The sequence below is a fragment of the Magallana gigas genome, chromosome 8 (assembly GCF_963853765.1).
Source record: "Magallana gigas chromosome 8, xbMagGiga1.1, whole genome shotgun sequence".
Taxonomy (NCBI): Eukaryota; Metazoa; Mollusca; class Bivalvia; order Ostreida; family Ostreidae; genus Magallana; species Magallana gigas.
The window spans coordinates 1,756,873-1,901,051 of record NC_088860.1 but is presented as its reverse complement, the minus strand read 5'-3'; the positions used below and the strand labels follow the sequence as shown (position 1 = coordinate 1,901,051).

The window sequence follows — 144,179 nt, the reverse complement described above, 5'->3', positions numbered from 1 at the left end:
CTTTGCTCAATAAATGATTAGGATAGATATTGTTTAAATAGACGTAATTAAGATATATTCAAAGTTTCATTGGATGGTATCGAGTACTTCCGGTTTTATGGGCCGATAAAAATTGTCTATGGGAATTTCTATGTTAAATTGACTTCATGCATGTAACGTTTTCTCAAACAGTTTTTAAGCAAATATTTTTATATTTTGTACTTGTAATGAGGGACTAAATGCGCAGACTGGAAACGGTCTGAGGAAAAAAATTCCGAAAAATAAGGGACCTGAAGGGGTCAGTATTAAAAACAGCCCTTTAGCTATAACTTTTTTATTACTTATCCAATTTTCAAACTCTTTTCAGTTATTAGTTTAGAATAAAGAGTACAATTTAAAAATCATGGTCCAAAGGGCCACTTTTTGACTCCTTATAGGGGTTTTAAGGGCCTGAAAATGACAACTTTATCACATTTTAAAAAAATTAAAATTCAAGAGTTATCTCGCTTTGCTCAATGAGTGATTAGCATTAGAGCTTTTGGCATACCAAATTTCTTGAATATTAAATTAGTACTTTCTTATATATGAATTTTTAGAACTTTTAATTCAGGAAACAAACGATATAGTTGGATAAAAAATTCTGAAGTTGTCTTTCTTTGGGCATTTAATTTCTCAAATGTTAACGTGTGGGTATATGCTCATGATATCTTCCTAATTTTTTATATACAGATTCAATGAGAGAAAATACGATAAATTTAATTAAGGGGTTTTAAGGGCTGTCGAAAAGCCCTTCCTTTTTGTTGGAGACAAAAATAGGTCTAGTTATTATTATTCTTCTCGACAAAGTTTCGTCAGCGATTTTTTGAAAACGGAAAGACATATTAAAACAACAATACAATAGACTTATAGCTTTTTTAAATGACACGCGTATGTAAGGTTTTGGACTTCCGGGTCCGGCACTTCCGGTTTTGACAAGAAAAATACTAAAAATTCATTGAACCACACTATTTTTTTTTATTTTTTGAGTTAGAGCATTCAAGTTTCAGAATTAGATGCATCTTGTCTTGATGTACAAAATCATAAGCGTACGCATTTCTCTATCTCTTACCGTTTTTGAGATATTAGGGATCAAACTTGAGAAAAGGGGGGATGAAAAAGATTTTTTATTAGCAAACCCAGATATATTTTATAAGACGCCTAAATATTGTTCAGGTAGAACTATTTAACATATATTCCAAGTTTCAATAAAATATATTGAGTACTTCCGGTTTTATGAGCCTATGAAAAATTGTCTATGGGAGTTTCAATGTTAAACTAAAATCACGCGTCGTTCGTTTTCTGAAAAAGTTTACAAGTTAACATTACAATATTTCAGATGTATAATGATACACACAATGCGCAGACCGGAAAAGTTTTTGGGTAGACAATTCGAGGAAATTAGGGATCTGCAGGGGCCAACGTACAAAACAGCCCTTTAGCTTTAACTTTTTTATTTCTCTTTTGATTTTAAGAATCTTTTCAGTCTATTGTTCAAAATAAAGAGTAAAATCTGAGAATTATGGTCCGAGGGGCCACTTTTTGACTCCTTATAGGGGTTTGGAAGGCCCAAAGATCATCACATTTTTAAATTTCAAAATGTTTTTAGTAAGAGTTTTCTCGCTTTGCTGTAAGAATGTAAAGCAAAAATACTATAGGCATACCAAGTTTTGTGTCCGAGGAATGAATACTTACTTCAATATGATTTTTTGAAAATATTCCTCTGGAGATTAGAAGTGTAGCTTCTTGTAAAATTCTGGAGTTATCTTTCTTTTCACATTGCACTACTCATAAAATCTTATCTAAGCAACCGGGAATACCAAAGCGTTTAGAACACTTGAAAATAAATTAGAGAATAATTTTTTTTGAACATTGAATTAAAAAGGGATAATGGGGCTGTCGAAAAGCCCTTACTTTTTGTTGAAGACAAAAAAAGTTCTAGTTATTATTATTTTTCTCGACAGATTTCTGTCAGCGAATTTTTGAAAACTGGAAGATATATCGATACAATTTTTCAACGGTCTTATAGCAAATTTTCCACTCTATGAAATGTAAGGTTTCAGATTTCCGGTTCCGGTACTTCCGGTTTTTACAAGGAAAATAGCAATAATTGATTGAAACTCAATATTTTGATTATTTTTCAATCCAGAACGTTCAAACTTTAGAATTACATTTATCATAACTAGTTGTACAAAATTGTAAGCGTAGGCAACTTTCTATATCTTACCGTTTTTGAGATATAAAGCCCTAAACTTCAAAAAAGGGGGGATGAAAAAACAAAAAAATTCAAATGACATTTAAAAGGTTAAATGACGCCTGAATATTTTTAAGATGGAAGTTATTAACATACATTCCGAGTTTTGTAAAAATATGTTGACTACTTCCTGTTTTATGGGTCGGTGAAATCGTCTATGGGAGTTTCAATGTTAAACAAAAATCACGCGTCATTCGTTTTCTCAAAAAGTTTCCATTTAAATATTACAATATTTTATCTGTATATTGAGACAAACACTCCGCAGACCGGAAAAAGTTTTGGGTACACAATTCTTAAAAATAAGGGGTCTACAGGGGCCATCGTGCAAAACAGCCTTTCAACTGTAACTTTTTTATTTTTTATCCGATTTTTAAAATCTTTTCGGCTTATAGTTGAGAGTAGAGAGTACAATTAAAAAAATATGGTCCGAGGGGCCACTTTTTGACTCCTTAAAGGGTTTTTGTAAGCCCAAAGATCACATCTTGTTTAAATTTCAAAATTATTTTTTGGAAGAGTTATCTCGCTTTGCTCCAAGAATGTAGAGCATAAATACTCTTGGCATACCAAGTTTTGCGTCCCAGGAATGAATACTTACTTTGGAATGATTTTTTTGAAAATATTCTTCTGAAAATTAGAAGTGTAGCTACTTTTTAAATTCTGGAGTTATCTTTCTTTTCACACTGCAGTACTCATAAACTCCTATCTAAGCAATTGGTTATACCGAGGCGTTTAGAAAATTTGGAAAGAGATTAGAGATTTTTTTTTTTCGACACTTTAAATTAAAAAGGGAAACTGGGGCTGTCGAAAAGCCCTTACTTTTTGTTGAAGACAAAAAAAATTCTAGTTATTTTTTATTATTCTCGACAAAGTTTCGTCAGCGATTTTTTGAAAACACAAAGACATATTAAAACCACAATGCAAGACACTTACAGCAATTTCAAATGTCACGCGTATGTAAGGTTTTGGACTTCCGCTTCGGGCACTTTCGGTTTTGACAAGGAAAATGCTAAAATTTCATTAAAGCACAATATCTTTATTGTTTTTATAGTAAGAGCATTCAAATTTAAGATTTAGATGCATCTTGTCTTGATGTACAAAATCATAAGCGTAGCCATTTCTCTATCTCTTACCGTTTTTGAGATATTATGGCTCAAACTTGAGATAAGGGGGGGTGAAAAAGAAAAAAAATTCAGAAAACCTTAGAAATTTTATAAGACGCCTAGACATTGTTCAAATAGAAGTATTCAAGATATGGTCTAAGTTTCAATAAAATATATTGAGTGCTTCCGGTTTTATGAGCCTATGAAAAATTGTCTATGGGAGTTTCAATGTTAAACTAAAATCACGCGTCGTTCGTTTTCTCAAAAAGTTTACAAGTTAACATTACAATATTTCAGATGTATAATAATACACACAATGCGCAGACCGGAAAAGTTTTTGGGTAGACAATTCGAGAAAATTAGGGATCTGCAGGGGCCAACGTACAAAACAGCCCTTTAGCTGTAACTTTTTTATTTCTCTTTTGATTTTAAAAATCTTTTCAGTTTATTGTTTAGAATAAAGAGTACAATCTTAAAATTATGGTCCGAGGGGCCACTTTTTGACTCCTTATAGGGGTTTGGAAGGCCCAAAGATCATGACTTGTTTAGATTTCAAAATTTTTTTTAAGAAGAGTTATCTCGCTTTGCTGTAAGAATGTAGAGCATAAATACTATAGGCATGCCAAGTTTTGTGTCCGAGAAAGGAATACTTACTTCAATATGATTTTTTGAAAATATTTCTTTGGAAGTTAGAAGTGTAGCTACCTGTAAAGTTCTGGAGTTATCTTTCTTCTGACATTTCACAACTCATCAGTTTCTATCTAAGCAACTGGATATACCAAGGCGTTTAGAGCACTTGGAAATAAGTTAGAGAATAATTTTTTTTCACCATTTAATTAAAAAGGGATAATGGGGCTGTCGAAAAGCCCTTACTTTTTGTTGAAGACAAAAAAAGTTCTAGTTATTATTCTTATGCTCGACAGAATTTCCGTCAGCGATTTTTTGAAAACGCAAAAGAATTTTGAAACAATTATACAACAGTCTTACAGCATCTCTGAGTGACACGCGTATGTAAGGTTTTGGACTTCCGGTTCCGGCACATCCGGTTTTGACAAGGAAAATACTAAAAATTCATTGATGCACAATATCTTTATTATTTTTATAGTTAGAGCATTCAAGTTTAAGAATTAGATGTATCTTGTCATGATGTACAAAATCATAAGCGTAGCCATTTCTCTATCTCTTACCGTTTTTGAGATATTAGGGCTCAAACTTGAGATAAGGGGGGATGAAACAGAAAAAAATTAATAAAAACCTTAGGAATTGTATAAGATGCCGAGACATTGTTCAGATAGAAGTATTCAAGATATATACCAAGTTTGAATAAAATATATTGAGTACTTCCGGTTTTATGAGCCTATGAAAAATTGTCTATGGGAGTTTCAATGTTAAACTAAAATCACGCGTCGTTCGTTTTCTCAAAAAGTTTACAAGTTAACATTACAATATTTTAGATGTATAATAATACACACAATGCGCAGACCGGAAAAGTTTTTGGGTACACAATTTAAAAAAAATAGGGATCTGCAAGGGCCAACGTACAAAACAGCCCTTTAGCTGTAACTTTTTTATTTCTCTTTTGATTTTAAAAATCTTTTCAGTTTATTGTTCAAAATGAAGAGTTTAATCTTAAAATTATGGTCCGAGGGGCCACTTTTTGAGTCCTTATAGGGGTTAGGAAGGCCCAAAGATCATCATTTATTTATTTTTCAAAATGTTTTTTAGTAAGAGTTATCTCGCTTTGCTGTAAGAATGTAGAGAATAAATACTATAGGCATACCAAGTTTTGTGTCCGTGGAATGTATACTTCCTTCGATATGATTTTTTGAAAATATTCCTTTGGAAATTAGAAGTGTAGCTATCTGTTCAATTCTGGAGTTATCTTTCTTTTCACATTGCACTACTCGTAAGTTCCTATCTAAGCAACTGGGGATACCAAGGCGTTTAGAACACTTGGAAATAAATTAGAGAATAATTTTTTTTTAAACATTTAATTAAAAAGGGATAATGGGGTTGTCGAAAAGCCCTTACTTTTTGTTGAAGACAAAAAAAGTTCTAGTTAGGGCTTTTCGACTTTCCGTCGAAAAGACCTATTGTTATTCTGATGTTTCTTATTATTCTTTTTCTCGACAGAATTTCCGTCAGCGATTTTTTGAAAACCAAAAGACATATTGAAACAATTATGCAACAGTCTTAAAGGACTTTTAAATGACACACGTATGTAAGGTTTTGGACTTCCGGTTCCGGCACTTAGGGTTTTGAAAAGGGAAATGCTAAAAATTCATTGAAGCACAAAATCTCCATTATTTTTTTAGATAGAGCATTCAAGTTTTAAAATTAGATTCATCTTATCTAGATGTACAAAATCTTTAGCGTTGGCATTTCTGTATCTCTTACCGTTTTCGAGATATTAGGGCTCAAACTTGAGAAAAGGGGGGATGAAAAACATTTTTTTTTTTAAAAACCTTAGATATTTTATAAGACGCCAACATATTGTTAAGATAGAATTATTTAACATATATTCCAAGTTTGAATAAAAAATATTGAGTGCTTCTGGTTTTATGAGCCTATGAAAAATTGTCTATAGGAGTTTCAATAATAAACTTAAATCATGCGTCGTTCGTTTTCTCAAAAAGTTTACAAGTTAACATTACAATATTTCAGACGTATAATGATACACACAATGCGCAGACCTGAAAAGTTTTTGGGTAGACAATTCGAGAAAATTAGGGATCTGCAGGGGCCAACGTACAAAAAAGCCCTTTAGCTGTAACTTTTTTTATTTCTCATTTGATTTTAAAACTCTTTTCAGTTTATTGTTTAGAATAAAAAGTACAATCTTAAATTTATGGTCCAAGGGGCCATTTTTTGACTCCTTATAGGGTTTGGAAGGCCCAAAGATCATCACTTGTTTAAATTTCAAATTTTTTTTAGTAAGAGTTATCTCGCTTTGCAGTAAGAATGTAGAGCATAAATACTATAGGCATACCAAGTTTTGTGTCCGAGGAAAGAATACTTACTTCAATATGATTTTTTGAAAATATTCCTCTGGAAATTAGAAGTGAAGCTACCTGTAAAATTCTGGAGTTATCTTTCTTTTCACACTGCACTACTCATTATTTCCTATCTAAGCAACTGGGGATACCAAGGCGTTTAGAACACTTGGAAATAAATTAGAAAATATTTTTTTTTTTTGAACATTTAATTAAAAAGGGATAATGGAGCTGTCGAAAAGCCCTTACTTTTTGTTGAAGACAAAAAAAGTTGTAGTTAGGGCTTTTCGACTTTCGGTCGAAAAGACCTATTGTTTTTGTCTTTTTTTAGGGCTTTTCGACTTTCGGTCGAAAAGACCTATTGTTTTTGTCTTTTTAGGGCTTTTCGACTTTCGGTCGAAAAGACCTATTGTTTTTGTCTTTTTTTATTATTATTTTTCTCGACAGATTTCTGTCAGCGATTTTTTGAAAACTGGAAGGAATATTGATACTAGTATACATTGTTCTTACAGCAAATGTATCAATCTATGAAATGTCCTATTTTAAGTTTCCGGTTGCGGTACTTCCGGTTTTTACAAGGAAAATTGCAAAAATTGTTTGAAACTCAATTCTTTGTTTATTTTTTAATGTAGATCATTCAAATTTTAGAATTACCTTTATCATAAATAGATGTTCCAAATTGTAAGCGTAGACAACTTTCTATCTCTTACTGTTTTTGAGATATTAAGACCTAAACTTTAGAGAAGGGGGGATGAAAAAACAAAAAAATTCAAATGACCTTTAAAAAATTATTTGACGCCTGTGTATTATTAAGATAGATGTAATTAACATACATTCAAAGTTTCATTGAATAGTATTGAGTACTTCCGGTTTTATGAGTCGATGAAAATTGTCAACGGGAGTTTCTGTGTTAAATTGAATTCACGCGTGTAACGTTTTCTCAAACAGTTATCAAGCAAATATTTTTATATTTGATATTTGCAATAAGGGACCTAATGCGCAGACCGGAAAAGATCTTGGAAAAGAACTTCTGAAAAATAAGGGATCTGTAGGGGTCAGTATTAAAAACAGCCCTTTAGCTGTATCTTTTTTATTATTCATCCTATTTTCAAAATCTTTTCAGTTAGTAGTTTAGATTAAAGAGTACAATTAAACAATCATGGTCCGAGGGGCCACTTTTTGACTCCTTATAGGGGTTTGAAAGACCTAAAGATCAGAACTTTTTTAGGTTTCAAAATTTTTTTTAGAAAGAGTTATCTCGCTTTGCTGTATGAAGAAACAGCACTGATACTGTAGGCATATAAAATTTGGTGTCCCAGGAATAAATACTTACTTTGGAATGATTTTTTGAAAATATTTTTCTGGAAATTAGAAATGAAACCACCTGTAAAGTTCTGGAGTTATCTTTCTTTTCACATTGCACTACTCATAAGTTCCTATCTAAGCAACTGGGGATACCAAGGCGTTTAGAACACTTGGAAATAATTAAGAGAATAATTTTTTTGAACATTTAATTAAAAAGGGATAATGGGGCTGTCGAAAAGCCCTTACTTTTTGTTGAAGACAAAAAAAGTTCTAGTTTTATTATTATTTTTCTCGACAGATTTCTGTCAGCGATTTTTTGAAAACTGGAAGGAATATTGATACAAGTATACATTGGTCTTACAGCAAATGTATTAGTCTATGAAATGTCCTATTTTGAGTTTCCGGTTCCAGTACTTCCGGTTTTTACAAGGAAAATTGCAAAAATTGTTTGAAACTCAATGCTTTGTTTATTTTTTAATGTAGAGCATTCAAATTTTAGAATTACCTTTATCATGAATAGTTGTACAAAATTGTAAGCGTAAGCAATTTTCTATCTCTTTTTGTTTTTGCGATATTAAGTCCGAAACTTTAGAAAAGGGGGGATGAAAAAACAAAAACATTCTAATGACCTTTAAAACTTTATTTGACGCCAGGATATTATTAGGATAGATGTAATTAACATTGGTTCAAAGTTTCATTGAAAAGTATTGAGTACTTCTGGTTTTATGAGCCGATGAAAATTGTCAACGGGAGTTTCTATGTTAAATTGAATTCACGCGTGTAACGTTTGCTCAAACAGTTATCAAGCAAATATTTTTATATTCAATATTTGCAATAAAGGACCCAATGCGCAGACCGGAAAAGGTCCTGGAGAAAAACTTTTGAAAAATAAGGGATCTGTAAGGGTCAGTATTAAAAACAGCCCTTTAGCTGTATCTTTTTTATTATTCGTCCGATTTTCAAAATCTTTTCGGTCAATAGTTTAGAATAAAGAGGACAATTTCAAAATTATGGTCCGAGGGGCCACTTTTGGACTCCTTATAGGGGTTTGAAGGGCCTAAAAATCACAACTTGCTTAAATGTCAAAATTATTTTTTAGAAGAGTTATCTCGCTTTGCTCCAAGAATGTAGAGCACAAATACTCTTAGCATACCAAGTTTTGCGTCCAAGGAATGAATACTTACTTTGAAATGATTTTTTGAAAATATTCTAAAAATTACAGGTGTAGCTACTTGTTAAATTCTGGAGTTATCTTTCTTTTCACACTGCAGTACTCATAGATTCTTATCTAAGCAACTGGTTATACCGAGGCGTTTAGAAAATTTGGAAATAGATTAGAGATATTTTTTTGACACTTTAAATAAAAAAGGGAAACTGGGGCTGTCGAAAAGCCCTTACTTTTTGTTGAAGACAAAAAAAGTTCTAGTTATTATTCTTTTTCTCGACAGATTTCTGTCAGCGATTTTTTGAAAACTGGAAGAAATATTGATACAAGTATACATTGGTCTTACAGCAAATGTATCAGTCTATGAAATGTCCTATTTTGAGTTTCCGGTTCCGGTACTTCCGGTTTTTACAAGGAAAATTGCAAAAATTGTTTGAAACTCAATTCTTTGTTTGTTTTTTGATGTAGAGCATTCAAATTTTAGAATTACCTTTATCATGAATAGTTGTTCCAAATTGTAAGCGTAGACAACTTTCTATCTCTTACTGTTTTTGAGATATTAAGTCCTAAACTTTAGAAAAGGGGGGATGAAAAAACAAAAAAATTCAAATGACCTTTAAAAAATTATTTGACGCCTGCATATTTTTAAGATAGATGTAATTAACATACATTCAAAGTGTCATTGAATAGTATTGAGTACTTCCGGTTTTATGAGTCGATGAAAATTGTCAACGGGAGTTTCTATGTTAAATTGAATTCACGCGTGTAACGTTTGCTCAAACAGTTATCAAGCAAATATTTTTATATTTAATATTTGCAATAAGGGACCTAATGCGCAGACCGGAAAAGATCTTGGAAAAAAACTTCTGGAAAACAAGGGATCTGTAGGGGTCAGTATTAAAAACAGCCCTTTAGCTGTATCTTTTTTATTATTCATCTGATTTACAAAATCTTTTCAGTTAATAGTTCAGAATAAAGAGTACAATTTAACAATTATGGTCCGAGAGGCTACTTTTTGACTCCTTATAGGGGTTTGAAAGACCTAAAGATCAGAATTTTTTTAAGTTTCAAATTTTTTTTTAGAAAGAGTTATCTCGCTTTACTGTATGAAAAAACAGCATTGATACTGTAGGCATATAAAATTTGGTGTCCGGGGAAAGAATACTTACTTCAATATGATTTTTTGAAAATATTTTTCTGGAAATTAGACTTATAGCCACCTGTAAAGTTCTGGAGTTATCTTTCTTTTCACATTGCACTACTCATAAGTTCCTATCTAAGCAACTGCGGATACCAAGGCGTTTAGAACACTTGGAAATAATTAAGAGAATAATTTTTTGAACATTTAATTAAAAAGGGATAATGGGGCTGTCGAAAAGCCCTTACTTTTTGTTGAAGACAAAAAAAGTTCTAGTTATTATTATTTTTTTTCTCGACAGATTTCTGTCAGCGATTTTTTGAAAATTGGAAGATATATTGATACAATTTTTCAACGGTCTTATAGCAAATTTTCCACTCTATGAAATGTAAGGTTTCAGATTTCCGGTTCCGGTACTTCCGCTTTTTACAAGGAAAATAGCAATAATTGATTGAAACTCAATATTTTGATTATTTTTCAATCTAGAACGTTCAAACTTTAGAATTACATTTATCATAACTAGTTGTACAAAATTGTAAGCGTAGGCAACTTTCTGTATCTTACCGTTTTTGAGATATAATGCCCTAAACTTCAAAAAAGGGGGGATGAAAAAAACAAAAAGATTCAAATGACATTTAAAAGGTTAAATGACGCCTGAATATTATTAAGATGGAAGTTATTAACATACATTCCGAGTTTTGTAAAAATATGTTGACTACTTCCGGTTTTATAGGTCGGTGAAATCGTCTATGGGAGTTTCAATGTTAAACAAAAATCACGCGTCATTCGTTTTCTCAAAAAGTTTCCATTTAAATATTACAATATTTTATCTGTATATAAAGACACACTCTCCGCAGACCGGAAAAAGTTTTGGATACACAATTCTAAAAAATAAGGGGTCTACAGGGGCCATCGTGCAAAACAGCCTTTCAACTGTAACTTTTTTATTTTTCATCCGATATTTAAAATCTTTTCGGCTTATAGTTAGGAATTGAGAGTACAATTTAAAAAATATGGTCCGAGGGGCCACTTTTTGACTCCTTAAAGGGTTTTTGTAGGCCCAAAGATCACATCTTGTTTAAATTTCAAAATTATTTTTTGGAAGAGTTATCTCGCTTTGCTCCAAGAATGAAGAGCATAAATACTCTTCGCATACCAAGTTTTGCGTCCCAGGAATGAATTCTTACTTTGAAATGATTTTTTTGAAAATATTCTTCTGAAAATTAGAAGTGTAGCTACTTTTTAAATCCTGGAGTTATCTTTCTTTTCACACTGCAGTACTCATAGATTCCTATCTAAGCAACTGGTTATACCGAGGCGTTTAGTAAAATTTGGAAATAGATTAGAGATATTTTTTTTTTCGACACTTTAAATTAAAAAGGGAAACGGGGGCAGTCGAAAAGCCCTTTCTTTTTGTTGAAGACAAAAAAAGTTCTAGTTATTATTAGGGCTTTTCGACTTCGGTCGAAAAGACCTATTGTTTTTGTTCTGTTTTATTATTATTATACTCGACAGTTTTTTGTCAGCGATTTTATGAAAACTAGAAGACACTATGATACAATTATGCATGGATCTTATAGCAAATCTATCAATCTATGGAATGTAAGGTTTTGGATTTCTGGTTCCGGTACTTCCGGTTTTTACAAGGAAAATTGCAAAAATTGATTGAAACTCAATACTTTGTTTAATTTTTAATGTAGAGCATTCAAATTCTAGAACTAGATTTATCATAACTAGTTATACAAAATTGTAAGCGTAGACAACTCTCTATCTCTTACCGTTTCTGAGATATACAGCCTTAAATTTTAGAAAAGGGGGGATGAAAATACAAAAAAATTCAAATGACCTATAAAAGTTTATATGAGGCCTGAATATTATTTAAATGGACGTAATCAACATATATTCCAAGTTTCATTCAAAAATTCTGACTACTTCCGGTTTTATTTGTCGATGAAAATCGTCTATGGGAGTTTCAATGTTAAACAAAAATCACGCGTCATTCGTTTTCTCAAAAAGTTTCCATTTAAATATTCCAATATTTTATCTGTATATTGACACACACAATCCGCAGACCGGAAAAAGTTTTGGGTACACAATTCTAAAAAATAAGGGGTGTACAGGGGCCAACGTGCAAAACAGCCCTTTGGCTGTAACTTTTTTACCTTTCATCCGATTTTGAAAATCCTTTCAGTTTATTGTTCAGAATAAAGAGTTCTATCTTAATACTATGGTCCGAGGGGCCACTTTGTGACTCCTTAAAGGGTTTTTTGAAGGCCCAAAGATCACATCTTGTTTAAATTTCAAAATTATTTTTTGGAAGAGTTATCTCGCTTTGCTCCAAGAATGTAGAGCATAAATACTCTTGGCATACCAAGTTTTGCGTCCCAGGAATGAATACTTCCTTTAAAATGATTTTTTGAAAATATTCTTCTGAAAATTAGAAGTGTAGCTACTTGTTAAACTCTGGAATTATCTTTCTTTTCACATTGCAACTACTCATAAGATCCTTTCTAAGCAACTGGTTATACCGAGGCGTTAAGAAAATTTGGAAATAGATTAGAGATATTTCTTTTGACACTTTAAATAAAAAAGGGAATCTGGGGCTGTCGAAAAGCCCTTACTTTTTGTTGAAGACAAAAAAAGTTCTAGTTATTATTATTATTTTTCTCGACAGATTTCTGTCAGCGATTTTTTGAAAACTGGAAGATATATCGATACAATTTTTCAACGGTCTTATAGCAAATTTTCCACTCTATTAAATGTAAAGTTTCAGATTTCCGGTTCCGGTACTTCCAGTTTTTACAAGGAAAATAGCAATAATTGATTGAAACTCAATATTTTGATTATTTTTCAATCCAGAACGTTCAAACTTTAGAATTACATTTATCATAACTAGTTGTACAAAATTGTAAGCGTAGACAACTTTCTATATCTTACCGTTTTTGAGATATAAAGCCCTAAACTTCAAAAAAGGGGGGATGAAAAAACAAAAAAATTCAAATGACATTTAAAAGGTTAAATGACGCCTGAATATTATTAAGATGGAAGTTATTAACATACATTCCGAGTTTTGTAAAAATATGTTTACTACTTCCGATTTTATAGGTCGGTGAAATCGTCTATGGGAGTTTCAATGTTAAACAAAAATCACGCGTCATTCGTTTTCTCAAAGAGTTTCCATTCAAATATTACAATATTTTATCTGTTTATTGAGACAAACACTCCGCAGACCGGAAAAAGTTTTGGGTACACAATTCTTAAAAAAAAGGGTTCTACAGGGGCCATCGTGCAAAACAGCCTTTCAACTGTAACATTTTTATTTTTTATCCGATTTTTAAAATCTTTTCGGCTTATAGTTGAAAGTAGAGAGTACAATTAAAAAAATATGGTCCGAGGGGCCACTTTTTGACTCCTTAAAGGGTTTTTGTAGGCCCAAAGATCACATCTTGTTTAAATTTCAAAATTATTTTTTGGAAGAGTTATCTCGCTTTGCTCCAAGAATGTAGAGCATAAATACTCTTCGCATACCAAGTTTTGCGTCCCAGGAATGAATACTTACTTTGGAATGACTTTTTTGAAAATATTCTTCTGAAAATTAGAAGTGTAGCTACTTTTTAAATCCTGGAGTTATCTTTCTTTTCACACTGCAGTACTCATAATCTCCTATCTAAGCAACTGGTTATACCGAGGCGTTTAGAAAATTTGGAAATAGATTAGAGATTTTTTTTTTCGACACTTTAAATTAAAAAGGGAAACTGGGGCTGTCGAAAAGCCCTTACTTTTTGTTGAAGACAAAAAAAGTTCTAGTTATTAGGGCTTTTCGACTTTCGGTCGAAAAGACCTATTATTTTTATCTTTTTTTATTATTATTATTTGCGACAGATTTCTGTCAGCGATTTCTTTAAAACTAAAAGTTGTATTGATTCAAGTATACATTGGTCTTAAAGCAAATGTATCAGTCTATGAAATGTCCTATTTTGAGTTTCCGGTTACGGTACTTCCGGTTTTTACAAGGAAAATTGCAAATATTGTTCAAAACTCAATTTTTTGTTTATTTTTTAATGTAAAGCAATCATATTTTAGAATTATCTTTATCATAAATAGTTGTACAAAATTGTAAGGGTAAGCAACTTTTTATCTCTTACCGTTTTTGAGATATTAAGTCCTAAACTTTAGAAAAGGGGGGATGAAAAAACAAAAAAATTCAAATGACCTTTAAATAATTATTTGACGCCTGAATATAATTATGACAGAAGTAATTAAGATATATTTAAAGTTTCATTGAAAAGTATTGAGTACTTCCGGTGTTATGAGCCGATGAAAATTGTCTATGGTAGTTTCTATGTTAAATTGAATTCACGCGTGTAACGTTTTCTCAAACAGTTATGAAGCAAATATTTTTATATTTTGTACTTGTAATGAGGGCCTTAATGCGCAGACCGGAAAAGGTCTTGGAAAAGAACTTTTGAAAAATAAGGGATCTGTAGGGGTCAGTATTAAAAACAGTCCTTTAGCTGTATCTTTTTTATTAATCATTCAATTTTCAAAATCTTTTCGATTAATAGTTCAGAATAAAGAGTACAATTTAAAAAATGTGGTCCGAGGGGCCACTTTTTGACTCCTTATAGGAGTTTGAAGGGCCTAAAGATCACAACTTATTTAAATTTCAAAATTATTTTTCGGCAGAGTTATCTCGCTTTGCTCTAAGAATGTAGAGCACAAATACTCTTAGCATACCAAGTTTTGCGTCCAAGGAATAAATACTTACTTTGAAATGACTTTTTGAAAATATTCTTCTGAAAATTACAGGTGTAGCTTCTTGTTAAATTCTGGAGTTATCTTTCTTTTCACACTGCAGTACTCATAAATTCCTATCTAAGCAACTGGTTATACCGAGGCGTTTAGAAAATTTGGAAATAGAATAGAGATATTTTTTTTTGACAATTTAAATAAAAAAGGGAAACTGGGGCTGTCGAAAAGCCCTTACTTTTTGTTGAAGACAAAAAAAGTTCTAGTTTTTTTATTATTATTTTAAGACAAATTTCTGTCAGCGATTTTTTGAAAACTGGAGGGAATATTGATACAAGTATACATTAGTCTTAAAGCAAATATATCAATTTATGAAATGTAAGCTTTTCTATTTCCGGTTCCGGTACTTCCGGTTTTTACAAGGAAAATTGCAGAAATTGTTTGAAACTCAATTTTTTGTTTATTTTTTAATGTACAGCATTCAAATTTAAGAATTACCTTTATCATAAATAGTTGTACAAAATTGTAAGCGTAGACAACTTTCTATCTCTTACCATTTTTGAGATATTAAGTCCTCAACTTTAGAAAAGGGGGGATGAAAAAACAGAAAAATTCAAATGACCTTTAAGAATTTTTTTGACCCCAGAATATTATTTAGATAGATGTAATTAACATATATTCAAAGTTTCATTAAATTGTATTGAGTACTTCCGGTTTTATGAGCCGATAAACATTGTCTATGGGAGTTTCTATGTTAAATTGAATTCACGCGTGTAACGTTTTCTCAAACAGCTATCAAGCAAATATTTTTATATTTAATATTTGCAATAAGGGACCCAATGCCCAGACCGGAAAAGGTCCTGGAAAAGAACTTCTGAAAAATAAGGGATCTGTAGGGGTCAGTATTAAAAACAGCTCTTTACCTGTAACTTTTTTATTATTCATCCGAATTTCAAAATCTTTTCGGTTAATAGTTCAAATTAAAGAGTACAATATAAAAATTATGGTCCGAGGGGGCACTTTTTGACTCCTTATAGGGGTTTGAAGGGCCTAAAAATCACAATTTGTTTAGATTTCAAAATTATTTCTTGGAAGAGTTATCTCGCTTTGCTCTAAGAATATAGAGCACAAATACTCTTAGCATACCAAGTTTTGAGTCCAAGGAGTGAAAACTTCCTTTAGAATGATTTTTTGAAAATATTCTTCTGAAAATTACAGGTGTAGCTATTTGTTATATTCTGGAGTTATCTTTCTTTTCACACCGCAGTACTCATCAATTCCTATCTAAGCAACTGGTTATACCGAGGCGTTTAGAAAATTTGGAAATATATTAGAGATATTTTTTTTTGACACTTTAAATCAAAAAGGGAAACTGGGGCTGTCAAAAAGCCCTTACTTTTTGTTGAAGACAAAAAAAGTTCTAGTTAGGGCTTTTCGACTTTCGGTCGAAAAGACCTATTGTTTTTGTCTTTTTTTATTATTATTATTATTTTTCTCGACAGATTTTTGTCAACGATTTTTTAAAAACTGGAAGCAATATTGATACAATTTTGGAACGGTCTGACAGCAAATCTCTTATTCCATGGAATGTAAGGTTTTTGATTTCCGGTTCCGGTACTTCCGGTTTTTATAAGGAAAAATGTAAAAATTGATTAAAACGCGATGCTTTGTTTAGTGTTTATATTAGAATGTTCAACTTTTAGAACTAGATGCATCTTGTCTTGCTGTACAAAATTGTCAGCGTACACTACTTTCTATATCTTACCGTTTTTGAGATATAGAGTCCTAAACTTTGAAAAAGGGGGGATGAGAAAACAAAAAAATTCAAATGACCTCTAAAAAATTATTTAACGCCTAAATATTACTATCATAGATGTAATAAACATATATTCTAAGTTTCATTAAAATATTATGAATACTTCCGGTTTTATAGGTCAATGAAATCGCCTATGGGAGTTGCAATGTTAAACAAAAATCACGCGTGGTTCGTTTTCTCAAAAGGTTTTCAAGTAATTGCTACAATATTTCATCTTTATAATGACACACACAATACGCAGACCTGAAAAAGTTTTGGGTAGACAACTCAAAAAAATTAGGGATCTGCAGGGGCCAACGTGCAAAACAGCCTTTTAGCTGTTACTTTTTTACCTTTCATCCGATTTTAAATTTCTTTTCAGTTTATTGTTTAGAATAAAGAGTACAATTTAAAAATAATGGTCCGAGGGGCCTTTTTTTGAGTCCTTATAGGGGTTTGAAGGACCTAAAGATCAGAACTTGTTCAAATTTCAAATTTTTTTTTAGAAAGAGTTGTCTCGCTTTGTTGTAAGAATTAGGAGCATGAATACTGTAGGCATACCAAATTTGGTGTCCGGGGAATGAATATGATTTTTTGAAAATATTTTTCTGGAAATTAGAAATATAGCTACCTGTAAAGTTCTGGAGTTATCTTTCTTTTCACATTGCACTACTCATAAGTTGCTATCTAAGCAACTTGGGATACCAAGGCGTTTAGAACACTTGGAAATAAACTAGAGAATATTTTTTTTAAACATTTTATCAAAAGGGGATAATGGGGCTGTCGAAAAGCCCTTACTTTTTGTTGAAGACAAAAAAAAGTTCTAGTTATTAGGGCTTTTCGACTTTCGGTCGAAAAGACCTATTGTTTTTGTCTTTTTTTATTATTATTATTATTTTTCTCGACAGATTTCTGTCAGCGATTTTTTGAAAACTGGAAGATATATTGATACAGTTTTGTGACGGTCCTACCGCAAATCAATCAATCTATGGAATGTAAGGTTTTTAACTTCTGGTTCCGGTACTTCCGGTTTTTACAAGGAAAAATGTTAAAATTGATTAAAACGCAATACTTTGTTTAGTTTTTATATTAGAATGTTCAACTTTTAGAATTAGATGCATCTTGTCTTTCTGTACAAAGTTGTCAGCGTAGACAACTTTCTATATCTTACCGTTTTTGAGATATAAAGTCCTAAACTTTAGAAAAGGGGGGATGAGAAAGCAAAAAAATTTAAATGACCTTTAAAAAATTATTTAACGCCTAAATATTTTTAACATAGATGTAATTAACATATATTCTAAGTTTCAATAAAATATATTGACTACTTCCGGTTTTATAGGTCAATGAAAATCACCTACGGGAGTTTCAATGTTAAACAAAAATCACGCGTGGTTCGTTTTCTCAAAAGGTTTTCAAGTAATTGCTACAATATTTCATCTTTATAATGACACACACAATCTGCAGACCTGAAAAAGTTTTGGGTTGACAACTCGAAAAAATTAGGGATCTGCAGGGGCCAACGTGCAAAACAGCCTTTTAGCTGTAACTTTTTTACCTTTCATCCGATTTTAAAAATCTTTTCAGTTTATTGTTTAGAATAAAGAGTACAATTTACAATTAATGGTCCGAGGGGCCACTTTTTAAGTCCTTAAAGGGGTTTGAAGGACCTAAAGATCAGAACTTGTTCAAATTGCAATATTTTTTTTTAGAAAGAGTTGTCTTGCTTTGTTGTAAGAATAAGGAGCATTAATACTGTAGGCATACCAACTTTGGTGTCCAGGGAATGAATACTTTCTTCAATATGATTTTTTGAAAATATTTTTCTGGAAATTAGAAATATAGCTACCTGTAAAGTTCTGGAGTTATCTTTCTTTTCACATTGCACTACTCATAAGTTGCTATCTAAGCAACTTGGGATACCAAGGCGTTTAGAACACTTGGAAATAAACTAGAGAATATTTTTTTGGAACATTTAATTAAAAGGGGATAATGGGGCTGTCGAAAAGCCCTTACTTTTTGTTGAAGACAAAAAAAAGTTCTAGTTATTATTATTTTTCTCGACAGATTTTTGTCAGCGATTTTTTAAAAACTGGGAGATATATTGATACAGTTTTGGAACGGTCTTACAGCAAATCTATCAATCTATGGAATGTAAGGTTTTTAACTTCCGGATCTGGTACTTCCGGTTTTTACAAGGAAAAATGTAAAAGTTGATTAAAACGCAATACTTTGTTTAGTTTTTATATTAGAATGTTCAACTTTTAGAATGAGATGCATCTTGTCTTTCTGTACAAAATTGTCAGCGTAGACAACTTTCTATATCTTACCGTTTTTGAAATATAAAGTCCTAAACTTTAGAAAAGGGGGGATGAGAAAGCAAAAAAAAATTAAATGAGCTTTAAACAATTATTTAACGCCTAAATATTTTTAACATAGATGTAATTAACATATATTCTAAGTTTCAATAAAATATGTTGACTACTTCCGGTTTTATAGGTCAATGAAAATTGCCTAAGGGAGTTTCAATGTTAAACAAAAATCACGCGTGGTTCGTTTTCTCAAAAGGTTTTCAAGTAATTGCTACAATATTTCATCTTTATAATAAAACACTCAATCCGCAGACCTGAAAAAGTTTTGGGTAGACAACTCGAAAAAATTAGGGATTTCCAGGGGCCAACGTGATAAACAGCCTTTTAGCTGTAACTTTTTTACCTTTCATCTGATTTTAAATTTGTTTTCAATTTATTGTTTAGAATAAAGAGTACAATTTAAAAATTATGGTCCGAGGGGCCACTTTTTGAGTCCTTATAGGGGTTTGAAGGACCTAAAGATCAGAACTTGTTCAAATTTCAAATTTTGTTTTAGAAAGAGTTGTCTCGCTTTGTTGTAAGAATAAGGAGCATGAATACTGTAGGCATACCAAATTTGGTGTCCGGGGAATGAATACTTACTTCAATATGATTTTTTGAAAATATTTTTCTGGAAATTAGAAATATAGCTACCTGTAAAGTTCTGGAGTTATCTTTCTTTTCACATTGCACTACTCATAAGTTGCTATCTAAGCAACTTGGGATACCAAGGCGTTTAGAACACTTGGAAATAAACTAGAAAATATTTTTTTTAAACATTTTATTAAAAGGGGATAATGGGGCTGTCGAAAAGCCCTTACTTTTTGTTGAAGACAAAAAAAAGTTCTAGTTATTAGGGCTTTTCGACTTTCGGTCGAAAAGACCTATTGTTTTTGTCTTTTTTTATTATTATTAGGGCTTTTCGACTTTCGGTCGAAAAGACCTATTGTTTTTGTCTTTTTTTATTATTAGGGCTTTTCGACTTTCGGTCGAAAAGACCTATTGTTTTTGTCTTTTTAGGGCTTTTCGACTTTCGGTCGAAAAGACCTATTGTTTTTGTCTTTTTTAGGGCTTTTCGACTTTCGGTCGAAAAGACCTATTGTTTTTGTCTTTTTTAGGGCTTTTCGACTTTCGGTCGAAAAGACCTATTGTTATTCTGATGTTTTATTATTATTATTATTATTAGGGCTTTTCGACTTTCGGTCGAAAAGACCTATTGTTATTCTGTTGTTTTATTATTATTAGGGCTTTTCGACTTTCGGTCGAAAAGACCTATTGTTATTCTGATGTTTTATTATTATTATTATTATTATTATTATTATTATTATTCTTTTTCTCGACAGAATTTCCGTCAGCGATTTTTTGAAAACGGAAAGGATTTCAGAAATAACAATACATTAGTCTTATAGCATTTTTAAATGTTACCAGTATGTAAGGTTTTGGATTTCCGGTTCCGGTACTTCTGGTTTACACAAGCAAAATAGTAGAAATCAAATGAATCAATATATTGTTTTTATTTTTAATGGAAATTCGTTGTAATTTTAGAGTTAGATCAACCATGTCGAGTTGTTTAAAAAGTAAAGCGGCGGCGAGTTTCTATCTCTTATCAGTTTTGAGATTTTAGGCCTCAAACTTGAGAAAAGGGGGGATGAAAAAATAAAAAACTCAGAAAAGCTTAGGAATGTTCTAAGACGGATAGGTATTGTTCAAATAGATGTAATTAAGATATATTCCAAGTTTCATTGAATAGTATTGAGTACTTCCGGTTTTATGAGCCGATGAAAATTGTCTATGGGAGTTTCTATGATAAATTGAATTCACGCATGTAACGTTTTCTCAAACAGTTTTCAAGCAAATATTTTTATATTTTGTATTTGCAATAAGGGACCTAATGCGCAGACCTGAAAAGGTCTGAGGAAAAAAATTCCGAAAAATAAGGGACCTGAAGGGGTCAGTATTAAAAACAGCCCTTTAGCTGTAACTTTTTTACTGTTTATCCGATTTTCAAAATCTTTTCGGTTTATAGTTCAGAATAAAGAGTACAATTTAAAAACTATGGTCCGAGGGGGCACTTTTTGACTCCTTATAGGGGTTTTAAGGGTCTGAAAATGATAACTTTATCACAATTCAATTTCAAGAGTTATCTCTCTTTGCTCAATAAATGATTAGGATAGATATTGTGTTAATAGACGTAATTAAGATAAATTCAAAGTTTCGTTGAATAGTGTCGAGTACTTCCGGTTTTATGAGCCGATGAAAATTGTCTAAGGGACTTTCTATGTTAAATTGAATTCACGCATGTAACGTTTTCTCAAACAGTTTTTAAGCGAATATTTTTATATTTTGTACTTGTAATGAGGGACTAAATGCGCAGACCTGAAAAGGTCTGAGGAAAAAAAATCCGAAAAATAAGGGACCTGAAGGGGTCAGTATTAAAAACAGCCCTTTAGCTATAACTTTTTTATTACTCATCCAATTTTCAAACTCTTTTCAGATATTAGTTTAGAATAAAGAGTACAATTTAAAAATTATGGTCCAAAGGGCCACTTTTTGACTCCTTATAGGGGTTTTAAGGGCCTGAAAATGATAACTTTATCACATTTCAAAAAAATTAAAATTCAAGAGTTATCTTGCTTTGCTCAATGAATGATTAGCATTAGAGCTTTTGGCATACCAAAACTCTTGAATCTTAAATGAGTACTTTCTTATATATGAATTTTTAGAACTTTTATTTCAGGTAACAAACGATATAGCTGGATAAAAAATTCTGAAGTTGTCTTTCTTTGGGCATTTAATTTCTTAAATGTTAACGTGTGGGTCTATGCTCATGACACTTTCCTAATTTTTAATATACAGATTCTTAAAGAAAATATGATAAATTTGAATAAGGGATTTTAAGGGCTGTCGAAAAGCCCTTCCTTTTTGTTGGAGACAAAAATAGGTCTAGTTATTATTATTATTATTATTATTATTATTCTTTTTCTCGACAGAATTTCCGTCATCGATTTTTTTAAAACGGAAAGGATTTCAGAAATAACTATACAATAGTCTTATAGCATTTTCAAATGTCACCAGTATGTAAGGTTTTGGACTTCCGGTTCCGGTACATCCGGTTTACACAAGCAAAATAGTAGAAATTAAATGAATCAATATATTGTTTTTATTTTTAAAGGAAATTCGTTGTAATTTTAGAGTTAGATCAACCATGTCGAGTTGTTTAAAAAGTAAAGCGGCGGCGAGTTTCTATCTCTTATCAGTTTTGAGATTTTAGGCCTCAAACTTGAGAAAAGGGGGGATGAAAAAAAAAAACTCAGAAAAGCTTAGGAATGTTCTAAGACGGATAGATATTGTTTAAATAGATGTAATTAAGGTATATTCCAAGTTTCATTGAATAGTATTGAGTACTTCCGGTTTTATGAGCCGATGAAAATTGTCTATGGGAGTTTCTTGGTTAAATTGAATTCACGCATGTAACGTTTTCTCAAACAGTTTTCAAGCAAATATTTTTATATTTTGTATTTGCAATGAGGGACCTAATGCGCAGACCGGAAAAGGTCCTGGGAAAAAAGTTCTAAAAGATAAGGGATCTAAAGGGGTCAATATCGAAAACGGCCCTTCAGCTGTAACTTTTTTATTGTTTATCCGATTTTCAAAATCTTTTCGGTTTATAGTTTGGAATAAAGAGTACAATTTAAAAAATATGGTCCAAGGGGGGACTTTTTGACTCCTTATAGGGGTTTTAAGGGTCTGAAAATGATAACTTTATCACATTCCAAAAAATTAAAATTCAAGAGTTATCTCGCTTTGCTCAATGAATGATTAGCATTAGAGCTTTTGGCATACCAAAACTCTCGAATCTTAAATGAGTACTTTGTTATATATGAATTTTTAGAACTTTTATTTCAGGAAACAAACGATATAGTTGGATAAAAAATTCTGAAGTTGTCTTTCTTTGGGCATTTAATTTCTGAAATGCTAACGTGTGGGTTTATCCTCATGATATTTTCCTAATTTTTAATATACAGATTCTGAGAGAAAATATGATAAATTTAATTAAGGGGTTTTAAGGGCCGTCGAAAAGCCCTTCCTTTTTGTTGGAGACAAAAATAGGTCTAGTTATTAGGGCTTTTCGACTTTCGGTCGAAAAGACCTATTGTTATTGTCTTTTTTTATTAGGGCTTTTCGACTTCGGTCGAAAAGACCTATTGTTTTTGTTCTGTTTTATTATTATTATACTCGACAGTTTTTTGTCAGCTTTTTAATGAAAACTAGAAGACACGATGATACAATTATGCATGGATCTTATAGCAAATCTATCAATCTATGGAATGTAAGGTTTTGGATTTCCGGTTCCGGTACTTCCGGTTTTCACGAAGAAAATTGTAAAAATTGAATGAAACGCAATATGTTGTTTACTTTTTGAGTTTGAGCAATCAGATTTTAGAATTAGATGCATCGTGGTTAGATGTACAAATCTGTAAGCGTACACATGTTTCTATATCTTACCGTTTTTGAGATATAAGGCTTGAAACTTTAAAAAAGGGGGGTGAACAAAATAAAAAAATTCAAATGAAATTAAAATTTTTATTTGACGCCTACATATTATTATGATTGAAGTAATTAAGATATATTTTAAGTTGCAGCAAAAAATATTGACTACTTCCGGTTTTATAAGTCAATGAAAATCGTCTATGGGAATTTTAGTGTTAAACTAAAATCACGCGTCATTCGTTTTCTCAAAAAGTTTTCAAGTAAATATTACAATATTTTTTATGTGTAATAACACAACTAATGCGCAGACCGGAAAAGTTTTTTGGTAGACAATTCGAAAGAATAAGGGATCTGCAGGGGCCAAAGTGCAAAACAGCCCTTTAGCTGTAACTTTTTTACCTTTCATCCGATTTTAAAAATCTTCTCAGTTTATTGTTTAAAATAAAGAGTTCTATCTTAAAATTATGGTCCGAGGGGCCACTTTTTGACTCCTTATAGAGGTTTGGAAGGCTCAAAGATAATAAACGTTTTAAATTTCAAAATTTTATTTAGTAAGAGTTATCTCGCTTTGCTGTAAAAATGTAGCGCATAAATACTATAGGCATACCAAGTTTTGTGTCTGAGAAATGAAAACTTACTTTAAAATGATTTTTTGAAAATATTCGTTTGGAAATTAGAAGTGTAGCTACTTGTTAAATTCTGGAGTTATCTTTCTTTTCACATTGCACTACTTATTAATTCCTATCTAAGCATCTCGTTATACCAAGGCGTTCAGAAATTTTGGAAATAGATTCGAGATGATTTTTTTTAGACATTTTTAATAAAAAAAAAAAAGGGATAATGGGGCTGTCGAAAAGCCCTTACTTTTTGTTGAAGACAAAAAAAGTTCTAGTTATTATTATTATACTCGACAGTTTTTTGTCAGCGATTTTATGAAAACTAGAAGACACGACGATACAATTATGCATGGATCTTATAGCAAATCTATCAATCTATAGAATGTAAGGTTTTGGATTTCCGGTTTCGGTACTTTCGGTTTTTACGAGGAAAATTGTAAAAAATATATTAAACATAATATTTTGTTTATTTTTTGAGTTAGAGCAATCAAATTTTAGAATTAAATGCATCATGGCTAGATGTACAAATTTGTAAGCGTAGACATTTTTCTATATCTTACCGTTTTTGAGATATAAGGCTTCAAACTTTAGAAAAGGGGGGTGAACAAAATAAAAAAATTCAAATGAAATTGAAAATTATATTTGACGCCTCGACATTATTAGGATTAAAGTAATTAAGATATATTTTAAGTTTCAGTAAAAAAATATTGACTACTTCCGGTTTTATAAGTCGATGAAAATCGTCTATGGGAATTTCAGTGTTAAACTAAAATCACGCGTCATTCGTTTTCTCAAAAAGTGTGTAAGTAAAAATTACAATATTTCTTTTGTGTAATTAAACTACCAATGCGCAGACCGGAAAAGTTTTTGGGTAGACAATTCGAAAAAATAAGGGATCTGCAGGGGCAAACGTACAAAACAGCCCTTTAGTTGTAACTTTTTTACCTTTCATCCGATATTAAAAATCTTTTCAGTTTATTGTTTAGAATAAAGAGTTCTATCTTAAAATTATGGTCCGAGGGGCCACTTTTTGACTTCTTATGGGGTTTGGAGGGCCCAAAGACCATCATTGGTTGAAATTTCAAAATGTTTTTTAGTAAGAGTTATCTCGCTTTGATTTAAGAATGTAGAGCATAAGTACTATAGGCATACCAAGTTTTGTGTCCCAGGAATGAATACTTTCTTCAAAATGATTTTTTAAAAATATTCCTCTGGAAATTAGAAGTGTAGCTACCTGTAAAGTTCTGGAGTTATCTTTCTTTTCACATTGCACTACTCATAAGTTCCTATCTTAGCAACTGGAGATACCAAGGCGTTTAGAACACTTGGAAATAAATTAGAGAATAATTTTTTTTTTGAACATTTAATTAAAAAGGGATAACGGGGCTGTCGAAAAGCCCTTACTTTTTGTTGAAGACAAAAAAAGTTCTAGTTATTATTATTATTCTTTTTCTCGACAGAATTTATGTCATCGATTTTTTTAAAACGGAAAGGATTTCAGAAATAACTATACAATAGTCTTATAGCATTTTTAAATGTCACCAGTATGTAAGGTTTTGAACTTCCGGTTCCGGTACTTCCGGTTTACACAAGCAAAATAGTAGAAATTTAATGAATCAATATATTGTTTTTATTTTTAAAGGAAATTCGTTGTAGTTTTACAGTTAGATCAACCATGTCGAGTTGTTTAAAAAGTAAAGCGGCGGCGAGTTTCTATCTCTTATCAGTTTTGAGATTTTAGGCCTCAAACTTGAGAAAAGGGGGGATGAAAAAATAAAAAACTCAGAAAAGCTTAGAAATATTCTAAGACGGATAGATATTGTTCAAATAGATGTAATTAAGGTATATTCCAAGTTTCATTGAATAGTATTGAGTACTTCCGGTTTTATGAGCCGATGAAAATTGTCTATGGGAGTTTCTATGTTAAATTGAATTCACGCATGTAACGTTTTCTCAAACAGTTTTCAAGCAAATATTTTTATATTTTGTATTTGCAATAAGGGACCTAATGCGCAGACCGGAAAAGGTCCTGGGAAAAAAGTTCTAAAAGATAAGGGATCTAAAGGGGTCAATATCAAAAACGGCCCTTTAGCTGTAACTATTTTATAGTTTATCCGATTTTCAAAATCTTTTCGGTTTATAGTTTGGAATAAAGAGTACAATTTAAAAAATATGGTCCGAGGGGGCACTTTTTGACTCCTTATAGGGGTTTTAAGGGCCTGAAAATGATAACTTTATCACATTCCAAAAAATTAAAATTCAAGAGTTATCTCGCTTTGCTCAATGAATGATTAGCATTAGAGCTTTTGGCATACCAAAACTCTCGATTCTTAAATGAGTACTTTGTTATATATGAATTTTTAGAACTTTTATTTCAGGAAACAAACGATATAGTTGGATAAAAAATTCTGAAGTTGTCTTTCTTTGGGCATTTAATTTCTGAAATGCTAACGTGTGGGTTTATGCTCATGATATTTTCCTAATTTTTAATATACAGAATCTGAGAGAAAATATGATAAATTTAATTAAGGGGTTTTAAGGGCTGTCGAAAAGCCCTTCCTTTTTGTTGGAGACAAAAATAGGTCTAGTTTATTATTATTATTTTTCTCGACAGTTTTTTGTCAACGATTTCTATAAAACTGGAAGGTATATAGATACAATTATGCGAAAGGTCTTACAGCAAATATATCAATCTATAGAAAGTAAGGTTTTGAGCTTCCGGTTCCGGTACTTCCGGTTTATATTAGGAAAATTGTAAAAATTGAACAATACGCAATATTTTGTTAAGTGTTTTAATTAGAACGTTCAGCTTTTGAAATTAGATACATCTTGTCTTGTTGTACAAAATTGTCAGCATAGACAACTTTCTATATCTTACCGTTTTTGAGATATTAAATCCTAAACTTTAGAAAAGGGGGGATGAAAAACAAAAAATTTCAAATGACCTTTAAAAATTTAAATTATACCTTACCATTGTTAAGATAGAAGTAATAAACGTACATTCCGAGTTTCATTAACATATATTGACTACTTCCGGTTTTATAGGTCGATGAAAATCACCTATGGGAGTTTCAATGTTAAACAAAAATCACGCGTCGTTCGTTTTCTCAAAAAGTTTTCAAGTTAACATTACAATATTTTAGATTTATAATGGTACACACAATGCGCAGACCGGAAAAGTTTTTGGGTAGACAATTTGAGAAAATTAGGGATATGCAGGGGCCAACGTTCAAAACAGCACTTTAGCTGTAACTTTTTTATTTCTCTTCCGATTTTAAAAATCTTTTCAGTTTATTGTTAGGAATAAAGAGTACAATTTTAAAATTATGGTCCGAGGGGCCGCTTTTTGACTCCTTATAGGGGTTTGGAAGGCCCAAAGATCATCCCTTGTTTTAATTTCAAAATTTTTTTTAGTAAGAGTTATCTCGCTTTGCTGTAAGAATGTAGAGCACAAATACTATAAGCATATTAAGTTTTGTGTCCGAGGAATGAATACTTACTTCAATATGATTTTTTGAAAATATTCCTCTGTAAATTAGATGTGTAGCTACCTGTAAAGTTCTGGAGTTATCCCTCTTTTCACATTGCACTAATCATAAGTTCCTATCTAAGCAACAGGGGATACCAAGGCGTTAAGAACACTTGGAAATAAATCAGATAATAATTTCTTTTTGAACATTTAATTAAAAAGGGATAATGGGGCTGTCGAAAAGCCCTTACTTTTTGTTGAAGACAAAAAAAGTTCTAGTTTATTATTATTATTTTTCTCGACAGTTTTTTGTCAACGATTTCTATAAAACTGGAAGGTATTAAGATACAATTGCGCAACGGTCTTACAGCAAATATATCAATCTATGGAAAGTAAGGTTTTGAGCTTCCGGTTCCGGTACTTCCGGTTTATATAAGGAAAATTGTAAAAATTGAAAGAAACGCAATATTTTGTTTAGTTTTTGAATTAGAACGTTCAGCTTTTGGAATTAGATACATCTTGTCTTGTTGTACAAAATTGTAAGCGTAGACAACTTTCTATATCTTACCGTTTTTGAGATATTAAATCCTAAACTTTAGAAAAGGGGGGATGAAAAACAAAAAAAATTCAAATGACCTTTTAAAAAATTAAATTATACCTTACCATTGTTAAGATAGAAGTAATAAACGTACATTCCGAGTTTCATTGACATATATTGACTACTTCCGATTTTATAGGTCGATGAAAATCACCTATGGGAGTTTCAATGTTAAACAAAATTCACGCGTCGTTCGTTTTCTCAAAAAGTTTTCAAGTTAACATTACAATATTTCAGATGTATAATGGTACACACAATGCGCAGACCGGAAAAGTTTTTGGGTAGACAATTTGAAAAAAATAGGGATCTGCAGGGGCCAACACACAAAACAGCACTTTAGCTGTATCTTTTTTATTTCTCTTCCAATTTTAAAAATCTTTTCAGTTTATTGTTAAGAATAAAGAGTACAATTTTAAAATTATGGTCCGAGGGGCCACATTTTGACTCCTTATAGGGGTTTTGAAGGCCCTAAGATCATCACTTGTTTAAATTTCAAAATGTTTTTTAGAAAGAGTTATCTCGCTTTGCTGTAAGAATGTAGAGCACAAATACTATAAGCATTCTAAGTTTTTTGTCCGAGGAATGAATACTTACTTCAATATGATTTTTTGAAAATATTCCTGTAGAAATTAGAAGTGTAGCTACCTGTAAAGTTCTGGAGTTATTTTTCTTTTCACACTGGACTAATCATAAGTTACTATCTAAGCAACTGGGGATACCAAGGCGTTTAGAACACTTGGAAATAAATCAGAGATTAATTTCTTTTTGAACATTTAATTAAAAAGGGATGATGGGGCTGTCGAAAAGCCCTTACTTTTTGTTGAAGACAAAAAAAGTTCTAGTTAGGGCTTTTCGACTTTCGGTCGAAAAGACCTATTGTTTTTGTCTTTTTTTATTATTATTAGGGCTTTTCGACTTTCGGTCGAAAAGACCTATTGTTTTTGTCTTTTTTAGGGCTTTTCGACTTTCGGTCGAAAAGACCTATTGTTTTTGTTCTGTTTTATTTAGGGTCTTCCGTTTCCAACGGAAGACCTTATTGTTTTTGTTAGGTTTCTTTTTCTCTATTTTTCACTATTATTATTCTTTTTTTTCTTAACATTTTTCTTAAAACTCAAATATCTCAAATATGCTACAATGGATTTTTATGAAAATTTCAAGAATAATACAAAATATCAAGGTCTTTTATCATGTACATTTTTGTTGATGACGTCACTTCCGGTCGGCCGTTATATTCGTTTTTCTTTTTGTAAAAAGTGATCCTGTCCTCCCTTTTTCGCAAAAACGATTAAAGATAGAAAATTGAAAGTTTCAGGAATGATAGATTTTTGAATTTCTAAGGCCGATCAGGTAAAACAACGATCGTCCGTCACTTCCGGTCCGCTCAAACAGCATTTTTGGAAAATTGTATTTTAAAATTTTTTTAAATCAAATAATCTACAATTTTTTTCCATCAGAATATGTTTTAAACTTATCAAATTTTAATATGAGCAGGTCGTCCGTCACTTCCGGTCGTCACCGGAAGTGATTGTAATATTTCGATTTTTGGAATTTGAAAGCATATGCGTTTTGTTGACATTTTTGTACTGAATACAAAACTGAAAACCGTTTTAAAATCGGACAACGCATTGCAGAGATATTGAAGTTTAAAAATGACGTTTTCCGGAAATCTGCATTTCGCAGTGTAGGTTGAAAAATTAGTTTAAAAGGAAGTTAATATGATAGTAAATCGTACCAAATGTCAACAGTTTAATTGAACCCTATCAATTCAAAATCAAAGGTGCTTTCAGGTAATTCAGGCATTCTCGAGAAATTAGGCGTTAAGGTGTAGCGAGAGTCTGAGTAGCTCAGTCTATAGAGTCATGGACATGGCCCAGGTGACCCGAGTTCTAGCCCCGATTGCCGCAATTTTTTTTTTACTATTTTTCGCTTAGATTTACGATTTTATCTTTGAAGTGATAAGTTTAATCTAATCTATTCAAAAATCGGACGGAAGACCCATTCGTTGCTCGCAACGAGATCGTGTCTAGTATTTTTTATTATTCTCGACAAAGTTTCGTCAGCGATTTTTTGAAAACGGAAAGACATATTGAAACAAGTATGCAATACTCTTATAGCAATTTTAAATGGCACGCGTATGTAAGGTTTTGGAATTCCGGTTCCGGCACTTCCGGTTTTGACAATGAAAATACTAAAAATTCATTGAAGCACAATATCTTTATTCTTTTTATAGGTAGAGCATTCAAATTTAAGAATTAGATGCATCTTGTCTTGGTGTTCAAAATCATAAGCGTAGCCATTTCTCTATCTCTTACTGTTTTTGAGATATTAGGGCTCAAACTTGAGAAAAGGGGGGATGAAAAAAAAAAATTCAAAAACCCATAGGAATTTAATAAGACGCCTAGACATTGTTCAGATAGAAGTATTCAAGATACATTCAAAGTTTCAATAAAAAATATTGAGTAGTTCCGGTTTTATGAGCATATGAAAAATTGTCTATGGGACTTTCAATGTTAAACTAAAATCACGCGTCGTTCGTTTTCTCAAAAAGTTTACAAGTTAACATTACAATATTTCAGATGTATAATGATACGCGCAATGCGCAGACCGGAAAAGTTTTTGGGTAGACAATTCAAGAAAATTAGGGATCTGCAGGGGCCAACGTACAAAACAGCCCTTTAGCTGTAACTTTTTTACCTTTCATCTGATTTTAAAAATCTTTTCAGTTTATTGTTTAGAATTAAGAGTACAATCTTAAAATTATGGTCCGAGGGGCTTTTTGACTCCTTAAAGGGGTTTGGAAGGCCCAAAAATCATCACTTGTTTAAATTTCAAATATTTTTTTAGTAAGTGTTATCTTGCTTTGCTATAAGAATGTAGAGCATAAATAATATAGGTATACCAAGTTTTGTGTCCGAGGAATTAATACTTATTTCAATATGATTTTTGAAAATATTCCTCTAGAAATTAGAATTGTAGCTACCTGTAAAGTTCTGGAGTTATCTTTCTTTTCACATTGCACTACTCATAAGTTCCTATCTAGGCAACTGGGGATACCAAGGCGTTTAGAACACTTGGAAATAAGTTGAAGTATAATTTTTTTTAACATTTAATTAAAAAGGGCTCATGGGGCTGTCGAAAAGCCCTTACTTTTTGTTGAAGACAAAAAAAGTTCTAGTTTATTATTATTATTTTTCTCGACAGTTTTTTGTCAACGATTTCTATAAAACTGGAAGGTATAGAGATACAATTATGCAACGGTCTTACAGCAAATATATCAATCTATGGAAAGTAAGGTTTTGAGCTTCCGGTTCTGGTACTTCCGGTTTATATAAGGAAAATTGTAAAAATTGAACGAAACACGATATTTTGTTTAGTTTTTGAATAAGAACGTTCAGCTTTTGAAATTAGATACATCTGATCTTGTTGTACAAAATTGTAAGCGTAGACAACTTTCTATATCTTACCGTTTTTGAGATACTAAATCCTAAACTTTAGAAAAGGGGGGATGAAAAACAAAAAAATTCAAATGACCTTTAAAAATTTAAATTATACCTTACCATTGTTAAGATAGAAGTAATAAACGTACATTCCGAGTTTCATTGACATATATTGACTACTTCCGATTTAATAGGTCGATGAAAATCACCTATGCGAGTTTCAATGTTAAACAAAATTCACGCGTCGTTCGTTTTCTCAAAAAGTTTTCAGGTTAACATTACAATATTTCAGATGTATAATGGTACACACAATGCGCAGACCGGAAAAGTTTTTGGGTAGACAATTTAAAAAAATTAGGGATCTGCAGTGGCCAACACACAAAACAGCACTTTAGCTGTCACTTTTTTATTTCTCTTCCGATTTAAAAAATCGTTTCAGTTTATTGTTCAAAATGAAGAGTATAATCTTAAAATTATGGTCCGAGGGGCCACTTTTTGAGTCCTTATAGGGGTTAGGAAGGCCCAAAGATAATCATTTGTTTAAATTTCAAAATGTTTTTTAGAAAGAGTTATCTCGCTTTGCTATAAGAATATAGAGAATAAATACTATAGGCATACCAAGTTTTGTGTCCGTGGAATGCATACTTCCTTCGATATGAGTTTTTGAAAATATTGCTCTGGAAATTAGAAGTGTAGCTACCTGTAAAGTTCTGGAGTTATCTTTCTTTTCACAATGCACTGCTCATAAGTTCCTATCAAAGCAACTAAGGAAACCAAGGTGGTTAGAACACTTGGAAATAAATAAAAGAATAATTTTTTTGGAACATTTAATTAAAAAGGGATAATGGGGCTGTCGAAAAGCCCTTACTTTTTGTTGAAGACAAAAAAAAGTTCTAGTTATTATTATTATTATTTTTCTCGACAGATTTTTGTCAACGATTTTTTGAAAACTGGAAGCAATATTGATACAATTTTGGAACGGTCTTACAGCAAATCTCTTATTCCATGGAATATTAGGTTTTTGATTTCCGGTTCCGGTACTTCCGGTTTTTACAAGGAAAAATGTCAAAATTGATTAAAACGCGATGCTTTGTTTAGTGTTTATATTAGAATGTTCAACTTTTAGAATTAGATGCATCTTGTCTTGCTGTACAAAATTGTAAGCGTACACAACTTTCTATATCTTACCGTTTTTGAGATATAGAGTCCTAAACTTTGAAAAAGGGGGGATGAGAAAACAAAAAAATTCAAATGACCTCTAGAAAATTATTTAACGCCTAAATATTACTAACATAGATGTAATAAACATATATTCTAAGTTTCATTAAAATATTATGACTACTTCCGGTTTTATAGGTCAATGAAATCGCCTATGGGAGTTGCAATGTTAAACAAAAATCACGCGTCGTTCGTTTTCTCAAAAGGTTTTCAAGTAATTGCTACAATATTTCATCTGTATAATGACACACACAATCCGCAGACCTGAAAAAGTTTTGGGTAAACAACTCAAAAAAATTAGGGATCTGCAGGGGCCAAAGTGCAAAACAGCCTTTTAGCTGTAACTTTTTTACCTTTCATCCGATTTTAATTTTTTTTTCAGTTTATTGTTTAGAATAAAGAGTACAATTTAAAAATTATGGTCCGAGGGGCCACTTTTGGAGTCCTTATAGGGGTTTGAAGGACCTAAAGATCAGAACTTGTTCAAATTTCAAAAAAAAAATTAGAAAGAGTTGTCTCGCTTTGTTGTAAGAATAAGGAGCATGAATACTGTAGGCATACCAAATTTGGTGTCCGGGGAATGAAAACTTACTTCAATATGATTTTTTGAAAATATTTTTCTGGAAATTAGAAATATAGCTACCTGTAAAGTTCTGGAGTTATCCTTCTTTTCACATTGCACTACTCATAAGTTGCTATCTAAGCAACTTGGGATACCAAGGCGTTTAGAACACTTGGAAATAAACTAGAGAATATTTTTTTTAAACATTTTATTAAAAGGGGATAATGGGGCTGTCGAAAAGCCCCTACTTTTTGTTGAAGACAAAAAAAAGTTCTAGTTATTAGGGCTTTTCGACTTTCGGTCGAAAAGACCTATTGTTTTTGTCTTTTTTTATTATTAGGGCTTTTCGACTTTCGGTCGAAAAGACCTATTGTTTTTGTCTTTTTTTAGGGCTTTTCGACTTTCGGTCGAAAAGACCTATTGTTTTTGTGTTTTTTTATTATTAGGGCTTTTCGACTTTCGGTCGAAAAGACCTATTGTTTTCGTCTTTTTTTATTATTATACTAGACAGTTTTCTGACAGCGATTTTTTAAAAGCTGTCAGATATATTGAATCAATAATGCAACTGTTATAAAGCCATCCTTTCAAAGTATGGAATGTAAGGTTTTGAACTTCCGGTTCCGGTACTTCCGGAACCTACAGAGACAATTCTAAAAATTAAAAAATCCCAATATTTTGTTTATTTTTTAAGTTTGAACGTTCAAATTTTACAATTAGATCTATCTTGTCTAGCTATACAAAATTGTAAGCGTTGACAAGTATCTTTATCTTACCGTTTTTGAAATATAAAGCCCACAAATTTAAAAAAGGGGGGATGAAAAAACGAAAACATTCAAATGACCTTTAAAAATTTATTTGATGCGTGAACATTATTAAGATGGAAGTAATTAATATACATTCCGAGTTTCATTAAAATCTGTTTACTACTTCCGGTTTTATAGGTCGATGAAACTCGACTATGGGAGTTTTAATGTTAAACTAAAATCACGCGTCATTCGTTTTCTCAAAAAGTTTTCAGTTAAATATTACAATTTTTTATCGGTGTAATGACACATATAATGCGCAGACCGGAAAAGGTTTTGGGTGGAAAATTCGAAAAAATAAGGGATCTGCAGGGGCCAACGTTCAAAACAGCCCTTTAGCCGTAACTTTTTTACCTTTCATCCGAATTTAGAAATCTTTTCAGTTTATTGTTTACAATAAAGAGTACAATTTAAAAAATATGGTCCGAGGGGGCACTTTTTGTCTCCTTATAAGGGTTTTAAGGGCCTGAAAATGATAACTTTATCACAATTCAAAAAAAATTAAATTTCAAGAGTTATCTCGCTTTGCTTACCGAATGATTGGCATTAGAGCTATTGGCCTACCAAAAGTCATGAATCATAGTTGAGTTCTTTCTTACATATGAATTTTTAGAACTTTTCTTTTAGAAACAAACGATGTAGTTGGATATAAAATTCTGGAGTTGTCTTTCTTTGGGCATTTTATTTCTTAAATGTTAACGTCTGGATATATGTTCCTGATATTTAGTCTCATTTTATAATATACAGATTTTGAGAAAAAATATTTAAAATTTAAAAACAAGGGATTTAAAGGGCTGTCGAAAAGCCCTTCTTTTTTGTTGGAGACAAAACAGGTCTAGTTATTATTATTATTATTATTATTATTTTTCTCGACAGATTTCTGTCAGCGATTTTTTGAAAACTGGAAGATATATCGATACAATTTTTCAACCGTCTTATAGCAAATTTTCCACTCTATGAAATGTAAAGTTTCAGATTTCCGGTTCCGGTACTTCCGGTTTTTACAAGGAAAATAGCAATAATTGATTGAAACTCAATATTTTGATTATTTTTCAATCCAGAACGTTCAAACTTTAGAATTACATTTATCATAACTAGTTGTACAAAATTGTAAGCGTAGGCAACTTTCTATATCTTACCGTTTTTGAGATATAAAGCCCTAAACTTCAGAAAAGGGGGGATGAAAAAACAAAAAAATTCAAATGACATTTAAAAGGTTAAATGACGCCTGAATATTATTAAGATGGAAGTTATTAACATACATTCCGAGTTTTGTAAAAATATGTTGACTACTTCCGGTTTTATAGGTCGGTGAAATCGTCTATGGGAGTTTCAATGTTAAACAAAAATCACGCGTCATTCGTTTTCTCAAAAAGTTTCCATTTAAATATTACAATATTTTATCTGTATATTGAGACACACACTCCGCAGACCGGAAAAAATTTTGGGTACACAATTCTTAAAAATGAGGGGTCTACAGGGGCCATCGTGCAAAACTGCCTTTCAACTGTAACTTTTTTATTTTTCATCCGATATTTAAAATCTTTTCGGCTTATAGTTGAGAGTAGAGAGTGCAATTTAAAATATATGGTCCGAGGGGCCACTTTTTGACTCCTTAAAGGGTTTTTGTAGGCCCAAAGATCACATCTTGTTTAAATTTCAAAATTATTTTTTGGAAGAGTTATCTCGCTTTGCTCCAAGAATGTAGAGCATAAATACTCTTGGCATACCAAGTTTTGCGTCCCAGGAATGAATACTTACTTTGGAATGATTTTTTTGAAAATATTCTTCTGAAAATTAGAAGTGTAGCTACTTTTTAAATTCTGGAGTTATCTTTCTTTTCACACTGCACTACTCATAAACTCCAATCTAAGCAACTGGTTATACCGAGGCGTTTAGAAAATTTGGAAATAGATTAGAGATATTTTTTTTCGACACTTTAAATTAAAAAGGGAAACTGGGGCTGTCGAAAAGCCCTTACTTTTTGTTGAAGACAAAAAAAGTTCTAGTTATTATTATTATTTTCTCGACAGTTTTTTGTCAACGATTTCTATAAAACTGGAAGGTATATAGATACAATTATGCAACGGTCTTACAGCAAATATATCAATCTATGGAAAGTAAGGTTTTGAACTTCCGGTTACGTTACTTCCGGTTTATATAAGGAAAATTGTAAAAATTGAACGAAACGCAATACTTTGTTTAGTTTTTGAATAAGAACGTTCAGCTTTTGGAATTAGATACATCTTGTATTGGTGTACAAAATTGTAAGCGTAGACAACTTTCTATATCTTACCGTTTTTGAGATATTAAATCCTAAACTTTAGAAAAGGGGGGATGAAAAACAAAAAATTTCAAATGACCTTTAAAAATTTAAATTATACCTTACCATTGTTAAAATAGAAGTAATAAACGTACATTCCGAGTTTCATTGACATATATTGACTACTTCCGGTTTTATAGGTCGATGAAAATCACCTATGGGAGTTTCAATGTTAAACAAAAATCACGCGTCGTTCGTTTTCTCAAAAAGTTTTCAAGTTAACTTTACAATATTTCATATGTACAATGGTACACACAATTCGCAGACAGGAAAAGCTTTTGGGTAGACAATATGAGAAAATTAGGGATCTGCAGGGGCCAACGTACAAAACAGCACTTAAGCTGTAACTTTTTTATTCCTCTTCCAATTTTAAAAATCTTTTCAGTTTATTGTTAGGAATAAAGAGTACAATCTTCAAATTATGGTCCGAGGGGCCACTTTTTGACTCTTTATAGGGGTTTGGAAGGCCCAAAGATCATCACTTGTTTAAATTTCAAAATGTTTTTTAGCAAGAGTTATCTCGCTTTGCTGTAAGAATGTAGAGCACAAATACTATAAGCATACTAAGTGTTGTGTCCGAGGAATGAATACTTACTTCAATATGATTTTTTGAAAATATTCCTCTGGAAATTAGAAGTGTAGCTACCTGTAAAGTTCTGGAGTTATCTTTCTTTTCACATTGCACTAATCATAAGTTCCTATGTAAGCAACAGGGGATACCAAGGCGTTTAGAACACTTGGAAATAAATCAGATAATAACTTCTTTGTGAACATTTAATTAAAAAGGGATAATGGGGCTGTCGAAAAGCCCTTACTTTTTGTTGAAGACAAAAAAAGTTCTAGTTATTATTATTATTATTATTATTTTTCTCGACAGATTTCTGTCAGCAATTTTTTGAAAACTGGAAGATATATCGATACAATTTTTCAACGGTCTTATAGCAAATTTTCCACTCTATGAAATGTAAAGTTTCAGATTTCCGGTTCCGGTACTTCCGGTTTTTACAAGGAAAATAGCAATAATTGATTGAAACTCAATATTTTGATTATTTTTCAATCCAGAACGTTCAAACTTTAGAATTACATTTATCATAACTAGTTGTACAAAATTGTAAGCGTAGGCAACTTTCTATATCTTACCGTTTTTGAGATATAAAGCCCTAAACTTCAGAAAAGGGGGGATGAAAAAACAAAAAAATTCAAATGACATTTAAAAGGTTAAATGACGCCTGAATATTATTAAGATGGAAGTTATTAACATACATTCCGAGTTTTGTAAAAATATGTTGACTACTTCCGGTTTTATAGGTCGGTGAAATCGTCTATGGGAGTTTCAATGTTAAACAAAAATCACGCGTCATTCGTTTTCTCAAAAAGTTTCCATTTAAATATTACAATATTTTATCTGTATATTGAGACACACACTCCGCAGACCGGAAAAAGTTTTGGGTACACAATTCTTAAAAATGAGGGGTCTACAGGGGCCATCGTGATAAAACAGCCTTTCAACTGTAACTTTTTTATTTTTCATCCGATATTTAAAATCTTTTCGGCTTATAGTTGAGAGTAGAGAGTACAATTTAAAAAATTTGGTCCGAGGGGCCACTTTTTGACTCCTTAAAGGGTTTTTGTAGGCCCAAATATCACATCTTGTTTAAATTTCAAAATTATTTTTTGGAAGAGTTATCTCGCTTTACTCCAAGAATGTAGAGCATAAATACTCTTGGCATACCAAGTTTTGCGTCCCAGGAATGAATATTTACTTTGGAATGATTTTTTTGAAAATATTCTTCTGAAAATTAGAAGTGTAGCTACTTTTTAAATTCTGGAGTTATCTTTCTTTTCACACTGCAGTACTCATAAACTCCTATCTAAGCAACTGGTTATACCGAGGCGTTTAGAAAATTTGGAAATAGATTAGAGATATTTTTTTCGACACTTTAAATTAAAAAGGGAAACTGGGGCTGTCGAAAAGCCCTTACTTTTTGTTGAAGACAAAAAAAGTTCTAGTTATTATTATTTTTCTCGACAGATTTTTGTCAACGATTTTTTGAAAACTGGAAGCAATATTGATACAATTTTGGAACGGTCTTACAGCAAATCTCTTATTCCATGGAATGTAAGGTTTTTGATTTCCGATTCCGGTACTTCCGGTTTTTACAAAGAAAAATGTAAAAATTGATTAAAACGCGATGCTTTGTTTAGTTTTTATATTAGAATGTTCAACTTTTAGAATTAGATGCATCTTGTCTTGCTGTACAAAATTGTAAGCGTACACAACTTTCTATATCTTACCGTTTTTGAGATATAGAGTCCTAAACTTTGAAAAAGGGGGATGAGAAAACAAAAAAATTCAAATGACATCTAAAAAATTATTTTAACGCCTAAATATTACTAACATAGATGTAATAAACATATATTCTAAGTTTCATTAAAATATTATGACTACTTCCGGTTTTATAGGTCAATGAAATCGCCTATGGGAGTTGCAATGTTAAACAAAAATCACGCGTGGTTCGTTTTCTCAAAAGGTTTTCAAGTAATTGCTACAATATTTCATCTTTATAATGACACACACAATCCGCAGACCTGAAAAAGTTTTGGGTAGACAACTCAAAAAAAATTAGGGATCTGCAGGGGCCAACGTGCAAAACAGCCTTTTAGCTGTAACTTTTTTACCTTTCATCCGATTTTAAATTTTTTTTCAGTTTATTGTTTAGAATAAAGAGTACAATTTTAAAATTATGGTCCGAGGGGCCACTTTCTGAGTCCTTATAAGTGTTTGAAGGACCTTAAGATCAGAACTTGTTCAAATTTCACATTTTTTTTAGAAAGAGTTGTCTCGCTTTGTCGTAAGAATAAGGAGCATGAATACTGTAGGCATACCAAATTAGGTGTCCGGGGAATGAATACTTACTTCAATATGATTTTTTGAAAATATTTTTCTGGAAATTAGAAATATAGCTACCTGTAAAGTTTTGGAGTTATCTTTCTTTTCACATTGCACTACTCATAAGTTGCTATCTAAGCAACTTGGGATACCAAGGCGTTTAGAACACTTGGAAATAAACTAGAGAATATTTTGTTTTAAACATTTTATTAAAAGGGGATAATGGGGCTGTCGAAAAGCCCTTACTTTTTGTTGAAGACAAAAAAAAGTTCTAGTTATTATTATTATTTTTCTCGACAGATTTCTGTCAGCGAGTTTTTGGAAACTGGAAGATATATTAGTAGAATTTTGCAACGGTCTTATAGCAAATTTATCACTCTATGAAATGTAAGGTTTTAGATTTCCGGTTCTGGTACTTCCGGTTTTTACAAGGAAAACTGCAAAAATTGATTGAAACTCAATACTTTGTTTATTTTTCATTCTAGAGCATTCAAATTCTAGAATTACTTTTATCATAAATAGTTGTACAAAATTGTAAGCGTAGACAACTTTCTATCTCTTACCGTTTTTGAGATATAAAGCCTTAAATTTTAGAAAAGGGGGGATGAAAATCCAAAAAATTCAAATGACCCTTAAAAGTTTATATGACGCCTGAATAATATTTAAATGGACGTAATCAACATATATTCCAAGTTTCATTTAAAAATGTTTACTACTTCCGGTTTTATTGGTCGATGAAAATCGTCTATGGGAGTTTCAATGTTAAACAAATATCACGCGTCATTCGTTTTCTCAAAAAGTTTCCATTTAAATATAACAATATTTTATCTGTATATTGACACACATACTCCGCAGACCGGAAAAACTTTTGGGTACACAATTCTAAAAAATAAGGGGTCTACAGGGGCCAACGTGCAAAACAGCCCTTCAACTGTAACTTTTTTATTTTTCATTCAATTTTTGAAATCTTTTCGGCTTAGAGTTCAGAGTAGAGAGTACAATTTTAAAAATATGGTCCGAGGGGGCACTTTTGGACTCCTTATAGGGGCTTTGAAGGTCCAAAGATCACATCTTGTTTAAATTTCAAAATTATTTTTTGGAAGAGTTATCTCGCTTTGCTCCAAGAATGTAGAGCATAAATACTCTTGGCATACCAAGTTTTGCGTCCAAGGAATGAATACTTACTTTGAAATGATTTTTTGAAAATATTCTTCTAAAAATTAGAAGTGTAGCTACTTGTTAAATTCTGGAGTTATCTTTCTTTTCACACTGCAGTACTCATACACTCCTATCTAAGCAAATGGTTATACAGAGGCGTTTAGAAAATTTGGAAATAGATTAGGGATATTTTTTTGACAATTTGAATAAAAAAGATTAAGGATCTTTTTTTGGACAATTTGAATAAAAAAGGAAACTGGGACTGTCGAAAAGCCCTTACTTTTTGTTGAAGACAAAAAAAAGTTCTAGTTATTATTATTATTTTTCTCGACAGATTTCTGTCAGCGATTTTTTGAAAACTGGAAGATATATTGATACAGTTTTGGGACGGTCTTACAGCAAATCTATCAATCTATGGAATGTAAGGTTTTTAACTTTCGGTTCCGGTACTTTCGGTTTTTACAAGGAAAAATGTAAAAAATGATTAAAACGCAATACTTTGTTAAGTTTTTATATAAGAATGTTCAACTTTTAGAATAAGATGCATCTTGTCTTTTTTTACAAAAATGTCACTGTAGACAACTTTCTATATCTTACCGTTTTTGAGATATAAAGTCCTAAACTTTAGAAAAGGGGGGATGAGAAAGCAAAAAAATTTAAATGAGCTTTAAAAAATTATTTAACACCTAAATATTTTTAACATAGATGTAATTAAGATATATTCTAAGTTTCATTAAAATATATTGACTACTTCCGGTTTTATAGGTCAATGAAAATCGCCTACGGGAGTTTCAATGTTAAACAAAAATCACGCGTGGTTCGTTTTCTCAAAAGGTTTTCAAGTAATTGCTACAATATTTCATCTTTATAATGACACACACAATCCGCAGACCTGAAAAAGTTTTGGGTAGACAACTCGAAAAAATTAGGGATCTGCAGGGGCCAACGTGCAAAACAGCATTTTAGCTGTAACTTTTTTATCTTTCATCCGATTTTAATTTTTTTTTCAGTTTATTGTTTAGAATAAAGAGCACAATCTTAAGATTATGCTCCGAGGGGCCACTTTTTGACTCCTTATAGGGGTTTTGAAAGCCCAAAGATCATCACTTGTTGAAATTTCAAATTTTTTTTTAGAAAGAGTTATCTCGCTTTGTTGTAAGAATGTATAGTATACATACTACAGGCAAATCAAGTTTTGTGTCCGAGGAATGAATACTTACTTCAAAATGATTTTTTGAAAATATTCCTCTGGAAATTAGAAGTGTAGCTACCTGTAAAATTCTGGAGTTATCTTTCTTTTCACATTGCACTACTCATAAGATCATATCCAAGCAACTGGGGATACCAAGGCGTTTAGAACACTTGGAAAAAACTTAGAGAATAATTTTTTTTGAACATTTAATTAAAAAGGGATAATGGGGCTGTCGAAAAGCCCTTACTTTTTGTTGAAGACAAAAAAAGTTCTAGTTATTATTATTCTTCTCGACAAAGTTTCGTCATGGATTTTTTGAAAAAGGAATAGAAAAATCAAAATTTAATGTTAGCTTCTTTAAGCAATTGTTTAGTTCTCCCGTATGTCCTTTTTTGGACTTCCGGTCTGTATACTTCCGGTTTACACATGCAAAAAACAAAATATTAAAAGGGCCTTTGTATCTATTTTATTTTTTGATTATTAACTAAGACACCTTTTTTGTATCTCTTGCTATTTTTGAGATATTAGACTTCAAACTATGAAAAAGGGGGGATGAAAAAACTGAAAATTGAAATAACCCACAAATTTTTAAAAAAGAGGAATGAAAAATGTTAAAACTGTCATAATAATCATATATTTAGTTTCGTTTGAAACCATTGAGAACTTCCGGTTTTATAAGTTGATAAAAAATCGTGTATGGGTGTTTTAATGTTAAACTGAATTCATGCGTGCCACTTTTTCTCAAACAGTTTTCAAGTAAATATTTCCATATTTAATATTTATATTGAGGGACCTAATTTGCAGACTTGAAGTATTTTGAGATAAAAATTTTGAAAGATAAGGGATCTAGAGGGGTCAAAGCTAAAAACAACCCTTTAGCTGTATCTTTTTTATTTTTCATCCGATTTTTAAAATCAATTCGGTTTTAAGTTATGAGTAAAGAGTACAATTTAAAAATTATGGTCCGTATGGCCATTTTTTGACTTCTTATAGAAGTATTAAGGGTGTGAATATTGCAACTTTTTAAAAGTTGAAAAAGTGATTTAGAAAGAGTTATCTCGCTTTGCTCAATGAACGTAGAGCATTATAACTCTAGGCATACCACGTTTCTATTTGAGAAAGGAATGCTTACTTTTTTATGATTTTTTGGAAATATTCTTTTAGAAATTAAAAGTATATTTACTTTTAAAGTGCTGAAGTTATCTTTTTTTGACATTGCATTATTTATAAGGTTATATTTCTAGTAGGCAACTGATTATACCAAGGCAGTTAAGAATTTTTAAATAAAAAATAGATACGATTTTACCCGACATTTACAATCAAAAAAGGGAAAGGGGATGTCGAAAAGCCCTTACTTTTTGTTGAAGACAAAAACAGTTCTAGTTTAAATCTGAAAGAGTCTAAAACAGAAGCAATAATACCTTTATGGCTTTCCCTAAATCTTCCTATTTATTTGTATTTTTAACCTCAAATTTAGAACTGTAGGAATTCAGTTTCAAAACTTTTCAAAAGCTTTGGAAACCATACCAATTAGAAATTATTTAGATTCAAATTGACACATGTCATTGAGGAGACATCGTCAGAACCCACGGGTCTCTTACATGTTACATTGCTTTCAATGCAGTGAAATGGATAGAAAACACGTGGATTCCGACGATGAGAGGAGAGTGCAAATGTGCAAAAAAATATTGGTCACTACATGCATATTCAAAAAGTACAAAATATTAACTAAACCAAAAATTGCTTTTGACCTAATGGTGTGTCATGACCATGACCAAAAATTTTTTGGGCAAGATCAAGGTCACTGGCAGGAAAAGTGCAAAAATCGTGTCCGATCCATATCATTTTTTATGAAAAAAAAAACATTTAGAGTTCTTTCTCACACAAATATTGCTTATGACCTTAGTGTGTGTAATGCTTTTGTTCCAAGGTTATTTTGTCAAGATCATAATTTGTGTCTGCTTTATACTGTTTTAAGGCTAAAAATTGGAAGTTGCTTTTTCATTTAAAGATTGCTGATGACCTGAGGATGTATCATGAACTTGACCCAAGGTGATTTCTGCAAGTTCAAGGTCATTTGAAAAAAAATGCCTTTTCCTGTCTGTCATATCTTGCATATATGGAAATGATTAGAAGCTAAAATTTGACACAAAGATTGCATTGCATAATAAATAATGCATGCTTGTGACATATACTTTAATATGTCCTGACTTGAACTTTTATCATTTGTGCAAGTTCAGTGTCACTATAAGAAAAAGAAGCATCCATTTTTTTCTAATAGAAAAATACTTTAGTTATGATTTTTTTTTCCTAGAAGGGAGGAAAGGAATTATTTGTGAGGTTGCTCACAGAACCGCCAGTTGGTCCAAAGAGAGCTTTCTCCCCCCGTCTCGCAACCAAAATTTCCCTTAAATTAACATAAAGGAAATTGAATTTTGGGGCATTGTTCCCCCCTTCCCCAACACACATTTTAGTAGAAGGCAATATAAATTTTTATGGCAAATTGAAAACAAATTATAGTAAACAAAATAAGTTATAGCTGCCTCACAACTCCCCCTCCCCTACTACTACCACGAATTAGAATTCTTTCTTTTATTTCCTTGTTTAACTTAATACATTTCAGATAAATTTGTTCTCCGAAGCAGAAACGATGCTGAGTGCTTGCATGGCCAAACATTATACAAAGAGTTGTCCCTCCTGATGAGCACCTCTCGTACAGCGCACCTTCAGGTCATATTGATAATCGAGTCTGATTAAAATCACCACCCTTCTGCTTACACTCATCAGGGTCTGATAGGTATCGATAACAGGTCATCTTCACATGACCTCCATATTTGCACACAACCTAAATATACTCTCAGTTACCAAATACTTGCCTTTATCTGTTAATGAGAGGTGCAACTCTTCAATACTTAGTTTGGGAGTTACATAGAAAGCAGGCATGAATTAATATGCCTGTCTCCATTTAAAAAGTTCCAATAAATTTTCTAAAGCTCTGATTGGTCAAAAGTTTAGGTCGTTTAAATATGATCCCCTATCAATACCTGTCAGACCCTGTAAGAAATAGAAGGGTGCTTTTAATCAGACTGATTGACAATCCTTTTCCGACAGGAAGCTGCAACGGGAGACCTATTTGTTGCTTTGCAACGAGCTCGGCTCTAGTTGGCATAATTATTGCCATAATAATCTTCATGCAAAGAGGAATGATGTAAATAAACATTAAATCTTGTAAAAGTTCTAAATTATTTATTAAAAACGCAAAAATAACGTAATCTCTCTCTCTCTCTCTCTCTAACTCTCTAACTCTCTCTCTCTCTTTCTCTCTATCTATCTATCTATCTATCTATCTATCTATCTATCTATCTATCTATCTATCTATCTATCTATCTATCTATCTCATGTTTCCAAATGAGGTTGATTATTTCTAGATTTCAATTGAAACTTAACTTTAATTTTGTAGTAATCAACCTTATTGAGATAGTAAGATGAGTTTGTTTAGACTTTAATCACCTTCTATTAAGATAAGTTTTTTATATCACTTTTTTAATAATACTTTTAACCAAGTCAACATAAATAAAACAGAAAAGGACGCCAAAGTGACAATGATGATTTCAATCTGAAATAGTTTTCACAATACCTTTTTAGCTCACCTGAGCTGAAAGCTCAAGTAAGCTTTCCTGATCACTTTTTGTCCGGCGTCCGTCTGTCCGTCTGTCTGTCTGTTCGTCTGTCCGTCTGTCTGTCTGTAAACTTTATACATTTTCGACTTCTTCTCCTGAACCACTTGGCCAAATTCAACCAAACTTGGCACAAAGCATTATTGGGTAAAGGGAATTCAAGTTTGTTAAAAAAAGGGCCACGCCCTATTGTAAAGGGAAATAATTAGGATTTATTGAAAATTTGGTGATATTTTTAAAAAATCATCTTCTCAAAAACCATTTGGCCAAAAAAGCTGATATTTGTGTGGAAGCATCCTCAGATAGTGTAGATTCAAGTTTGTTCAAATCATGGTCCCCGGGGGTAAGGTGGGGCCACAATGGGGGGTCAAAGTTTTACAAAGAAGTATATAGAGTTAATCTTTAAAAATCTTCTTCTCAAAAACCATTTGGCCAGAAAAAATGAAACTTTTGTTGAAGCATCCTCAGATAGTGTAGATTTAAGTTTGTTCAAATCATGGTCCCCGGGGGTAAGATGGGGGCACAATGAGGAGTCAAAGTTTTACATAGGAGTATATAGAGTTAATCTTTAAAAATTTATATCTCAAAAACCATTTGGCCAGAAAAGCTGATACTTGTGTGGAAGCATCCTCAGATAGTGTAGATAGTTTGTTCACATCATGGTCCCCGGGGGTAAGGTGGGGCCACAATGAGGAGTCAAAGTTTTACATAGGAGTATATAGAGTTAATCTTTAAAAATTTATATCTCAAAAACCATTTGGCCAGAAAAGCTGATACTTGTGTGGAAGCATCCTCAGATAGTGTAGATAGTTTGTTCAAATCATGGTCCCTGGGGGTAAGGTGGGGCCACAATGGGGGGGTCAAAGTTTTACATAGGAGTATATAGAGTTATTGAGACATGAAAATACCAAACAAGTTACAACTGAATATAAATGATACTTACACGAGAATGAGAAATAGATGATCCAAAATCCTTTGAAAAAATACGTTAAACCTCAATTTATTATCAGTAAGTATCACAGGATGAAGCTCTGCCATTCAGTCAACCGAATGATAACTGAATGGTCTGGAAAGGTGACTGAATGATGGTCTGGAAAGGGGACTGAATGGCACAAATATGCCATTCAGTCACTTTTCAGTTACCTTTCAGTCAACTTTCAATTGTCTGAATGGCGGAGATTCATCTATCTATCTATCTATCTATCTATCTATCTATCTATCTATCTATCTATCTATCTATCTATCTATCTATCTATCTATCTATCTATCTATCTATACATATATGCAAAGCTACGTACAAAAGTTTTTTCTTAAGTATTATAATAATATTGATTCAGGGCTCAGTACCATGCTAGTGTATATATGTACACACATTAGGGTCATGATTTGTTATTATTGATAATTTTAATCATTGGTGCATCTTAAGTTAAATGAATAATGAGTAATAAATAACAGTACTAAACAAACAAACAAACAGATAAACAAAAATGTTTAATATTTTTTCCTTAACAAAGTTCAATGAATATATGAAATATGTAATGCACCTAGAAGATAGTGCTAAGTTAAATTAGCGATGTGAATTTTTGAGAAGACAAACACAGTTTTTACAAATAGTTCCATAAGACCCACATAGTTACGTCTTCTTAGTTGACAGTAATAACCCAGGAGCCATTACAATAACATTATTTCACTTAAAATACTGGGCTCATAAAAAATCCTGCTATTGAAAAACCTCATATCTTGGCCAATATCTAATTAGAGAAACTGAGATGGTACCATTTGTTCATGATCAGTGAAATATTTTTAAAATCACCACCTCGTGGTCTTGCACTGACATTATGTTTTTTTTTAAAGAAAGAACATTGAAAACATGCTTGTTCCTTTTTCATTTTTAGACCCAGACCGCTACTAATTTCTTTTTTAAATCTAAAATTTGGCTTGATCCTAATATCTATATTGTTTGTCCTTGTTCGATTACAATGGTTATAAAGAAGGGGTTGTAGAAAGGTTTGTAGTACTTTTTTTTAGCTCACCGGAGCTGAAATCTCAAGTGAGCGATTTGGATCACTTTTTATCCCATGGCAGTCCATCTGTCTGTCGTCTGTCCGTTTGTATTTCTCCTCATCTGTCTGTGAACCATTTACAATTTCGACTTCTTTGCCAGAAATACTGGGCGGAGTTCAACTAAACTTGACACAAAGCAATCTGTGGTAACGGGTATTTGAATTTCTAAAAATGAAGGGTCGAACCCTCTTTCAAAGAAAGATCGTTAAGAATGTTGAAAACCTGTTGATATCAATTTAAATTTCAAAAAATGAAAACCTAATATTTTTTTAAATAATATATTCAAAACTCAAATGCAACATAATGCTGATAGATGATTAAGATGCAACTCATATCATGACATAGGTAAAGATTAACTAATTAGAATGAGCTTAACAAAAAAAAAAAGATTTTACTTACAGAACTTGCTCTTGGCGGTGATTCCTCAGGGTCCTTGAAATTAAAAGTAAAATGATTTGATTCTGTTGAAAATTTATCATTATTCAAAACATTTTTGTTTCAAGCTGCATGGCATTTAAGTTGATATTCAACAACATGATGATGAGATTTAAAATAAATATGATATTTTTTAACAATTCATTAATTCATTTGAGACGGTTGTCTAAAATTTATTGCGATACTTTGTTCTTAAGAATGCAGTGAGCGGTCACTTTTTCATTAATATAAATAATCAAATCAGAATACTGAATCGCGTGTAAGCTTAAGAGATCAACACACAGAAAGGACAAGATGATAATCTCTCACTGTACTTTAAAATTGACCTTGTTTATGATATTAATTCGTTGATCATGGGAATCTCTATTCACCAAACAAGTATAAACATTCTTCACCTGGCACCTGTTCCTACCTTTATTTCTTTTAGAGATATGTGTTTGCTCTGCCCCTATTTTGTATTTTACTCTTAAGACTTTTAATTCTGAACAATGTTCGTTTACATCACATGCCCTATATGAATATAATTAATAAATACCATAACACAATGATCTGTAACATCCAAAATTCAACATTATATATTAGAAACATACTGTTAAAAGATCTTCAAACTCAGCAAAACTTATAACCTACCGACTATTAAACAAAACCATGTATGAAGGGACATTCCGAGAGAAATGAGATCAACAATAATGCAATTCAAATGGGGAACACTCCATACTGGGTTGAAAACTGAGTGAGTTCACTGTCAACAACTAGTTTACAGATTCTACAATTCTGATTTTAATGCAAAATCAAAACTGAACTGAAACTGAACTTATGTAGCAACTTAAGCGTAACTTTACAAAACAATGCAGGCGTGTGATATATTTGATAAGTGACATATAATATACAAAATCAGCTCATTGAAGGTAAATAATAGTAAAATTATCCAGATTACAAAGAAGAAGGCATTCAATTTCAACTATACTGTTTGAAACTGTAAGGGAAACACCCCTTGTCATTATTCCTTCATTAGAAAATAAATATCATTTAAAGAAATCCTCTAAGGTCGAAATGGACTCATAGGCAAAAATAAAATAAAAATGAAACATACGTAAAAACTGCTGTTACTTAATAGAAAACATTAAATATCTACTTTAATTTGGATAGCAAACCACATTATTTAAAAAGACAAAAACGTTACAAAAAGTACACTACTCAATTTATAAAAGAAACAGAATAGGTCAGAATTAAGTATGTTATGAAAAACAAATCTGGTTTTCAAGGAACATCAAATCCTATTTAAAGTCTTCACCTAATAGCTCCAACATGTTTTATACTAAAACCTAATATTGTAATATTGTTAGCCATCTTTATATGTTTTTTTCTTCATTACATCTTTTGGTCATCTGTACAATAAGATGATTTGAACTTTTAAATGTCAAATTCACATGTAATGTATTACAAATACATTAATAACAACGGCAAACAGGACAAGAGGAAATATCTTTGAAAAAACAACAACAGTGTAACTGTTGCATATGTTTATATAATGTTATCAATTAATTTCTTTTGTTAACTTTATATAATATAATTATATGACATCAAAATACATGTGACTTTCAGAACCACTATTATCATTATGACGTCATGGTAACGATACAGTGCCAGTTTCTGTTTGAAGTTATTTTTCATAATCGCGGGTAGTTCTGACAGTTATTATCTTTGCTGAGAAGTGGCCCTATGTGTATTTACATTTTTGTAAATAGGATTATCTTGCTTTGCTTTTCATAGTAATTTATAGTTAATAATTAACATGTTTATTCTTTATCAGCGAGAGTTATAGCTAAATACATTACAATTAAGTGTAAAGAATACTCACACCAAAGGAAAAGTATCTCGAACGCTTTAAAAGAAAAAAAAATTATAACATTAATTTATAATCAGCATATAATTTTTTAAAAACGATTGCAGTACGTGTTTGTGAGCGAATACAGTTACGCAATATTAACATATGTAAATTTCAGCAAAACTGTGGATAAAATATTTGTCTCGAACATTATCAAAACGACGTTTTTGCATTACTACAAAAGGATTTAAATTTTAATTGCAGATAATTCAGAATACAATGCCTTTTGATTATGTTTTGGAATAAATTGTTGAATATTTAAATAACGAAAAGTTTGTCCGTGTCTTATAAATGTTACAGCTATGTCTTAGTGTTGAAATAAATGATATCTATCATACATGTAGAAGCCACAAAAATACCAGTTCTAAAAACCCAAAACAACAACCAGAAAATCATCTATTTAATCAAAGGGATTAGGCCCTGACTATCATTGATTGACAAACTAAGGACGTGAAATCCAGAAAATAAACTTCTAACTAAGTTTAAGAAAAATAATATACAGTTCTGTGATGAAACGTAACCGTAACCTAATCATAACAATGAAACAGTATAGCGGTTTCGTTACACGAGAAGTAAAAACAAAGGTTAAGAAAGGATAAAAATTAAAATCATTCATATTCTATTAAACAGTATGTTCACCAATATCAAACTGAACATATGTTTTAAAGTTCACCTTCATATTCTTAATGATTGCTTTAAATATGAAATTCACCTATTAATTTGATTTGTTGGATATGCATAGTCAAGTTTTTAGTCATATATAATTATTTGTAGACTTGAAAACAGCTGTCAAAGATGTTCAGAGATCCGATTTGAATACTTCTTTAAAAGTATTTAAAAACTAGTCCTTGAAACAAGATTTTTTTACTATTAAGTCAACGTTGAGCTCTTTTTTTCGTTTAGTTTATTGGGGTTTATTTAGGATTCAACCTTCATTAAGGTCTTCCGTTTCCAACGGAAGACCTTACTATTATTGTGCTTGTCAGATTATTTTTATTTTTATTTTTTTTTTCTTCCTAGACGCGAACTTTGAGGTTTCATATCTTGCTCATTTCTGAACGGTTTTTGCTAAAATTTCCAGGACTCATAAACATTACAAAACACTATCTAAAACGTTTAATGAACTTTAAAATTCCTCTTCCTTTAACAAGTTATCCTCCTTTTAAAATTTTGGCCTTTGGCTCCGAGACTATGATAGCAGGGAATGGGAATCTAACGAATTTGAATAATAGAGACATTGAGGTTGTGCAAATCGATTTTTGTTTTTGGATTACTTTTTTTATTTAGAAAAAGGTAGGGGTCAAATAATAGGATTCCAAAAAAGTGCAAAAATTTAGACATATTTTTCTCTGTATCTTTTAAACGAAAAATATTTTGTTAAAACATGTAGAATAAAAGTTGTGCAGAATGTTAAGGGCTTTCATTTGACACCAATGAAAAAGGGATGGCCCAAAAAAATAAGGGCCAATAGCGCTTGAAAATGTTTGCTTATTAACTCTAAAACTGTTAGAATTTCGATGTGGCGGTCGCTGGAAAAGTTGTTTGCTTGGATCTCATAAAGATCGTTACAATGTTATTTTGTTGGTGATTTGTGTTGTATGAGTGTAAAAACCTTTACATGTTAACATGTACTTCGTTTCATATGGCAAATTGACGAAAGTCTTTGTGCGTACAACTGGCATAAAGTTACCACAGAAAGTATGCTGGTTTATACGGTGGCTTTTATTCATAAGAATTTGTTTATAATACATAATTTTTTAGGAGTTCAAATTCTTATAGTGCACAATCCTTAAAAACGAGAATCGGAAAACATAACAAGTTTTTTTCTTTTCTAGTAAAACACAAAATAAAAGAATGTCCCAAATTGATGCATTCGGTGATTATTTTAAAGAATATTCACATGATTTTTTAAACAAGTTTCGTTAAGATTCTATCGGTCACATACTAATCACTTCTGTAGTGTTTCTACATGGTCGTTTGTATAATTGTTACAACTGTAAAAACGAACTCACTGCTGTGTTGCCCCCTCCCGCGCGGCTCCGCTGCCAAGTGCTCGCGCTGGATTTTTTTTGAAATTGGCAAAAGATATCCAGATCTGTCGAAAATCAGTTTTTGGCGACTTCTGCTAATGTGTAAATTCGGTCAGTCTGTGTAAATTCAATCGCCACGTGCGGCCGAAAATCTTGTGTCGCTTCAGCGCACACAGCTGAGAACATATATATCCCCAGGTTATTTATGGCTGCAGATCATCAATTGATATGTAATTGTGTTACAATGTATCGAAGGTTATCGAAGGTTAATGGGTATCGAAGGGTGCTTTCACTACAGTGGTCAACTGTAAAACAATAAGGCTATTAAGCCAATCATCTTCACATTAAAGGTGAGAGATCGTAATCTGAGAATGTGGCTAATAAATTAACCTGTTGAACACGCTTAACTTCTATAGTTATGAGCAGAGTAATATATATTATAATTAAAAGTTTTAAGTCAAATGAAATTTGTTTCTGGGATTTAGAAGTTATGAAATACGACTGCATTATGCAATGCAGTCTTTCGCCATAGAAATCATCAAAGTACTGCAAATGTCGACAGATTTCTTCCATTATAGTTCACTTGACTTACAGACTATAATATAGCGACAGAACTGCCTCCCAAAAATATATGCGCTTCTCAAAATTTCACTTAAATGAGATAGATATGTGTTCTTGGGGAGTTTTAATTATTTATTGCTAATTATATGAAAATTGATAAAAAACCCTTTTATTGAAGTTGTGAAGTATGAGGTTGTAATGCAACTTAATATACTAACAAGATTAGCTGCAGCCAGTGCAGTTTCAGGTCAATTATATATGAATACCCAATCTATTAAAAAAAAAAGATAAATAGCTTCCAGAACTATAATTATATGCATGTATACATGGAGGTTGCACCCTCATTTGTATGGCTGTAGGTGAGGAAGTAAACGTGTAGCGATGTACATACAATGTATGTCTGCATATACGGATTCCGAACCGTGGCTACAGACGATACCCATTGACAGTCTTTCAATACATCTATGCGCAGTTTGACCTAGAACCTGACCAGTTTCATAACTTCTTCGAATTTCTCTAACACAGACTGTCTAATTCTTCCACAGAATTCCAATTTATGAAAGCGCAATTGAAGTTTTACTCAATTTAATAAGTCAGCCCACGGGCTGACTGAAAACTCAGCAGAATATTTCATTTTTTAAATCTGAAATAGTCTAAAACAGAAGCAATAATCATACCTTAATGGCTTTCCCTAAATCTTGCTATTTATTTGTATTTTTAACCTCAAATTTAGAACTGTAGGAATTCAGTTTCAAAACTTTTCAAAAGCTTTGAAAACCATACCAATTAGAAATCATTTAGATTCAAATTGACATATGTCATTGAGGAAACATCGTCGGAACCCACGGGTCTCTTACATGTTACATTGCTTTCAATGCAGTGAAATGGATAGAAAGCACGTGGATTCCGACGATGAGAGAAGAGTGCAAATGTGCATAAAAAATATTGGTCACTACATGCATATTCAAAAAGTACAAAATATTAACTAAACCAAAAATTGCTTTTGACCTAATGGTGTGTCATGACCATGACCAAAAATTATTTGGGCAAGATCAAGGTCACTGGCAGGAAAAGTGCAAAAATCGTGTCCGATCCAAATCATTTTTTATGAAAAAAAACATTGAAAGTTCTTTCTCACACAAAGATTGCTTATGACCTTAGTGTGTGTAATGCTTTTGTTCCAAGGTTATTTTGTCAAGTTCATAATTTGTGTCTGCTTTATACTGTTTTAAGGCGAAACATTGGAAGTTGCTTTTTCATTTAAAGATTGCTGATGACCTGAGGATGTATTATGAACTTTACCCAAGGTGATTTCTGCAAGTTCAAGGTCATTTGAAAAAAAAAATGCCTTTTCCTGTCTGTCATATCTTGCATATATGGAAATGATTAGAAGCTAAAATTTGACACAAAGATTGCTTTTGATATGTACTTTAATATGTCCTGACTTGAACTTTTATCATTTGTGCAAGTTCAGTGTCACTATAAGAAAAAGAAGTATCCATTTTTTTCTAATAGAAAAATACTTTAGTTATGATTTTTTTTCCTAGTGGGGAGGAAAGGAATTATTTGTGAGGTTGCTCACAGAACCGCTAGTTGGTCCACAGAGAGCTTTCTCCCCCTTTCTCGCAACCACATTGTCCCTTAAATTAACATAAAGGACATTTTGGGGCATTGTTCCCCCCTTCCCCAACACACATTTTAGTAGAAGGCAATATAAATTTTTATGGCAAATTGAAAACAAATTATAGTAAACAAAATAAGTTATAGCTGCCTCACAACTCCCCCCTCCCCTACTACTACCACGAATTAGAATTCTTTCTTTTATTTCCTTGTTTAACTTAATACATTTCGGATAAATTTGTTCTCCGAAGCAAAAACGATGCTGAGTGCTTGCATGGCCAAACATTATACAAAGAGTTGTCCCTCCTGATGAGCACCTTTCGTACAGCGCACCTTCAGGTCATATTGATAATCGAGTCTGATTAAAATCACCACCCTTCTGCTTACACTCATCAGGGTCTGATAGGTATCGATAACAGGTCATCTTCACATGACCTCCATATTTGCACACAACCTAAATATACTCTCAGTTACCAAATTCTTGCCTTTATCTGTTAATGAGAGGTGCAACTCTTCAATACTTAGTTTGGGAGTTACATAGAAAGCAGGCATGAATTAATATGCCTGTCTCCATTTAAAAAGTTCCAATAAATTTTCTAAAGCTCTGATTGGTCAAAAGTTTAGGTCGTTTAAATATGATCCCCTATCAATACCTGTCAGACCCTGTAAGAAATAGAAGGGTGCTTTTAATCAGACTGATTGACAATCCTTTTCCGACAGGAAGCTGCAACGGAAGACCTATTTGTTGCTTTGCAACGAGCTCGGCTCTAGTTGGCATAATTATTGCAATATGAATGTTTGACAAACATTATAAAATCGAAACAAAAGACTTTAAAATATTTAAGTAAAGGTCTAATAAGATCATCGGTCCAGAAATGACTGCTCTAGAAGTGAAATGGGAGGGAAGATATGGAAACATTTAATGTGTTTGCATAGGATTTTTTTTTCTTCTATCTTTTTTTATATCACATGTCATAGTCTTTATTATAATAATTATATAAGATGTATTTAACTACTATTATACCTAATCTGAAACCCTCAAATGTGAACTTCGTCTTCATGCAAAGAGGAATGATGTAAATAAACATTAAATCTTGTAAAAGTTCTAAATTATTTATTAAAAACGCAAAAATAACGTAATCTCTCTCTCTCTCTCTAACTCTCTAACTCTCTCTCTCTCTCTCTCTTTCTCTCTATCTATCTATCTATCTATCTATCTATCTATCTATCTATCTATCTATCTATCTATCTATCTATCTATCTATCTATCTATCTATCTATCTCATGTTTCCAAATGAGGTTGATTATTTCTAGATTTCAATTGAAACTTAACTTTAATTTTGTAGTAATCAACCTTATTGAGATAGTAAGATGAGTTTGTTTAGACTTTAATCACCTTCTATTAAGATAAGTTTTTTATATCACTTTTTTAATAATACTTTTAACCAAGTCAACATAAATAAAACAGAAAAGGACGCCAAAGTGACAATGATGATTTCAATCTGAAATAGTTTTCACAATACCTTTTTAGCTCACCTGAGCTGAAAGCTCAAGTAAGCTTTCCTGATCACTTTTTGTCCGGCGTCCGTCTGTCCGTCTGTCTGTCTGTTCGTCTGTCCGTCTGTCTGTCTGTAAACTTTATACATTTTCGACTTCTTCTCCTGAACCACTTGGCCAAATTCAACCAAACTTGGCACAAAGCATTATTGGGTAAAGGGAATTCAAGTTTGTTAAAAAAAGGGCCACGCCCTATTGTAAAGGGAAATAATTAGGATTTATTGAAAATTTGGTGATATTTTTAAAAAATCATCTTCTCAAAAACCATTTGGCCAGAAAAAATGAAACTTTTGTTGAAGCATCCTCAGATAGTGTAGATTTAAGTTTGTTCAAATCATGGTCCCCGGGGGTAAGATGGGGGCACAATGAGGAGTCAAAGTTTTACATAGGAGTATATAGAGTTAATCTTTAAAAATTTATATCTCAAAAACCATTTGGCCAGAAAAGCTGATACTTGTGTGGAAGCATCCTCAGATAGTGTAGATAGTTTGTTCAAATCATGGTCCCCGGGGGTAAGGTGGGGCCACAATGAGGAGTCAAAGTTTTGCATAGGAGTATATAGAGTTAATCTTTAAAAATTTATATCTCAAAAACCATTTGGCCAGAAAAGCTGATACTTGTGTGGAAGCATCCTCAGATAGTGTAGATAGTTTGTTCAAATCATGGTCCCTGGGGGTAAGGTGGGGCCACAATGGGGGGTCAAAGTTTTACATAGGAGTATATAGAGTTAATCTTTAAAAATTTATATCTCAAAATCCATTTGGCCAGAAAAGCTGATACTTGTGTGGAAGCATCCTCAGATAGTGTTGATTCAAGTTTGTGCAAATCATGGCCCCAATGAGGAGTCAAAGTTTTACATAGGAGTATATAGAGTTAATCTTAAAAAATTTATATCTCAAAAACCATTTGGCCAGAAAAGCTGATACTTGTGTGGAAGCATCCTCAGATAGTGTAGATAGTTTGTTCAAATCATGGTCCCCGGGGGTAAGGTGGGGCCACAATGAGGAGTCAAAGTTTTACATAGGAGTATATAGAGTTAATCTTTAAAAATTTATATCTCAAAAACCATTTGGCCAGAAAAGCTGATACTTGTGTGGAAGCATCCTCAGATAGTGTAGATAGTTTGTTCAAATCATGGTCCCTGGGGGTAAGGTGGGGCCACAATGGGGGGTCAAAGTTTTACATAGGAGTATATAGAGTTAATCTTTAAAAATTTATATCTCAAAATCCATTTGGCCAGAAAAGCTGATACTTGTGTGGAAGCATCCTCAGATAGTGTTGATTCAAGTTTGTGCAAATCATGGCCCCCGGGGGTAAGGTGGGGCCACAATAGGGGGGGGGGGGTTGGTTCGAGTTTTACATAGGAGTATATAGAGTTAATCTTTAAAAATTTATATCTCAAAAACCATAGCGTCAAAAAAGCTGATACTTGTGTAAAAGCATCCTTAGATGATGTAGATTTAAGTTTGTTCAAATCATGGTCCCCGGGGATAAGTTGGGGGCCACAATGGGGGTCAAAGTTTTACATAGGAGTATAAAGAGTTTATCTTTAAAAATCTTCTTCCCAAAAACCATTTGGCCAGAAAAGCTGATACTTGTGTGGAAGCATCCTCAGATGGTGATATTTTGAGAAGAAGATTTTTTAAGAATATCACCAAATTTTCAATAAATCCTAATTATTTCCCTTTACAATGGGCGTGGCCCTTTATTTTACTCAGAACACGACTGGCCAAAAAAGCTGTAACTTGTGTGAAGTATCATCAAGTAGGGTAAATTCAAGTTTGGTCAAATTATGATCCCCGGGAGTAGGGTAGGGGAACAATGGGAACCGGTTAAATCTTTACAAAGGAATATATTGAGAAAAATCGTTTTCTTACAAAAAAAATTTTTCTAAGAAAAGGTGCAACATTGGTGAATGCAACCTTAGATAGTGCAGATTCAAATTTAACAAAATCATATTTTTCAGGAGGAGGATAGAGCCACATGGGGTGGAGGGTCCAATTTTACAAAAGAAAACAGTTTAAATTCACCAAAGCTCAAATGTTATAATATATGGTTTAACTTATATGCAAGCATTTTGACATATTTTTGATTCTTTAAATTGTTAAGACTGGCCTCTGGACAATTCTTGGGCTGACACAAGTTTGATACAGGTTTATATCCCAGTTGATTTTGATCTTCTTGAGAACTGTAATGTTCAATATGTGAAATGACTATACTCTGACAAAAAGGGATCAATGATATACAGAATATCTTGGGAAAAAATTGAATTTTTGATATACAGGAACTGTTAGACTACATTGTCCATATTTTTTGGGTATATTACTCCGTGAAGCTGATTTGATAATGTCTTTTGTTGCTCAGGTGAGCAATGTGGCCCATGAGCCTCTTGTTTACATATTATCTTGAATTTTCCTTATTTTTTCATCCTTTGACGTTTAAATTTGAGTTATAAGACTAAAAGACTAGTGTTTACTTTTAAAAAAAAGAGAGTAATGTTTTCTGTGCAAGATAAACTGAGGAAATGGTTGTAATTGCCTAAAATCGAAAGAATTCAGACAATCCAAATCGTTGACTTTTACTGTTCTAATATATATAGGATAATAATTGTTCTTGAAAAAAAGTCTAATATTGTCTTTATCAACTTATTCAAAAAAATTATATATGTGTGTACTTTGACATTAAATTAAGTTTTTCCACATTGATTATAAAAAGAAAATTCTATTTTGTTTTATACGAACTCATGTTAATATTAACAGAAACGATGCATTAATATATATGTAAAACTCCAAACTCCGATGGTCTGAGAAAAAAAATCCAATGGTTTAATGCGAATATGGACGCCAAAGCCCAATGGTTTACACTTGGTCCGGCGGTTTTGCCGTTTTTTGGGCGCCACGCTAAAGTCCAATGCTTTTCCAGGCCACACTCCAATATTGCGTGAATAATAACGTCATTGATGTCATGTCAGGAGAACTTTAATGGTAACGTTGATAATTACGTTAAAAATTCAAGAAGCCTAAGATGGATGCGGCGGACCTTCCAGACTAGGAAATTTTTTTTGAGAAAGTGACAAAAGTGAAAAAAAGCGAAAGACAAATGACCCCGATACGGAGAAGTTCAAGTCTGTTTTAAAGGAAGTGGAAAAGATTTGCAAACTCATGGCAGTTTATCTGTCATATGGCGGTAAAAAAAATTAATGAAATCGGACTTCAGATTGGGGAGACAACGGTTCAGAGCATTTATCGAATATTACATCTGACATCAATACAGGCTGCGTGGTTTTAAGGAGCTATGGTGAATGAGCAAAAGACGAACTAGTAGCGGAAATAAAGAGGAATCAAGCCGGTGATCACCGAAAAAGTGATGCCGTGTACGTAAAAATCAGGAAATCGGTTACACGAAAGAACGTCAACTTTCTCTTTAAACAGAGGAAGAAGATGTTGAGCGTAATTTCACGTTTCATTCATTTGTTTTGACCTCCAAAAAATCTGGAAATGAACAGTAGCAAATAATTCAACGTTGTTGATTTAACCGCTTTCATTGAGAAATTTATGACCAGGCACGTTAACGGCAGACCCTATCACCTACTTTCTCAAGGTAATTTAATGTTTAAAAATGTACTAATTACGTAAGGTTTAAACTAATAATCACTTAAGCGACGGCAACAATAATCAACGATTAGATGCAAAGAGAAAATGTATTCTTACATTTCAACTAAAAAATAAATGCATGTATAAAATTGATATTATAATTAAATATTTTACAAATTCGTTAAAACGTACCAGGTTGCGTGAAGCGGTTCCATAGAATTGTAGTTGAATACTCTGGGACGCATTTCATGAACACCACTGATTGGTCGGCTAGTGTTTTTTTTTTACACTTGCGTAGGTCTACCAAGACCATTACTCGACATCAGAAGTTTTTCAGACGACCCAATTTTTTTGTTGTCGTTGAAGAACAGGTACAGTTTTCGTTAAGTTACGCATGTGTCACAGTATAACATTTATGTTACCAAATGCTGCTTGTTGATTTAAAGCGTGTTTTGTATAGATAACTCTTCTCCCAAATTTATTAATTCCAATGTGTAACTTGTCTAGAGAGGAAAGAAAGAGAATTTTCAGAGAAAGTTCATATCGATGTAAATGAAAATGACGCAGAACACGCATGCAATGACGCCGCTGGGAAAACAAAGAGCCAGAGGTATATAAATGCTCAGAGTCTGATAAACAGTTGTCTCTTTTCTAAAATTATTTTATATCTCTTATTTAAACGATTTATTGATAATCCTTTTATTCACCATTATTAATAAACGCTCCAAGAGATCCCTGGCGTTGATTTCAACACAGTTGCAAATCTTTCTGGAACAACGATCACCAATGATATATTAACAACTGTATAACCTATTAACATTTGTATGTATGAACACAACACTGTATATTCATTAATGTTTGTAAAAAAAAATAATAGTGCCGAAACACGCTTGTAAATAAAAAAAAATATATCTAACGTTTTTACAAATTATTTAGTCATTCCAGTCGAATCCCCTGGTTCATTCTGTCCATTACTCCATCAGACGCAGCCACCAATGGAAATTAACGGTTTTTAAAAAAATATTTAGCAAATTTAAAAAATCAAAATTGTGCGTCGGCTCTAATAAAATCAATTAGGCTTTGATTATTATAAAACACACTAGTAAATAACGTTTATCATTTGTAAACTAAAATACATTTTCATTGTTATTTTAGTTTGGTGAAAGTTCATAAAAAAGGACCTGTACGAATGAAGATTTCAAAGTCCATCAGAAACGCACAATAAATAGATTTTTAACTTAATTCTGACCTTTCCGCTAAAACGAACGTCTTTCTGTATGGTTACTGGAGAAAGAACGGATGGTAAAAAATGACACATATAACTCCAAGGGGAAGGTCCTTAAGGTAGAAGAAAACGAAGAAGTGCACCTTCTCTCGAAATACCTTTTGCGCCTCAATATGCTGTGAAATGGGGATAGGAAGTTGAAATATTTCAATATTTAAAGAAGTATTCTTTTAAGGTGGTATTGGACATCTGTCGATATCACTGTGGACATGTACATTATGATTAGAATACTTGTAACTGTTACAATTTTCAGATTTTACAATATTTAATCAAAAAAATAGCTTTTTTTTTTAAAAATTGGGACAGGTGAAAAATGTAACAACCCCAGCAGGATTCGAACTCATGCCTTACAGATTCGTAGTAAACCCTCTAACCCACTGCGCTACCATTTAATGTGACAATGTTAGGAAAAAAACACTTATATAATTACACTTCATTTTATTGTTTATTTCGATAATCGTACATCACAACATGGAGGTGCCCCATACTACCTTAAAAGAATTGATCGGCATGTGATTTGATGGGTCAGGCTTCGTGTTAATGACATTCGGAAGCACTAAATTACATGCAATAAGCACCTGAAACGACACTCTGGTCCATACAGTGCTAAGGGACAAGTCTGATCAACTTTTCCGCATTTCCTTGCAGAGAATCAATTGAAATGTTTAATTTTATAATTTTAACATGTTCATGTTTATTAGAGCCGACTCACAATTTTGATTTTTTAAATTTGCTAAATATTTATTTTTAGAACCGTTAATTCTCCATTGGTGGCTGCGTCTGATGGAGTAATGGACAGAATGAACCAGGGGATTCGACTGGAATGACAAAATAATTTTAAAAAAACGTTAGATATGTTTTTTTATTTACAAGCGTTTTTCAGCACTATTATCATTTTTTTACAAACATTAATGAATATACAGTGTTGTGTTCATACATACAGTTGTTAATATGTTATACAGTTGTTAATATATCATTGTTGATCGCTGTTCAAGATAGATTTGCAACTGTGTTGAAATCAACGTCAGGGATCTCTTGGAGCGTTTATTAATAATGGTGAATAATAGGATTATCAATAAATCGTTTAAATAAGGGATATAAAATAATTTTAGAAAAGAGACAACTGTTTATCAGACTCTGAGCATTTATATACCTCAGGCTCTTTGTTTTCCCAGCGGCGTCATTGCATGCATGTTCTTCTGCATCATTTTCCTCTCGTCGATATGAACTTTCTCTGAAAATTCTCTTTCCTTTCTAGTCAAGTTACACATGGAATTAAAAAAATTGGGAGAAGATATGATTGTCATAAACATATATTTATTATAAGTTTAACATATGACAAACATATGTTTATATTGCGAACATATATTTTTGAACATATGTTTAACCTATGTTCAACACATTTTTTACATATGTTGCAATTTTACCTGTGTAAAAAGAAAAAACTTGTAGTTGCTATAGGTCCTGCATAGAAAAACACACGGAAAGACAATAAAGCTGGCATGAATTCATAAAAGCACTGGTCCCTACTATATATATATATATATATATATATATATATATATATATATATATATATATATATATATATATATATATATAGGGTGTTCAAATCCAAAAAATATCGCAGTGTTTATAGGGTATATACACCGCTCGAAAAAGGTACGGTTGGCTGCTTTCCGATCGAGACATTCAGGTTGCATGGACTTCTAAATGCAAAATTGAAACTACTATCAATAAAACACAAAAAATGTTTATTCTTTTAAATATTGCTGCCTTTTTTTCGCATACTTATCGAACACATGTCTTTCTATACAGAGTGAATAACGTCTGAAATTTACGGTGCACAAAAAATTGCGATTGTTTTTGACCATATTGGCACTACATCCAGCACAGTACATAAACACTGTTTCTAAAATCCATGCAGTCATTGCTCGATCTGCCACTTTATAAATAGTGCCTATTTGGGAGGGTAGCAGTCGAAATTGACACCCCAAGAAAACCATTGTTAACCAACGCGAAGCGGACTTTGAACCATCAATTGGGCCCTGATGATCAAACTTTATAATTGTGCTTATTATACTTCTATGTTAAATACTGAATCTGATTGGATTAATCGCAGTTGATTATCCGTTTTATTCCCCTTAGCGTTAGCAACCACTTGATAGAGGGTTACACAACAAATTGTTATATTTTACTATATATTTCAATATCTAAGTTTAAATTCCTTTGAGCCGCAGTAGTGGTCTATAGGTTTTAGAAGTGGATTTATTCAAATACAAATTTTGAACGATTGGAAAGTTTTTCCTTCAATTAAAATCCAAATAGTGCAGCAATTCATTTTTTCATGCATACAATATACTTATCATCTTTCTATAATTAAGTCAGTAAAAGAGTATTAAGCATAGAACCATACACAATACATACAACACAAAATAAAATCAACGACACTAGATATCTTCAAAGTGTCGGACCTAATATGTAGATACTAATATAAATTCTCTTCTTCAGGACAAGAAAATATTATATGACGTGAACTAGAAAGAAAATCAAACAAATCTAGCACTACAATAACTATTACCAAAGAACTATTAAAAACTAATATATCATGAAGAATTTTGTATTACACCTTTTTGCAAGCATTCGTGTTGATCGTTTAGATGTAATCAATGATATAAATTTTAATTGTTTGTGTCGTTTGCCATTTTTAGTGATCTATATTTGATTTTTGAATATAAAATGAACCATGTTTTCTGTATTTCAATAATTGACAGATTAGATTTTTTAAAAATGAATTAAAATTTAAATCATATATATATATATATATATATATATATATATATATATATATATATATATATATATATATATATATATATATATATATATATATAAAGCACAGAGAAATTCATTTTTGTTGGAGCTCCACCTTCCGCCCCGACCGAAGCTTGAACACACGACCTCTGGAACCCATTCTCCTAGCAGTGAGCGGCCACCGCGCTCACCACTCGGCCATCTAGGCAAGACAAAAAAATCTTGCTTTCGATGACGAAAGGAACCTAGCGCGCCGGCCGCGCACTACACAGTCGCTTGAGATACAGGTGGAATACAATTGAACGACAATTTGAGAGAATTGGAACGATACACATTACATAGATACACATATGTATATATAACAAGCACAAACATTGCATCTGAAATCGACATATAGCTGCCCATAGTGAATGATTTAGATATATATATAGCACAGAGAAATTCACTTTTGTGAATATATATATATATATATATATATAATGCACTAAAAATGGCTAACGACACGAACAATAGAAATTGTCAAATTTTCGGGACAACCAGTCCCTTCTTCAGGACCAAAAAATAAATTACATGAGTACAAAACAGAGAAAACAAAATCTAAAGCTACTACTAAACTACTTAAGAAACTATAAAAAGGAACAGCTACATTATAAACATTTGTTCACATTCTTAAAGAAGGTGTTGCTAATGTCGCCGATCGCTCTAAAGTAATCCTACTGTCGTTAGCCATTTTTAGTGCTTTATATATTCAGTTTACTGGCTTAGTATCTATATATTAGATCCGACACTTTAAAGATGCCTAGTGTTGTTGATTCTATTCAGTGCTTTATATATATATATATATATATATATATATATATATATATATATATATATATATATATATATATATATATATATATATATATATATATATATATATATATATATATATATATATATATATTATGTCATAAATACAAGAAAACAAGTATACACTTATAAACATATTTCGAGGAAACCAAATAGCACATAAAAACAAATGAAAAATAATACATACATAGGATTCAGGAATGACCGTTATAGACGATTCCTATAAATAAAAATAATATAAATACGAGGTGAAATAATGGTATAATAATAAACATCAATAAATTGAATTATTTAAATTTTACAGAATTCCTATAAAAAAAATTCCGTATGCGGAATGCCAAACAACCCATGCTGCTTTTCCTGTATATCTTGTTTTACATAAGATCTGGTCTGCTTGGCAACCAAATGCTGATTTTGTAAATACGTTATCAAATCAAAATATAATTAAGTTTAAACAAACCATGGATGACCAAAAGTCTCTTAACGGTGAATTTCCATGATTTATCTGGTCTATTACATTGCTTTTGGGTCAATTATCAGATAAACATTTGCTTGAATTTGTTACAATTTGTCTGATTAATGAATTATTCTACATGTTGCACCGTTAATTTGGAATATTATTATTTATATCGAACTATAGCTTCCAACAGCTCATTAAAAATCTTTATATCCACAATTTATTATCGAGTGTGTAGAAATTCAAGATATATATAGCTTTTAAACATTGACGAACAAGACTAGGATCTGTAATCAACACTCATTTTCTAAAAGAGAGAATAAGAATGAAAAAAAAATTAACATGACTACGTTTTATTCAAGCAGATTTTAACAAATATTCTGAACAGGTAAGGATCATAGATTTTTTCAGACAATAGTAATTAATGATAAGACAGTCAGAATGAGCATTTTACATTTGTATTCATATATAGAACTATGTATACATTCACGGAAACTTTACCATTAATTTGTGGTCACTTTGATCTATTGTCATGATAATGTGTTAACAAAGTAATTTTGTTTATTCCTGATTCGTTTTACAATGTCATATTGGGACCTAAGCAAGAACTATCTTACATGAAAGAAACAAATATTTTGTTGATTAAACACTACATGATAATACAAAAAAATGTAAATACTTACATGAAGACTTGTAAGTTCAGCAGGCTCTGATATCTGGAAAATTTAATGAATTAATTATTTTAATTATCGGATAGAATACACACATTTTATATTTGCAAAACGTATATATTATTCCACATCTAGATTAGAATCAAATATTGTTATAAAACTATAAATACGACAACCATTCAACACCCATATTATTTTCTATAAGACAATTTAGTGTGCTTTAACAATGTAATGCAAAACAAAATGAAAAAAAAAAAATCAACCTTCAAGGATTTCTTTGAAACTTTACGAACAATAACGTTTTTTATAGCTTTATCTCATTTTCATCTTTGAAAAACTTACAATTAGAAGGTCAAGGGGACACATAGCTCACCCTTGCAACAAAAGTCAAATCAGCTTTGTGGAGTTAGACACAAAAACTCTTGAAATTTAGTACAAAGATCATGATTAAAATTTTTGTTCAATTTTATCCACATATTCTATTGTTTCAGTGATTATATGTATTACACTATAATGACCAGTGACTAGAAAATGACATGCTGAATATTTAAAATCATTTTTATTTAAAGATTTACTTACAGGTGATGTCTTGGGTCGCATTAATTTCTACGAAAGAAAAGTTTTAATTAAAGGGCATTTTCAAACTCAAAACCATATTTCTACTGTTTAAATTGTGATAAATGATTATTGAATTTCAGTCGTTGTTTTTACTATTATAGTTTTAGAACATACCAAACAGGCGCCGCCCATTTTCTGTAAGGTACCTAAAATGACAATAGTGTCTAAATCAATATTAATAAAAAAGAACAGTCCATCAATACTACATACTAGACTATATTTGTCCCTGTTGATGTGCAAATTATATTGGTTGATATTGATATATGGTTTTGTCAATAAGTGTAAGAAAGAAATTATGAACAATATAACTAATGAATATCAGAATTAGTGGGCCTTCGAGGGAATAAACTTTGAAGTTTCAGGCCTTTGGACTTCTGGACATTTGGATTACTTGACGGTGACCGTATCATACCAGTTGTCAATTATTGCAAAAGTTATCTGAAATCGACATTGGTTAGATAATTCATTAAGTTATCTCTAATTATAATATCTTTATTCTTTATATCGAGTAAACACTCAATCCTTGGTTAGAAGCGACAATGTTTTGCAGCCCAACCTTTTTCAGATATACAAAAACACTTAAATGAGCTTGGCAGCAAAAAACTTTCGTGAAAACAAAAGTCGTGCAGACGTCCTAATATCTGTTCCACTTTCGGTATTACAATGAGGTGTTTCTTATATAATATAGAAATTTGACTCCTTTAATCATTATATCGATATTAACATACAGATATTTTATCCATATTAGAGGCCGACCAAATCAGTATTTGAAGAAGCTTCGTTGCCTTCAGAAGTTTGCCTTGTATTGGCACTTTTAATCTTTAAGGGAAAATGTAGGTCTTTAGAATGAGGGTTTCTAGCGTCCAGAATCAGGTATATAAATACAGTGACTTTTTCTTCTAAGACCAACCGCCAGCAAAGGCTAGGTCGAAATGCAATGGGTACATGTATTTTGTTTGTTGCAAGACAGACCATTAATTGTGATATTCCCCTAAATACGGGAGGGATCATATTTTTTATTTGTTACCAAAATCAAAGAGATTTTACTGTTTATTACAGTTTAAATATTTTTGTCTATTTTGTTTGTGTTTTCAGTTTTTTTCTTAACTGTTGAACCCGATGTACTGATCAACATGTCATTATACTGTTATATATTAGACCGCCGGTCAAAAGACTGCAATCTATTGGACCGGCAAAGTATTTCGAACAAAAACCTGATATAGGTTTTGAATTTAATTATATTATTGCGCAGACCTCAGTGGTAAACAATGGCAGCGAGATTTCCTGAGTTCCTGAGATTTAATCGAACCTCTTGATATCAAAGACTCCCGCCTACCGCTTTTATTAGAAAATCTACCGCTTTTCTTCAAAATACGTCTTTGGTAGATAGCCATTTTGGAAGCCAATGTTGTCTAAATCTTATTGGGTTTGAAATTAGTGCGTGAGTTTGAATCGGAGGCATACAAACGTTTTTTTAAGTCGAGAGAATGATTAGTTTCCAAGCGTGTGTATTACATTGAACGATGAAAGAAGCCACTTTCAACGATTACATTAGTTACAAGACATGCCAAGAATATCCTCGCCAAGGATAAGGAGGCTTTGCAATTCAACAAGTGGCTTTAACGAAGCCTGAATATATCTTTTAACTTAGCCATAACAGTAAACTTGACTTCCTGTTTATTGCAACACTGCATTATTTTTGATACTTAAAGCATGTAAACATCGTTTTTGATATTGAAAAAGAGAATACGATTTCTTACTAGTTTTTACTTCTCTTATGTGTTAGGATTAACCTATTTTTACCTATCAAACTAAGTCAATTGTTTAAGTCTGCACTCATAGACTTTTTTAACATTAAAATTAGCTTAATCAATTTGATGGTAAATGCCTGCAAACTTTTTTATTGCATGTGTTGATATTTTGATATTTCTAAATTTCAAAAGTCGTTTATATTGTGGTTGATATCGTAAGTTACTTATCAGAAACCTTTACATCTTAGGTAGTATATAAAATATGTGCTTTGAAACATACACGAAAAAGATCACGCGCAATGCTACCGGTTTTTGGTTCGAAATCTACTTTTTTCACCACTGGAAATTAACATGCATGTATTAACCCACTGGTGTAGGTAACACCTTAAGTAGTTTTGAAGCCCGCATATGTTGGCATCAAGCAATAGAAAACAATGACTTGTTCCCTGCACCTCGTGAAAAATATTCTGAACTATTTACTGCTCAGCCATTATGAAATTCTATAAAATTGTATAATATTTTTATCATGCTGTTGCTTTGCACTAAAATAGTTATGTTGCAATGTGTATACATACGTATCAGAGTAACCCATGATTGATTGTCATACTCAGCATATGGTACTTATCAACGCCACAACATGGCCATCTTGTAACACAATGTATTGGGAAAAACAACAGTGTTTTTTTGAATTAGTTATTCTATCATAACGCTAGTTGTGTAATCCATCCATGTTGTCAATAGAATCGGGGTTTAATAAACTTCCCACTGATTTCAGATTAAAGTTTAAAAAGAAAATATATTTTTCATAATGAAATTTTGCCTTGGATCAAATAAAAAAAATACATTTAATTATTATATCAGGAAAGTTAAATCACTTATCAGATATCTATATTTTCTAAGTGTAAACACAGTCTTTGATCGGATTCAACAATAATTGCCATAATATATACCATACCCTACGTTATATTTTAAGCAACATACCTTAATATTCTCCTAAATGCCTGTAAATTCATTCGTTGATATTAAGTATTTAAAGATGACATTAAGCAATTGCCTAAAAAGTCTATTGAATAAAATAACAACGTGTGTTCTGAATCGATGGGGATAATCGGTTGAAATTGAAAGGAAGTTATGAAACAACCTCAAAAAAGCTGTTGCGTGAACAAAGTATCTTTTTTTTAATGAATCAGTAATTTGTTCTGTGCTAGAAAAAACAGTGTAATAAAGCAATGTGACCTGCGAGGTTTGTCACAGGACACATACAGATGGACATTTTAAAGGTGCCTTCTTTGGTGATTTTACGGGATATGAAAGTGGCGACATTGCAGACAAAATACATGACCTGCGTTAGTGACTTTTTTCTGCAATGATCGCTACTTTCATAACCCGCATAAATCATCAAAACAGGCAATTTATTGTTTATATTTACATTTTCTCTTAATAAAATAATTGTAAAAAATAAGTAAAAATCACTAATTTACTGTTAATGTACATGTACATTAGTACGTTAGCTAAAATCGTCTCTTGTGGGAATTTGAGTCAGTCATCAGTATGATTATTTCGTGAATTCCGTGATTTTTCTTATGTCGCTGAACGTTTCGACCAATCGATAAACGGGGCGTGAAGATTTTACGAGTGTGTAAGCGGCATTGTAGAAACCAAAAAATTAGGTAGTCCACCAACTAAGAAACCCATAGATCCTCATCATCCGCCAGTGTTGCAAGTTTTAAGCACTGTTGAACGTAAGAAAATTAATCGTTTTTTCAAAAATAGCAGCTTTATACGCCCACTTGCAGACTTAGGAAATAGGAGTCGATTGATTGTTTTGAGTCGATGGAAATAATCGGTTGCAATTGAAAGGAAGTTAACAAAACAATCTCTAAAAAGCTGTTGCGTGAACAAAGTATCTTCTTTCAATGACTCATGTTGTTCTGTGCTAGACACAATATGATGTAAAAATGCAATGTGACCTGCGAGTTTTTCACAGGACACATAAAAAGAGGATTTTTTAAAGGTGACAAAAACGTATTGAAAAAAAAGAAATAGCTTAGCGAGCCACTAGCTATAGTGTAGTCGCCCGTGACGCAAATAAGTAGGTTTCTGCTTACATTATGTATGGTAGTATTCAGGATATCCTAGAAAAACGCTTTGAAATTCGTAATTTGAAAGGTCGATATATCTTCCTTATCAAAAGGTATCAGCTTTAAGCAGATTAAGTCTGCTTTTAAGTGCAAAGAACTTAATGTATTTTCGAAATTCTAATAAGTTTTGCAACATTCTTAAGCGAGCCTTGCACAACGAATAAAAATCTCATCCTTCACGCTCTTCATATGTGATTGGTCCATCGTCATTTACCCATCTAAACCAGTTTAAACCCGATAATCCAGTGCAATATGGAGTACCGTATTGTTGTTACCATTAAAATAAATATTACGGGAGACAGCAATTAATGCTTAAAATATTGTCAGGTTTTCAGTTATTTAACAATTATTCATATAGCCATGTGCATTTTGAACCTCTTTTAAGATCAAGATCTAGTAAATGAAAGGTACCTACAGGTTTATAAAATTTAAGACATAAATTATTTTAATGATGCTTCATAACAATAGATTAGTTTGATAGGGTGTACCGGGGCTAAAATATTTGGTAAACAAAATGAAAAATCATGTTTTTACTGTCATTTTCAATAATATAGATAGTTTAAAACATGATTTTTCATTGTGTTTACCAAATTTTTAGCCCCGGTACACCCTATCAACTGTTGTGCAAGGCTTGCTTAAGACTGTTGTAAAACTTAATTAGAATTTCGAAAAGAAAGAAGGAAATAAGGAACACATTTCTGAGTGTTGTCCATATCTAAATAATTACTTATATCTAGAATAATTACAGTCTTTCCTAAAACTGAATGAAGCAAGCTTTTGACTTCCTCTTTAAAATGATGTCAAATTGAATTTTGGTATCGGGAAAACTTTTCCCATTATTTAACATAAAATATCAAGACATTTTTTAATTTTCTACATAATTCCTTTAGAGCCGTAAAGTACGGGAAAACGATTCTTCAAATCACTTATGACGTCATAATGGTTCTATCACTAAAAAGACACTCTGGAATCATTGACTAGATTTTGGCCTTAAAACCCAAGAAATAAAACCTTGTGACAAAAATATATATAATTTCTATCAAGCAGTCAATCAATCAATCGTCCTTCCATCTATTCATCTTTCTCTCAATCCATCCATCCATCCATCCATTTAAGTAAATATTTAAAAAAATATGAGCATATAAATTATAATTGATACAATTAAAGGTCAGCGTTTGTAGTGTTGTGAAGTCATCAGGCGATGCAAAAAAGAAATGAAGAAATGTTTCCAGTGACACACACAAAAAAAAGATCTGCTCGCAAGGAATCCAGATCAATCAAACTTTAATTAAAACAGTTGAGTTCACGGACCAATTGCAATCAAAGTAATAAAGTACTGAAAGCCGGACTCTTTTGGTGTGTCTTTATGCATATAATTGTGTGGTAAAGACTAAATCTCTCTCTCTCTCTCTCTCTCTCTCTCTCTCTCTCTCTCTCTCTCTCTCTCATAATTATGCTTTTAATGTCGGCAAAGCGTCAGAGGGCGATCAAATTTTGTAAGCGGCTACAAACAAAAATATATATGTCTAGTAGAAAAAAGTTCAACAGTTGCTGCCTTGAATTTTTCAACAAGCGTTATGTATTCAATCCCCATTTCTTCAACGCGCGGCAAAGTAGTTCATAAAAATCATGCGCATTGTATGTATCCAAAATGCATAGTCTTGTTTTAAAATAAGTTATTAATAAGAAAACTAAAAAAGATAGACAATTCTCTCGAAATTAGAATAAAAGAAACAAAATGTCAACACTTTTGACAAAACGTGGCTCTTTGTGTAACTATTTTGTATAGCGGAAGCTTTTACTTTGACGCTGTTAGGTTTTTTGTTTACTTTTGAAGTTGTGCTATTTATAGTAACATTGGCGATTTGCCTGCCTCCAGCCTGGACTCTGCTTTCAGCAGAGCCCGGTTAAAAAAAAATATATTCAACCGTTCGAATATTAACTCCCGGTCTTAAAAAAACTCGGTTGGAAGACTTCCAAATGTTTTCAGACCGGAGCCTGTAGACCTGCAGCTAGTCAGATATCAGCTTTTTTAGTTGTGAATGTTACTGTATCAGATAAACTATTCTGTTCACATATGTTGAGATGCTAGAGATTATTTGGGTGTTCTCAGAAGTTTTCAAAATGTTTGGGTCAGCGACCGAGAGAAGCAATGAGAAACATCTTTATATTTTGCCAGGATATTGACAGGTTGTCGGCTATTGGTGTCTCCATGTCCCCAGGATTTTCCATACAAAGCCACACAGTTGGGATGACCACTTGAACTCTGAATTGCTTAAAAAGACTTGGACACGATTTGAGCTCAAAATTTTAAATTTTATTTTTCCCATTTTTAATGTTTAGAATGGGTGATATGGGCATTTTTAATGCTTTGACAAAATTTAAAAGTCAGATATTGAGTAATAAGCAAAATGCAGAGTTTGGAATTCTTTGTTTTGTAAACAAAGCTCGAGCCTTTTTATTGTTTAAATATGTGTTTTATTGGTTAAATTTTCAATCAAATGTTGCTTCTTCTATTAATAATATATTTTAAACACGTTGAATAGGTTTGCCTTGTTTCCCACGAGTAAAAAAAATGGTAATTCCATACTTTACATGTACATTATTTGTAATCAAATATAAGACTCGAGTTCTTACCTCTGTATCTCCCTTAACTTAAATTCTAACATTCAAATTTTGTTCAATCATTCACAATGTTCAAGTAAACCATTTTATATATAAAAAATAAAAACAAAAATGTTGTTCTAAAATCGTATCCAAGTCCCTTTAAAATCAGAAGAAAGTTGAAATGTGGTAAAAATAACCAAAATATCATTTAATAGGGGACAACTGGGAAAAAACTTAGTATCTATCTTATCGAACATCGTAGCTGAAAACTCACTTTAATTATTTAAAATAATATGTGTTGTCGTCATATGGTAAATCCTGTTTTTGCAGTCAATAGAAAATTTCTGGCCACAGAATGAACGAGACGGGAAACGGAGACTGGGGCCCACCTATCGACTGACTATTTAAAACTCGCCTGATAAATAAAATTACGCAAATTATACTGTTTTATACTATACTGTATACTTATTTACTTAAAAAGGTTGATGTTCTTAAAATTACACATCTTATATGCTTCTCAAAAGTTTATCTTTGGTTCTCGCGAGAAACCATTGGTACTTTGTATTGTGGGTCAAAATTTACTTACGCCGAAAACATTGTGACGTCACTCAATTATTTTTGAATGAGAGTGTACTGAGGTGAACTTTATAGGTAACAGTGAGTGTATGTCGTATACGTCGTCATTGTTTTTATTGTCTTGCTGATTCTCGTGAGAGTGTAAAGTGATAAAAATTACCATGATTACAGGGAACTACTGGGACGATTAAAACAATACATTACTGGTCCGATTTACTGACGCCAATAATAAAATCCATTGAATGAATGTGCAACTAGTCCGAATTTTCTATTCACACACGCATTGCCGGTAGAGCTCGCTTCGATATAATGGTCGATTCTAAATTTTATAGCTTAACACGACTCGTAAAAGGAAGTGTCCGCCTAGTAATATTTTTCTTTTTTAACGACTATCTCGACAACCCTTTAATACTCGTGGTCTTATCAGTGTTTAGTATTTTGTTGTACAGAGTTTAACAAGCGTAAATAATAAATAAAATGTATGCATTTTTTTCCAAAGCAAGAAAAATAAAATAATCGTATCACATTTTTGTAAAGTAATGATTAAATTTTAAAAGGTTTATGATGTAATTATTAGTAGTATTTCGTTTTTGTTCCATTTTCCACAGAGAAACTCGGTGTTTGATTGCACATATATCTGAATTAAAGGCTAATATTGTATAGAAAATATGATTTAGAAATAACAAACCGTCAGTACAATATCGTAGTAAATTTAACATAATAAATTTTCAACGGTTAATAAATTTAAAAGTAAAATTCTTTGAAACGTGGTGTTAATGTAGTGTAATTAAAACCTGTTTGAACAATATATTGTGGCAAAAATTTTAATAACATGAAATAATTTAATTTTAATTTTCTGAAGATGAGTTTTGTTTTCCAAATCTTAATTGCGTACACATATTCAGATACACTGAAATATCATTGGCTTGAGTGTTGAAAAAATCACTTTCAATAGAAATGACAACAAAAAAAGTGAACAGTTAATTCCAAAATAACAAATAAAATAACTTACATTTAAAGTTTCCTGTTGCTTCAATTTAACAAAAACATATCTATTAGTTTAATGCAAATTTTATGTCACAATATACTAACAACTCGATATTTAGAAATGGAAATGTATGTAATTGTCAATAAAGTATTGTACCCCATTTACTATTCTACCAATTATTTTATTATCTTACCATACAAAGTCTTTCATCATAGAATTACACCAGTTGCCCAATCTCTTGCAGATACATCCATTGAAGAAGATATCTATATATTTTAACATGAATGCGTTACAAAATCGTGTTATATAACATGAACACATTGATGTGAAGTTCATAGCATCTAAACAGAACAAATAACTAAGTCAATAGCACGCCTTACAACAAAATGTTGACTTCTCTTTTAATTTTAATCTAATATGCTTTGGAATTGATACCATTTGACATTAATTCAATCATAGTGCAAAGAATATTTTTTTGGCCAAATAATTTTGAAAAGATTGAAACATACCCACTTTGGATATTTTTTGTCGTTAATAAATCATCAATTTGTTCATGGAAAAGAGAAAATAATGCCCAGAATATTAACTAACAGTTTTTTAGATCTTCAGATGCCAACACTCTTACAATCAATCAAAATCAAAATAAAGTCTCCAAGCAATAATAAGCTGTTAATGGTAGAGTTCTAAATGTTTATTTGTGACATCAAAACTCAGGCAAGCAAGATGAAAATAATTCCACTGAAATTAAATAGGCAAAATACGTAACTTATAAAAGCAATTTGATTTAACAGTTTATACAAAGTTTCCTTAAAATGAAAGGTTTATAAATAAGGAAATTTTTGTCTAAAAAGCTATAAAATCAAAAAACTATACAACGAAGGTATCGTGAAAAGCTACAAAAAACAAGGACTTGATTTGTTCAAATTAAACGACGAAAATAAATATAAGGAAACATATGAGGAAATTATATGTAATTTGCAAAAGGGTACTTTTTTAAAATTAACTTTAAGTATTTAAAAAAACTACAAAAACAAGGACATGATAAGATCAAATTAAACGACGAAAATGAATATAGGGAAACATATACGGAAATTATATGTAATTTGCAAAAGAGTATTTCTTTTATTTTTTTTTCAAATTAACTTAAGGTATTTAAAAAAACTACAAAAACAATGACATGATAAGATCAAATTAAACGAATAAAATAAATAAAGGGTAAAGATGAGAAAAGAAATATATACTTTGCTAAAAAGGATAATGTTTTAGCTTTTCAAATTAACTTAAGGTTCTAAACTTAAGGACAGGAAATGTTTACACTCGTAACAAATTTTCGAGAAGAATATTATCTCGTTGATTGCCGATATTGATTTGAGGAATATTTGAGGAATATGTCATCGTTTGAATTGAAAGGATTGAATTGTACACGTCAGAACTAGCATAAGTTTTTATAAAAAAAAGTTTACGAAACGTGTGCTTTTTTAAATTTAATTATAAATAAAAACACAAGTAATCAATTAGGATTTTTTTGAGCTTATCTATGTAGTAAATATATTCCATATCGTATTTTCAGCAAATAAATAGTTTTATATTTTTTTATACATCAAATGCAGTACCTGGTATTGCATTTCGATTGAAAATAAAATGAAATGAAATTTTATTGAAATGATGAATTAAAAACAAACAATGGAGAACAGAAATTTTAGACTTTGAAGATTTTGCTAAAGAAAATACGAATGATCTATTTCATTTAATCCTTACCGTTGCAATTTCTGAATTCAATATCTTACACTCTATATTAGTTGTATGAGAAGGAAAAGTATATTCATATAAAATTAGATAAACTATGAAAATATATGAGATACTGGTACAGATATTTTCTCATCTAGATCGTATAAATATATTAAATACTATTGATTAGGGATGAAAAAATTACTCGGAGTCTAGTCGATTAATCAAAGGCTTTAGTCGAGCAATATTACTGAAAATAAACGTTTTAGAAAACAACGAATTAGTATCCACAATTACATATTTTTTTCAAAGTACTCATGTTCTAAACCATAATCTAATAAACAAAATCAAAACAATATATTAGCAGCTTAAGATATACATCTTGATCACTGATGAAGAAGCTTTATACTAGTATAAGGACAAATAATGCCGAGAAAAGAAAGCTGTTATTTTCATTCGTAGCTAAACCACTGCTACGATATAAACAAAAAGATGTTTCGAATTTCATTCACGATAACAATCGATGAGACCGAGCGATAGTCGAATACTCGTTGACCTTTTTAATATTAATATATAATTCTTACCAGATGTGTTGATAACGGTTCAGTATTTGATATGCTCTAATATAGTTGGCTCGTCTATTTGTATGATGACATCCAACACAGATGAACAAGAGCAAGTAGAATGTGTTTATGATAGGTTGGTTATATATATGCCGCCTGTTGCTATTTATATTATGTAAATGTATTGTAGCAAACAACTTATTGATGTTTTTTGTTACTGTGTATTTAAACAACCGCTTTTAATAAATGAATTCTAGGTTTTTTTAACAACCGCTGTTGAAGAAAAAAACTTCTATTAGGTTTTTTTCACTCAACCTTACTTTTATTTTATTTTTAATGTTTTTTTTTTTCAAATCATGTCACTTAAATTGTCCATTGGTGTGTCATATATTGAGACACCAAACATATGTGGAAATTTAAGTCGTTCAATCAAATTTAAAGTATGTTAAATGAACTGTTTAATGAAAATGACAATAACAAACTGTCGACCATCTCAAAAATCCATAAAGCGAAGTACGAATTTAAAGCAGAGCAACACGGACCCCTAAACAGATAAAGGTGGGATCAGTTGTCTGTTCAACACTGCAATATAATGAAAGCATTTTGAAAAACATTAGACATATAGATTTGTAATATCATTTGTATATCTCGTAATGTAATTATATTTCTAAAATTTTCAATCTAGAAAATTGGAAAACCCAAAAATATAAATCACAGTTATTTAGATTGACCCTTATGTATTTTTGGCTAAGTTGAACTGAATGTTAAGTGAGCTCCTCTGATCACATATTCTTTGTCGTCCGTCCGTCTATTTCTCTGTATGTCCGTCCGTCAATATCCGAAAAGTATGTAAACCTTTCATTATTTTACTTCTACTAACGACCTACAGAGCAAAAAATAACCACTTTAAGCAAATTTTTAGAACAATGATTCTAAAGATAAATTTCTATATCTAAGTTCTTTAAAGGGTGATTATCACAAATCTTAAAAACCAACGCTTCAAAACTGTCAATATTTATACAAAAGTTTGAATATTGCAGAAAGTCTTATTTATGACATGCGATGATAACGAACAGTTTTCAAATTCAAATGCCAAAGAAAAATTACATTACAGGAGCAGAGCAAACACGGAATTCTTTAAAAGAGTGTCATCGACGAGAGAGCATACGTTCATATTTAAATATTTTACTTTAAAAGACATGAAAGGTAACCTTACAGCAAACTTTTATGATTAACGGGATGACTTCAATTTCCTTACTGATGAAGCAATATACCTTCATCAACTGCATATGTATTTTTATCTCGCAATGGGATGTTCATTATTATTATGACTTCGTATCTCAAATTAATGACTTAGTATTTCGCACGTTTGACGTATTATCTCGTGACAACGATTTTTATATCCGACGCACAACATATTATCTCATACTTATCACATATCATCTAGTAATAACGACTGAGTATACCGTACGTATCGTATGTATCAATTAAACACAACTTTATTGTTGATGTTAGAAAACTATTCACGTTAACAGTTGATTTAATCCTATGTATTATAAAGTTTAGATAATCTTGGTGTTAAAGTGGCTATATTTATGTAAACTGATACTCATTTTCGAAAGTCTAGGGAAATGTTATTTAAAGACTTTTAAATGGCATTCTGGTTTTGTTTAAATAGAAAACTAACCAAAAAAAAACAAAACAAACAAACAATCTTATTCAAGCAGGTGAGTAAATTGCGGCAATGGTAGTATGATAGCAAGACATTGTCCATCAAATACTTGATTAAAGAATGCATGTTTTTTGTAAAAGAAACAAAAATTGATGAAATAGACAGTTGTCTATGGCATTTTTTTGTATAAGGGATGTTAATACAGATACACTATAATGATTTTCTTGCCGATTTCTAACTACAGGTGTTAATCATTGTTTGTTACATTCGAAATATTCATTTTCGTTTTTTTCTTTTACAGGTCACTCTGTCAGGTTAAGATAACAGTTCAATTTGATAAAAATATTATGTTAACAAATTCAAAACAATTATCGACATAAGCAAGCACTGTATTTAATCATAGGTTTTTCTCCTAATAATTTGTTTCATTTGTAAGTTTGTAAGTTTTAAAGATGAAATATAAATTATTGTGAGTTTTGTGAAACACCATTTTTGATTTATTGACTTTTTAAAATTGAAATTTGGCAATTCGAAAAAGCCATACATATTGCCAAGAAGATAATTGTGTTGTTTTGTAAACATACAGCTTGGGTATCATGAAGTGAATTTTGATTATTTTGACTGCGTTATGAACAAAGTGCACGTTTTGTAATTCCTATTAAAGACTTGAATAGTTACAAGGCATTAGTGTTGAAAGATAACATGCGATAATTGTTGCCGTCAAAAGTTTCCAAAAAGAATCCTAATTGGTACTCTTAAAATATTATGGCGGCTTCAATTTTATTCTGTCTAACACTTGACGGCTATATCATTAATCCTGGTTAAACATGTGCTTGTAAATAATCTTATCTTCCGGGTTCAAAATTGAGGTAATTTTATGTATAAAACAAATTAACTAAACTAGAATAATAAAACTGAACCTATAATACGCCATCACTTAGTTTTACGCCTTTAGCTCATTTGAACTGAAGTAAAATCTAAACAAAAAGAAAGACTTAAATTTGTTTATAATTATGTGATCAATGAGTAAATAATAAAGTTTATGTATCATGTCTCTTACATGAGTAGCAGTTCAAATTTAAGATTTTGTATCTTTTCCAATGAATGGAAAAAAATGTTTTCACATACCAGGAACCTTATGGAAACTCTGCGGAAAACCAAGAAATAATTCGGTTTACGCAAGGTTTCCAAGTAGAAACCTGAAGTTTACATGAATGTACGCACGGCATAAAATTGGGCGGAAACATGAAAATAAATAACTAATCATTTCAGCAGTGCAGAAAACATCAATAAACTCAATGCATAAAATATAATGGGATGTGTTTCCTCAGTTCTCTGCAAAGTTTCCATTTTCATGATACTGAACATTTCATCCGGTGTTTCTTCATACTGGTTTTTTAAATCTGAACTCAGAATTGGAAAACAATAAGGTAATGAAAAAAATAACATTATAAATGTTACAGAAGAGAAATTACATAGTAATAATATGACACATCGGTATCTATAAGAAAAGTAAGAAAATTTTTTGTTTTGTAAATGGATGTTGTACCTTATTACTCAAAACTGATAATAAAGTGCATATGCATTTTTATACTATGTCATATGAAAGTAACGAAGAATATGATATAAGCGAGGTTAAACCGGATGCTATGGGGATACTTCAGTTTGCACATGAACTAGAAATATTCCTGCACAATATTATTGGTAACTCAGTTTGCACATGAACTAGAAATGTTCCTGCACAATATTATTGGTAACTCGGGGAACCAGGCTAGCACCAATCGCAGCTTTTCAAACCTCTCCGACAGTGCTCGGAAAAAACACCTCAAATGTATTTACGTTACTGGATGTTACAGTTTTACACAGAATGGAGTCGCTTCCTATTAAAATAAGTATAGGCTAGGCAGTTTTGTATGTCGCTTCTGTGGTATATTTAAGGGTATATCAATGACTTTATAGAAAGTTAGCTTACATCTCAACAGATCGTTATATATATATATATATATATATATATATATATATATATATATATATATATATATATATATATATATATATATATATATATATATATATATAAAGATTTGTAAAAAGGTGGTTGTCCTGGACGTCTATGTAATACATTATAAACGTTTTTCCGAGCCTGCCGGAAAAGCCCGAGAATTTGCGATTGAGTCTAGCATACGTTTTCTAATCTGGATCTGGATCTGAATTCGATGCTTATGCACTTGTTCACGGGCGCTTTAATTGTAAAGTTGTCGGTAAAGCGTACATAAAAAGTACTCCTGTTAAAGAAAAAATTCGACATGTGATATAAGCTGTCAGCATCATTGAATTAGTCATTAGTCAATAGGCATTGTTAAAACGCACGTTAAAAAATTACGCAATTTGAAAAAAAAATCAAAATGCATTAATTTTGGGACCATGTCAACGCACTTTGAAAAAAAAAATTCAAAGTGCGTTGATATCGTCGATATTAACGCTCTTTGAAAAAAATGTTCGGGGTTTACATGTAGTAAAAATAATTGATACTTTTATATACAATAAATGTTTAGCTCAAAGGAATATATTTAAAAAAAGAATCCAGTGCATTCTCAGCTATCTTGATGAACAGGTTCTCCCTGTTCGTGTATGCAACACATTTAACGTTTATTTGGCAGGTACGTAGCACCCGGGGGGGGGGGGGACCCGGCCCCCGAATTTTTTGCACAGCAAAGATTTTTCTTAAATCTACATACAAAAAATTGAATGAACATGGAGTTGAAACACCACTTTTATGGGTCCATGTAAAACATTGAATTGAAAATAAGGAAATGAACAGTGATATTGAATTTAAAGAAATACACGTACTTGCTTATAATATTTTAATATAGAGTTCAATAATGTATATGTATCAAAATCAGAGCAATGTACATTTTTATATTAGAGCTATCATTTTATACACAATGCCTATACAGGCCGCACGGCCTAGTCCGACGTTGAATTATAACGCCGTTTCTATTACGTCGTGGTTCTTGGTTTACCCGAGAGATATATGCAGCATTCACCGACTGGCCAGAGGGTACAATCGCATGCTTTATAAAAAAATCGCTCGTCACTTGTAAATAAGTAGACTTGAACTATTTCGATGTTTTTCTGTGTCCTTCATCATTTGTTTCGTTTGTATCGGTATTTTACCTTAGTAAAAATGGAATTTTATGATGGCGCACTGTTCCGTGCGCTATGCCGACGTCGCTTTCTTTTGCCTTTTTAAAGACATGTTCTTGCCGTAATATCTTTTTAAGTCCTCTGCTAGTTTGAATACGGCTTCAAATGACGTATGACAACAACGTACACCATACAGACTACATCATGATAGAAATTATGAAATTTTGACATGTTTTATAGAAACTGTAAATATTTATATCTAAAAACTCAATTACAAAGTTTAAACAATTTTTACACTGAGCCGTGCGTTTTTTACGCGACTCTTTGATACATTTTAAAAATTTTAGTTTAATTTAATGGAAAACATTTAAAACCATTTTAGTTTGATTAGACATTTTATGACAAACATTTCGATATACATTATGTATAATTATATAAACCAATTTATAGATGACAGAAACGCGATTGTCCACGAAGTTTTTGGACAACCCTCGTACATGTAATGTTTGTCAGTGTAATGTTTTCTTATGCTAGTAAAAAGGTGATTTGGTGATCAGATTTTGAAAAAAAGTTAACGTTAAAATTCTTACGGATTCTATAGCATACAATTGGAGAAATTATTGTTTGGACAGTTTGTTTTACCAAAATCAATGTACTTAATTTGCAACAAAGCATATTTCTTTTAATTTCCATCTTTAACGTTTACTCCAGGTTGCTGAGTATCATATGTTTTTGAATGAAAAATTAGGGGTAGAAGACCCTTTTCCTCTAATCAATTAAATGATCTACTGGTAATCGACCTGTATCTTTGGTTAGCCCCCACCCCGTCCCCATCCCCGTTCTTAAAGACGGTAAATTAGATTAACTAGTGTTAACAAATCATCATACTATAGACAAATCAGAAACTCAGTTCCAGAATTTGTGATTTATACATATTTTTTTCAAAGTGCATTAGGTGTCTCGATACAAAAAATGTTAATGTACCGCACTTTGACTTAACGCAAAACAATGAAGTGGGTTTACAGTGTACTTGGTCCAAAATTTAATGCACTTTTAAATCAAAGTACTGAAGAACTGACGGGAGTTGATTTTGTCGATGTTTATTTATTCTAAAATCAATGATATGTTATTTTGCATGACAAGTACATGTATACGTAGTTTCAAATTTGAATTACGCATATTTTTATAATACGAATTTTTCGACTAGAATGTCGAGAAACCTCCATATGAATCATGTTGAATAATATTTAAAGATATAATTAATTCAATCAAACTATGTATCAGTGGTAGAAATATTTCTCGAAAATTGTATGGATCCAAGCAATTATTTTATATTGGACTCTAGTCTCGTTCAACCAAACGCTCGGCAGACACCATAAATCTCCGACAAGGGTTTCCGGAGACAGCCGAGCGTCGAGTTGAACGAGACTATATTGAACTCTGGCGTAGGAATACATACGACTACAAAAAATATTTAAATTGTTCGTACCATTTAAAATTCATCAATTATTTTCAAGAACTAAGTCTTGTCAGGAGCAATGATTTGTGCTGAGGTCCAAACACTGTTTAACTTTCGGTTTGTCCGAGTGACTGCATAGGAGAGTTGATTAAAAATCAACTCCCAAAAACATTAAAGTGCGTTGATTTGTTCAAAATTAAACGCAATTTAAAAATTTTGTTCAAAGTGCGCAATTTTTTCAAAGTGCGTTGCCACAAGGCATATTGTCATCCTGAAAGAGTTAGATGACTCTCGCGTGCAAATGGTCTGCATTAAAATTAAAAAAAAGTTTCTATTTCAAAGAGCCATTCGCTAAGCAAACATTACGTAACAATATTCAAATAGCCATGAAAACGTGTATTAATCACTAGATAATTCAACTGGCTAGAAAAATCCCTAACAGAAAAGACCTAGATAGTTATGTCACAACCTGCATTCTGTCATCTCGGGGTAAATAGTCTATTATGCAACCCTCAAAGCCATTAAAAATGTATAAAATTGACCCACCATAATAGATTAATATATGACTTTCCAAAAATCATATTAATAGGATATACCCATCATTTCAATTAAAATAAAAATTTGTTCCAGTGACGAAAAAGAAAACATTTGCTTAAAGATCACGTCATTATAGGCAATAAGTACCTTCTTGGCAATATGAGTGAATTTTTGGCAATGCCAAATTTTAATTTCAAAAAGTCAACCAATCAAAAATGGTGTTTCACAAAACTCAAAATAATTTACCTTTTATCTTTAACACTTTCAAACTTACAAATAAAACAAATTATAAGGAGAAAAACGTATGATTAAATACAGTGCTTGCTTATGTCTATAATTGTTTTGATTTTTTTTTTCATGAATTTGTTAACATATCTTTATTTAAACTAAACTGTTATCTTAACCTGACAGAGTGACTTGTAAAAGAAAATTAAAGAAAATAAACATTTCGAATAATACAACCAATAATGAACAACTCTAATTAGAAATCGGCAAGAAAATCATTATAGTGTATTTGTATTAACAACACTTATACAAAAAAAAAACTGCCATAGACAGCAGTCTATTTCATCAATTTCTGTTTCTTTTACAAAACACAAACATTATTAAATCAATCATTTGATGGACAATGTCTAACTGTCATGCAATGTACTACCATTGCCGTAATTTACTCACCTGCTTGAATACCATTTTTTATTGTTATTTTTGAGCTATTTTTCCATCTAAACAAAACCAGGTTGCTATCTAACAGTCTATAAATCACATTTCCTTAGGCTTTCGAAAAATGATTTGTAAAATAACCTCGATTATAAACAATGAATCAACAAATCATATTCCTCTGCAATCAATCAGAGGTTTTGGCTGATTAAGAATGTTTATTTGTTTTATATTTAGTGTAAATCGTTCGAATTTTTGAAAATAGACTCTTATTAAAGCAGATATTACATCACCCTAAATATTCTATTTTTCTTTCATTTTGTATACAAGAAAGAGGGTAGTCACGAACGCCTTCTGTGATCGCGTAAAATAAACGGTCTTAAGGAGATTTGCTGAACAATATCCGACGTTTGCAGAACAAAGGGGAGCGGGAATGGTGCGAAAAGGACACGAAACAATGATTAAGGTACGCTATGGGCCGTAAGGTATAAACTAAGGGTAAGTGTGCCGTATTCTCAATGGTCAACTAAATGCAATTCTGGAGAGAAAAAAGTAATGAAGGATTCCTTATTGCCAATTTTTAAAAGTGGACAATGTCGTTAAAGAAAGGGACACAGGCAAAAGTGACCGACAGTGCGTCTGGCTTGCGAACTAAAGATTGACTAATAGAAGAATCCTAACAATGACTCCTAATACAAGGATCTATGCGATTGCGCATAGTTATGCAATGTTGTTTTAAGATATAAAGGATGTTTTTTTCGTGATCACAAAGGAAGTCCGCTAATTTCAATCGCTAATTAACGTTTTAAACATTAAATTGTTAAGTTGCTGAAAAAAACAAATGCATTTTGGAAGTAAAGTCCAAAATAAAGTTATTTATAAAACAATAAAGCTTGAACTCTGATTCTATGAAATACATACAAAGTTATCGGAAATACCCAGGCAAGTGCTGTTAAAAACAAAAATGGGAAATTTTTTTGCTTATCAAATGCCTACATAGATAGGCATCATGATTAAACAACATTTTCAAGGAAAATCAAAACAAATCACAACGAAACAAAAATAGAATTAACCGACGAGAGTAGTTCAGTATAGTTATAAAGCAATTCTTCAATACTTTAACTTATAATGATAACAGGTAAGATCTTGCTTACATTTGTCAAACACAAACTTTATAATCTGAAACCAAGTAAAAACCCTCAACTATTTCTTACTATTACACAAGCAAGACTCTAGTCACACACTTGGCTTGGAATATTTTATCACGAGGGTGTTTTAACAAAACGACCAATCACAGAGTGTTTCTTTAAGTTACAAAGCCCACTTTATTAAGTTAAAGCTCTGGAATTTGGTGACCTCCTCGTTTTTTTTATATTTTGAGACGTTAGCGGATGTATAAATATCATCAAAACGGTCGCTACCCTCTGGGTCCCGTCGCAATATCATCGACAGTATCCGAGATATCTAACCCGGTGGCGACATTCAAAATTATTCTTTCAGAATACGTCAAATGTATTTATATTACTTGGAGAACTTGTTTAATCCAAATGAAGAGCCAAACCATCTTGTTGTGTATGATACGTATTAAATACTATCACCTGTATATTTTAGAGGTTTTTTTTAATTTAGCTCTACTTATAACAAAAAGGGGTTTTAACATGTTTTGAAAAATGTGATTGGTATTGAGTCTAACAAATACATGTATATTCTTGGTTGCTATTTGTCTGATAAAAAAGCACTCAACAACTGGCAATGGAACACATTTTGCAAGTCAAAATATACAACATATTCACGTTCGTTTTGTCGGTTCGTTTTCCCGACTTTTTGAAGAGACAAAGAGATAATAATGCGACGATATCAAATGCGAAATGACTGTACAAATAAATGCATGTCTGAAGCCTGTCATATAATTACCATTACAAGTTTAAATGTTGTATTATTAACAGGTATATCAAGTTAGCTTCACGGATATTTAAAATTTAGATGTATCCAGACATTGCCTATAAATCTTTGTTATCAAATGATTTGCGTATTGCAAAACAAACTATTTCATGGCGCCATTCCCGAATTTGACAGTAAACACTGTGCCGGATAATTATGCCAGTGCCAAGGCGGCATTTTTGCACCCGCTTAAGATTCAGTTTCGGAAAAATCCATACATACCAAATGATAGACCATTGTCTAGAGAGTATATAACCACTTTTATTTTTAGTGTGTTTCACCTGACAGGTGATATATTTACCTTTAAAAATTAATATCCCATAGGAAAATGATAATTCCCAAAGGGGAATTAATTCTCCTTCAGGAAATATATACAATCCTATAGGATTTTTAAAAAGTCCTATAGGAATTAGATTTCCTATATGAGAATGGGATTTCCGGTAGTAATCTGATTCAGACATGTAGTTTTCCTACAGGATATTGAGTTTTCCTATCGGATTTTATCAAATCATATCGGAATTGAAATTCCTATAGGAAGTTCTTGTATTCCGATAGGAAATTTCAAATTACCTATAGGAATATTGTTTTTCCTATGAAAAACATTATTTTCCTATAGGAATTTATTTTTGAAAGGTAAATATTTCACCTGACAGGTGAGATACAATGATAACAAAGGTGGTTGTTAACTCTTTAAGCAATAGTCTATCATATGGCATATTTGAATTTTTTTTTATATATGCAGCTTAGACGGGTGCAAAAATGCCACCTTGGCACTGGCATAATTATCCGACACAGTGTTAGTACACAAAATGCAAAATTAAAATCATGAATTCTAAAATGATCTAAAAAAAATTACACGATTCGTTTGTATACCAGTTTGTGTTATTTTTGTATAACAAACATATGTAGACTATATTTTTGGTTAACATTGTTTAGCCTCCTATGACAGTAGTACATTGTAGTAAATCTTCCTTTTAAATATAGATATTGGTCTTTTGATAGCTAAAAATAAGACATCCTTAAAAAAATAATGTCTTCTGTTTTAAAATAAAACGTTAAGATGGTCACGAGTCATGTGACAGAAGAAACAGATTTTTTAAGGCTTTTTAAGACTCTAAAAGGCCGACGCTCTGTATAACTTGGTTTACTTTGGAGATAGCAGCGGGGAGGTAATGAGCTATATGGGTTAGAAGTATAGGTCTCATTTGCGGTATATCAAATAAATGTAAACGGACCGTTTGAAATGTGTATATTCTTGGTTGCTGTACAAGTAATGCAAAGTCAGGAGGGTGATTTCAGACTACACGGTCTCCGTGGCTTTGGTTCAGCACAATTGTTGATACAAATTTAATTTTACATTGCAAGTAGATATATATATATACCTAAACATCAAAATTATTCATCAAAATTATGGGAGATACAAAATGTTGCTTAAAATTGTAAACTTAAATGAACAATTTATATGCGCATGGGTGTATTTGAGTACAATTATAATTATTCATTTGCAAAGAATAGTAGACGTTTGTGGCGTTTACATCCTTTTAAAATTAATTACATTTAATTTTCATTTAAATAGACAATACACTGATTTAAACAATTTTAAGATACTTTTCGTGAATCATATATTCTGATCTGATATAATGTTCAAACGAGTTCTTTGGAATTGCCTAATGTCTGTAACAGAAACAATCAAAACACACACAAAAAACCCAAAACATATATTTGATAAGAAAAAAAATATATACAAAAGAAAAAAGAGACAAATTATCAAACCAGTTTCTAAAAGAGGGAGCCGACTCTAATTTCAACAACAAATCATTAAAATAGACTTCTAAACAATATATTATTTCCAAACTTTAAACAGTTAAGTTGATCCAAATGAATTAAAACTTTCAATAATTTCCTTTAACTCGATAATCTATTTCAATTTAATTTCAATAAAATTCACCAATGTTTAATAAATATCTATTGCTCAAAACAAAAGAAAAAATTCCCATCAATGTTGTCAACTTTCCGTTGCTCTCTCTCCTCAGTATGTTTACAACCAATCCCCAGTCATAACATATAGACAGGTGCATGGACAGATGATACAGCCGTGGTTCCGGACGTAGACAGTTAGGATGCCATTACACAAGATACATATACAAACGCCTCCAGCCTAGACCGCTAACGGCCCCTATACACCAACACCACGTGTTCCCAAAATGGATGAGAAATGGCAGGTCTGGCCTTACGTATTCGTTCCCGTCGTTTTATTACAATTCAGCATATACAAGCTGGTATTAACTGTCATCCCCTTTAACATAACTTTTTAAATAGAATGGAATAAAGTATAAACTTTTTATCGTTAGTGTTCACTGCTAGAATAACAATCTTCCATTCAAACACGTGCTTTACAAACTAAGCTTTTTATCATTTTAAAAAAGCCAATTAAACACAACATTAAAAATGCAAAACAAATGCCTTAAAATAGGTGACAAACACATATAAACCTATAAAGTGAGGAGAAGTTTCCCAATCCTGGAGACCACCACATACCTTTAAACAGACTCACGTCCACTCTGCTGGAGTGAGGTATTTAAAATAAGCAGTGTACACGTCATTTTTTTTATTAGATTGAGATCAGTTATTTGGAAACTTTGATTTGCGTGCATATTCCCTTATTAAGCAAATGAATAGATATTCATTCACAGATATTCTCATCGTACGTTGAATATATGTAGTTCCTAAAAGTGGTTTAGTATTTAACAAAATAATTTGTTAACTTTGATTGACACAGGAAAAATTCGTCTGAATTGAAACTTTGCATTGGAATTGCTAATTTGTAAAACACTTGTTAACTACACATTTGATTTTCTGGTTCAATATAAATTTATAACAACTGCATTATACCTGAATATCTAACAATTGGATCATTTTTGGATTATACAAAAAAGTTCTTCGAATATAAAAGAAAAACTAATAATACCCATTTTTATTTTGAAGAAATATTCATATTACAAGTATATAAGTTTAAATTTTAAGTCAAATATATTTCTTCCAAAATAAGGTAGAAGGTATTTTAATCCTACAGTAAGGGATAACTAAAATGATAAATAACAAAGACGTTATGTCAGCACTAAAATCAACATGGATAATAAGACTTTCTCAATCCTCCACAATGCGTATTAAAAGCGGATATGATATGTTAGCAACGTTTGATAAGAAAGACTGGAGATGTTCTCAAAATAATTAAACAAGGCGTAAAGAAGTACTCCTGAATAAAATCAAATAATTGATAATCAGGAAAGCAGAAGAAATAAGTTCCAGTTGAAAATGATTTGCCCAATCCAAGAATATATATATACATAGATATAAGATAAAGAAAAAGAAAGCAAAACAATGTCTGCATAATCTGTATCATTGACTTATTAAATTTTAAAGGTATCGTCAATACTTACGAATCTGTTAATAACTTAAAGTTAGTAGTATGTAAAAAATATTTGACTGAGAAAATCCATTTGTAATAATATTATATAGAAATATATGAAATAAAATCAAGATTCAGCCATATTATTTATACTGAAAAGAGGTTAACAAAAAAAAGGTTATAAATGTATGTTTTCTATTATTTTTATTAATAAAAAAAAAAAACGTGACCTCAGTAATGAAGTGGGGAGACTCAGGATGACAAAAATAAATTTTAGACTCTAATTCATAGTAACTATTAGACTTTGATCGACCCGTGCGTGCACGGGTTGACATTGCAAATGATATTGGACATTTACGAAATAGATGACATCGACAAACCGTATTGTAGACATTTACATAACCAAGCTTTAAGCCTACAACGATGTCTTTAATTTCAATACACTTTGCTTAGTTAGAATAATCTAACTGTGTTTTAGAATAGGCCTTCACCACAGTTAACATACCTTCCATATAACGAGTTACCCGAAATGTAGTGTCACCGTGTGAAAAATACTTATTTAGAGTGACATATTGTTCCTTTAATTCAGTGCTAATTAGTTCTAATCAGACCTTGACCACCGGACATTAAGGTGTCACCTAATCCTTTTAATTAATTATCTATTATGTCAAGACTAACTCTATTTATTCACTCATGTATGTCTTGCCTATAAAGTGGTCGTTATTCACATTGATCATCAGTTGGAGACCGGACCTTGTATTGTTCATGCCGGCTGCTAGCTGCAATAATGTAGCCCTCTCCCGATTTTTTTTTTTTATTTTTTTTTTGGGAGAGGGCTACAACTCCATAGGATCTCCGTAATGGTGCAAGTGCGGGAGTGATTCACTCCCGCAAAGATTTCGTCTCAAATCATACATAAATGACAATAACATTTGCATTTTTACCTGAACTCAAACATTGTAGATGTCTCTGGCATAAATTAATCCAAAAATATCAAGTATAGTCCATATATCGGTTAATTTTTGTGTATGTTAACAACGAAAGTTGAATTTGTCCGCCATGTTTACTGACCTTGACCGGTTTTATTTTGGGACAGCCAATGAGAATTCAGGAGCGGATCTTCAACTGAATATAGGAATTCCCCTATTTTAAACATAATTAACGCGGTAAATATGAATTTTCTATTATATACCAATTCCTTAAATGATGTCTTAGTGATATAACGAGGTAAGCTCGATTATTTACACTGACATTCACGTTATCAATCCCATCAAAACTCTAAGCGTACATCCCATAAAATCACGCGAGAACTGTCATGGCTGCTGAAAAAGACGACTGGTAAACATGCTTATGTGTTTTATATGGTTTTGATTTATATACGCTTAATTTGTTCAACCTGAATTAAAAAATCATTTTATCTAAAGGAAGTCAAATAAAAAATCGATCTTTTCAGACCGAAGTCAGCCACATTAAAAAATTAATTTTGCACCATTACGGAGATCCTGTGGAATTGTAGCCCTCTCCAGTAAACATCAGATATAAAAAATCGGAGAGGGCTACATTATTGCAGCTAGCCGGCTGCATATATCGTGTAAAAACGACAAGTTTGGATCTTGAAATAAATTGTTGTTTGATATACCGGCTTCTGTATTTCTACCGGTCATAGTAGCAAAAAATTGCAGAATCGAACCCAAACGATTTTGGAGAAAATAAATAAAGCTCATTAAAACAACAGCCAAATTATTCATAAGGCTGTAAATATCTTTCATCAAAAATTTAATTCATATTAATGAAGAATTCAACCGTTTGTAATAAACGTCTTTTACTCGCTTCGAATTTATACACCATGTTAATCCGGAACTCTCGGCATTTTTCATATTAAATGCACTGGGTTAGAGTTATATCCCATATTTCCTTTGACGAACAGAATATATAACAAATTTTGATTGAAAATTTACACGTATTTGAAATAGTGTGTCTGATTTATCCATGCAAATGTGATATTGTGGAAACATATCCTAATAAACCTCCCGTGATTTAGCGTGAATGTAATGTGCATGCGCAAGATTGTAAAATCCCTAAAAATCCAGATGAATTTCTGATTTTTAAAAGGAATTTTCGTTGATTTTTAATTAGCGAAGCTTGATTGAGAAAAATAAAAACAAATTGGTAATTTTCAAGAACCAATGATGTTTAAAAAGTATGAAACAAAAGACAGTACTTTTCCGATATCTCGGTATTAAAGCCCAAAAATTCGAGTCTATTATTTGAATATAGTAGTATAGATTGGATTCAATATTAAAGTTGCATGGTCACGATTTTGTTCAAAAATTATTTCCCCTATTTTAATATTTACAATGCTTCAGAAAGGCATTTTAAATAGGCAACCGAAATTAGAGTGTAATTTGTTGAGTTATAAGCGAGTTGCAGAGCTTGAAATTCTTCACTATGTAAACAAAGACTTAATTTCAATTTTGAACGTTGAAGTAAAAATTTCAATTTTAAACTTAAAACAAATGTGTTAAACGTTAGGAACTGTTTATCCATGCCTTAAATAAGTAAAAGAAAGATAAATAAGCTGGAAAAAGAATTGTGACCTTTTTATCTTGCTTAAAACTCTTTGAATCGCTCTCAATTTTTTTTTGATTATTAGAAATGCTTTACCAAAGCATTGTTAATAATAGAAATCAAAAAATAAGATTTGACCAAAATCCTGACCATGCCCCTTTAAGAATTCAGACTGATGTATGTTTTTCTTCATTTCATATTTGTATACATATTATCCTATAGGTATACGTTTACTCAGAATGAAAAAAAAAGATCCACTGATGATAATGAAAAACCGTCTAGTGTGTGATAAAGACCTATCATGGTAGTGCTATTTTTCCTTTTCAAGAAAGTACGTCAATGACCTACTTTTTGAGATAATGGCCATTCAATATCTTTTGAAAATTTAAGAAAAGTCTATACAAATTTTACATTATGATTGAAATTTTCTTAATTGTGAAAATAATACAAATTGCTAAAGTCTAAAAATGAAATACAGACATTGAATTTTATAACAATCCGAATTTGAGAACTCAAACCCCGAGTAAACAACGTCTTTAAGGTCAGGATTCAGAGTGTCGTTTTGGTGCTAGAACCATTATGACGTCATAATTGATTTGATGAATCTTTTCCCGTATTTAACGGCTTTAAAGGAATTATGTAGAAAATAAGACAATATTTTTATATTCAGTATTTAATCATGGGAAAAGTAATCCCGGTACCTATATCCAATTTTACATTATTTTAAAGAGGAGGTCAAGACCTTGTTTAATGTCGTTTTTTGAGAGACTGTAGGCAATCTTGATATATTTCAATAGTCAAAAATAAATAAAACTTCGAGATTTGTTACTTTTATCCTTCATATTTCATAGAAAATGGTTGTTTAAAGTGTAATTTTTCATTGTGTTTGCCAAAAACTTAAGCCCCGGTACACCCTATAAAACAGATATTGTTATGAAGCGTCAATAAAAGAATTCATATTTTGAATTTCATAAACCTGTAGACACCTTTCATTTACTAGATCTTGACCTTACGTAAAAGAAATATAATGATAAAACATATTGAAACACTCTTTTGAGTACCTACATAACAATTTAAGTTTTTGATCCATTTTTCTCAGTCATGAAAATAAGAAAAAAAAATTGTTGAAATGACACTTTGGTTAACAATCTAGTATTTGGGATGTAAAATCTTTAACTAGAGTATATGTTTTGTTCTTTATCATCAATTAAAATTGCCTTATATTAGGCTAGCATACTTATGAATTGCTAGACAATCATCATTGCTAAATAAAGACTTAATTTTCTTTTTATTTTATTAAGGATGTTTTTTTTCTTTAGCACTAAAATATTTTTTTAATTCAAATTACTATGCTAAAGGGCCAAACCTTTTTAAAATTTATGAGAACAAGAAATTCTGGAAGTATTGTGATTATAAATTTGTCATTGCATAATATCTAAATGTTTGTTTTCAACTGTTTGTCTACCTTTTTTGAAAACCAAATTTAGTCATTGAAAAAAGATAATTAAGGCATGATAGATCTTATTCTGAAATTACTATAAGGGGCATGTGTATTAATACTGAGTATGTAGGTTCATGCTTAAATATGTTTCTAAAATATAAAATATTTTACGCGACTATTGAGCTTCATTATTTTTTTTTATTTTGAGCTATCTTAATTTTCAAAGAGTGGTTACATATATTTATGGTACTACTGTTTCGAAGTATCAGTAAATGGACATTTTAAGAGCTGCGATCGATATCATTCTTAAGCCGCCCAACTAGAAGTCATCTTTTGATAAGTGTCTTATTGATTTTTTTAAGTAAACATTTATGTATAGTTTTATTAAAATATGAATAATTTGGTCAAACAAATTTAAAAATTTTATTTTTACAATAAAGCGTAACTGGTGTTAATTTTCATGATCAATATTTTCTAAAACAAAAATCACTTTGTAAGCCCATTTATAAAATAACGAAACAAAGTACTTCTAAAACTGATGCTTATCAATTTACAAGTCGCTCAATATCAAATGACTAGGATTTATGTGTACAACTGTACCCATGAATTGGTGTAACGCAGAAACTGAATATTTGACCATTTCCTGTTTAGCTATGTGAACTACGCTGGTCTAGATGAGACGTGTCCGACAAAAATAAACATTGCGACCACAGTGTTCCTGGGCAGGGAGATATGCAACGTAGTGGAGCCCTACCATCATTGCCTCACATATTCCGCATTATGAATCCTAGGTACGTTATCTGACCTTAACTAACTGTTGTGATGTCATTCAATCCACCTCTGCGAATGTTATTGTCATTTAAATTAAGAGCACTTGGTTTTGTTTGACCCTTTCAGTTTCGCAGAAAAAATCATGCCTCGTGTTAATAGTCTTTATCCTAAAATCTAGGCACGTTCTAGTCAAATAAAAAATCTAAACGTTTATTGATTTTAAAATTTATGTTCATTAATTGGTGAATAAAACGAGTTCTAGAAATAAATGTGACAAATAAAAATACAGGTTTTTTCTGCTGTTGCATCAACTAATATGCTTAGATTCGATTCCCCCTAAGAATTAATTTCGGTCCGCGTCTGACCTAGTAATAGCATCATAAGTGAAACAGACTATACTATTGTATGCAGAATGTTCTTTGTAAATGTCTCGATATACTCAACTTTTATACAAAACAAAAACCCATTCTTTTTTTAAAAATCATGGTATTGCCCACCAAAAGCATGGCTATGATTTTATTAAGCAGCCCAATGTTTATTTTTTCAACCACGTGTAGAGAAGTTGAACACGAACGATAACTCTGTTTTGAATATTATCGTTTGGTGTAATTAACCGCTAGGTGATGATTAAGATATATATATATATATATATATATATATATATATATATATATATATATATATATATATATATATATATATATATATATATATATATATATATATATATTAAAAGATGTTCATGTTCTTACATAAATCAAAGTAAGTAATGATATGAAAACGACCAGTATTCACGTATTTTGAGTATATTATCCGAACATTTATACTTCCTCTCTGAACAATTCACGGGGAAGTATCGTTAACTTTCATTCGACCAACTCTGGATTTATTACATACTTAGCAACGATAAAGAAAAACATTCCGAACACATTCACAGGGGTGCCTTTGATCCAGCAGTCCAATACCAGTGACTTTTATCACTGCACTCAAATCTACTTGGATAAAAAGACTTATTAGGGCTGATACAAAATAGGTAAAGCTTCTAGAATCCATTCTGAAAATTAAAATCCCAGAAATATGGAGGAATGGCACAGATTATTCATACAGTTTATGTAAAACTTTGGGAAATTCATTCTGGAAAGAGGTGTTCATTAGCTGGTTAAAAATACAGGCGCAAAATGTATTAAGTAAATGTCAAGTTATAAATGATAATATATGGTACAAATAAATCCAATGACAAACTTTATTGAATATGCAAGTTTAAGAAGTGCTGTAAGGACCAGATTGCATACACAAGATTTAAACATACTAAACTTACAAATAATAAAAGAATATGGACCTGTTATCCCTAATCATATCCTAATGTTTAATAATAATCGTAAAGGCTGCAAACTTATGTACAACTTATTATTAGATAAAAAGAGAGAAACATGTACATCTATACCAAAATGGAGAGAAAAGGGTCATAACAATGCACAAGAAACCTGGCACAAAAGTTTTGAACTCCCCTTTAAATCTACACAAGAATCAAAACTACATTGGTTACAGTTCCAAATTCTTCATAGAATTGTTCCGACAAATAAATATCTTTTCAAAATAAAAAATGCAGAGTCTCCTGTATGTACTCTCTGTAAAAGAGATGAAGAGAGTATTGGGCATTTATTCTATGAATGTACTATTGTAAAAGAATTATGGTCTGCTGTTGAAGACTGGATTTTGCGACAGTTTGATCTGTTAATAACATTTGATAAACAATCAGTTCTCTTTGGAACTTTCACTACATAAAAACTGTAGAATATAGAATAATCATATGCTTAGAAGCTTTTCAAGATGATTATATAAATATATGTACAAGATAGGTCATGTATGTATATATATATATATATATATATATATATATATATATATATATATATATATATATATATATATATATATATATATATATATATATATATATATATATATATATATATATATATATATATATATATATATATATATATATATATATATATATATATATATATATGTTGTGAAAGTGAAAAACTCAATAAAAAAAAGCAAAAAAAAAAAAGAATTTTACCAGTGACAGTCCGATATTAGTGAGCTTCTTAATACCCGAGGTACGTAAGTCGTTAATGACCTTATTGCCTGATAGAATCAATTTTGATTGTATGACATGTTTTCGAGATGTCTTCATAGTCATAGCATTTCTTATCTGAAACATTTCCCATTTTTAAACCTGCCGGATATGAATTTTTACAAGCTGAAACCATAGGTTTTCTCAACCTCAGGTTTTCTCAAACTCAAAATAACGCTCTTGAATATATATATATATATATATATATATATATATATATATATATATATATATATATATATATATATATATATATATATATATATATATACCATTTACACATTCATCAAAGTAGTGAAGATTTTATTGTCAAGTCGCCCTAGCAATAGTGTCATAACATATAGGCTCTTGGCGTGCTTGATTTTACCAAAAGGTGTACACCGTATACACTTTTGTAAATCAAGTGCAAAGGTGTAGTGTTTAGGTGTACACCAGGTGTACACTTTCCTACACCGAGTCAGGGACAGTGTTGTTGGGTGTAGCACTGGATGGAAACTTGGAAAATGATTTTAAGTAATGTAATGGATTAGAAGTTGCATAAAAGTTGTCGTTTGTATAAAAGCCATTAAATTTAAAATATGTGTTTTTTTTATTGCATTTATATAACAAAAAGCCTATTAATTGTCGCAGAACAGCAGATTCTTTGTTTAAACTGCACCCTTTTACGTCATATTCATTCTTAACTTCCCTACACTTTGTACACTACACCATTGAAGTGGACTTGATATACAATACAAAATTTTACACCGGTGTATACTGGTGTACATCAATTTAAGCTTAATCAAGCGCGCCCTCTGTAAGTTCCGTGTACGTTCTGTGAATTCCGGGCAGTTCGACATGATGCCTTACTGCTTTGCCTTTGGCTGCACGCATATAATTGGAGGTATACAGAACTCTAGTTTGGGTTTCGGTTTCCCATCGACCCCAAGAAAAAGGAGACATGTATTGAAATATACCGATAGGTGCATTTAAGTACTTTTGCATCATATAATTGTAAGGAATAGCCACGATATAACAAGCTGCATGTATAGCATATCCCTACACTCCCTTGTCTTTACCCGTTCCAGAACAATCTCTTACTTTGGCTTTATACATGTTCAAGTAGTATTGTTAGTCTCCTCTGCTTGAAGATACTCCTGACACACGAGTAGGTTCTCTACCACAGGTACTGGTAGTGTCTAAACCTCGGGTTTCTTACTTAGAATCCATTGCAGAGCTTTAAAAATATCACTTCATTTAAAGATGTATTTTATAATGTACAAATGTAATAAGAATTTAAGAAGAATAAAATTTCAAATCATGCAGCATTGCACTTTAGTTCCATATGCACAGTATATACCCGGTATTAATTCCACATTGTAAATCTTGCTCACAATTTAAGCAATGGATGATTAAAATGTAACAATGAATATATTCATATATTAACTAGACTATGACCCCTTGCGTGCACGGTTGACATTGCATATCCGACATTTACGAAATAGATACATCAACACACCGTATTGTTGACATCTACATAACAAAGCCATAAACCTACAATAATGCTATTAATTTCACTACACTTTCCTTAGTTAGAATAATATGTGTCTCGGGAAAGGCCCTCACCACAGTTAGAATGCCACCCATATACCGGTAATGTAACAGAAAATTGAAGTTTCATTGAAAATAACAGTCAAATTAATCATAATAAACCTTTTTGAGACTGTAAATACCTTTCATCTAAACTTTTAATCCATATAATGGAAGAATTTTACACCTTTTCACCAACGTACACGCATTTTCTTTGCTACAGAGACAATACACGGAACGCATTCTATCGTAAAACCAGGTGCGTAGGACATTTACCATTTTAACGATAAAACATTCTATTTTCACTCTCCTAAGAAATACAATGTGAATTTTTTTTTTACAGGGAATGAATATTTTTTTTGCCATCGCGATACAAAAGTAAGTACTTAGTTGATACCTATAATTGTAATTTTATAATTTCTCTCATAAGAAATCATAAATATATATATGAACAGAATACAAAGCAAATTCCAATGAAAATATATACGTATATGTGTTTTGTTTCTGAGTTTATTCATGGAAATATAGTATTGTGGAAACATAAACTAAAGATCCCGTTAGCGTGAATGTATTGCGCACGCGCAAGATTGTAAAATCCGAAAAATCCAGACAAATTCCGGGATCTTTTGAGGAATTTTTGTTGATTATTATTTAGCTAAGCTTAATTGAGAAAAATTAAAAACAAATTGGTAATCTTCAAGTACCAATGATGTTAAAAATATTTAGAACAAACGGCAGTAGTCTTCCGATTTATCGGTATTAAAGCCCAAAAATTTGAGTCTATTATTCTAATATAGTAGTATAGATCTATTGGAAAAAACAAGTCATCTTGAAATTTAGAAACTGGAATAATCAATAAAACTGCGTTTATAAATAATGACAAAAAAACTGATGAACTCTATAAATGAACTTCTTTGAAATCACCTTATCTTAATGAGGGTTCATTTGATTCCTGGCATGAAGTAATTCATGAAATCATGTCATTACTAAAACATCAGCTTTGAAAATTCTGCACTGTCTTTATCAGGAAATCTTCAGATTAAGCCTCTTTTACCATTACATTTTCCCCCAGGTAACTAAATTGACCCCACAAAATTAATGATTTTATAGTATATGCAATGATACATTAAGAGATGGATTTTTTTTTTATTTTCAAAGCAGTGGAACCCCGGCCCCCTTCTCTTGTAAATATTTTAGCTAGTCTGATCCGAAGGCTCAAACGAGCCTTTACTGATTAAAAGGCATCTTTCTGTCATCTGTAAAAAGCTTTAACATTTTTCTGGCCCTTCAAAAATAAGTTCTTGATTCTGCATCTTACATTAATGTTTCAAATTATTAATGTAGACAAACAACAGGGTTAATCAAACACAATAGAAAAAAAACATCAACAAGGAAGCTCAGGATCAACCAGGATTTACATTTCAGAAAGATAGAAACAACCTGTGAATCCTTAACTGTCCAAGTAGTTTTCGTAGAATAATCTGTCCTCATCTGCTACAACTCTTTTGAGTGTTCTGTATTATGGGGGAAAATATGCAAACTTAAAGCAATTTTATGTTTGTTCAATCGGTTATTATGATGCAAACAGACATGGATATTTTGTTGTTATTTATAATAGTAACTTGCAATGTACATAAATCAAACTCAAGTAGCTTTGACCAATACATATTATTAACAATATAAATAATAATGCAGGTACCTGTAGTTCCTGATTTGATGGATACAGTTCACGCATTGTCACTGTTCTCTTGGTCAGTTGCAACTTTTTGGGCCTTTTCCAGTAGGCTCGGAAAAACACCTCGAATGTATTAGCATTACCGGATGTTAGAATTTTATACTAAGTGCAGTCGCTTCCCATTAAAATAAATCGGCTAGACAACCTTATAAGTCGCTTCTGTGCTATATTTTAGGGTATATCATTTACTTTATTGAAGTCTAGCTTAAATCTCAACAGATCGTAAAATGTGTTGTGTTTATATCAAATTTTATAAAAAGAGGGGTTGTCTTGGACGCCTGGGTAATACATTCGAGGTGTTTTTCCGAGCCTGCCGGAATGCCCGAAATGTTGCAATTGCTCTCTGGTGGTACTACCGTAAATAATAGTGCTGTATCTTATGTATCTGCTAAGATCCGTTAATTACACTGATAACAGTTTGAGAACTAACCAAACATCTGAACTACAAAATGACATGATCGAGGTGTGTTTATGTGTAGTGAACTCACTTGAACTTTTTAAGATGTATCTCTCAATGAGGCTTGCACCAATGTATGGATTACTCGACATTCTTTATCAAACACAAATTTCGACGCTCGCTCACTCTCTACTGCTGCCTCACTCTAGTTAACTTTCTGTGACCGTCAACATGCGTTGCCCAGTACGATATGGACAATGCCATAACTTGGACTGCCCGGTTTCATGTAAGTCACGTGCCGAGACTTACGGAGCCTACAGGACGAAAGTTTCAAACAGATAAGACTGTATTTCTAAATAAAAATATCAATTTAAACTAATTCATATTAAACTTAAAACTTGGCATAGTCTATTAGCCTTGTCCAGTTATAATATTAATGTACATCTACTTGCAACCGAACAGCAAGACACCCACGAGTCTGCTAACATACTACAAATCTGGATATGCCGGAAATGATCAAGTCCGCATCGTTTGAGTCGACTGAGCATCATTCAGAGAACTGTTGTAAAACATTTAAAATAGGTTCGTTTGAAATGATATTAATAGTTGTCCCTGCTACGATAAGGGTATGTACGGCATACTCATCATTTTAAAGAAAAAATCTTTTGTCAGAAAGTGCAAAAATAAAAATGGAATAAATGAAGTTTACTAGATACGCCCTTACAGGTTTACCCACGAACGTCCAGTCTCAATCATCAGCTGAAGTACAACACAGCAAAAGTGTGCCATTGTTGATCTAACATGTTTACAAATGTACATAAAGATGTGGTTTTTTAAACAGAAATTTTTATACATACGTACATACATGTATCTGTATTAAGGAATCGCATAGAACCTGTTGTGAAGATGCTTTGTTCTTAACAAACTTTAGGTAGACTTATATTTAGCTTTGCCGTTTTGCATTATTGCTAGCCAGCTGTGAAGGCTAAACGTAAAAGGATAAAAGAACACAAATACAGATATCAATACAGTAGACTCTTTCGTTAGCAGCTTATTTAATAAATAAATGAAATAATAATACACTGATGAATAAATACTTGTAAACTTTAGCGCGGATACATTTAATTTTCATAGTTTTGCATAGTCTTCATGTCTTCTGTTCTTGTTTTTAAAAGAGATTTCCGTATATAACAGCGTAAAACAACTTGATGAATGTAATGGTGTACAAAGGTAACCTTATAATTAAATGGGCCTGACAAATATCCAAATAATCTGCCTTTGAACGCACTAATGAATCATATCGACAATAAGTAGATAAATAGATCAAGAATGCAATGTACGTCAATAATAAAAAACACGCTCTTGTCAATTATGAATACATTTTAATGTATAACCTATTTTGTAAATGAACAATGCAAAGTAATTTCGTAAACATTACTGAGCTGTGTAACATGATATATTTATATATAAAACATTATCGAATGAAGTGAAAAAAACAATGATCATGTTTAATAAATCGAAATGAATGCTAAAAAAAAAATATAAGAATAGTTATTTTTTGAAAGTCGGCAATAACAGACAAGTACATGTACATGCATATCATTAACGTAATACAAATATGTGCAAATCAAATGTTATTAACGCATGTTTAAGATAGAGTTAATGATACACATATAAACCATGCTCTCTTTACCTAATAAGAAATAATTAATATTCGTGGTGGCTTAATTTTCTTGGTATTCGTGGGTAGCCCTCCGCCACGAATTTACATCCTTAACGAAAACAACTTTATAAAGTTCGTTCTTTTTCAAAGCGTCGCTCTTTATTTCCCATTCGAAAAAAGATAAGAAAAATATCAATAAATGACCTATTTTGATTGAATTCTAAAAAAGCATAACTTCTGACGTCATAATACTGCCAGTGGGTGCAAATGAATCAAATAATTAGGTGAAAAATATATTTTATATCAACTCTTCTAAAAATAACACAACAATTTCATGCACATGCAACCCTTTAAAAAATGGCGAATTATGGGTGCCAAATTTTACCTATATCATGTATAGTTCTTTGACTATGTTTTTTCTAGGTTGTTTCAAACACATCTTTATTTTTTTATTTTCCAATTTTATTCAATTTAAATCAGGAAAAATAATAACTTATGAGTTGATTTGTCTTGTACAGATATTTATATCGTTTTGAAAATTCAGGTCTAAAACAAATGTTTGATCATAAATTTTAAAATGATATTTCTTGTTGCATAACAAATATTATAATAAAGCAAAAGAGATGCAGCAACCACGACAAAAAAAAACAAAAAAAAACCACACACAAAAACAAAAACAAAACAGAACAATGAGCTAATCCCTTTAAACTTTAGATAAAACGCTGAATCATTTCTTCAACCAGAAATGGAATGGTGTAATAAATGTCTGTTGTGGCAAGCACACAACTATTTGACATCAAGGATGTCTACATGTACCTTAGAGAATTTAGGATATTTTTCAAAAAATATTTTATCACTCTACTATTCAAAACGACAATACAATTCAAATGTCACCTGTCGTAAAATTGCAGATCTTGCAAATCGGGTATATTTTGTATCAAAGTCTCGCAACCTTTGTTCATCGGAAAACAAATTATTCGTTCACCCACATATGGTATTGTTGTTTTAGCCTGCACCATAGCAACGACATTTAACGAATCTTTTTCTGGTGACAGTGAATGTCGAAATACTAGTGATCCCGAATCGCCTTTTTCTGCAAATGGTTTGTAATTCCATCCAGCAATATAAATTACGGTACTTGGTGAAACAAATTTCTTATCATGTATTGTAGTTTCAACTTTTTTGACAGTACCGGTTGTAAGCCCAGTTGTTGCTCCTCTTTTGTGAACAATATCGCCCACTTTGAGATCTTGGAGAGAAACTTTGGCTGGAGATGGATGTCCAAAATCATCAATGAGAAGTTTTTCACATTTTTCATAAATAATAGAGCGAGTCACTTCGTTGATTAAAACAACTGTAATGTCATCATGTAGTTTCTCCATATTATTGTTTGGTTGCGGCATTTCTTTCCCAAGCTCCACTACTTCGTTGTCTATCAAAGTATAGCAAGTGTCTACATGTTTCAATGCATGTCGGCATGTCACTGCGACCATGCGATTGTTATTGCTTGTGAACATAAGACTTCCCGTTGTTGCGTAGCATTTATTTGCGTGAAAAGCGGCTACGCCTTCATTTACATATACAAATTTGGCTCCGTGTAAAGGTTCTCCTGTTTTACTTAGCTCTGATACCGAAAGGTGGTCTTGAACATTGATAACTAAATGTAGGTTTTCAAAACCTGCCTCTAAGAGGCCAGCTTCAAGCCACTCTTTAACACCCTTATCATTTGCTACAACGTTTAGTATATTGCCATTAATTTCGTAGTAGAGAAGACTTTCACTAAACCTTCAATGAAAAAAAATATCATTTCACGACACATACAATAAATTATAATTAAAGAACTTAAACTGACATTGTTTAGAAATAAATGTCTGTCAAAATTACATTCTTATTTTCTTGAAAAAAGTAACAGTAGCCATACAATATCAATGAAATAAATCTATCAGAAAAGATACAAAGACTGATCTAGTCATACATCTTTGAAATTATTTTAAGCTGCAATCTGTAGCTCCGGGTCTGAAAAAAAGAAATCAAAATTCGGATGAACGACCCGAGAGTTACAGTTGCGTGCGTGTTAAACAGTACGACGGCTAAAATATTGCGCTAGCTTTGTGTCTATTCATTTTACTTTCGAACACATTCAATACAAATATTTGAATTTAAAAAGGAAATGTACTGTGTACTACTGATATCGTGGAGACTCTGGATTATATTTTCAAGGTGAATTTAACGTATTTCTTTTTCAGAGAGGTCGGTCAGCGTTTTAAAGAGAAGGTCTAAGGCGAGTAAAGTGACGACATCAGAAGTTAATATCCTGAAGAATTAAATGGTAGTATGTTTTCCCACATTTAAGAAAGTAAGGTTTATCAGTCTAGAACTAGCGCATTTTGTTCGCCATAAATTGCAACTGTTTAACCCGTACGTAACTGTAGCTCCCAGGTCGTCCATTCCTTTTTTCAGACCGTAAGCTACATACCTATAGCTTTGGTAAATAATGTTGTATGTCTTACAATTTGGTACTGTTACAAAGATGAGCAATTAACTCGCGTACGCCTATAAAATATAAATTATGCTTTACAGCAGACCTGTTTAGTATTCTGTTGATTTCAAGGTGATCCGATTCATTATCTTCGTCGTTCTCGGTCAAATTTTCAGGGTATCGTTCTGCCTGTTTTAGTCGCCTAAGAATTGCATTCACTTCACAGAGACCTGATCCAGTGTTTTCCGTAGGAGGTGAGTATTTAATTAGTTTTTCTTGAATTTGTTTGAGATACTTTGATAACCTTTTTTCAAGAATGCAGGTTAGTTTGCTGATCATTTCTGAACGAGTCTCAATGACAAATTCAACTTCTTCAATACAATGTTTGTCCACTTCTTTGATAAGTTTCGTTCTAAGTGGCTCATTATTGAAATTGTCGAGTTTTGTCACAAACAAAATGATTCCAGATTTTAACATAAAGTGTGGTCTAAGCTACAAGTAAACATGTTAAATGAATAATATTCAACGGTTTTGAAATGGCATTGGATAGTAAATGTAGCATGTGGATTTATTGCTTAAAGCAATATGAGCTGTATTTTTTAGAATTTTATTTTGGTTCAAAAACCTGTTAGAATGATAAGTCTGCATGTAACGTAAACTTGTATGCTAAATAAGATCATTACTTTTTGTCAGAAGAAAGATTTCTCTTCTAAGGAATATATAGCAAATCAATTTTTGTACAGTATGACATTAATTCAATTCAATTCAATTAAGGCTTCTTAATGGGTTTTTTTAGTGGGTAATTTTTGCAGAAAATAACATTTTCGTAAAAAAAAAAATCAGCATGAAAATTGCTGCTCATATTGCTTTAAGGAGACTGGTTGGTCAACTTGACCATCACATTCACCTTACAATTTATTTAAGATACGAATATTTTAGTTCAACTATGATTTGTATATAATAAGGGTTAATACTATATTTGTATATTAAGCTCTTACTAAAAAACGAGATTAATGAAGCCTTAACATGGCTGGCCACAACAATCTAGACCACTTAGTTACCAGAACATATATCAAGAGAAATCTAAACGAAGAAATGCTCCCTTTCGTACAAAAATACTATAATAAAAATTCTAATTGATCACATTCGTGTTATGAAATATTAAAAAGTATAAATGTTATCTTACTCATGTTTTTGTTGTCGTAAACAATTGTAATACTAATTGCCGATGTACCAGCAAATGCTAAATTTTCTTGTCTTATCTATTTCGCCGCGTCTTTTGATGAAAGTTATTGTTTAAGTCCGTATTTGTAATACCGATACCTTTGATATATTTTTTTTCAAAATGAACGACACAAAGTTAAATGTGTTACGTTTTGGCTATTTATATGAATTTACAAAAAAAATTTGAGTTTGTTTTAAAAGAACAAAGTAAAACCACCATATTGTTTAGCAGCTAATGATTACAAATTGTATAACCTTATATAAATATCTTGGCCATCGGGTTTTTAATAATGGTTTAAAAACCAAAGATTCTAATTTCAATATTACTTTGTAATCTCTACATTGGATTAAGCCATAATTGTCCTTTTATCAAAACTTCACTTAAGAATCTTTTTTACAAAGTTTACTTGGAACTGGTTTTGAAGCTTAAAATTGTCCTCAACGTCTAACTGGTCAAAGGTTCATACACAGTCAGACGACAAAATGTGATAAAAAGCACTTTGTCTTTCCATTTGAAAAATTTGAAAATGAAAAAGAAGGATAGTTACCTTCTTTATTTCTTGATGTATTCGTTCTACGTCACCAGTGAAAAAATAAACCATCAGAACATCTGTATAAAATTTTGCGTCTTTGAGATTAAGAAAATATTTGTGTCGGATAAAATTCATTTCATTTATTTAACATTCTTAAAAAAGCAATTAGAAATTAAAGAAATTTTAAATATTTATTAATCAATAGAGTTAATAAAAATGTTTATAAAATGCATCAATGCAGATTTATTTATTTATTTATTATTAACCTTTTGGGGAATGAGTAACTCGGAATGTTTCAAGCAGTGCATCTCCAAACACTTTCATTTTACTTTCTTCATTAAATTCTCCTCCGATGATGATAGAACAGTCTCCAAAAACAGAGTTCTGGAATACTGGATTAGGTGGTAAACCTTCATTAAACCTATGAAGTAAAGATCTGTGGTATTTGTAGCGCGGTAGGTAGTTTACATCAGACAAACCTTGAAAGAATAAATTTGATAGTATACTACAAATATACAGACAAAACGTAAACTTGCATGATCCATAACCAAGCATCTTCTAAATTTCATGTTTTTTGCATGCTACCTAGAAACACGTTATCCTTTCTCTCCTCTTCCATAAATTCAGCTTCCTGTTGAAATAAGAAATAACTTATCTCACAATAATGTACAGACTGTGTGCTATGCATTAAACCTTTAAAATTGAATTTTATATGTAAAAAATACAGATTAATAAAAATGACACCTACACTAATCTTCTTTTTCTTCCTTTGCAGTTCCTTTTTTTTGTAAGAACCAGTCTTCAAATTAATGAAAATACATATTAAACAGGTGTTGCTAACAATGCAAATGGATATAATGCTTCTAATTGTATTGAACAGAATGATAGTTTTTTTTAAGATATTGATAACAAATTCGCAATTATGCTAAAATTCCTTTTTGAAGTTATCTTTCAATTTAGAAAAGATTGTTTATCAGTCGGGCCAAATTAAAATACTTTTTTGTTTGGAATTGTCTCATGCCTTAGTGAAATACCCCGGCTGGTTAAATTTGTATTTGCAAAAAATACTTATTTTTATTTTTTTTTTGGTCAAACAATGTTAACATATAAGTTCTATCGTCAAAATAATTACTTTTATAAAGATTGACTTTAATCTCATAAAATTCAATAACATATATCAACAAATATCATCTTCGTTGTATTTCTAGATAGAGATCAAAATTCCAAAGATAAATCCTACAAAACACCTGGTGTCAGTGATGAAAGTCAAATTCTTGTTATATGGTTGTGTTTTTAACAACTCTTTGGGATGTTTCTTTCTTTTATTGAAAACAAAACTGACAGAAAAAGGCATGTGATTTGGAACTTTTCATCTTTTTTTCAACCAATTTTCAATTAGGTCCGGAAATCCCCAGGCGGCGATTCCAAACAAACAATTTTTAATGATTGCCTCGATTGTCGTTTGTTTCCCTATTTCACATAATGACATACATGTAATATGAACATACCTCTGGAATATGTTTTCTAGAAGTAGAATCTTCTTTTCCCAAACTTTTGTGCAGTTGAATGTCTGACTAATAAATCAAATTGGAAATAAGTAATACAAATAAACTAAACCGATAATATTAACTGATAATGTTTTAAACACAAAAACGTATTTTATACTTACATCGAAATCATAAGCCTGTAATTTCTTTGATTTCTTTTGAAACAGATTCTTTGAAGTAAAATAAAAAACAATTGTAATGTTGTCTGATTTATATTTATTAACACAAATGGAAATCCTAAATAATTATTAAAAAAAATTTTCTTACCAATTTATTCCGTATCCTTGCAATTAAACTTCCTCTTAAGCTTGAATACGATGCAACATCTTCATCAATTTCAAAACCTGACTACGTAAAAAATACTTATATATGTACACTTGATTACGAAGAATAGCGACTTGTTTTGGTAACGATTTCACGATTGAATCAAATAAATTGTGAAAATGGCAATGGGTGATGTACATTGTTTAAGTTTCAGACTGTTTTAGAATATAAATAATTTTATCATATTTCAATATGATACAGAAATGGATATGATGTTGATTTTAAGGACTTTGAGAAAAAAACAATTATCAGTATCTTTACTTCAAAAACTATAAACCTCGTATCCCTACAGTCTCACTTTCCCTTACACTAAGATTGGATATCTTTATCAAAGTCAAAACCGGGCTACAATGAATTTATTTAATGAATAAAATGTCATGTGTATACTTTAGATTAAGAAGACTAACCAATTATCTTAGATGCCATTCTCATAATTGAATCAAATGAATTGTGTAAATGGCAGTAGGATTTGAACATTGTTTGTCTGTGATAACATATTATAAATTTTGTCAAATCTCAAATATTACAAAATCATCTTATTTTACTAGAAAAAGTACAAATCGTGTTATCATATCATCATATTTACATCAAAAGCAGCTTCTTTCGAAACTGAATCCTTATTGGAAAAGTTGCACAATATACTAAATTCAGGTCCAAAGTTGAACATAAACTTTCTTTTCGTTCCATAAATAAGAACAAGAAATCATATTGACGCAAGCGTCAAATGGGCCGCAAAAAATATGATTGTTGTATGAATTATTGGTTGTTTACATAAAAACACACCACAAAGAAGAAAATAAAAGTTTGTTGTACTGGTTGTAATTTTAATATACTTTCAGCGACTTGTTTTGAAGTTTAACATTTTACTATTATCATAAAGAATCGAGTTCGTTAGTGTAAGCATTTCTAACGGTAATTGTATGATCATTGCCATAGTATGAAGTAATGGAGAACACATTGATTTGTATATTACTTTAATACAAAGTTCAACTTATCATTTTTCTCTCTGAGATTATGTATTTCAAACCATTTTGGGTTTTTTTTGTTGCATTGTATTGAATGAAAACTTAATGCATTTGTTTATATGATTTCAAGGGACCGCATGATAAAATAAAAATGGATTAGTTCAAATTTTCCAGTCAATTCAAAATTTCATTTCTGTCATATTTTTGCGTAAAAAATTGATATGGATGTCATTTCATGATATTTTCTACCACATTTTACATGTAAACATAATAAATACACACACAAATTCATTTTATTTGACACGGCACATAAAAATTCAAATATATCAGTCATATAAAATTTAATGACATTAAAGCTGCTTGGTCTGGTTTTTTTTTGTTATTACAGTATCAAATTTTTTTCTATACAAACCATTTATCCTAGAAAGTTAACGACTTTCTCCTATTTACACCAGCAGAATCAGACTCCTTTCAAAGTTAGAAATATTCAAAGTAAATAAAAATAATTTCTTTTTGGGCAAACGAAAAAACAAACCAAATTGCATCACGGGAATGTTTAGAAAAGGAAACCGTTTGGTTTCGTCCCCCGAATAATTGGGGTTATTCAACCCGCATGCTATGTATCGATTGTAAAGAAAGCAAACTTCAGAAATAATAGCGAACAAAACGTACACATGTTTATTTGTAATTTGTCTGATAATTTCTACCTTTATTTAAAGCGATGTCAAAGAAGTAATATAACCATACCCTTCTCGTCGTCAGGGGTGAACTTTAACATGAGGCGAAATAACGCGTTACCCTTTTATGTCGTTTGTATTGTTAGCAAATTTTGTACGCATTTCTCTTCATTGAAATTTGGCTTAATGGACTGGGAAAACTACTGCAATGTCTATTATTATACATATACTTAGCATAACCATCGTTTAAAAGCGTGCATAAAATTTGATATAAAATCGGACCAAGCAGCTTTGAGGTCTTTAGTATTTCAGGTCTTTAGTATGTCCCGTGCATAAAATTTGATATAAAATCGGACCAAGCAGCTTTAAGGTCTTTAGTATTTCAGGTCTTTAGTATGTCCCGCATACCGATCCAGATGCATTATTTTGAAAAGAATGAAGAACTCCGAAATTTTCCGAATAGATTATAGTCTCGATAAAAACGCGCCAAACACGTCGATAGTCTACTTAGTATGACCATTTTTTTTATTTACGAGTAAAACAAAAAATATGTGATATTTTTTAAAAAGGCATAAAACATATTTCTACATGCAATTTTACTTTTAATTCATAAAAAAAGCATAATATTAATTCTATTTAAAAAAAACTATCCCGCAGAAACGCAGTAACAATATTCAAATGTATATCAAATAACGGACCGCCTTCCGGCAGCCCGTAATTATTATTGCTGTTTAATCAGAATACATCTGATAAATAGTTCTATAATTTGCAATAAGCTGATTAACTACAATAAAACAAATAGGAACAAAAAGCAGTACATATTTTTTTGTAATTATATTGATTTGTAGTTTAAACGACAAATATCAAAGGAAAAAAGTTAAACTGATAAACAGCTCGATTTGTTTGAACTCTTCCTGTGTGGACCGGAAGTGACGGAAGATAACATAAAACCGGTTAAACGCATCTTCAATCGAATGTCTATCATCAGTGAAAGTTTCGTGTTTTGATCACTTATAGTTTCTGAGATCTCCTGGGTACAAAATGTGTTTTAAAAAAGGTACCTGAGATAATTGAGATATCTCACCGGAAGTAGAACTTTTTTGCTGATATAACATTGCATAGATAACCTGTGTATAGATTTATACTTATATGTTTATTCTATGGAAAAGGAATTTAATGCGTAAAAATAATTATTTTTGAAGTGCTTCCGGTGACGACCGGAAGTTACGACGATCAAAACAAAATAGCTTAAACACATCTACATACACAGGTCTATCATCCCACAAAGTTTAGATGTTCAAGTCTTTACCATTTTTAAGATCTCGGATGACAAGCTTTTCGTCGCGGGACAGGAAACAGAAGAACGGAAGTGAATTTAGAACAACTTTAATTAAAAACCTCTAGATTTTTTTGATTTTCAATCAAAACTTAAAATTATAGGAATATCTATCAAGACAACTCTCTGATATTCACGAGACAAAAAAGGGAAAAAAAATCACACTAATAACTAGACTCTTGTTTTTATAGCAACAAAAAGGTCTTCCGTTCCTCGTGTATTAATCTGTACACAAAGTCCATTTCTCTTGTAAACAGAAAATGGATATAATATAAACTGTAAAGGAATTCCGAAGAAATAAACAAAACAAAAAGACAAAATTTCAATTTTTTAGTACTTTCTGTGACGACCGGAAGTTATGTCGGATCATACAAAACATAGTAAACATATATTCATACATTGTTTTGTCTTTCCTCAAAGATTGGATATTCACATTTTTTGTTATAATATATCGTTGAGAAAAGGTTTTCTCGGCACCGGAAACCAACAAACGGAAGTGATTTAAGAAATTGAAAGTGGACATTTTAGAACATTTACCCACGGTACGTTACAGTTCATCAAATTGAGTAAAATGTAAAAAAAAAATCTAAATCAAAAATTATCTAATGCTCCAATGCTTCGAGTGAGAACCAGAAGTGACGTACGACTTAAAGGAGCCTAAAGAATATACAATCTTTACGCCACCTTTAAGTTACCTTTAAGCTTGAGCGTATAGTTCCTTAATGTCCAGTCTTTTTAAAACCACTCTTAAGCCACTTTTAAGTATCTTTAAGTGATATTTACGCCCTTTTTAAGTTATACCTGCGCCGTCTTTTTGCTGCCTTTAAGTCAACTTTGTTCAATCTATCAGTGAACAGTGATTATGTTATATCCATTAATTCAAACATTAAACGGGGGGGGGGAGAGGTTGCTTTGGGCAGTTCTAATAGTCAACACATATCAATCGGAAATAGGTGTCTACACCCCAGTTACGCTTGTGTCATTTGTTTTTGTCGTTTAAACTTATGGGTTAAAGATCTCTCCCTCTCATGGTTAGAAGAATGAGAAGAATTGATAATGTATCACATATTGTGTAAAGACAGTTTAAGTACTCGCATGCACGCACGCACGCACGCACGCCCGCCCGCCCACCCACACATTGCATTCCAAAAATGATTATAATTTAATTTCAATAAAAAAACCCACATTTTTACCATTTTACAAAAATACTACAGGTATACCGGAATATATATCTACTGTAGCCGTTTCAATCACTTTCTTCCTTCCTGAATAACCCAGGTTATTGTCCGTTTGTTAATTGTATTCTAAAAGTGTCCGTTTTTAAAATATAAAATATATAGGGTATTTTTTAAATGTATTTTCTAAACATTGTTCTATAAATACGCAAATACACATTTTTAATTTAAATAAATACAAAATTTCATTTGTTTGTGATTAAATTATTCTAGTTTGTAGAAAATGTCGCTGTTTTTAAGACCCCAAGGCGCACTAATTGCTGCAGGTCACTAATCCCGATGACAGTCACCCAAATTCTGTATACCTATACAGTATACATAATGTTACGCAATTCTCCGTCCTAAGTTGGTCATTCGTATTTCTGAAACTTTGAATTTGTATTTCGCAATATGGATTTTAGAGACGGTTGACATTTTGTTTTTGTCATTTTTCATCAACAGAAATTTTGGGCGACACTCTGAACATCACAATTTTGCCAGATTGAATAGGAAATTCAGTTTTAAAATACACACCATTTTAACATTCACATTATTTATCCAAGATTTTAACAAACACATTATTTATCTACATGTACTTTGTTGTTCATTAAACGAATTATTTAAACGCATTTAAGAGAAATGAATAACTGTAAGAAAAGTTTATAATATAAGAAGTATGAAAAAATTGTACATGAAACGCCAATTATTATCCCTTTTCCCAAGGCTTAATAAGATACTATGATGAAATAGAAATGAGATTAATCAGTCCAAAACTAGCACAATTTTTTGTGCGTCGTTATTGCAGTTTTTTTTTTACTATGGGAGGCACTGTAGCTCCCAGGTCGTCCATCCGAATTTTTTTTAGACCGGGAGCTAGAGACCTGCAGCTTCATCAAAGGACAAGCGGCTCAGGTTCATCAACTTGGTTATAGCAGGAGAGAGGGAGAAGATTGGCTACACTGGGAGGGTAGAAGACTTTTTGGCATGGCGGGAGACTGGCAAATGCGAGCTGACCTGATGACCAGAATGCAATTCCCAACAGAGGTAGCATCAATTAACAAGCGACTTGACGTTGTGATCTGGTCTCGGCCAAGTAGAGTATAATGGAGCTGACAGTTCCTTGGGAGGAGAGAATTGAAGACGCATATAAGTGGAAAATGGGAAAATATCAGGAACTTGTAGCAGATTGTCAGGAAAGAGGACAGGGAGTATGGTGTTTCGAAATTGGGGGTTTGCGTGTCGGGGCTTTGTTCGACAATCCTTGTGTCGATTCCCGAAAGTCATTGGAGTTATTCGGTTAGAGAAAAGCAGCTCATAAAGCGACTAAGCAGAGAGGCACAAATAGCATCGCTATAGTTGTGGAGAAGAAGAGAGGGACAGTGGGGAAAACAGTGAGGGACAATTGTGAATGTAAGATCGGTACACAAGCGGATAGCTGGATGGTCCTGGGCTGGAAGCATTTCTGGGGGTTGTCATGGACAGCGCCGAAACAACCGAAGAAGAATGATCCACCTGATGACGGGATCATCACGCATCTATACCACAAAGGTATTTACAGGTACTATAAATTGAAACCCTAAGAAAAATTCGAATTGAAAAAACACAGGTCGTTTTTAATCGCAATTGCAAGATATGTATAAATACCAAGTGTATAAATATGTATAAATACCAAGTGACAAATATAAATTAATGTTTGAGAATTACATGTTACCAATTAAGAATAGGTCTAGATCACCATTATGCTGAGAAATGAACTCACTTTTGGTAGTTTAAGAAAGAAAAATGTTTATTGTGATACATGTTACATAACTACTACATGTTAAACCACGTTGCAGCTTATTACTGACACTATGTTTTTTTTTTTTAATAACGATGAACCTTTAAACATTTTTACCAAGATTTTTGTCTTCAGATTTCTCCCTGTATTCATATTATGGCCGGTAGTAATACACAAGGCGATATATCGAACCTCAATTTATTAATCAAAACATATGATAGTTTCGACATATAAATGACAATACATTGTCAAGGATGTTTAATTTATCTGTAACGTATTGCAAATGAATCAATGACATCGGTAAAGACGATCAAAAAGAAATTGAGACATGAAAATACCAAACAAGTTACAACTGAATATAAAAGATACTTACACGAGAATGAGAAATAGATGATCCAAAATCCTTTGAAAAAATACGTTAAACCTCAATTTATTATCAGTAAGTATCACAGGATGAAGCTCTGCCATTCAGTCAACCGAATGATAACTGAATGGTCTGGAAAGGTGACTGAATGATGGTCTGGAAAGGGGACTGAATGGCACAAATATGCCATTCAGTCACTTTTCAGTTACCTTTCAGTCAACTTTCAATTGTCTGAATGGCGGAGATTCATCTATCTATCTATCTATCTATCTATCTATCTATCTATCTATCTATCTATCTATCTATCTATCTATTTATCTATCTATCTATCCATTTATCTATCTATCTATCTATCTATCTATCTATATATACATATATGCAAAGCTACGTACAAAAGTTTTTTCTTAAGTATTATAATAATATTGATTCAGGGCTCAGTACCATGCTAGTGTATATATGTACACACATTAGGGTCATGATTTGTTATTATTGATAATTTTAATCATTGGTGCATCTTAAGTTAAATGAATAATGAGTAATAAATAACAGTACTAAACAAACAAACAAACAAACAGATAAACAAAAATGTTTAATATTTTTTCCTTAACAAAGATCAATGAATATATGCAATATGTAATGCACCTAGAAGTTAGTGCTGAGTGAAATTAGCGATGTGAATTTTTGAGAAGACAAACACAGTTTTTACAAATAGTTCCATAAGACCCACATAGTTACGTCTTCTTAGTTGACAGTAATAACCCAGGAGCCATTACAATAACATTATTTCACTTAAAATACTGGTCTCATAAAAAATCCTGCTATTGAAAAACCTCATATCTTGGCCAATATCTAATTGGAGAAACTGAGATGGTACCATTTGTTCATGATCAGTGAAATATTTTTAAAATCACATCCTCGTGGTCTTGCACTGACACTATGTTTTTTTTTTAAAGAAAGAACATTGAAAACATGCTTGTTCCTTTTTCATTTTTAGACCCAGACCGCTACTAATTTTTTTTTTAAATCTAAAATTTGGCTTGATCCTAATATCTATATTGTTTGTCCTTGTTCGATTACAATGGTTATAAAGAAGGGGTTGTAGAAAGGTTTGTAGTACTTTTTTTTTAGCTCACCGGAGCTGAAATCTCAAGTGAGCGATTTGGATCACTTTTTATCCCATGGCAGTCCATCTGTCTGTCGTCTGTCCGTTTGTATTTCTCCTCATCTGTCTGTGAACCATTTACAATTTCGACTTCTTTGCCAGAAATACTGGGCGGAGTTCAACTAAACTTGACACAAAGCAATCTGTGGTAACGGGTATTTGAATTTCTAAAAATGAAGGGTCGAACCCTCTTGCAAAGAAAGATCGTAAAGAATGTTGAAAACTTGTTGATATCAATTTAAATTTCAAAAAATGAAAACCTAATATTTTTTAAAATAATATATTCAAAACTCAAATGCAACCTAATGCTGATATATGATTAAGATGCAACTCATATCATGACATAGGTAAAGATTAACTAATTAGAATGAGCTTAACAAAAAAAAGATTTTACTTACAGAACTTTCTTTTAGCGGTGTTTCCTCAGATTCCTTGAAATTAAAAGTAAAATGATTTGATTCTGTTGAAAATTTATCATTATTCAAAACATTTTTGTTTCAAGCTGCATGGCATTTAAGTTGATATTCAACAACATGATGATAAGATTTAAAATAAATATTATAAAATGATATTTTTTAACAATTCATTAATTCATTTGAGACGGTTGTCTAAAATTTATTGCGATACTTTGTTCTTAAGAATGCAGTGAGCGGTCACTTTTTCATTAATATAAATAATCAAATCAGAATACTGAATCGCGTGTAAGCTTAAGAGATCAACACACAGAAAGGACAAGATGATAATCTCTCACTGTACTTTAAAATTGACCTTGTTTATGATATTAATTCGTTGATCATGGGAATCTCTATTCACCAAACAAGTATAAACATTCTTCACCTGGCACCTGTTCCTACCTTTATTTCTTTTAGAGATATGTGTTTGCTCTGCCCCTATTTTGTATTTTACTCTTAAGACTTTTAATTCTGAACAATGTTCGTTTACATCACATGCCCTATATGAATATAATTAATAAATACCATAACACAATGATCTGTAACATCCAAAATTCAACATTATATATTAGAAACATACTGTTAAAAGATCTTCAAACTCAGCAAAACTTATAACCTACCGACTATTAAACAAAACCATGTATGAAGGGACATTCCGAGAGAAATGAGATCAACAATAATGCAATTCAAATGGGGAACACTCCATACGATTTTTTGATTACACTCCATTTGATAAGTGACATATAATATATAAAATCAGCTCATTGAAGGTAAATAATAGTAAAATTATCCAGATTACAAAGAAGAAGGCAACTATTTTCAACTATACTGTTTGAAACTGTAAGGGAAACACCCCTTGTCATTATTCCTTCATTAGAAAATAAATATCATTTCAAGAAATCCTCTAAAGTCGAAATGGACTCATAGGCAAAAATAAAATAAAAATGAAACATACGTAAAAACTGCTGTTACTTAATAGAAAACATTAAATATCTACTTTAATTTGGATAGCAAACCACATTATTTAAAAAGACAAAAACGTTACAAAAAGTACACTACTCAATTTATAAAAGAAACAGAATAGGTCAGAATTAAGTATGTTATGAAAAACAAATCTGGTTTTCAAGGAACATCAAATCCTATTTAAAGTCTTCACCTAATAGCTCCAACATGTTTTATACTAAAACCTAATATTGTAATATTGTTAGCCATCTTTATATGTTTTTTTCTTCATTACATCTTTTGGTCATCTGTACAATAAGATGATTTGAACTTTCAAATGTCAAATTCACATGTAATGTATTACAAATACATTAATAACAACGGCAAACAGGACAAGAGGAAATATCTTTGAAAAAACAACAACAGTGTAACTGTTGCATATGTTTATATAATGTTATCAATTAATTTCTTTTGTTAACTTTATATAATATAATTATATGACATCAAAATACTTGTGACTTTCAGAACCACTATTATCATTATGACGTCATGGTAACGATACAGTGCCAGTTTCTGTTTGAAGTCATTTTTCATAATCACGGGTAGTTCTGACAGTTATTATCTTTGCTGAGAAGTGGCCCTATGTGTATTTACATTTTTGTAAGGATTATCTTGCTTTGCTTTTCATAGTAATTTATAGTTAATAATTAACATGTTTAGTCTTTATCAGCGAGAGTTATAGCTAAATACATTACAATTAAGTGTAAAGAATACTCACACGAAAGGGAAAGTATCTCGAAAACTTTAAAAGAAAAAAAATTATAACATTAATTTATAATCAGCATATAATTTTTTAAAAACGATTGAAGTACGTGTTTGTGAGCGAATACAGTTACGCAATATTAACATATGTAAATTTCAGCAAAACTGTGGATAAAATATGTGTCTCGAACATTATCAAAACGACGTTTTTGCATTACTACAAAAGGATTTAAATCTTAATTGCAGATAATTCAGAATACAATGCCTTTTGATTATGTTTTGGAATAAATTGTTGAATATTTAAATAACGAAAAGTTTGTCCGTGTCTTATAAATGTTACAGCTATGTCTTAGTGTTGAAAAAAATGATATCTATCATACATGTAGAAGCCACAAAAATACCAGTTCTAAAAACCCAAAACAACAACCAGAAAATCATCTATTTAATCAAAGGGATTAGGCCCTGACTATCATTGATTGACAAACTAAGGACGTGAAATCCAGAAAATAAACTTCTAACTAAGTTTAAGAAAAATAATATACAGTTCTGTGATGAAACGTAACCGTAACCTAATCATAACAATGAAACAGTATAGCGGTTTCGTTACACGAGAAGTAAAAACAAAGGTTAAGAAAGGATAAAAATTAAAATCATTCATATTCTATTAAACAGTATGTTCACCAATATCAAACTGAACATATGTTTTAAAGTTCACCTTCATATTCTTAATGATTGCTTTAAATATGAAATTCACCTATTAATTTGATTTGTTGGATATGCATAGTCAAGTTGTTAGTCATATATAATTATTTGTAGACTTGAAAACAGCTGTCAAAGATGTTCAGAGATCCGATTTGAATACTTCTTTAAAAGTATTTAAAAACTAGTCCTTCAAACAAGATTTTTTTTACTATCAAGTCAACGTTGAGCTCTTTTTTCCGTTTAGTTTATTGGGGTTTATTTAGGATTCAACCTTCATTAAGGTCTTCCGTTTCCAACGGAAGACCTTACTATTATTGTGCTTGTCAGATTATTTTTATTTTTATTTTTTTTTTCTTCCTAGACGCGAACTTTGAGGTTTCATATCTTGCTCATTTCTGAACGGTTTTTGCTAAAATTTCCAGGACTCATAAACATTACAAAACACTATCTAAAACGTTTAATGAACTTTAAAATTCCTCTTCCTTTAACAAGTTATCCTCCTTTTAAAATTTTGGCCTTTGGCTCCGAGACTATGATAGCAGGGAATGGGAATCTAACGAATTTGAATAATAGAGACATTGAGGTTGTGCAAATCGATTTTTGTTTTCGGATTACTTTTTTTATTTAGAAAAAGGTAGGGGGTCAAATAATAGGATTCCAAAAAAGTGCAAAAATTTAGACATATTTTTCTGTGTATCTTTTAAACGAAAAATATTTTGTTAAAACATGTAGAATAAAAGTTGTGCAGAATGTTAAGGGCTTTCATTTGACACCAATGAAAAAGGGATGGCCCCTAAAAATAAGGGCCAATAGCGCTTGAAAATATTTGCTTATTAACTCTAAAACTGTTAGAATTTCGATATGGCGGTCGCTTGAAAAGTTGTTTGCTTGGATCTCATAAAGATCGTTACAATGTTATTTTGTTGGTGATTTGTGTTGTATGAGTGTAAAAACCTTTACATGTTAACATGTACTTCGTTTCATATGGCATATTGACGAAAATCTTTGTGCGTACAACTGGCATAAAGTTACCACAGAAAGTATGCTGGTTTATACGGTGGCTTTTATTCATAAGAATTTGTTTATAATACATAATTTTTTTAGGAGTTCAAATTCTTATAGTGCACAATCCTTAAAATCGAGAATCGGAAAACATAACAAGTTTTTTTCTTTTCTAGTAAAACACAAAATAAAAGAATGTCCCAAATTGATGCATTCGGTGATTATTTTAAAGAATATTCACATGATTTTTTAAACAAGTTTCGTTAAGATTCTATCGGTCACATACTAATCACTTCTGTAGTGTTTCTACATGGTCGTTTGTATAATTGTAAAACTGTAAAAACGAACTCACTGCTGTGTTGCCCCCTCCCGCGCGGCTCCGCTGCCAAGTGCTCGCGCTGGATTTTTTTTTAAATTGGCAAAAGATATCCAGATCTGTCGAAAATCAGTTTTTGGCGACTTCTGCTAATGTGTAAATTCGGTCAGTCTGTGTTAATTCAATCGCCACGTGCGGCCGATAATCTTGTGTCGCTTCAGCGCACACAGCTGAGAACATATATATCCCCAGGTTATTTATGGCTGCAGATCATCAATTGATATGTATTTGTGTTACAATGTATCGAAGGTTATCGAAGGTTAATGGGTATCGAAGGGTGCTTTCACTACAGTGGTCAACTGTAAAACAATAAGGCTATTAAGCCAATCATCTTCACATTAAAGGTGAGAGATCGTAATCTGAGAATGTGGCTAATAAATTAACCTGTTGAACACGCTTAACTTCTATAGTTATGAGCAGAGTAATATATATTATAATTAAAAGTTTTAAGTCAAATGAAATTTGTTTCTGGGATTTAGAAGTTATGAAATACGACTGCATTATGCAATGCAGTCTTTCGCCATAGAAATCATCAAAGTACTGCAAATGTCGACAGATTTCTTCCATTATAGTTCACTTGACTTACAGACTATAATATAGCGACAGAACTGCCTCCCAAAAATATATGCGCTTCTCAAAATTACACTTAAATGAGATAGATATGTGTTCTTGGGGAGTTTTAATTATTTATTGCTAATTATATAAAAATTGATAAAAAAACCCTTTTATTGAAGATGTGTAGTATGAGGTTGTAATGCAACTTAATATACTAACAAGATTAGCTGCAGCCAGTGCAGTTTCAGGTCAATTATATATGAATACCCAATCTATTAAAAAAAAAGATAAATAGCTTCCAGAACTATAATTATATGCATGTATACATGGAGGTTGCACCCTCATTTGTATGGCTGTAGGTGAGGAAGTAAACGTGTAGCGATGTACATACAATGTATGTCTGCATATACGGATTCCGAACCGTGGCTACAGACGATACCCATTGACAGTCTTTCAATACATCTATGCGCAGTTTGACCTAGAACCTGACCAGTTTCATAACTTCTTCGAATTTCTCTAACACAGACTGTCTAATTCTTCCACAGAATTCCAATTTATGAAAGCGCAATTGAAGTTTTACTCAATTTAATAAGTCAGCCCACGGGCTGACTGAAAACTCAGCAGAATATTTCATTTTTTAAATCTAAAATAGTCTAAAACAGAAGCAATAATCATACCTTTATGGCTTTCCCTAAATCTTCCTATTTATTTGTATTTTTAACCTCAAATTTAGAACTGTAGGAATTCAGTTTCAAAACTTTTCAAAAGCTTTGAAAACCATACCAATTAGAAATCATTTAGATTCAAATTGACATATGTCATTGAGGAAACATCGTCGGAACCCACGGGTCTCTTACATGTTACATTGCTTTCAATGCAATGAAATGGATAGAAAGCACGTGGATTCCGACGATGAGAGAAGAGTGCAAATGTGCATAAAAAATATTGGTCACTACATGCATATTCAAAAAGTACAAAATATTAACTAAACAAAAAATTGCTTTTGACCTAATGGTGTGTCATGACCATGACCAAAAATTATTTGGGCAAGATCAAGGTCACTGACAGGAAAAGTGCAAAAATCGTGTCCGATCCAAATCATTTTTTATGAAAAAAAACATTGAAAGTTCTTTCTCACACAAAGATTGCTTATGACCTTAGTGTGTGTAATGCTTTTGTTCCAAGGTTATTTTGTCAAGTTCATAATTTGTGTCTGCTTTATACTGTTTTAAGGCGAAACATTGGAAGTTGCTTTTTCATTTAAAGATTGCTGATGACCTGAGGATGTATTATGAACTTTACCCAAGGTGATTTCTGCAAGTTCAAGGTCATTTGAAAAAAAAATTCCTTTTCCTGTCTGTCATATCTTGCATATATGGAAATGATTAGAAGCTAAAATTTGACACAAAGATTGCTTTTGACATGTACTTTAATATGTCCTGACTTGAACTTTTATCATTTGTGCAAGTTCAGTGTCACTATAAAAAAAAGAAGTATCCATTTTTTTCTAATAGAAAAATACTTTAGTTATGTTTTTTTTTCCTAGTGGGGAGGAAAGGAATTATTTGTGAGGTTGCTCACAGAACCGCCAGTTGGTCCACAGAGAGCTTTCTCCCCCTTTCTCGCAACCAAATTGTCCCTTAAATTAACATAAAGGACATTTTGGGGCATTGTTCCCCCCCTTCCCCAACACACATTTTAGTAGAAGGCAATATAAATTTTTATGGCAAATTGAAAACAAATTATAGTAAACAAAATAAGTTATAGCTGCCTCACAACTCCCCCTCCCCTACTACTACCACGAATTAGAATTCTTTCTTTTATTTCCTTGTTTAACTTAATACATTTCGGATAAATTTGTTCTCCGAAGCAAAAACGATGCTGAGTGCTTGCATGGCCAAACATTATACAAAGAGTTGTCCCTCCTGATGAGCACCTCTCGTACAGCGCACCTTCAGGTCATATTGATAATCGAGTCTGATTAAAATCACCACCCTTCTGCTTACACTCATCAGGGTCTGATAGGTATCGATAACAGGTCATCTTCACATGACCTCCATATTTGCACACAACCTAAATATACTCTCAGTTACCAAACACTTGCCTTTATCTGTTAATGAGAGGTGCAACTCTTCAATACTTAGTTTGGGAGTTACATAGAAAGCAGGCATGAATTAATATGCCTGTCTCCATTTAAAAAGTTCCAATAAATTTTCTAAAGCTCTGATTGGTCAAAAGTTTAGGTCGTTTAAATATGATCCCCTATCAATACCTGTCAGACCCTGTAAGAAATAGAAGGGTGCTTTTAATCAGACTGATTGACAATCCTTTTCAGACAGGAAGCTGCAACGGAAGACCTATTTGTTGCTTTGCAACGAGCTCGGCTCTAGTTGGCATAATTATTGCAATATGAATGTTTGACAAACATAATAAAATCGAAACAAAAGACTTTAAAATATTTAAGTAAAGGTCTAATAAGATCATCGGTCCAGAAATGACTGCTCTAGAAGTGAAATGGGAGGGAAGATATGGAAACATTTAATGTGTTTGCATAGGATTTTTTTTTCTTCTATCTTTTTTTATATCACATGTCATAGTCTTTATTATAATAATTATATAAGATGTATTTAACTACTATTATACCTAATCTGAAACCCTCAAATGTGAACTCGTCTTCATGCAAAGAGGAATGATGTAAATAAACATTAAATCTTGTAAAAGTTCTAAATTATTTATTAAAACCGCAAAAATAACGTAATCTCTCTCTCTCTCTCTCTAACTCTCTAACTCTCTCTCTCTCTTTTTCTCTCTCTCTATCTATCTATCTATCTATCTATCTATCTATCTATCTATCTATCTATCTATCTATCTATCTATCTATCTATCTATCTATCTGTCTATCTATCTATCTATCTATCTATCTGTCTATCTATCTACCATGTTTCCAAATGAGGTTGATTATTTCTAGATTTCAATTGAAACTTAACTTTAATTTTGTAGTAATCAACCTTATTGAGATAGTAAGATGAGTTTGTTTAGACTTTAATCACCTTCTATTAAGATAAGTTTTTTATATCACTTTTTTAATAATACTTTTAACCAAGTCAACATAAATAAAACAGAAAAGGACGCCAAAGTGACAATGATGATTTAAATCTGAAATAGTTTTCACAATACCTTTTTAGCTCACCTGAGCTGAAAGCTCAAGTGAGCTTTCCTGATCACTTTTTGTCCGGCGTCCGTCTGTCCGTCTGTCTGTCTGTTCTTCTGTCCGTCTGTCTGTCTGTAAACTTTATACATTTTCGACTTCTTCTCCTGAACCACTTGGCCAAATTCAACCAAACTTGGCACAAAGCATTATTGGGTAAAGGGAATTCAAGTTTGTTAAAAAAAAAGGGCCACGCCCTATTGTAAAGGGAAATAATTAGGATTTATTGAAAATTTGGTGATATTTTTAAAAAATCATCTTCTCAAAAACCATTTGGCCAAAAAAGCTGATATTTGTGTGGAAGCATCCTCAGATAGTGTAGATTTAAGTTTGTTCAAATCATGGTCCCCGGGGGTAAGGTGGGGCCACAATGGGGGGTCAAAGTTTTACAAAGAAGTATATAGAGTTAATCTTTAAAAATCTTCTTCTCAAAAACCATTTGGCCAGAAAAAATGAAACTTTTGTTGAAGCATCCTCAGATAGTGTAGATTTAAGTTTGTTCAAATCATGGTCCCCGGGGTAAGATGGGGGCACAATGAGGAGTCAAAGTTTTACATAGGAGTATATAGAGTTAATCTTTAAAAATTTATATCTCAAAAACCATTTGGCCAGAAAAGCTGATACTTGTGTGGAAGCATCCTCAGATAGTGTAGATAGTTTGTTCAAATCATGGTCCCCGGGGGTAAGGTGGGGCCACAATGAGGAGTCAAAGTTTTACATAGGAGTATATAGAGTTAATCTTTAAAAATTTATATCTCAAAAACCATTTGGCCAGAAAAGCTGATACTTGTGTGGAAGCATCCTCAGATAGTGTAGATAGTTTGTACAAATCATGGTCCCTGGGGGTAAGGTGGGGCCACAATGGGGGGTCAAAGTTTTACATAGGAGTATATAGAGTTAATCTTTAAAAATTTATATCTCAAAAACCATTTGGCCAGAAAAGCTGATACTTGTGTGGAAGCATCCTCAGATAGTGTTGATTCAAGTTTGTGCAAATCATGGCCCCCGGGGGTAAGGTGGGCCACAATAGGGGGGGGGTTGGTTCGAATTTTACATAGGAGTATATAGAGTTATCTCAAGTATATATCTCAAAAACCATAGGGTCAAAAAAGCTGATACTTGTGTAAAAGCATCCTTAGATGATGTAGATTTAAGTTTGTTCAAATCATGGTCCCCGGGGATAAGGTGGGGCCACAATAGGGGTCAACGTTTTACATAGGAGTATAAAGAGTTTATCTTTAAAAATCTTCTTCCCAAAAACCATTTGGCCAGAAAAGCTGATACTTGTGTGGAAGCATCCTCAGATGGTGATATTTTGAGAAGAAGATTTTTTAAGAATATCACCAAATTTTCAATAAATCCTAATTATTTCCCTTTACAATGGGCGTGGCCCTTTATTTTACTCAGAACACGACTGGCCAAAAAAGCTGTAACTTGTGTGAAGTATCATCAAGTAGGGTAAATTCAAGTTTGGTCAAATTATGATCCCCGGGAGTAGGGTAGGGGCACAATGGGAACCGGTTAAATCTTTACAAAGGAATATATTGAGAAAAATCGTTTTCTTACAAAAAAAAATTTTCTAAGAAAAGGTGCAACATTGGTGAAAGCAACCTTAGATAGTGCAGATTCAAATTTAACAAAATCATATTTTTCAGGAGGAGGATAGAGCCACATGGGGTGGAGGGTCCAATTTTACAAAAGAAAACAGTTTAAATTCACCAAAGCTCAAATGTTATAATATATGGTTTAACTTATATGCAAGCATTTTGACATATTTTTGATTCTTTAAATTGTTAAGACTGGCCTCTGGACAATTCCTGGGCTGACACAAGTTTGATACAGGTTTATATCCCAGTTGATTTTGATCTTCTTGAGAACTGTAATGTTCAATATGTGAAATGACTATACTCTGACAAAAAGGGATCAATGATATACAGAATATCTTGGGAAAAAATTGAATTTTTGATATACAGGAACGGTTAGACTACATTGTCCATATTTTTTGGGTATATTACTCCGTGAAGCTGATTTGATAATTCTTTTGTTACTCAGGTGAGCAATGTGGCCCATGAGCCTCTTGTTTACATATTATCTTGAATCTTCCTTATTTTTTCATCCTTAGACGTTTAAATTTGAGTTATAAGACTAAAAGACTAGTGTTTACTTTTTAAAAAAAGAGAGTAATGTTTTCTGTGCAAGATAAACTGAGGAAATGGTTGTAATTGCCTAAAATCGAAAGAATTCAGACAATCCAAATCGTTGACTTTTACTGTTCTAATATATATAGGATAATAATTGTTCTTGAAAAAAAGTCTAATATTGTCTTTATCAACTTATTCTAAAAAATTATATATGTGTGTACTTTGACATTAAATTAAGTTTTCCACATTGATTATAAAAAAAAAATTCTATTTTGTTTTATACGAACTCATGTTAATATTAACAGAAACGATGCATTAATATATATGTAAAACTCCAAACTCCGATGGTCTGAGAAAAAAATCCAATGGTTTAATGCGAATATGGACGCCAAAGCCCAATGGTTTACACTTGGTCCGGCGGTTTTGCCGTTTTTTTGGGCGCCACGCTAAAGTCCAATGCTTTTCCAGGCCACACTCCAATATTGCGTGAATAATAACGTCATTGATGTCATGTCAGGAGAACTTTAATGGTAACGTTGATAATTACGTTAAAAATTCAAGAAGCCTAAGATGGATGCGGCGGACCTTCCAGACTAGGAATTTTTTTTTTGAGAAAGTGACAAAAGTGAAAAAAGCGAAAGACAAATGACCCCGATACGGAGCAGTTCAAGTCTGTTTTAAAGGAAGTGGAAAAGATTTGCAAACTCATGGCAGTTTATCTGTCATATGGCGGTAAAAAAATTAATGAAATCGGACTTCAGATTGGGGAGACAACGGTTCAGAGCATTTATCGAATATTACATCTGACGTCAATACAGGCTGCGTGGTTTTAAGGAGCTATGGTGAATGAGCAAAAGACGAACTAGTAGCGGAAATAAAGAGGAATCAAGCCGGTGATCACCGAAAAAGTGATGCCGTGTACGTAAAAATCAGGAAATCGGTTACACGAAAGAACGTTAACTTTCTCTTTAAACAGAGGAAGAAGATGCTGGGCGTAATTTCACGTTTCATTCATTTGTTTTGACCTCCAAGAAATCTGGAAATGAACAGTAGCAAATAATTCAACGTTGTTGATTTAACCGCTTTCATTGAGAAATTTATGACCAGGCACGTTAACGGCAGACCCTATCACCTACTTTCTCAAGGTAATTTAATGTTTAAAAATGTACTAATTACGTAAGGTTTAAACTAATAATCACTTAAGCGACGGCAACAATAATCAACGATTAGATGCAAAGAGAAAATGTATTCTTACATTTCAACTAAAAAATAAATGCATGTATAAAATTGATATTATAATTAAATATTTTACAAATTCGTTAAAACGTACCAGGTTGTGTGAAGCGGTTCCATAGAATTGTAGTTGAATACTCTGGGACGCATTTCATGGACACCACAGATTGGTCGGCTAGTGTTTTTTTTTACAACTGCGTAGGTCTACCAAGACCATTACTCGACATCAGAATTTTTTCAGACGACCCAATTTTTTTGTTGTCGTTGAAGAACAGGTACAGTTTTCGTTAAGTTACGCATGTGTAACAGTATAACATTTATGTTACCAAATGCTGCTTGTTGATTTAAAGCGTGTTTTGTATAGATAACTCTTCTCCCAAATTTATTAATTCCAATGTGTAACTTGTCTAGAGAGGAAAGAGAATTTTCAGAGAAAGTTCATATCGATGTAAATGAAAATGACGCAGAACACGCATGCAATGACGCCGCTGGAAAAACAAAGAGCCAGAGGTATATAAATGCTCAGAGTCTGATAAAAAGTTGTCTCTTTTCTAAAATTATTTTATATCTCTTATTTAAACGATTTATTGATAATCCTATTATTCACCATTATTAATAAACGCTCCAAGAGATCCCTGGCGTTGATTTCAACACAATTGCAAATCTTTCTGGAACAACGATCACCAATGATATATTAACAACTGTATAACCTATTAACATTTGTATGTATGAACACAACACTGTATATTCATTAATGTTTGTAAAAAATAATAATAGTGCCGAAACACGCTTGTAAATAAAAAAAAATATATCTAACGTTTTTACAAATTATTTAGTCATTCCAGTCGAATCCCCTGGTTCATTCTGTCCATTACTCCATCAGACGCAGCCACCAATGGAGAATTAACGGTTTTTAAAAAAATATTTAGCAAATTTAAAAAAAAACGTTAGATATGTTTTTTTATTTACAAGCGTTTTTCAGCACTATTATCATTTTTTACAAACATTAATGAATATACAGTGTTGTGTTCATACATACAGTTGTTAATATGTTATACAGTTGTTAATATATCATTGTTGATCGCTGTTCCAGATAGATTTGCAACTGTGTTGAAATCAACGTCAGGGATCTCTTGGAGCGTTTATTAATAATGGTGAATAATAGGATTATCAATAAATCGTTTAAATAAGGGATTTAAAATAATTTCAGAAAAGAGACAACTTTTTATCAGACTCTGAGCATTTATATACCTCTGGCTCGTTTTCCCAGCGGCGTCATTGCATGCATGTTCTTCTGCATCATTTTCCTCTCGTCGATAGGAACTTTCTCTGAAAATTCTCTTTCCTCTGTAGTCAAGTTACACATGGAATTAAAAAAATTGGGAGAAGAGTTATATATACAAAATACGCTTTAAATCAACAAGCAGCATTTGGTAACATAAATGTTATACCGTTACACATGCGTAATCTAACAAAAACTGTACCTGTTCTTCAATGACAACAAAAACGTTGGGTCGTCTGAAAAACTTCTGATGTCGAGTTATAGTCTTGGTAGACCTACGCAGTTGTAATAAAAAAAACACTAGCCGACCAATCTGTGGTGTCCATGAAATGCGTCCCAGAGTATTCAACTACAATTCTATGGAACTGCTTCTCACAACCTGGTACGTTTTAACGAATTTGTAAAATATTTAATTATAATATCAATTTTATACATGCACTTATTTTTCAGTTGAAATGTAAGAATACGCTTTCTCTTTGCATCTTATTGTTGATTATTGTTGCCGTCGCTTAAGTGATTATTAGTCTAAACCTTATATAATTAGTACATTTTTAAACATTAAATTACCTTGAGAAAGTAGGTGATAGGGTCTGCCGTTAACGTGCCTGGTCATAAATTTCTCAATGAAAGCGGTTAAATCAACAACGTTGAATTATTTGCTACTGTTCATTTCCAGATTTCTTGGAGGTCAAAACAAATGAATGAAACGTGAAATTACGCCCAGCATCTTCTTCCTCTGTTTAAAGAGAAGGTTGACGTTCTTTCGTGAACTGATTTCCTGATTTTTACGTACACGGCAACACTTTTTCGGTGATCACCGGCTTGATTCCTCTTTATTTCCGCTACTAGTTCGTCTTTTGCTCATTCACCATAGCTCCTTAAAACCACGCAGCCTGTATTGACGTCAGATGTAATATTCGATAAATACTCTGAACCGTTGTCTCCCCAATCTGAAGTCCGATTTCATCCTTAATTATTTTAAAGCCATATGACAGATAAACTGCCATGAGTTTGCAAATCTTTTCTAACCCCTTTAAAACAGACTTGAACTGCTCCGTATCGGGGTCATTTATCTTTCGCTTTTTTCACTTTTGTCACTTTCTCAAAAAAATGTTCCTAGTCTGGAAGGTCCGCCGCATGCATCTAAGGCTTCTTGAATTTTTAATGTAATTATCAACGTTACCATTAAAGTTCTCCTGACATGACGTCAATGACGTTATTATTCACGCAATATTGGAGTGTGGCCTGGAAAAGCATTGGACTATAGCGTGGCGCGCAAAAAAAACGGTAAACCATCGGACATTAGTGTATTCGACCGTCGGACTTTGGTGTGACGCGTCTATCGGAGACAGGCCGCCGGACCAAGTGTAAACCATTGGGTTTTGTCGTCCATATTCGCAATAAACCATTGGATTTTTTCGCAGACCTTCGGACTTTGGAGTTTTACATAGATATTAATGCATCGATTCTGTTAATATTAACATGAGTTCGTATAAAACAAAAATAGAGATATCTTTTAATAATCAATATGGAAAACTTAATTTAATGTCAATCTTCACACATATATAATTATTTTAATTAAGTTGATAAAGACAATATGAGACTTTTTTTTCAAGAAACATTATTATCCTGAATATATAAGAAAAGTAAAAGTCAAGGATTTGGATTGTCTGAATTCTTTCGATTTTAGGCAATTACAATCTTTTCCTCAGTTTATCTTGCAAAGAAAACATTACTCTTTTTTAAAAAGTAAACAATAGTCTTTTAGTCTTATAACTCAAATTTAAACGTCTAAGAATAAAAAAAAAGGAAGATTCAAGATAATATGTAAAAAAGGTATTGTGAAAACTATTTCAGATTGAAATCATCATTGTCACTTTGGCGTCCTATTATGTTTAATTTATGTTGACTTGGTTAAAAGTATTATTAAAAAAGTGATATGGAAAACTCATCTTAATAGAAGCTGATCAAAGTCGAAACAAACTCATCTTACTATCTCAATAAGGTTGATTACTACAAAATTAAAATGAAGTTCCAATTGAAATCTAGAAATAATCAACCTTATTTGGAAACATGAGAGAGAGAGAGAGAGAGAGAGAGAGAGAGAGAGAGAGATTACATTATTTTGCGTTTTTAATAAATAATTTAGTACTTTTACAAGGTTTAATGTTTATTTACACCATTCCCCTCTGCATGAAGACGGAGTTCACATTTGAGGGTTTCAACAAGGTATAATAGTTGTTAAATACATTTTGATAATTACTTTAATAAAGACCATGACATGTGATATAAAAAAATAGAAGAAAAAAATCATATTCAAACACATTAAATGTTTCCATATCTCCCCCCCCCCCCATTTCACTTCTAGATGAGTCATTTCTGGACCGAAGATCTAATTAGACCTTTACTTAAATATTTTAAAGTCTTTTGTTTTGATTTTATAATGTTCGTCAAACATTCATAATGCAATAATTATGCCCATAAAGGTTGAATCCTAAATAAACCCCAATAAAAAAACCGAAAAAAAGCTCAACGTTGACTTAATAGTAAAAATAAACTTGTTTTAAGGACTAGTTTTTAAATACTTTTAAAGGATTTCTGAACATCTTTGACAGCTGTTTTCAATTTTACAAATAATTATATAGGACTAACAACTTGACTAAGCGTATCCAACAAATCAAATTAATAGGTGAATTTCATATTTAAAGCAATCATTAAGAATATGAAGGTGAACTTTAAAACATATGTTCAGTTTGATATTGGTGAATATATTGTTTAATAGAATATGAATGATTTTAATTTTAATCCTTTCTTAACCTTTGTTTTTACTTCTCATGTAACGAAACCGCTATACTGTTTCATTGTTATGATTAGGTTACGGTTACGTTTCATCACAGAACTGTATATTATTTTTCTTAAACTTAGTTAGAAGTTTATTTTCTGGATTTCACGTCCTTAGTTTGTCAATCAATGATAGTCAGGGACTAATCCCTTGATTAAATAGATGATTTTCTGGTTGTTGTTTTGGATTTTTAGAACTGTTATTTGTGTGGCTTCTACATGTATGATAGATATCATTTATGTCAACACTAAGACATAGCTGTAACATTAATAAGACACGGACAAACTTTTTGTTATTTAAATATTAGATATTTTGTTAACTTGGATTTAGTTTATGACCCGTTACTGTCTTTTATAGTATTGTTTAAAAATTTTAAGTAAAAACCCCTTTTCGTTAAGATCATACTATTAATATACTTAAAACGCATTTACACAATTCAAACTTTTTAATCATGTATGTAAAGTATCAACAAATAAGTGTAAATATATTTTAATTCCAATAAATGATGCGTTCGAATAGAATCTAAATCAGACTTACACCAGACGGTAAAGGGTAACTGCTTTCTTCCTGTAAAGAAAATTAAATTTATTTAAGCATTGAATTCTTATTTTTGGATGTCGTCGGTCGTATAACACCAAGCGGTGCAGCCAAATTAAATATCGCAAGTGAGCGTGATATAATAATTTGTCTGCACCGATTGGTGTGTAATAGGACCGACGACATTCAAAATATGAATTTTATGTTAAAAACTTTACATTTATAATTATACTGATAAAATTTGTGTGTATTGTCGCTTCAAAGCCATTATATAAGGCATATGAAACATACATGGAAAAGCCTTATTAACCTGTTATTTAGTTAAAATTCGCTTCTGCATAATAACAGGTTGATAAGGCTTTGCAAGGAACTTAAAAAAAAATGACTGACAGATACAATTTGACCTTTTTTTCGATTTGTAATTGATTGCTAATACGGAAAATTATTATATAAGTTGTTTTAAAATTTTAAAAGTTTTTAAACCAAGCTTTGCAAATGCAAATGCAAATCGTTCTAGCCATTAGAAAAAATAACAAATAGATACCTAAAAAGTTTTAAAAAAAATAAGAGTAATAGTAAAAATAGGGAAAAAAACAATAAATATTTTTTTTATTAAGTGTGTTATGGGAAAGGTTTTGTGTATTTTTGGGTATTATTAAGATGTGAAAAACAAGATTAATGTTGTGGACATTCGAGTTATAAGCTACCATCCATAATTATTAAGGGTGATGGGTTGCATCCAAAGAAATGGGCAATATTGTGTATACACCCAGTGATGTCCGATACAGCAGATATTATTGTAAAAAAATTAAATAAGTTTTATGAATTCAAAATATCTTAAAAAATAAAATAAAATATTTTGTTTACATTATTTTCAATATTTTGTGTATATTATTAAGATTATTATAATATTATAAATGGTTTGGAGGATATGTAAATCATTTTAATACATCAGATATTGACTGATAATTTTGACCATGTTTTATATTTTGTAGCAAATTGATGTTGTAGAAGATTTCTTGAATTTTTTGGGTGTGGTCTGAAAAAAAATAAAGTGATGACTGATGAATGATCAAAGATCCAGAATCATTCTTGAGCTTAAAGATATCTCTGCTACACTTGTTATACACGTTATGGTAATTGAAATATGTCTCTGACTGTATTATTTATACTAATTATAACATTTTCTTAGTTCTAATATTTTTTGTAAGATTTTAAACTCACTTTGTAGAAATAAGACAAATGATTTAATACATTGAAAACTAAAATAAAATAGTCATGGTTTTCTACTTCTTAATTTGCTAATTGTATAAAAGGTTTGATGCTAGTAATTCAATTTGAATAAACATTTTAGACAGCAGTTTAGACTTGACTTGTCAAATCAATAACAACACATCGAAAAAGAAGTTGGACAACACGTGGGCTTAATGCATTTAAGGTAAAATTATAATTTTTCAAATGATTCTTCCTTTTTCTCTATGGAACTTACAAATTATGTAGGTATTCAACAAAATTTACTCAAAATAAAGAAAAAACTTGATTCATGTTGAATTAATCTGATCCTGTTACTCTTCAGACATTTTTAGATAAAGAAGCAAGTGAGGCAATTGTAAACTTCTTAACTATCCAAAAAAGTATTACATTCTTTCCGGTTTTTTTTTCAGAAACAATTAAAGATGCAGTTAGTGAGAACCATTCAGAGGGGAGCAACAAACTTGTCAAAAATCAGGAAAAAAATTTACAAGTATTTTTAACTCTTTTTTTATGAGATGGCTGGAGCTGCAAAATCAATGCAATCCTTTTATAGATTCAATGTTGTGGAAACAGGATAATCAGTTAAAGAGGGTGATTCAGATCTAGAGAGACGATGTGTATTTTCAATGAATTAAATGATAAAAAAACGTTTAAAGACATATTCATTTTTAAATAAACATAAGCCATATGAGATAAATTTTGTGTAAGTAATCCCAAAAAATATCGAAAATGGGTAAACACAAAAATGAAATTAACGTACAAATAACGTATGTTTACGAACATATGTTAATCATATGATTGTCATAAACATATATTTATTATAAGTTTAACATATGACAAACATATGTTTATATTGCTAACATATATTTTTGAACATATGTTCAACCTATGTTAAACAAATTTTTCACATATGTTGCAATTTTACCTGTGTAAAAAGAAAAAACTTCTAGTTGCTATAGGTCCTGCATAGAAAAACACACGGAAAGACTATAAAGCTGGCATGAATTCATAAAAGCACTGGTCCCTACTATATATATATATATATATATATATATATATATATATATATATATATATATATATATATATATATATATAAATATATATTATATATATATATATATATATATATATATATATATATATATATATATATATATATATATATATATATATATATATATATAGGGTATTCAAATCCAAAAAATATCGCAGTGTTTATAGGGTATATACACCGCTCGAAAAAGGTACGGTTTGATAATTACTTTAATAAAGACCATGACATGTGATATAAAGAAACAGAAGAAAAAAATCATATTCAAACACATTAAATGTTTCCATATCTCCCCCCCCCCCCATTTCACTTCTAGATGAGTCATTTCTGGACCGAAGATCTAATTAGACCTTTACTTAAATATTTTAAAGTCTTTTGTTTTGATTTTATAATGTTTGTCAAACATTCATAATGCAATAATTATGCCCATAAAGGTTGAATCCTAAATAAACCCCAATAAAAAAACCGAAAAAAAGCTCAACGTTGACTTAATAGTAAAAATAAACTTGTTTTAAGGACTAGTTTTTAAATACTTTTAAAGGATTTCTGAACATCTTTGACAGCTGTTTTCAATTTTACAAATAATTATATAGGACTAACAACTTGACTAAGCGTATCCAACAAATCAAATTAATAGGTGAATTTCATATTTAAAGCAATCATTAAGAATATGAAGGTGAACTTTAAAACATATGTTCAGTTTGATATTGGTGAATATATTGTTTAATAGAATATGAATGATTTTAATTTTAATCCTTTCTTAACCTTTGTTTTTACTTCTCATGTAACGAAACCGCTATACTGTTTCATTGTTATGATTAGGTTACGGTTACGTTTCATCACAGAACTGTATATTATTTTTCTTAAACTTAGTTAGAAGTTTATTTTCTGGATTTCACGTCCTTAGTTTGTCAATCAATGATAGTCAGGGACTAATCCCTTGATTAAATAGATGATTTTCTGGTTGTTGTTTTGGATTTTTAGAACTGTTATTTGTGTGGCTTCTACATGTATGATAGATATCATTTATGTCAACACCAAGACATAGCTGTAACATTAATAAGACACGGACAAACTTTTTGTTATTTAAATATTAGATATTTTGTTAACTTGGATTTAGTTTATGACCCGTTACTGTCTTTTATAGTATTGTTTAAAAATTTTAAGTAAAAACCCCTTTTCGTTAAGATCATACTATTAATATACTTAAAACGCATTTACACAATTCAAACTTTTTAATCATGTATGTAAAGTATCAACAAATAAGTGTAAATATATTTTAATTCCAATAAATGATGCGTTCGAATAGAATCTAAATCAGACTTACACGAGACGGTAAAGGGTAACTGCTTTCTTCCTGTAAAGAAAATTAAATTTATTTAAGCATCGAATTCTTATTTTTGGATGTCGTCGGTCGTATAACACCAAGCGGTGCAGCCAAATTAAATATCGCAAGTGAGCGTGATATAATAATTTGTCTGCACCGATTGGTGTGTAATAGGACCGACGACATTCAAAATATGAATTTTATGTTAAAAACTTTACATTTATAATTATACTGATAAAATTTGTGTGTATTGTCGCTTCAAAGCCATTATATAAGGCATATGAAACATACATGGAAAAGCCTTATCAACCTGTTATTTAGTTAAAATTCGCTTCTGCATAATAACAGGTTGATAAGGCTTTGCAAGGAACTTAAAAAAAAATGACTGACAGATACAATTTGACCTTTTTTTCGATTTGTAATTGATTGCTAATACGGAAAATTATTATATAAGTTGTTTTAAAATTTTAAAAGTTTTTAAACCAAGCTTTGCAAATGCAAATGCAAATCGTTCTAGCCATTAGAAAAAATAACAAATAGATACCTAAAAAGTTATAAAAAAAATAAGAGTAATAGTAAAAATAGGGAAAAAAACAATATATATTTTTTTTATTAAGTGTGTTATGGGAAAGGTTTTGTGTATTTTTGGGTATTATTAAGATGTGAAAAACAAGATTAATGTTGTGGACATTCGAGTTTTAAGCTACCATCCATAATTATTAAGGGTGATGGGTTGCATCCAAAGAAATGGGCAATATTGTGTATACACCCAGTGATGTCCGATACAGCAGATATTATTGTAAAAAAATTAAATAAGTTTTATGAATTCAAAATATCTTAAAAAATAAAATAAAATATTTTGTTTACATTATTTTCAATATTTTGTGTATATTATTAAGATTATTATAATATTATAAATGGTTTGGAGGATATGTAAATCATTTTAATACATCAGATATTGACTGATAATTTTTGACCATGTTTTATATTTTGTAGCAAATTGATGTTGTAGAAGATTTCTTGAATTTTTTGGGTGTGGTCTGAAAAAAAATAAAGTGATGACTGATGAATGATCAAAGATCCAGAATCATTCTTGAGCTTAAAGATATCTCTGCTACATTTGTTATACACGTTATGGTAATTGAAATATGTCTCTGACTGTATTATTTATACTAATTATAACATGTTCTTAGTTCTAATATTTTTTGTAAGATTTTAAACTCACTTTGTAGAAATAAGACAAATGATTTAATACATTGAAAACTAAAATAAAATAGTCATGGTTTTCTACTTCTTAATTTGCTAATTGTATAAAAGGTTTGATGCTAGTAATTCAATTTGAATAAACATTTTAGACAGCAGTTTAGACTTGACTTGTCAAATCAATAACAACACATCGAAAAAGAAGTTGGACAACACGTGGGCTTAATGCATTTAAGGTAAAATTATAATTTTTCAAATGATTCTTCCTTTTTCTCTATGGAACTTACAAATTATGTAGGTATTCAACAAAATTTACTCAAAATAAAGAAAAAACTTGATTCATGTTGAATTAATCTGATCCTGTTACTCTTCAGACATTTTTAGATAAAGAAGCAAGTGAGGCAATTGTAAACTTCTTAACTATCCAAAAAAGTATTACATTCTTTCCGGTTTTTTTTTCCAGAAACAATTAAAGATGCAGTTAGTGAGAACCATTCAGAGGGGAGCAACAAACTTGTCAAAAATCAGGAAAAAAATTTACAAGTATTTTTAACTCTTTTTTTATGAGATGGCTGGAGCTGCAAAATCAATGCAATCCTTTTATAGATTCAATGTTGTGGAAACAGGATAATCAGTTAAAGAGGGTGATTCAGATCTAGAGAGACGATGTGTATTTTCAATGAATTAAATGATAAAAAAACGTTTAAAGACATATTCATTTTTAAATAAACATAAGCCATATGAGATAAATTTTGTGTAAGTAATCCCAAAAAATATCGAAAATGGGTAAACACAAAAATGAAATTAACGTACAAATAACGTATGTTTACGAACATATGTTAATCATATAATTGTCATAAACATATATTTATTATAAGTTTAACATATGACAAACATATGTTTATATTGCTAACATATATTTTTGAACATATGTTCAACCTATGTTAAACAAATTTTTCACATATGTTGCAATTTTACCTGTGTAAAAAGAAAAAACTTGTAGTTGCTATAGGTCCTGCATAGAAAAACACACGGAAAGACTATAAAGCTGGCATGAATTCATAAAAGCACTGGTCCCTACTATATATATATATATATATATATATATATATATATATATATATATATATATATATATATATATATATATATATATATATATAGGGTATTCAAATCCAAAAAATATCGCAGTGTTTATAGGGTATATACACCGCTCGAAAAAGGTACGGTTGGCTGCTTTCCGATCGAGACATTCAGGTTGCATGGACTTCTAAATGCATAACCTATACATTGTAGTTAATATTTGTAAAAAAAAAATTGAAACTACTATCAATAAAACACAAAAAATGTTTATTCTTTTAAATATTGCTGCCTTTTTTTCGCATACTTATCGAACACATGTCTTTCTATACAGAGTGAATAACGTCTGAAATTTACGGTGCACAAAAAATTGCGATTGTTTTTGACCATATTGGCACTACATCCAGCACAGTACATAAACACTGTTTCTAAAATCTATGCGGTCATTGCTCGATCTGCCACTTTATAAATAGTGCCTATTTGGGAGGGTAGCAGTCGAAATTGACACCCCAAGAAAACCATTGTTAACCAACGCGAAGCGGACTTTGAACCATCAATTGGGCCCTGATGATCAAACTTTATAATTGTGCTTATTATACTTCTATGTTAAATACTGAATCTGATTGGATTAATCGCAGTTGATTATCCGTTTTATTCCCCTTAGCGTTAGCAACCACTTGATAGAGGGTTACACAACAAATTGTTATATTTTACTATATATTTCAATATCTAAGTTTAAATTCCTTTGAGCCGCAGTAGTGGTCTATAGGTTTTAGAAGTGGATTTATTCAAATAGAAATTTTGAACGATTGGAAAGTTTTTTCCTTCAATTAAAATCCAAATAGTGCAGCAATTCATTTTTTCATGCATACAATATACTTATCATCTTTCTATAATTAAGTCAGTAAAAGAGTATTAAGCATAGAACCATACACAATACATACAACACAAAATAAAATCAACGACACTAGATATCTTCAAAGTGTCGGACCTAATATGTAGATACTAATATAAATTCTCTTCTTCAGGACAAGAAAATATTATATGACGTGAACTAGAAAGAAAATCAAACAAATCTAGCACTAAAATTACTATTACCAAAGAACTATTAAAAACTAATATATCATGAAGAATTTTGTATTACACCTTTTTGCAAGCATTCGTGTTGATCGCTCAGATGTAATCAATGATATAAATTTTAATTGTTTGTGTCGTTTGCCATTTTTAGTGATCTATATTTGATTTTTGAATATAAAATGAACCATGTTTTCTGTATATTTAAATCATATATATATATATATATATATATATATATATATATATATATATATATATATATATATATATATATATATATATAAAGCACAGAGAAATTTTTTTTTGTTGGAGCTCCACCTTCCGCCCCGACCGAAGCTTGAACTCACGACCTCTGGAACCCATTCTCCTAGCAGTGAGCGGCCACCGCGCTCCCCACTCGGCCATCTAGGCAAGACAAAAAAATATTGCTTTCGATGACGAAAGGAACCTAGCGCGCCGGCCGCGCACTACATAGTCGCTTGAGATACAGGTGGAATACAATTGAACGACAATTTGAGAGAATTGGAACGATACACATTACATAGATACACATATATATATATATATAACAAGCACAAACATTGCATCTGAAATCGGAATATAGCTGCCCATAGTGAATGATTTAGATATATATATATATAGCACAGAGAAATTCACTTTTGTGAATATATATATATATATATATATATATATATATATATATATATATATATATATATATATATATATATATATAAGAAGCAGGACATGATGGTTTTGGTCATTGATCACAACCCTAACTGGACAGATGCGGAGAGAAAAAACAAAGAAAAATTTTGGATGCATAGACTGAAGTCATTCCGCCCTGACGGCATTAACAAATTAAGTGACTTCACCAAAATGAACATCAACTAAGTACTGATTTGTTTTCGTAGCAATATCACCATCTTCATCTTTTTTCGGTCCATGTACAAACTATTAATCATGTTATTTATTCAAATTATTAGCTATTTCCTTAATCGGTTTTGTTCTTTTGCTTTATTTCACTTCCATTAGTTTTTACATTCATGATTATTTATGTGGTCTTTTACAGGGCCAATCTTCCCTACAAACTTTCACTACGAATTATCTTACTAGTACAACTTAATTAACAGCAACCCCCAATTAGCAAGTTAATTCGTTCGCGTTATCTTTCAGCACTTCTTCACAGACCGTCCGCTGCGTCGGACGGGATTTTTCTTTCTCGGGCTCGAATTCTTAAATATAAAGATGTAGCTGCCACGTTTTGATCCGGTGTTTAAACATTATCTAGTTAAGGTCTTCCGTTTTCAACGGAAGACCTTGTACTGATTCTGTTGGTAATTCTTTTTATTCTTTTTTTTCTTCTAGACGTTTTTTAAAACTCAAATATCTTGCTTGTTTGTTGTCCTATAAAGTTCAAATTTGCAGAGCTTATTGATAGTTACTATTTCTCAATATCTGTGGAAAATCGTTGATATCGACACTTCCGGTACCGAGTTATTCCCCTTTTTCCCCAAAATATAGGCATTCTTGTGCACGCAAAGGCTCTGAAACCGCTCACAGCCTGTGTTACAAAGTCACAAATCTTCAAAATAGAGAGTTTGAACGTTGTCCTCCGAGTTTTGTTTTTACAATTTTCCTCCTTTAAAGTTTCAAAAAATTAATTTGAATTTGTGTTTCAAAAAATGCTGATTTTTTGTTGTGTTTTTGTTATGTAGCTCTTTAGTTTAAAATTTTCTCTAAACACATATAGAACAAAATATGTGCAAAATGTCAAGGGCTTTCACTTGACACCATTGAAAAAGGGCTGGCCCCTTAAATTAGGGGTCTAGAGCCCTTAAAAGTCTTCGCTTTATAACTAAAAAATGGTTAATATTTCGCTATAGCTGTCGATAGATAAGTTGTTCATTATTGTGTTATCAATGTCGTTACAAAACTATTTTGTACCGGTAATGCGTATTATGAGTGTAAAAAGCTTGTCTTGTTAACATGTACCTGTATTCATTTGGCAAGTAAGCGAATCGTCTTCGTGCGAAAAACGTACATATATTAACAGCTGAAAGTGTTCCAGCATATACGGGATGCTTTGATTCATTTGAAAAGTGTCTAAAAAGTATACGTGTACATGTTTTTCTTACAGCCTTTTTTTTTGGAGTAACCTCTGTTTAGGTCCTATAGTGGACAACCGTTAAGAAAAACAAAAACGAGAAAATATAAACGTTCTTTTTAAAAAAAAAAAATAACTTCCATGAAATAGATTTGAGTCATTTTACTGCAAGCATTTCAAATCGACCTAAATTCTTAGTTGTGTGCGTCATTACATAACCCATCTCGCCCGCGGCCGATAAAAATGGATCGCCAAGGTCGCGGCTGGACTACCTAGCGGTCAGCGGTTATCTAATACACAAGAATCGCGTCTGTCATATGTGATTTTACTTAGCAGCAAACACAAGAATCGTACACAATGACATTAAAGCTTACTCTTCTTAATTTGAATTAAACGATAGAATAAGAAATCGATCTGTTTAATCATAAACTCGAACTGAAGCAGTATCAGACTGATAGATCAACTGTGGAATTAAAGGGGGAAAAACTTATATTAATTAGAGTTTATTCATCATACTGCAAACATTGTAAATCTTCCTGGGTTCTGAGCTTTTTATGTGTGTTTTAACTTTACGTAAGTTATCCGATCCCTCATCCGCGGCCGAGGAAATCGGTCGCGGCTGCACTACCTAGAGGTCAGCGGTTATCTAATAACAAGATATATATACAAGAACTGTTTCAATTTTATGTTCTTTTTGTTCACCTTCAATTTATTGAATAGAACATTAGAATGTGAATTGAGAAGCCCCTCTAAAAATTGATAAAAGCGATATTGTTCCAAATCAGAAACATCATCAGACATAAATCAATAGTGAATTTGTAATTCTAAAATGTTCTAAAAACTATACATGTACTAATAATGTTATAGATAAACAACGAAAAACCACAAAGATTAAACCTTCAAATGATCACCCCTAGAACATAGCCAAGGAGATCCCGCGCGAGTGGACAAGTGATCCGCGGTAGCTCGTGTTCTTCTGCATGTACTTTATCACACGTGCATGTTTATTGATATTTTGTACGATTCCAACTATTTGTTTATTCGAGATTTTGACCGGTACATGTAAGATTGACTTGTGTTTCAATTTAAGATTTTTTTTATTTACCCACGAATATTTCCGCTAAATACTGCTGAGAGGTTTTATAGATATCGTAGAAAGTAGTTGACGTCTTCATAAGGTTGCACATAAAATGAGAGAGAGGGAGAGAGAGAGAGCGCGCTCAAAATTGGAAGCATTATTTAGCCGAATTAAGAAAATGAAACAGTCTCCAAGCGTTCAAGGCAGGATAAAAAAATCAAATATCAAATTAACACATGCGGTAGAGGCAATTGCAACTTCTCTGGCCTTTCTGGCAAGTTTGGAAAAACACCTCGAATGTATTAACATCACCGGATGTTGGAATATTATACAAAATGGAGTCGCTTCCCATTAAAATAAGTATCGGCAAGAAGTTTTGTATGTCGTTTCTGTGTTATATTTTAGTGTATATTGATACCTTTAATGAAGTATAGCTCACATCTCAACAGATCATAAAATGTGTTGTAATTATATCAAGTTTTAAAAAAAGGGGGTCGTCATGGACGCCTAGGTAATACATTCGAAGTGTTTTTCCGAGCTTGCCAGAAAGGCCCGAGAAGTTGTGATTGGCGGTAGAGGCTGACACGATAGAATTGAGGGATTTAGTGATTATTTTTAGAATGTTCACATGTGTTTTTAAACAAGATTTGTTTAGATTTTATCGGTTTCATGATCACAGTGCAAGGGATTTTTTTTTTTCAAAATGTGGCGAAGACCCATTTTTGGCGACTACTTAACATGTGTACATTTTTCTCCTCAATGTATGTCACCTTCCCACCCGTGTGTTTATTCGGTCAGTCTATGCTAAGTCAAATGAATCCACTCCACGTGCGACCGAAAATCTCGTGTCGCGTCAGCGCTCATAGCCTAAAATATTGCCCCCGGGCTGCAGATCAGCAATTGATAAATAATTGAGTAACATTTGGAAGGATGCTTTCAATGCAGCGGTCAATTGTTAAACAATAAGTGTTTAAATATTCGATGTCAATCAACCTCACATTAAAGGTGCGATATCGTAATCTGAGAATGTGGCTAAAAAATTAACCTGTTGAACACGCTAAACTTCTATAGTTATGAACAGAATAAAATATATATTATCAGAGACTTAAATAACTTAATAAGTTATTTATGTCTCTGGTTTTATAAGTTAACAGTTTTAAGTCAAATATTAAATAAAATTTGTTCTCAGGATTAGAAGTAATGATATACGACTACATTAAGCAATAAGGTCGGTCGATCGTCATTAAATCATCAGAGTACTGCAAGTGTCGACAGTTTCTTATTTCTTTGAAATAATTGTAGTAGTTCAATTGACTTGCAGACTATAATATAGCGACAATTCTGCCTCCCAAAAATGTATGCATTTAATTGCGATAGATATTTGTTCTTGGGGATTTTACTTATTGTTATATGCACATTGATAAAAAAATCATTGAAGCTGTGTAATATGAGGTTGTAATGCAGATTAAAACTCAGCTGAATATTTTATTTTTTATCTAGCTTGTCAAAATGGGAGATTGTTAACTTGTAGCTTGTTAACTCTGAAAAAGTCTAGAACAGAAGAAATAAAGTCTTTATAGCTTTCGCTACATCTTCTTATTATGTGTACGCGTACATAAAGCTATTTAAGATTTTTTTTTTACTGTATAAAAAAGTGTTTTTTTTCCTAACCTTAAATTTAAATCTATAGAAATTCAATATCTACATGTAACATCTCAATAGCTTTGATAGCTTATTACCGCTTGGAAATCATTTAGTGATGCAAATTGACAAATGCCCATGAAAAAACATTATTGGACCCCAAGGGTTTCTTATCCTTTCCGACGATGATGAGAAGAACTCAAATGTGCATACAAATCATACATTTACATGTATATTTATATGAGATATGATAGAAATAATTGAAAAATATAATTCTTTTTTGTGCCGCACAAAACGGGCGAAAAAGATTTTTAAACCCCACGAAAATAAATTGAGGGGGGGGGGGTAAATAAAAATCACCTTGTCCGTCCGTACGTCGTGTCCGGTCTATATCTTTCTGATGGAGAAACATTGGAAGTGTTCTTACTTCATACAAATAATACTCATTACCTGACGAAGCGTCATGACCTAAACCCAAGGTCATTTGTCAAAGTAAAGGTCACTGGCAGGAAAAGTGCAAAATTTGTTTCCGGTCCACTTTGGAATTTCTTACTTCACACAAAGATTGCTTATGACCTGAGAGTGTGTAATGATTTGTTCCTAAGTCATTTAAGGAGAAACATTGGGAGTTTCTATTTCATGTAAAGATTCCTGATGACCGATGATGTGTCATGAACTTGACCCACGGTCAGTTGCGCAAGTTCAAAGTCATATTAAACATGTGTCATATCTTGTATTAATGGAAATGAGTAAAAGCTAGAGTTTGTCATAAAGATTACTTGTGACCTGTAAATATACCCTGCCTTGTCTGACTCACTACTTAAAGAAAACGAACCATCCATTATTCTCTAATAGAGAAATACGTGAGTAATGACTTCTTTCTTAGCGGGGATATCATTTGTGAGCTTGCTAACAGTACCTTTTAGATGGTCCAGTGGGAGCAATGCCCCCTTTCTCTCAACCAAAATTTCCCTTAAGTTAACGCTTAGAAAATTGATTTTTGGGTCATTTCCCCCACCGCCATATCCACACTTATATTATAATTAAATTAATTATATACATGTACATAAATGATGTACTTTTTAAAGTTATCCTAAACTTGAAGTAAGTTAAACGAAGAACTTGCCTGGTATGAAAATAATACTTTGAAATTGAGTCTCGTTTTCGATTTCTTGAACTTACTATTATCATATTGATAATCCAGTATAATTAAAAACCATTTCCCTTCTCCTTACACTCGCCAGGTTCTGATAGACTTGTATCAATAACAGACTATACCCACTTGACCTCCACATTTGCATACAAATTAAATAAACACCTACTTAGCAAAGATATGCCTTTATCTGTTTAATGAGTAGTGCAATACTCAATCTAGAGGTTACATAGAAAACAGGTATGAATAAAAATTTTTGGGTCTCCATTTGAAGAGTTCCAATCAATTTTCTAAAGCTCTAATTCGTAAGAAGAAATTGTCATGTAAAGATGACCTTTTATCAATACAGGGTCTGTCAGGCTCT

At 31.6% G+C, this 144,179-nt stretch overlaps 1 protein-coding gene and 2 long non-coding RNA genes across 3 annotated transcripts; all 3 read right to left on the bottom strand.

Moving 5' to 3' along the window:
- Window positions 1-64,347: 64,347 nt before the first annotated feature.
- Window positions 64,348-76,205, bottom strand: LOC117689877 (uncharacterized). Its single transcript, XR_010708917.1, has 6 exons — window positions 76,118-76,205; window positions 73,999-74,071; window positions 73,830-73,847; window positions 65,857-65,888; window positions 65,704-65,730; window positions 64,348-65,169 (listed from the first exon to the last, which is right to left on the bottom strand). It is a non-coding gene; the product is annotated as an uncharacterized lncRNA (long non-coding RNA).
- Window positions 76,206-101,924: 25,719 nt separating this feature from the next.
- On the bottom strand, window positions 101,925-104,413 carry LOC136270720 (uncharacterized). Its single transcript, XM_066069220.1, has 2 exons — window positions 103,791-104,413; window positions 101,925-102,990 (listed from the first exon to the last, which is right to left on the bottom strand). The coding sequence occupies exons 1-2, from the start codon at window positions 104,159-104,161 to the stop codon at window positions 102,096-102,098; spliced, it is 1,266 nt and encodes a 421-aa protein (XP_065925292.1). The 5' UTR covers window positions 104,162-104,413; the 3' UTR covers window positions 101,925-102,095.
- A 990-nt stretch (window positions 104,414-105,403) lies between these two features.
- LOC105333738 (uncharacterized) lies at window positions 105,404-106,242 on the bottom strand. Its single transcript, XR_010708334.1, has 4 exons — window positions 106,190-106,242; window positions 106,027-106,072; window positions 105,708-105,920; window positions 105,404-105,518 (listed from the first exon to the last, which is right to left on the bottom strand). It is a non-coding gene; the product is annotated as an uncharacterized lncRNA (long non-coding RNA).
- Between the last annotated feature and the right edge of the window lie 37,937 nt (window positions 106,243-144,179).

Excerpts from the sequence above, each read along its gene's own strand:
- LOC136270720 (XM_066069220.1), bottom strand. The coding sequence starts at position 104,161 with ATGTTAAAATCTGGAATCATTTTGTTTGTGACAAAACTCGACAATTTC. Across the intron at positions 102,991-103,790 it reads ATCAACAGAATACTAAACAG|GTTTAGTGAAAGTCTTCTCT; the intron begins GTCTGCTGTAAA and ends TTTTCATTGAAG.